This window comes from Notolepis coatsorum (assembly GCF_963971535.1).
Source record: "Notolepis coatsorum genome assembly, chromosome: 14".
Lineage (NCBI taxonomy): Eukaryota > Metazoa > Chordata > Actinopteri > Aulopiformes > Paralepididae > Notolepis > Notolepis coatsorum.
In genome coordinates this window covers 36,162,721-36,306,899 of record NC_140178.1, presented here as the reverse complement: position 1 = coordinate 36,306,899, position 144,179 = coordinate 36,162,721, and the positions used below count along the sequence as shown (strand labels likewise).

The window sequence follows — 144,179 nt, the reverse complement described above, 5'->3', positions numbered from 1 at the left end:
CACATATTGAACGATAGATAGGTGATGTCTTTTTGAGCCTCGTCAAAAAAGTGCCCTTTTTGAAAAAAAAATTTAAATGTTTATTTTTTTTTACCGTTACGCATATAGAAAAATGTCAGGATAGAATAAAAATATTAGGTAAAGAGAGAGAGATGCCCCATATTCCATTGCAGTTTGCACGGCCTCCTCAGCGTGCCTCTCCGCGGACCTATATATTTTATGCATAGCGTGGGTGGTGGTGATGATTGATTGATTGATTGAAAAGTTTATTAACAGATTGCAGAATGGGTACAGTACAGTACAGCTCAATACATACAATTGTTAAGAGGATGCAGACCTGAGAAAGACTTTCGTCTTGTTTCCATCAGGGTCCCCCATTTTCAATTCATCATATGACACACATGACATACAGATAGACAGTACTGCTACATCTATACATTTATGACATACCAGATTTTCAAATACAGTACTGTTTGTGATACTAAAAAAATCCAGAAGAAGAGTATATACATTTGACATAGAAACTGTGCATTGGGGGAGGTTGGGTAGGTACCCCCTGTACATTGGAGGTGGGGGGGGGGGTTGGGTAGGGGGGGGGGGACACTGTACATTGGAATACTGACATACATTTGACATGGAAACTGTACATTGGAGGAGGTTGGGTAGGTGGGGTGGGGTTGGGTGGGGCTGTACATTGGAATACTGACAAAGCCATGCTTGGTCTTTATTGTACAACTGGGTTAGGACATTTGTAGGGGCCAGTTTTGAATTGCAGTCTCCCGTAGGTGTTCTTTGAGAGTGTTTTTGAAGGTGGGTAGTGATTTACATTCCTTTACAGCTTTGGGTAGGGCGTTCCACATTGTTGTGGCATAATTGCGAAACGTGTTTAGTCCCTTGTTTGAGCCGAATCTGGGTTTTACATGATTTGTGGAGCTCCCTCTGGTGTTGTGATCGTGGTATTCACTGACCTTTGGGAAGTATTTTGACATGTACATGGGTACCTTGGTCGTGTAGTGTATCTTGTAGACCAGGCCCATTGCAAGTTGCTGTACTCTGTTGTCTACTCTAAGCCATCCTAGGTTGGCAAAGTGTGCAGGGGTGAGGTGGGTTCTAGGAGTCAGGTCAAGCAGTAGTCTGACTAGTTTGTTTTGAGATGTTTGTAATTTGGTTTTTAGTGCCTTTGAGGTGCTTTGGTACCATGAGGTGCAAGCATAGTCGTAGTACCCTTGAATGAGTGCTCCTGCCAGAGTCTTCAGGGTATTCTTGTTTACCAGGGAGGAGATCCGGTACAAGAATCGAGTTCGTTGATTGACTTTTTTTATTACATTGGATGCCATTTTGTCACAGGAAAGATTAGCCTCTAGGATGGAACCCAGGTAGGTAATTTCATCTTTCCTTGTGACAATATTGTCACCCACTGTAACTGAGAAGCCGTCTGTTTTGCTGAGTTTGTTATTTGAACCGAAGAGAATGGACTCTGTTTTGCCCATGTGTAATGATAGTTTGTTGTCGGCGAGCCATATGCAGATTTTGCCTAGTTCCGAGCTGAGGGTTTTTTCAACCTGTAACTTGTTCTTGTCAGAGACCAGCAGGGCTGAGTCGTCCGCAAACAGGAACAAGTTGCAGTCACAAGCTGACGACATGTCATTTGCATAAATTAGGAACAGTAGTGGTCCTAGTATGCTTCCTTGTGGAACACCACAGTTCACTGTGAGGGGGGGGGATAGGGTACCGTTTACCTCCACCATCTGTTCTCTCCCCTCCAGGTAGGATTGTATCCAGCTCACTGATAAACTATCAAAACCAATTGCTTTTAGCTTGTCAATCAGAATGGTGTGATTGACAGTGTCGAAGGCCTTTTGTAGGTCTAGCATGACCATGCCGCAGTATTTGCCCGCGTCCACCTCTTGCTTGATGTGGTCGTTCAAATAGAGAAGGCATGTGTCAGTGGAGTGGGATGTTCTGAAGCCAGATTGGAATTCGTAGATTAGATTTTTATCCGTAAGGTACTTTTCGACCTGTTCGTATACTATTTTTTCCATGACTTTCGAGATGGATGTAAGGATAGAAACAGGGCGGTAGTTGCCTGGGTCTAATTTGCTGCCCTTTTTGTGCAGGGGTGTTACTCTCGCTATTTTGAAGTCCTTGGGGACGTGTCCCTGTTTTATGGAGAGGTTTATTATGTGTGTGATGACTGGGGTGATGGCGGCTGCTGAGTCTCTGAGGAATTTGGAGGGGATGTTGTCATGGCCAGTGGCCTTGTTCGGTTGGAGGGCGCTCAGTTTATTGAGTACCTCATCTGTAGTTACCATTTCCAGTTTGAAATCGTCTTTGTGGACGCCTAGGTTCTTGTATGCTACTATGTGATCTACCCCATACTGCCCTGAGTGGGAGGGTAGTTTGTTTACCAGTGTTGTGGCTATGTTTGTGAAGAAAGTGTTTAAGTAATTGGCTACATCCAGTTTGTCTGTGATGAGCGTGTTGTCCGTCTTTATGTTTATGTTTGAGAACCTGGTTTTAAGTTTTTTACTGCAGCCTAGTTGATTATTGAGTAATTTCCAAAGTTCACGTGGTTTATTTTTGTTTTCCTCAGTTTTGTCATTGATGAAATTTTTTTTTGCAGTTTTTATCATGGAGTTTACGTCATTTCTTAGTCTGTTTCTTTCTAGTTTGAGTTCAGTCACGTGGGCTTGGAGTTCACTGCTCGTGCTTTTGGTAAGCTTTGACTGACTTTTATGAAATTCAGAGCATTTTTTGTCTCTGGCTTTCATAGCGGTCAGTATTTCAGTGTGCATCCACGGCTCAGCGCGATTTTTTACCCTGGTGGTTCTTAGGGGGGCCATGTTGTTTAGTATTATTGAGAATTTGGTTTTGAAGCCAAGCCAGGTTTCTTCAACCAGTGTACCATTGAGTTCATCTGACCAGTCCAGGCTCTTCAGTTCAAGGTTAAAGGCCTCGCTAGAGTACGTTTTGAGGTCTCTAGATGTGACCATTTTGTGACAGCCAGCCTTTTGCTTTGGCTTTTTGCGGGAACAGAATATCATATAATGATCACTTAACCCGCATGCTATCACCCCTTTATTGGAGATCATGGACTTGTCGGAGGTCAGGATGAGGTCAATGGTAGTCTGATGATGATGATGATGATGATAGAAACCGCTGTGGCGCATACAGTTGAATGCTGGTATTACAGTCATTGAGGGACACGAAGAAGTCAAGTCCGATGGGATTTGGGAATCTCAAATACAAATCGGCATTGGAATAAAAAATGCATTTATATTAAACAATACAGAATATACAGCACTTCTTGGGGTCTGTAGGGTAAGCACTTATTCCCTCCCCCCTGAACATTTATGGAGATGTATGGGCCTTTTAAGTCAGTGATAAAAGTGTCTTTCAAGGATAAGTGAGCTCCTGCACTGATTATTATAGTTCAATATTCAATATTTGATCACCAAAACCCCCCAAAAAGCATAAAAAGGGGGCCCCCGCCCGAAAAGGGCCCTTAAAAATCGTGCTTGCGCGCGCTCGGTTAATATATACACACAAGCGTAGTGCCCTTTTCAGCCTTTGAGCACCTGCCCCTCTAAAGTCCTGTGCACGTCCCTGGTTATATCTCTACAAACAAGGTGACGCGCTCCTATCTTTTAAAGCGTGGCAGTGCTAGAACGGGCCGTGTCTATGCCAAATACAACGCAGTTCGGTTTCCGGGTTCCTCTGATTGGCCACTAAGCCCACGTGACCGCGCGTTAGCACGCCCCCCTTATCGCCTACTGCCGCGCTGTGAAGCGGAAGAGCCAGCGGGGCGATGCGAGGCGCCGGCGGTGGTTTCAGCAGCAGCGGCCGTCTTCTTCCGAGGCGGCTCGTTCAACAACGCCAGACTCAAGAAACTGTGTTCCCTTTGGATGTGTTCTCATAAACAATGTTTGTTTACACTGCACACGACACTCGAGGCTGCATGGGTGTAATCTCTCCTCTAGCTATATCAAAGAGGTTGCGTTCAGGAATCGACGTTGTGATGTCCTACGGATCTTCCTCTCTAAAAGCCCCATGCAATACAGCATGTCTTGAATGTTCAGGCAGGAATTGGAAAAATAAGCTACATCTGGAATGAATAAAGTGATTCATTTTTTTGTGAATCACTTTAAGGGTACCAGCGTCTTTTTCTCCAGTAGCGCGACTAATATCCATATCAGTTACATCATCCAAGGTATTGTTACTCAATGTTTGTGAGCGTGGTTTGGAGATATTCACAGTAATTGTTAATTCAGTAAAGTAGTCAGATCTACTCTTTATTGAAGGTACTGATATGATATGATTCTACGATTAATACTACAAATGTAATGGTCCTCAATGAGTATAACAATTACACAAAACATTAGCTTTATATCAGCCTTTCTGAAAGAAGAAATGGTTTCTTTATACATAGTCCTATATATATAATTTGAAATAAAAGAATACCATGTTCCTTAGTCCTGTATTATGATCAAACAATTACACAAAAATGCATATTATAGACTCATATGCCAAAACATTCAGAAATACCCAAATGATGCGAGTTTGTTTTTTTATGACATGCACAACTACAAGCTTTTAAGAACACTGACATAACCGCTGAATATCACTGAAATCCAAGTTCATGTATATCTTAGAAGTTCTTTGTTTCATCGTACAAACAGCCAAAGCTGTCATGTATGTTGTGTATGTCATAAATGTCGATATGAATTGAAAATGGGGGACCCTGATGTAAACAAGACAAACGTCTTTCTCTGGTCTGCATCCCCTTAACAATTGTGTGTATTGCGCCGTACTCTCGGAGAGAAGACGGCCGCTGCTGCTGGAGCTGGCGTCTCGCGTCGCCCCACTGGCTCTTCCGCTTCACAGCGCGGCAGTGGGCGATAAGGGGGGCATGCTAGCGCGCGGTCACGTGGGCTTAGTGGCCAATCAGAGGAACCCGGAAACCGAACTGCGCTGTATTTGGCATAGACGCGAACGGGCCCCCGTCTAATCCCCGGTGGTCAATGAGGGAGCATGTTTATCAACGAGAGAAATTAAAGTATCTGTAAAGATGTCCAGGGCCACCTGAGCATTCGAGACCTCAGCCGTGAATTTGATATTACTATGATTAATATCGTCTGAGAAAGGTTGCTCATTAAAATTCTCAAGGTTTCTTTTCACAACAATGTATTATTAGTTTTTTTTGCTAGTTTCACACTCACTTCTCACACAAGCTGTGGGACAGTGATGCTAATTCTTAGGTCCAACACTCCAGTAGCCACACTTTTATCAACTCTATTTTAAAACATACAGTAAAACAATCAATTAATGAGGATTGTGAGCAGTCTTTTAAATTAGGTCTAGTGGGTTCAGTTATTAGCTGGGTTAAATGTAGGTTACTACTAACTTCCTTAAGATGATCAGAGGCGAGGGGAGCTCCAGTAGCTCACCACGTACCGCGAGTGCTATTTCAGCGCCGTGGACAACCGCGCTCGCGCGGATCTGGGGCTGAGCGCGTTCGAATCCCGGACGGCAGCCGTGCCTTTCCCAGAGTGTCTCTCCCCCCATCTGAACCCTTTCAGCCTGCTTCTGTCGGTCGAACTTGACCAAGTATGAATGCGAAGAAAAAGCGATAAACGCTAAAAAGAACCAGCTGACTGGTCAAAGTTTTAAAAAAAAAGATGATCAGAGGCGTTACTTAGCCACTTAAGATCAAATTCACCAACAACCAACATTTCAGAATCAGAATAACAAGAAATTAGATTCGTTAATGTGTCTAATCAGTGGATGGAGATCTATAAATATGGATCAGAGCCAGGGAGGAAGGCCCCAGCTGAGTCCTCAGCAATAAATTCAAAACATTTTTACATGGTGACCCAATCCAAAACTGACACAGATAAACCCGTTTCCACTTAAATAGTTGCCTCAGACCCACTCCTATCCCAGCTCCTGGGGGGTCATCAAAGTGAAGCAGGCTATTTTCGGTCCTCGCTCCACAAAGGTGGAACAAACTTCCCACCACAATCAGGACAGCCGAAACCTGCCCAATTTTCTACCGTTGACTAAAAACATACTTCTTCAATCAATCAATATATATATATATATATATATATATATATATATATATATATATATAAAAATATTAAAAAAAAAACTTTAGTCACAAAGACTAACTGTGTTTTACTATTATGCACTTTACTACTAAGTAATCTACCTTGCCTAAATTACTACCGTAGTAATATTTGCCAGTCTGCAACATCTAATTCTATCTATTCTGTCGAAATTCTCTTATTTCTGCACTAAGACTGCTAACATTCCACTTAATTATCCCCAAACCGTTTCTATTTTTGAATGTGGATGGGTTGAGTGGAGAGTTTGGGGTATGAACATTAACAGGTAGGAGGTTGAAGGGGTTTCGCCAGCTAGCAAGCTAACCAGGCAGAGTCAGCTGTTGACAGCACAACAGCATTCCATTTAGGGTCAGAGCCAATAGACCAGTCAGTAAATCAAAAGTGCCAATAAGCCAAAGTCCAAAATAATGTGTTGGTAGCCACAGACAGACGAGAAGGGAGGAGGTGGAAACATGTATCACTTTTGTGATAAACGTGTCTGTAGCACTGTCAGCTTTCTCTAAGAAAACCATTAGAATATGAATAGGCTGAAATGAGGCAAATTCAAATGAAATATTATGAATATTAATGAATATTAACAATACAATTTACATATTATTACCACATTGAAGCAGTCGTGAAAAATTCTTACAATTAGCAAGTTCATTGTCTGTTGTATTTGCTGTTGTGGGTAGTACCAATGGGAAACTATCATTAGGCAATGAGAAATTTGAATATTGAAATTAATTTCAACAGCCCTATGTGTGTGTGTGTGTGTCTGTATATGTTTGTGTGTATGTGTGTGTACTTGTATGCGTGTATGATTCATTTTCCAGCTTGATGCCGCAAGCCTGTCTCAAGAACACATGAATGAGTGCACCAGCGTTAGCGTGTGGATATTCATCCACAACATAATTGGACAGATTAGGCCCCATTATACATGAGGACAGAGGCTCTCCAGTCTGGTAAGGCTTTGTGCAAACGTTGGCCTGTCAATCTTATCACTGGAGAGATTCATCAGTGTCATTTCTGTATCCATTGTCACCAGGGCTTGACATGAACACCCCCATCTGCCAAATGGTAGAATTCTGCAGTGGCGTGTACGGTGTAACTCTGTCACTCTTATGCTGGATTAACATACAATCGGACAATGTGTGTCACAAGGGTGGGGGTGTAGGACCAAGATGCAGGATGCAAAACTACTGAACGGAGGAAAAAGGCTTGACAGCTTGGCTGACTAACCAGAAGAAAGACTAGACATAAAACTAAAAGAAAATAAACAAAATAACAGACTAGACACTGAAACTGAACAAGGAATGAACAGAAAAACATGACTGAAATACACAGAGGGTAATGACAAACAAGAGCAAGACACATCTTGGCTGATTACAAATGGAGACACCTGGGAGGGAAACAGACTAACAAAGAACTACAGGAAACTGAAACAAGGAACTACAACTATGGAAAACAACACATGAATAAAAACTGACAATGCGGCAAAACAAGAAATACTACAAGACAAATACTAAACACAACACAATACAAAGAGACTAGACAAAGACAAGAGAAACCTAACTGAAAATAACAGTAACATAACACACAGTTTAATGGGTCAGTTGAGTGAATGAACGGAGTGCTATCTATCCATGCAGACTGTTTGGTGTGCCTAGTTTTGGAGATATCGGCCGTAGAGATGTCTAAAGTCATTCTGCAAAACGGGCACCATTTTGGGTGATGTTTGATGAGGTGCATAAGGCACAGACATTTGCCAAAGTGTGTTTTCAAAGCTTAAATCTATAATTTATTCTTGTTAACATGATACATGAGAATATATGTATCATTTACATTTAAAATACCACCAAATAAATGTTGTATTTTTATCAAACCTTGAATATTTTAGGAATATATGTGTGTCCCTGTTTAAATAATTTATTATTTTGTATCTATAAGTGATTGTTGCTTTAAGTGACTTCACAGGAGGAAGTGACATCATTTAAGCCTTTGGAGGAGCCCGGTTCAAAAGCAGGCAAGTTACGACTTACACCGCCATAGATTATTAAATATTAAATGTACACATATAAACAACAACAACAACGATGACAACTAACAACAACAACAACAAACAATTGGACCCACAAATTAACACACGCTAGGATGGGAGGGTTCGTGGGGTGGGGATTTAGCAGCAAGTGCAATATCCCAGTGATGATTATCTCTTGGTGGACAATATCATGTAACTTTCAAATTTGTAGTTATTTTCTTATGTAAATGTATGAATTATGTTTCTAGTGTAGTATATATTCTATTCTAAACAAGCGGGCAGAAAAGTGGCAATTTTTTTACTTGAACTTGAGGACTGCATACTTTTTTTGCAAACCAAAACAACATACTTTATACTTATAGCACATGCATGAGCCTGGTCTCTTTTGCAAGATGACATTCTGAAGTTTCTGATTCCAGAGAAATATTCACTTGAGTTGTAAAAAAAAAACTTGTTACTCAAGTTTTTCTGTAGTAGTTAGTAGTCCAGAGGTAGTATTTCCCCAGAAGGTGGTATGGCTTACAAATCCAGATGTAGCCATAGCCTGAAGCCTTATGTAGTACATGTCTAAATTTCATAACGATCCATTCAGAAATGAGTGATTAGGAGTGATTTTGGTAAACTGTGTACAAAGAAAAACTCAGTTTTCTCATAGACTTCAATTAATTTGGCTTCCTGTTAAATAATTTAGTTGTTCACATAGATCCCTGATTCACACATCCCCACATGGGGTATCATTGGAAGCCACACTCATTGGCTACAACGATCCACAATCATTTTCGAGATCGGATCTAGATTGACGGAACTACTGCAGCCTGAGTCGGGAGTGTTATTTTGCGCAATACCGTGTACTTTGCACAAGCCTCAAATACCGGCATGTAACTTGAGAACCGCTGAACGGATTTTGTCGGATTTCGATGTCGCTATCGACAGGCAACAAATAAGCCTTCAATTCGATATATATATATTGTATTACAAAATATGCACACCCGAGCCACTAGGGGTCGCCAAAGTGCCGGTTGCAAAAAGTCCGAAAATCTGCCCTGATATGGGCTGTCGCAGCTTAAAATTTACTTGTATCGAATGAGTTCTCAAATCATTCACAGTAATTTATCAGAATATATTTAGAAATTCCTAGATACACCTGCCATAAATGTGATGTTATTTCCATGTTGTTGTCTTCAGTTACCTTTATTAAGTTTATTTATAACTTTTTTTGGGGCAGAGAAGTTTGGATAGTGAAAATACTGAGTGGCTAGTGACTTGTATCGCTATCTCCATCTCTTTTGTGTATCTCTTTTGAGTAAAACATACAGTTAAAAAGGAATTACAAAAGAGCGATTCTTGAAAGGTACAGTAAAGAGGGAGGTTGTACTGTAATTTTTGTTGAAATTATTGACTTGTCTTGTATACGTTTGTTTAATTTTTTTCTGATCTAGTCAGCATATCTTTTGCCTCTAAAAACAGTGGATGGACAGTACTAGCCTATTGATTGTACAATAACTTATTATTCATTAACAGTAATGACTGTATTGTAACTTGATCAATCGATTGATCATCTGTGTGTGTATGTGTGCTTAGGTGCGTGTGTCTGTGTGCATGCATGTGAGGTTGTGTGTGCCTGTGTGTATGTGTGTGTGTGTGTGTGTGTGTGTGTGTGTGTGTGTGTGTGTGTGTGTGTGTGTGTGTGTGTGTGTGTGTGTGTGTGTGTGTCTTAGTGAGGTGAATGGCAGCCCTTGAACAGATGGCAGAAGGACACTACTGCATCAGCGGCAAAAACCTCAACACCGTGCCCATCACTCACCCCTGTAGATAATTAGTGTGTGTATTTGTGTATTTGTGTGTGTGTGGGGGGGGGAGGCTTTGTGTGTGTGTGCGTGTGTGCGTGTGCGTGTGCGTGTGCGTGTGCGTGTGCGTGTGTGTGTGTGTTTTCATCACATTGTCAATTCTCATCTTTTTCACCCTATTCTCCATTCAGGCTGTTCTGAGACCAGCAATCCCTTTTCTTCTCTGTCCCTCTGACAGCTTCGGAACTCTAAAGAGCCAAGAGACACATCACAATTTCATCACTGAGAGAGCTGAACTTACTACTCGCCACTCTCTCACCGTCTCCAAGATACCCTGAGTGGAGGTGTCTCATCTGTGGTATTTATACCTTCTGTTTGTACTGACATCATCGTCAGCATTCCCACCCATGTACTAGCCTATCACACACACGTGGTGCTCTTTCACACTTATATAAAGTACAGGTGCTGGCACTCAAATACATACCGGTATACATTCATTGTCACTCAAATGCACAAAACACATTCATATATTCACTGGCACACACACACATACATACTGTACAGTATATTCACTGGCACACACACACATACATACATTCACTGGCACACACACACATAAATATATTCACTGGCACACACACACATACATAAATTAACTGGCACACGCACGCACAAACACACACACACACACACACACACACACATACATTAATGTGTGTACGTTGTGACAAGCCTGGTGGGGTCCAGACTCGCCACGGTTCAAATACAAACAAATTCGAATGTCCACACAAGAGCAATATCAATCAATACGAATATTTATTGAAATAAGGCAGAATCCAGTTTGATAGGCAAGAGAATGGTCGTAATACAGTCCGATGGTCAAAAACACAAAACAAGCTCGCAGACAGAAAAAGGGATTGTTCAATACTCACGGTAGTCATCCGGTCCAGGGTCAGTACACAAGGGGGTTTCTCAGCCAGTCCAGGGTCCAGTACACAAAGAACACCTTCCCCGCCTTCACCTCTCCTCTCACTACCTCTCACCTTACACAACTCAGCATAACTCAATCTCTCTCTCTCCATACAACAACTCCAACCTCACCTCCGCTCAACTTACTCCTGACTAACCTAGTGGCTTTGTAGTGTGTGGGTCTGGGGGCGTGTGCACGTGAGATGTGGGTGAACTAATGATGCGCAGGTGTGTTCTATCAGTACTAATCAGCTACCTAATTATCTCTACTCCTTCCGTGGCAATAATATCTCCCATCCTTCACATATCCATGAGAGGGGGGGGGTGAGATCTGCCACAACGTAGAGAAATAAACATAAATAAAGAATATAAAATCACACAACTTATAAAATAACAACAATAAGACAACATGACAAGGGCAAACAAAGAGCAAAGATAACAAATCAATTCAAACATGTACAACTTGATTGACAACTTGATTCACTGGCACACATACATGTACATGTATGTCCCTCACATGTATGGAGGTACAGCGGCTCAGGAGGTAGACCTAACTGTTCCTGATGAGCAGGTTGGCACCTTGCATGGTTGCCTCCACCGTCAGTGTGTGAATGTATGAGTGAATGGGTGAATAATGCAGTCCATTTACATACATTCACTGGCACACCACACCCACATACATACATTCACTGGCACACAAACACGTGCATTCACGCGTGTCCTGCCATGCTAACACATTCGCTCGCATTCCAACTGCAAGATCCCATACATACACTGGCACGGAGCCACACAAACAGATACAGGCACACAGGCACTCACATGCAAACACATAATTGGGACAGAAAATCTGACATTAAATCGCAAACCCAAGCTAATTTCCTTGGCAACGGCACGGTGAGCACATCTCTCCTCATAGCCGCGTGCCATTGTCTCAGGCAGAGAGGAAATAGGAGGGACAGATAAAGACTGAATTAGAAAAGAGGAGAGGAGCGAAAATAGGATAGAGGGAAGTGAACGAGGGAAATGGAGCACGAGAGTGATAGGAGAGAGAGAGAGAGAGAGAGAGAGAGAGAGAGAGAGAGAGAGAGAGAGAGAGAGAGAGAGAGAGAGAGAGAGAGGACCCTTGAGAATACACATGCCGAATGTATTATATGTGTAATCTGCTTAATTGTACATGCTGTTTAGACAAGCCAATTCATTTTTAAACACTGTCATCTTCCTTGGTGCAACACCGTGCTGACGTGTTATGGGCACCGTCTGCTCCCTGAGCTGACTGTCTGGCCCAGATGTGGAGATCAGCAGGGCTCTGAACGCCCTCAAACCAAGCAGAGAGAGAGAGAGAGAGAGAGAGAGAGAGAGAGAGAGAGAGAGAGAGAGAGAGAGAGAGAGAGAGAGAGAGAGAGAGAGAGAGAGAGAGAGAGAGAGAGAGAGAGAGAGAGAGAGAGAGAGACATACTGTGTAGGCTATCCACTATAGCAGGGGTGGCCAACCCGCGGCTCGCGAGCCGCATGCGGCTCTTTGCCCGTCAATGTGCGGCTCTTCCATCCATAAAAAAAAATTTAAAAAATTTAAAAAAAAAATTTTTTTTTATTTTTTTTTACTTTTTTTTTTTTTTTTTACTTATTTTTTTTTTATGTCACTCATTCCATAAGGACGTAGAATAAACATTTACAATTTTTTTTTAAATGGTCCATTTGCATGTTCTTGGTATCTGAATCTAGGGACATATATGGATCAGTGTCAGAAATAGTGTGTCTGTTACTAGGCTTGAGTAAATTGTAATGAACCAAAGGAGAATATCAATTCTATTTAAAAAAAAAAATATCTTTGACTGTAAATAACACCATGCTAAAATTGACCAGACCTGAAAAATCTAAGCAAATGAATAAAGGGAAGATGATTAAACAGAAGGTTTTGTAGATACAGTACTGAATTCTGCCATCTTTTTTATAATGTAAATTTCTCCACCATTTTTCATCATATTGCAACACCGTTTTTTGCAAGACGTTCACAGAAAGGTAGAGAAACTAACTGCGTTCTGTTTTATGGCAATAACGTTCAGGTTTGTGGGAGATAATCCCAAAAAATAAGAGAAATTAAAAAGTAAATCCAGAAGTCAGATGATTGACAGGGGCTGGTGTGAGCTGGGTAGGGTAGTTTTTCGAAATTTGAAAGCCCTGAGTCTCTTCCTTCAAAAGACTACACTCACTTTTGGCTGTGCCACTTCCTCCTGTCAATATGCGCCGGTTTCCGACTCAATGCCCTGAGATTTCTATAATCTTATATTTCACTAATAACAGTTAAAATAATTGGTAAACAAACATAATGCTGAAAATATACACTTTTACTGTATATCTCGGGCTTAAGAGGTTAACCCTGTGAGGCCCAAATTAAAAAGAAATTAGCAACTTCAGAGGCCAGAGGGTGGGACATATAAACACATTTACTATCAAATAGCATTGTGAGGCTGAACAACAGGACCAATTGACTATACATGTGCTTAAAGGGGAACTATCTTATAAATGGCTTTTTTCAGTGTTTACCATTGTTTCTTAGCTATGTGGACTTATATTAATAGGATATATGTCTCTAATTCTCATATTGGCGAATTCTTCCAATTCTCCTCTCACAATATTCACCCTCACTGAACTGAGTCATCTGAAAATGTGCATATCTGTGATGTCAGAGATTTCTCAGCTGCATAATAATGTGGCAGTTGATGTGGCAGTTGGCACCAGGCCACACAGTGGTTGGAGCCCAGCCTCAAAACGGCTTAAGATCTTGAGGTAGAAAAATGCGGTTTTTAGTACTTGATTAGAAATACAAAACAATGCATTTTTTTGGGAAAAAAAACCTAGGTGTTCCATAGACTCACAGGAATTGTGTAAAAGTGCCCAAATAGTGAAAGAAATAGTAAATAGTAGTATAATAGTTAATAGTTCCCCTTTAACATTTTTTAAATAAACATTATTTTTTTAAATGGCTAAAAGTGATTTTGTAATTTTGCAACCGTGGGTCTCACAGGGTACTTTTAACCCTGTGAGGCCCAAATAAAAAAGACATTAGCAACTTCAGAGGCCAGAGGGTGAGACCTATAAACACATGAAGGGTGCCGTGACTGAAAAAAAAGGTTGAGAAACGCTGGTATATGGTGTGGCTCTTTGTGGTACCACAGTCATTTTTTTGTGGCTCTTAGTCTCTGACTGGTTGGCCACCCCTGCACTATAGGATCAAAGTGCCGAGTCATTGTACTAACACCATTAAAGTAATGCAAGGTTAAGTAATGTATGCCTATTGCCTAGTATCTGAATTGATGACTCATTGTGTGTGTGTGTGTGTGTGTGTGTGTGTGTGTGTGTGTGTGTGTGTGTGTGTGTGTGTGTGTGTGTGTGTGTGTGTGTGTGTGTGTGTGTGTGTGTGTGTGTGTGTGTGTGTGTGTGTGTGTGTGTGTGTGTGTGTGTGTGTGTGTGTGTGTGTGTGTGTGTGTGTGTGTGTGTGTGTGTGTGTGTGTGTGTGTGTGTGTGTGTGTGTGTGTGTGTGTGAATATATGGATTAACCTTTTGTCTGAGAAGCTCAAGGTGAATGTTAAACACAAATGTATGATGTGGGCTCTTGATGTTGAGTATGAGAAAAACAAATCAGCAAATCAGTGTGTTCCTTGTGCAATGTGGCATGATATGGAATTCAAAATGACATCACTCTCCACCGCTTAGCTTAATCACATATTATTCCATTAACCTAAGTGATATCCACTTAATTTATGAAAATAACTTCCTTGTTCCTCATAGCTGGCAGCGGGTTCTTGGATAACATTTTAATCATTGTGCTCAGCAGAAATATAATTCAAGCCGGAATTAAAAGATAAAAAACGTCTATTTAACCAATATTGTTTATCGACTAAAAAAACAAACACTTGATTATCTGGCAAATTCCTAGTTTTTTTTGGAGCTCGCGGGATGGAGACTCAGCCTCTCGCGACCTTAATAAAGGGTCCTTGTTCCCAATTTCAACAGCAAAGCCTTGCAGCGGGAAATGGCCTTTGAATGACGTATCATGCAACAAAGAGAACTGGCATTTTCCCATGATAGTGCCTGATAAATACCAGCTGCACACCTGTGGCTCACACCAGTAACATCTCTATGTCTGTATGTCTGACATACATTTAGTTAATTATATTGTTTACACTGTTTACTCTCTCATATTTTACTCCTTCAGATCAAATTTGATTTCCTATATTTATGTCTTTCTACTATTACCCTGCCCATACCTGTACCTGTGCCTCCCCTGGTCACCCTCCCCATGCTGCTATGAGATAAGATAAGATAAGATATTCCTTTATTGATCCCCTTGGGTAAATTTGGGCATCAGAATAATAATAATAATAATAATAATAATAATAATAATAATAATAATAATAATAATAATAATAATAATAATAATAATAATAATAATAATAATAATAATAATAATAATAATAATAATAATAATAATAATAATAATAATAATAATAATAATAATAATAATAATAATAATAATAATAATACATCAGATTTATATAGTGCTTTTCCAAATGATCATAGCAGCATGGGGGAGGGGAGGGGTATGGACATGGTAATAGTAAAAGACATAAATATAGGCAATAAGATTATAGTAAAGATAAAAATAAGCAGTGTAAACAATGGGTCTCATTCTCCAACGGATTTAAGACAAAAATTTGCTCTTAGGGCCACTTAAAACATCTTAGATTTTGGGATTCCCCAACTGTCCCTAAGCTTGGATTCGGCTTTATTTGGGAGCTATCATAGTGATTCATTCCTTCATGTCAACTCTACAGGCCTCCTTGGAATTAATGAATCATAATTCAAATAAATATGACAATATTTGTACAAAAAAAAATTACGCATTTGATGTCGGAAAAATAAATAATATGGATTAATCTGATCACAGGGCAGCTGGATTAGCCATATCTGAACCAGCTATTTTGGACAAATGTATAATTACTTAATTACTCAGATATTCAAATACAATTATGCAATTATTGTGAAATTATTGAAAATAATAATTATTTAATGCCTTCTGTGGCATTTGTATTTCTTATTTGTTAAATATCTGTTTTATTTATTAATTATACATTTGAAAGAATGCAGGTTACATTTGTCCAAAATAGCTGGTTCAGATATCGTTAATCCAGCTGCCCTGTGATCAGATTAATCCATAATATTTATTTTTCGGACATAACATTTTTTATCATACAAATATTGTCATATTTATTGATATTTATAAATTATGATTAATAAATTCCAAGGAGGCCTGTAGAGTTGACATGAAAGAATCACTATGATTCCTCCAAAATAAAGCCCTTAAGAACACGGAGCACAACAGTCTGTCAAGTTAAGACTGCTCTTCAGCAGGGCCGCGGGAACTCAGTTATCGTTGGGGGTGCTGAGATAAGTGATATTAATAATAACGTCATAGGCGGCGCCGGCGGGTTGCGCTGAAAGGGAGGTAATGACCGCGCAGCACGCAAATTTTTTCCTCTTTTAATATATAGTGCAAATTAAGTGTTCAAATGAAGGCATCCAATAATAGATTAACCATTGTCTTACCTCCTTAATGCAGCAAAATACAACGTTTCGTCTTGGCATCAATAATCTTTTCTGCCCGGTGCAGCCCGGTAGCGTGAAGATTTTCCCTAACCGACTTTCAGTTCCTCGTTCGGGATCCCTTTGTTTATATGCCTAAAACACTGGTCTGTATAGCAAGGAACACTGCATTATCAAGACAGCGCCCCTATGAGGATCTTTTCCGAATTCTAAGAGTAGGGTAAATCTGCAGTGCCGTTCAATGACATTGACATTGAGTAGGATACAGAATGAATAATGGACTCTGTAAGCGCTCTGGGGTCACTGGGGTGTCATGAAGAGCGCTATATAAATCCAAACCATTATTATTATTATTATTACAATGGAATAAAAGCCAAAACAACCTTTCAGTTACAACTCCCTGCCAGGTGGGGGTGCTGCAGATCCCGCAGCATCCCCCCTTGCTGCGTCCCTGCTCTTCAGCGCTCCTAAATCCTGCTCTTAGTCAGGGCCGAATCCAAGTTTAAGGACGGTTGGGGAATCCCAAAATCTAAGATGTCTTAAATGGCCCTAAGAGCAAATTTTTCGTCTAAAGTTCGTTGGAGAATGAGACTCAATGGGTCTCATTCCCGAACAGATTTACGACCAGATTTCTGCCCATTTAAGACATATTAGGGCTGGTAGCGCGATTCCCCAAATTTTCCTGAGATCGGATTTGACCGTGGCTGAGAGCAGATTTAAGAGTGCTGAGGAGCACACTTATGATTGATTGACTAATTGAACATTTTATTAACTTGACAGACAGACTGTGTTCTCATAGTGATTCCTTCATGTCAACGCTACAGGCCTCCTTGGAATTAATTACTTAATCATAATTAAAATAAATATGACAATATTTGTACGATAAGAAATTACGCATTTGATGTCGGAAAAATAAATAATATGGATTAATCTGATCACAGGGCAGCTGGATTAACCATATCTGAACCAGCTATTTTGGACAAATGTATAATTACTTTAATTACTCAGATATTCAAACACAATTATGCAATTATTGTGAAATGATTGAAAATAATCATTATTTAATGCCTTCTGTGGAATTTGTATTTCTTATTTGTTACATATCTGTTTTAATGATTAATTATACATTTGAAGGAATGCAGGTCAACATGCAATATATCCCATTGATTGGTATACAATGGGACAGACATTTGTTTGATATAGCTATAAACCTGCATTCCTTCGAATATATCATTAATCAATTAAACTTAAAATATATATATTGAAATACACTATATAGCCTATACACCAACACTGAAATGACAGTGGATAAATAAATAAATAAATAAGAACTAAAGCTAATCGCGTGGAAATAGACTGCATTAATATTCCATAACAAGTCTTGTGTGTGCCAGTATGGCCTACGTGTCTAATGAATGAACAGTATAGGCTTAATATATTCTAGTTTACTTGTTTCATTAGGATTTAGTAGATACTATATATATGCTCTGCCCTACGTACAGTATAAGTACAGTCTGTATGTATACAGACTGTACCTATACTCAGGGACGTGCACAGGACTTCAGAGGGGCAGGTGCTCAAAGGCTGAAAAGGGCACTATACCTGTGTGTGTTTTAACCGAGCGCGCACAGCGCACAAGCCCGATTTTTAAGGGCCCTTTTCGGGCAGGGGGGCCGCCTTTTTATGCTTTTTGGGGGGTTTTGGTGAACAAATATTGAATATTGAACTATAATAATCAATGCAGGAGCTCACTTATCCTTGAAAGACACTTTTATCACTGACTTAAAAGGCCCATACATCCCCATAAATGTTCAGGGGGGAGGGAATAAGTGCTTACCCTACAGACCCCAAGAAGTGCTGTATATTCTGTATTGTTTATTATAAATGCATTTTTTTTATTCCAATCCCGATTTGTATTTGAGATTCCCAAATCCCATCGGACTTGACTTCTTCGTGTCCCTCAGTGAGTGTAATACCAGCATTCAACTGTATGGGCCACAGCGGTTTCTATCATCATCATCATCATCACCACGCTATGCATAAAATATATAGGTCCGTGGAGAGGCACGCTGAGGAGGCTGTGCAAACTGCAATGGAATATGGGGCATCTCTCTCACTTTACCTAATATTTTTATTCTATCCTGACATTTTTCAGTTGGAAGGGCAGTCTATATTTGTAATGGTAAAAAAAAAAAAAAAAAAAATTTTTTTAAAAAGGGCACTTTTTTTATGAGGCTCAAAAAGGCAGGTGCTCAAGCACCCCTTGGGCTCTATGTGTGCATGTGCCTGCCTATACTGTACATAGGGCAGAGCATATATATAGTATCTACTAAATCCTAATGAAACAAGTCATTAATGGAATAATAAGCCTATACTGCGTTCATTCATTACGCTGTAGGCTATATATATATATATATATATTATATATAATATATATATTATGTAAACAAGACAAACGTCTTTATCTGGTCTGCATTCCCTTAACAATTGTGTGTATTGAGCCGTACTGTATTGTACCCATTCTGCAATCTGTTAAATAAAGTTTTCATTCATTAATTCATATACAGTACTGCGCGCGTGCGCGTGCATGTGTGTGTGTGTGTGTGTGTGTGTGTGTGTGTGCGCGTGCTGCGGCAGGTGTACCACGAGCTGTACTATATGCCAATACATTAATCTAATCTAATTTTGATGGGTCGCAAGACTCGCAAAGCGCTTCCGCCATTCCATTTTCACGCGGCTGCATCATTAGTTGCCTTATAAGGAGCTCTGGAGGCGTTGTTTTGTATGCAAATGACCTGAACGGGGACGCGCTTTCGCGTTTGAGACATATGCCATTCCCCAACGCAGATATCACAGGTGTGATCGTTTGAGACACTTAAGACATATTACCAGCGTGTTGAGGACTCAGAGTGAACTTGTCATTGATTCTGTCTCAGTCGGTTCCAAGATAAGTCTTCCAAGAGAACTCTTTGGAAAATATTGGGGAATGAGACCCAATATCATTCATTTAGAATATGAGCAAGTAAACAGTGTGCAGATGAGGGTCTGTATGCCCTATCCGTTATATTATACATTACAATAAATATGGATAACACTTAGAATCTGAATATAAACTATGAGTAAGTAAAGTAAACAGTATACACAGGTGCAGTGTACATAAGGTACCCTAACTGGCATGATATATGTCATGCGTTATATGTTGTAATCCGTGCAGTTAGGTGGTAAGAGTCAGACACACTTAGTGGTCAGACATTCCTAGTAGTTCTCAATTCCTGCTTCTGTTAGTTCTCCAGCTATGATGCTCGAATTTCCCCAAAGGGATCAATAAAGGAATATCTTATTTTATCTTATTCTTCCATATACTCGCTTTTTGTAAACTTAAGAAACTTGTGAAATGCTGGGTTCGAGCCCAGCTCTCGGCGTTGCTACCGGCTTGGCTGGTCGTTCATACTAACACAATTGGCAGTGTTAGGGGTGGGGAAGCCGGTGGGTGGGGATTGGACATTGTGGACAGCGACTCCTACAGGTCGGTTGGTGCGCCTGTACAGCAGAATCAGGAAGTATCGGGGGCAGCGTGAGCCTCCCACGCGTTACTCCTCGCCACTGAGAGATCGCGCTGTTCAGGTGAAAAGATGCGACAGCTGCCTCCTCGTGTACCGGAGGGGACACGTGATGCAAGGCTTGGTCCTCACTGCAGCCGACCAGTGGGAGGCATAGTCTAGCAACGTTCGAGACAGGGGAGGGGAGAATTGAAGGGAGAATTGGCGGGGCGAAATTGGGATGGGAGAAAAATAGAAAAATAAGGAGAAAAAGTGGATCAAAAAAAATAATACTTGTGAAATGTATATACTTGTGCCATGGGCACTATGGCTCTGTGTGTGTGTGCCCTGGCATAGTACCCTGGCCAGTATTCTGACTGGTTCCCCCTGACTGCGACAACTGCCTCTACGGCAGCTGGATTATGTGCCAAAATCCTGGCTCTGGGCCAGTCCCAGGGTATTTGCTTCATCCAACCTATTAGCCAGGACGGCGATGCTGGATCACAATCCCTTGTCCTCTCTCTCCCCCTCATTACCCACTCCATTTGTTAGGCTCCATCGGGAACATTTCAGTGGATAAACTGAGCATAACGGTGCAGGGATTCGAAACGGAAGAATAATCTGTTTGCCGCATTCTTGTTACTCTCCCACTCCATCACTGTGATGTGTCGTATGGGCGCATGAGTCACTTATCGGTCCTTTCAGGAAACGCGTTATGTGCAATCTTCGAGCAAGTGCCATACAAAAGCGTACATTCAACAAAGACTATTGGACAGAACGAGAGGATAATCACCAACATTGAACAGCAATGAATCATCACACCAATTATTATCAATAGAGGTGCTGGCATGGAGGGTGGAGTCTGTTGTGAGGGTTGTGGGGACAACTGTTTCACAGGTTGTTCCGTTCCATATGGAGGAGTCAGTCGAATAACACAAATCTGTAATTGACATTTGTCATAATGGTGAACTACCTCTCTATCACACCGTGCCTGAAATACGCCCTCCGGTCAACTACAAGATAGTGTATCAGTGTCACGAGAAATCGTTATGTCAGCAGGCGACTCCCAGCAGGCAAACGTATGCAGTTAACCGAAAGACTACGGATAGCGCCAAGGGCCATACACAATGCGTGAAGAACACACGCAGAGGTTGTAAGAATGTGACGTAGCTCTGTGTGATGAAACTAATATTGGAATGAAGTCTAGTGGTCACTAACATGGCGTCACCCCATTTATTTTTAGGCTAACTGCACAGCGATAGTATTGTAGTTTCCGGGTGTTCGCAAAGAGACTCGTATCCCATGAGCCTTTGCGTGTGTTTTTGTTTCAGTTACTGGTTAGGCCTTTTTCTTGTTGTTCTGTGTTGTTTTGTTTGGGGGTTTTGTGTTTGTAATAACTGCTCCGCTTTCCATGGACATAATGAATGGGACCCTGAATTCATGAGGCCATAACAAGTTTGTGTGAGCTCTTATATCCAAATGAGGTTTATATTCTAGAAGGCCTGAATCAGAACCTCATTTGGGTGTAAGAGCTCACACAAACATTTTATGGCCTCATAAAGTCAGAGCCGGAGCAGTTTGGAGGGTTCTTTCTCTAATCTTCAGGGGGGAGAGGTGCGTGTTCACAAATACTGACTCAACCGCCCTGGGGCACAGGAAGGACAGGTGTGAATTCTTAGAATAGGTGGTGTTCCCCTTTAAGGAGCGAGTGAATGTTGTTTTGTTGCGCTTAAAGCCGGTACCTTGGCAGGGAAGGTTGGGGGGGAAGCCGCGGTGATGGATGTGTCATGTGGGAAGGTGGCTGCACACCCTGCTGACACCAGTCAGCCATCAACAAGAGTTATGTCCATTCAAACATCCAGACGCACCACTAACTCTGAAGGTGGACGAAAGGTAGAATAAACTAGGCTTGTTTGTTTCTTTAACACCTCTACCTCATGCACGCACACACACACACACACACACACACACACACACACACACACACACACACACACACACACACACACACACACACACACACACACACACACACACATACACACACACTCATTCCTCTCTGGTGTTTGTTCATCTGTTACTTGTTGCCCAAGGAGAGGTAGCCCTATATGTACCACCACACAGCATAAATAAACATGCACACACACACACACACACACACACACACACACACACACAATCACAATCACATTCAACATAAACACACACACAAATAAATGCACAATCACATTCAACACAAGCATACAGGCTCATGGTAAATATCTGCTCAGACACAAACACACTGCACTCACACAGGCAAACAAAGGCCTCCCAATTTATAAGAACCAGCTGCAGCCAGTTCCCAAGCCAGCTTTGTTGTTTGTTACTATGGTCCGTGGCCGTTACATTTCTTGTGAATTAATTACGCCGCTACTGCTCTTCTTATCAGCAAAGACACAGACTGATGGAGTGAAGTGTCACTCTGAGCCGACCGAAACAGAACGCTGAGGGACGACGCCTGGTGTTTACTCTGTAGACAAGGGCGGGAATATGTGCGCATTTGTGGTCGTGGTCTTAAAAGGTGTTCGTCTTTCTCTCCGAACCTTTGAATGATTACAGAGCGACTACAGACTGTGCCAGCTGGTTTTAAAACAAAGCCCAGGACACCGGCCTCCGTAGTCCGTGGCGACCGAACATGACCGAACAGCACAGGCCAGATAACAACGTTGCCATTCTGTTTGTTGTTTTGCCCTCTGAGCCGCGAAACGGTTGCTGCCAACTTGGTGAAATGCCATCTTGGAAGTGTGCATACATGGACCTGCTGGAATTGGAACCCGTCCGCGAATATTTCCGTCGACGCACCACACAGATGCACAGATCTATACACAGCTGTGCATGCAAGCCCAGCACAGTCATGGTCTCTGGGGTCTTAATGCACCTGGGCTGACAGTGAAGGCACCTCAGAATACTGTTTTTTGAAGACGTTCCCATCGGCATGCTGACATGCTGAATACCAATGGCGAGATGAGGACAACATGAGTGACCTATCGCAACGCGGGGGCCAGGCAAGACAGGAGGAGGTGGCCAGCCAGGCCCAGGTAAACACATACCTGACTGAGGGCCCACCTCTACATACTGTATGTAAGGTCTGACTAGCAACGAGTCAGCGGCTGTTCCCATAACAATAATCCTCCCTTCTCCATGTTTCCTCTCTCCCCCTGTCTTTTCTCTATTAGGTTACTCTCTCTCTCTCTCTTTCTCTCTCTCTGTGTCTGCTATTCTATTTCTCTCTACCTCGCTCTGCCTGTTTATCTATTTCTCTCTCTGTGTCTCTCTCTCTCTCGCTCTCTCTTATTCTGTTTACCCATTTCTCCCCCTGCCACAGTTTCACCAGACAATTAAGACGGCTTTGATTGTGTGTGTGTGTGTGTGTGTGTGTGTGTGTGTGTGTGTGTGTGTGTGTGTGTGTGTGTGTGTGTGTGTGTGTGTGTGTGTGTGTGTGTGTGTGTGTGTGTGTGTGTGTGTGTGTGTGTGTGTGTGTGTGTGTGTGTGTGTGTGTGTGTGTGCGTGCGTGAGTGACTCACCTAAGCCAGGTCACAGTCAGCAGGTCTTGCCAAGTTCATTAACATTCTGGAGCCTGCACTCAGTGTTTCTGTGAAAAGTCATTCTGGGGACCAGGGTCAGGCCAGCTCCCTGGCTCCATTCATTTGACCGTTCATCTCATGTATACAGACGATAACACAAAACCATAAATATTCTCTCCGTTCCTTTTTGTTCTCGCGACTCATCTCAACGACTCATCATTATCGTTAATCGCTGTTGAGGATAAATTATTTTGACAGTTTGAATTGGTTCACATGCCTGCGCGGCCACCTGTGTTTTGAGCTCGATTGCAGCGAGACACCGGTAGGCTACTCAAGCTGCAAGGGCCCTGCACATGTGGGCCCTTTTGAGGACGATTTGCCCACCGGAACTTTGGCGACCTGTAGTGGCTCGGGTGTGCATATTTTGTAATATAATCTATATATCGAACTAAAGCCCCATTTGTTGCCTGTCGATAGCCCTTTTAGATGACAAAATCTAAAATGGTCTCGAGTTACATGCCCATATGTGAGGCGTGCACCAAAGTACACAACGTTGTACAAATACAACATCGACTCCCGGAGCTCTAGCTACGTCAATCATTTGGCGATCTCGAAAATGATTAGACGGGGTTGTAGCCAATGAGTGGGGCTTTCCAATGATATCCCACCTGGGATCTAGGTGAAGAGTTATGAGCGAAAACAGGAAGAGAAAACCCGCAGAATGAATTGAAGTCTATGAGAAAACTGAGCTTTTCTTTTGTACACAGTTTACCAAAATCACTCCTAATCACTCATTTCTGAACGGATCTTTATGAAATTTGGACATGTACTACTTCTTTTAAGCCATATGAATTTCTGGGGAAATACTACTTCTGGACTACTAACTACTACAGAAAAACTTGAGTTCAGATTTATGTTACTCTATTTCATTAGCACTAAAAGTGATCTTTCTTTATTATAGTATAGTATTTTGGTTTGCAAAAAAGGTATGCAGTCCTCAAAAACGAAAACAAAAATGGGCACTTTTCTGCCCGCATGTTAAGAGGTTGTGTGTTTAATTGGACGTTCTCGGTTCCTATTGTATCAGAGAGCGCTGAGCATCACGTGGGCCTTCAGGACGGGGGGAGTTTTGCAGATTAGTCAGACGGAGAAACCTGTTGGGTGATACAAGAGAGTGTACAGGAGTAGACATGGTTTTAATTACACAATAATCACCCTTGCTAAGCCGTGGAGGAACCTGAGAGGCTCCGTCCCCGGAGGGGATACCGGACGGACCAATCGCGAGCTTCTCGCGACCACAACTCTAACGTCTCTGCCGCATTCTCTTTCCAGGTGGCGGTAATGTTTTCTCTCCTGATCGTGATTAAGACGGTCTCCGTCGATTATTCTCATCTTTGTAGATGCACAGATAAAACCAGACAGTAATAAGCAGGGCTGTTCACCGCACACAAAGGGTGTTTACCTGCTGCAGACAATTTGAGACAAGTCCCTCTCATTAACTCATTGGGCGCCAATAACGAGTATACTCGTGTTTTGCCGCCAACGCTTGAGCGTCAATAACAAGTATACTAGTTTGTTTATCCTTTGATCTTTTTCCTTTGATCCCCATTCTAAACACTCAGCCGGAGCTCCCTGGCATATCTGCCTACGTTGGAATTGCAATGACGATCGAATATCACAAGGTGGCAGTATCGCCTACCTTATGAACATGCATTGGCCAGCTATTAGTGTGTTAGTGCCAGCCCCCACAGCCCAAAACAACTAGGGACTCCTTGTGAGCAGCAGTGAGCAGGACACGTTCGACGATCGCGATCGCCTAGAGCAAACTATTGGATATTATGAAAAAGACAAACTGGATTATATGGATGATGATTATGGACGATAAGGTGCGTTTTCCACCAGACTATGTTGGACTAAGCACTACTGGTAAAACGTAAAACAACTATAATCAAACCGACCAATGAGGAAACCTATTCGGCTCTGTGGTATAGTCTGGCCCGAGCACACAATGGTAACCTGCAATGCAATGGCGAGCAATCTACAAAACAGATTATATGGATGATGATTATGGATGATAAGGTGCGTTTCCACCAGACTATGATGTTGGACTATGTTGCTAATCAAACCGACCGATGAGGAAACCTATTCGGCTCCGTCTATAGTCTGGCCCGAGCAGATGAAGAAGACGGATGAGGGCTACCTAACGTTATATGTATTGATCCTGTTCTGATTCAAGACACTTTTGGACTCAAAGTGAGAAATGGAGTACCTCTAAACCAAAGGTAACGTCTATTTTACGTGTACTTTACCAAAACTCCAACATGCATTTATATGATCGCAACGTTGGATAAACTACCCCCCCCCCCTCCCCCGGCTTTGTGAAGAAACAAGGTCATGTGTTTACCTTTGACCTGCCAATAATATAGGTTTCAAGCGAGCAGCCGCGAGATTTGCGCATACGCTGCACAAAACACACTTTATCTCACGATCTAGAAAACCAGCCTGGATTATTTTTAAACAGGGCAATGTTTATCTTGGGATTGTGAACGAACGAGGGTATGTAGAAACAAACGCTTTTTTACATGTTGGACTATAAATAGTGTTTGTCAAATGAGCCATACTATTGTCTCCATAGCTATAATATAGAATATACAATAGTTCCGCAAAGATCGTGAAATATCGAGAAAATTGTCAAAAAAAGCTGGCACCAGGCAGTACAGATGGGGAAAGGGCGTGGCGCTCAATGAGTTAAGTGGATGCGGGCGAATGATTCCCTCATGCATGATGACATGATTACAAGGAACTTTTTTATACATTTATTTTACACAATGGCAATGTAAACCCGAGAGCCCTGTCGTGGAACTGGATAAATTAATTAAGCATATATACTGTAGACAGATCTCCGTAATCAATATAAATGTATTACAAGATAAATGAGTTACATATGAATAGAGAAATCGATAAGCTGGCTGAGAGAAGTTTGTGACGCCACTTTGCTGTGGAACCGGATTAATTAATTATTCATGTATAGACAGGTCTTCATGATTTATATTAACACTTTGAGTGCCACGGGTCCGGTGCCCCGGAACCCCGTTGCGTGCCAACACCCACTTCAATGATAGAGCTCTCATATTTGCGAACGCATAAACTATATCTTAAATTATGGCTATGTGTCTAATATGGCCGTCGCTTATCAATGACTTGTTTGCAGTCAACATTGTCGAAACGGATTGTTTTTTAATCGGTTCATTTCCGTTTTATACCATTTTGAAAAACGCTTGTTTTATGAAAGTTCCAGAAGAAAATACAAATTCTGTGATAAACGCCCTTTACTGGAATACACTGGAATACACAAAACACGTTGTCATTTTTCTGCCTATTTATGAATCGTTTTCAAATAAACGCTAGATTATCGATAGTATATGTGTACGTATGCACGCTATAGAAGCGGGCTGAAAAATCGATTACCTTATTTCCTGATCGCACACACACTCACAGACACACACATACACACATATGGCACACGCTGATATATAGGTGAAAATAGCTCTGATTATCCCAAGACTGGTAAAATAGATTCCTTACCTAAGATCAGATGTTCTCCAAAAAGATTATTCCAATTCCTGATCGCCATTCCAAATATCGATCGCGTTTATTGATCCAACGCTGGGTACTGGAAACATTTTCCGCTGTTCTGAGGGTGGGCGATGAGTTTGATCGTCTCCGGTTACATGTCTGACAAGTAAAATGTGGAAGCAGGACTTTTTTTTCTCCATGCGTTTCATTCAATCCAATCCAAAGGGGTGCAGTACCATCCGGAGAGATGATAGGGGGCGGTATTTTCCCTGTTCGAGTTCAGACAGATCCCCACTGGTAACGTGAGGCTAGATTGATGAAAAATGAATGGAAATCGATCATAAAAAAAGAACGATATCTCTCGTTGTTGGCACTGAACGGTTGGTATGAACTAACGAGAAATCTTGTCGTTGGCACTCACAGTGTTAATATACATTTATTAACAAGCTAAATTAATTCACGAGTTGTAATCAGGGATGGGGGCTGTAGGGTGCGGGGGCTGTGGCCCTCCAAGGGTGAGGGCTTATGGAATGTACCCAACAGCCCCCCTAAACATATTTGAACTACCGTAATTTTCGGACTATAAGCCGCGGCTTTTTTCCCCATTTTTCGACCCTGCGGCTTATATAACGGTGCGGCTAATCTATGGATTTTTACAGCTAACTGGGCGCGCTCCCTCAGCTCTGTGACCGTCAGATCAGACTCCTAAATCTGCTGCAGCAGTGCACGCCTTGCCCCTCCCCCTCACAGACCCTCGTCAACAAACCATTACGGCAAGAGTCTAGTGTATGAGCAGCTCAGAGCTCCTCTTTCAACATAACTGAAGCATTAAACAAAATGACCCAGTCAACGAACTATTCACTTTAGTTTATTAATGCATGAGTCGTTGTCTAATGTTATCTAGCTACTGATAGCTCCTGATATCATCAGTTTGGAATTCGATTTCGCAGGTGCTGGCTAACTGGCTATCGTTCTCTGAGCTAACGTTAGTACCTGGCTGGCGCTGGCTAACTGGCTATCGTTCTGTGAGCTAATGTTAGTGCCTGGCTGGCGCTGGCTAACTAACGTGGCTATCGTTCTGTGAGCTAACGTTAGTACCTGGCTGGCGCTGGCTAACTGGCTATCGTTCTGTGAGCTAACGTTAGTGCCTGGCTGGCGCTGGCTAACTAACGTGGCTATCGTTCTGTGAGCTAACGTTAGTACCTGGCTGGCGCTGGCTAACTAGCTGTCATTCTGTGAGCTAACGTTAGTACCAGTGGCGTCGTTAGCCCTGGGCTTCCGGGGCTTTAGCCCCGGATGTTTTTCTCCTAGCCCCGGATCTAAAAAAAAAAAAAAAAAACAATTGTTTACAGTAAGTAGTTTTCATTTGATCCTATAATTCTTTCATTCACCGATTTGTGGACTTTTTTTTTAGTGTCCTGAAAGGCGCCTTATAAATCAAATGCATTATTATTATTATTATTATTATTATTATTATCATCCAGGAGGGAAAAGACACTTTGGATAGTAGGGACTGCATCTCTGCCTGTCCTGACCAGGAAACACTTTGCAACTGTGATCTCCTCTTGGATATTGTAATGTGTTGGACGAGGGGTTGCAGCAATTCCACTGAGAGAAACTGGTCTGAGGCTGGATAACATGCCTGTATGCCTCTCATAAGTTGTTATCCAACTCATGAGAACCTGCTCTCAAGCTCTTGCAGTATTCTGTCGACGACTGGATAGAACAGTCTCTGTCTCAGCTGATCTCCTGAGCTGAGGTCTGAGCTTGTGCCACAAGATGACTCAACTACATACTCGCCCATCCTTTTCTGCTTCCTCCTTTGGCTGGTAGTATGTTCCTCAATCCAAAGGCCATTACATATGGCCTTTGTCCTGTCATACATGTCCACTGCCATCTCTGAGGTGCGATAACCTTTGAGTGTGTCCTGCACTGTGCTTTTAAATAGTACAGATATTGAAGATGTGCACTTTAACGCAGCAGCACCTGGAGCCATCCATACCCATGTCCAGTGTCCTATAATAAGCTTTAATCGAACCTCGGATAGTCCGGTTGGTTTGGGGTGGTGTGAAAGCTCATTCACTCTTGCAAGTGAACCCTGCTGCGGTTCATTTGAGATGTGAATGCAAAGCGGACCAAAGGCAGGAAAAGACCCAAAAATCGAATCTTTTTTTTATGAGAAGACTGAAACATATGTATATAATGAAACACACAATAGTTTTTTTCGATTGCCTAAGCATGATTTTGAAAACGGGGCCCGGTGTTTCAAAACACACAATTAGCACAACCACACACACAATTATCAGAACACCTCAGATCCTTTGCTAAATTAAACACTTGTCAAAACTATACACTAATTTTGTTACCATATGAAACACACATTTCATAATGACTTAATTCTGTTTGAACCAGTTACACACACTGCTGTGCTTAACCTAAAACACATTTAGCAATTCTACTTCTCAGTGATTAGAGTACTGTAAGTGAAGTACGCAGAGAATGTGCAAATATACAATAAATTCACCAAACACTACACAAGACCAATGCTGTAGACTGATGAAAATATAATTTATTTATCTACATATACCCAAATCAATGATGCAGACTGATGAAAAAAATAACATTTTCTCTCCATATACCCAAATCAATGATGCAGACTGATGAAAATATAAATGCTCTCTCCATATAACCAAATCAGTCAACATTTCAACATGGAGAATCACAACAATACATGTCCCAGTTTTCATGCTACTATGTGCATAACACTGTAAGCTCAGCAAATATCAGACAAACATAAAATACTGTATCCAGTACAGGTTAAAATTACAGTAATACAATTTCTTTTTGAAAAAATCTAAACAGAAAATACTAGACATTATCTCTTTGCCTAGCTGGATCTGGCAAGATAATTTTTTGTTGTGATTCTCCATGTTGACATGTTGACTGATTTGGGAAAATGGGAGAAAATTTATATTTTCATCAGTCTGCATCATTGGTTGTCTTGTGTAGTGTTTGGTGAATGTATTGTATATTTTCACGTTCTCTGTGTACAGTACTTCACTCTCCTTCCATTTTGGTTGAAGACAGGTGAACTCACCTGCTGCATTTCTATAGTGCTTAAACCTGATTGTGTATCTACAATTAAGCAATGGTGTGTTTGTGCATCTGATGGCTGTGTTAACCAATTGGCTCATATGTGTGGTAATTTGACATTCTGTGTCTAATGTAATGCAAGTGTGTTTAGTGTTTTGCAAATCACTGTGTGTATTGTTTTGCAAAACGTGATGCTGACATTGTAGGGGTGCAAATCTGGGCCTATATTTTGCTCCTTGAGTGTAAGGTTTTGATAATTGTGTAATACTTTTGATTTGAGTGTTTATGCAATTGAAGAAAACTGTAAAGACTAAAGATGAACTGTTTATTTATTTTGTACATAGGCTGTGCATGTTTGTTTGTTTGTTTATTTGCTTATGTGTATGATTCTTAACTGTGTTTTTATTTTGTTATTGGTGTATATGTGTATGTATTATATATTTGTAATCATGTAGGGGCTTCTTGGACCAGATCAATGTTTAATCTGGCTAAATAAATAAATAAGAAACTGATGATTTGGTCCTGTTAACTTTGAATTTTTTATGGGGACTGCCCAGATCCCTCTCATGGACCTGGACCTCACTTTGAGAACCTCTAATGATTCTAGTTATTCAGTATTCATCTCTAATTACTCTAAAATTGCGTATTTCTGTGCTTAAAAAAAAATAAAAAAGGGGGGGGGTTACCCCCCCCCCTCCACCCCCCTGGGCTGAAGCCCCCAATGTTTTCTAACCCTAAAAACGCCCCTGGTTAGTACCTGGCTGGCGCTGGCTAACTGGCTATCGTTCTGTGAGCTAACGTTAGTGCCTGGCTGGCGCTGGCTAACTAACGTGGCTATTGTTCTGTGAGCTAACGTTAGTACCTAGCTACCGTTACTGTTTAAACAAAAATGTTAATAAATGGGAGCTTCCTCAAACAGCCATCTCTTTCCCGACAATCCCCTCTGTGCACGAACCCTTACATATGGTAATTAACATTAAAACACCTGCGGCTTATAGTCCAGTGCGGCTTATATATGTACAGTGGAGGTTATTCCATGACAACACGTGAGGCAGAAGTTCACTCATAATTATTATTAATTTACACATATATATATATATATATATATATATATATATATATATATATATATATATATATTAGAGCTGGGCCGTTAATGGCGTTAACGTGCTGCGTTAACGCTATACTAGTATCGCGCGATAATATAATTAACGCATTAATCTAAAAAAAAAAAAAGAAAAAAAAAACGTAGGCCAGTAGCCTACAACCACAGTTGACACCATTGGCCACTGAGCAACTCCACTGGAGCAGTTGATTCAAGCCATGTCACATCTTTCAAGTTTGAAATGATTCTTTCTGTTTTGCTCCTGAGAGTGTGCTAGATACTGTACTGTACTGGTAATATTATTTATTTGTGTTAACTTCTGAATAAAACAACTTATTAAACACAAGTACATCTTATTGAACATTATTTTGATATTTCATTACCAATTATCATAGCAAAACAGTTTTTTCAAACAGTCTGTAATGCATTTTGGAAACGGGAGATGGGCTCATGGTGCAATGGGCCACCTAGCCTGAGAAACATAAGGAGGAAAGAAAAAGTAAGGACTTACTTCTGGTCATTATTTGGGTAGAACATATTTTGAATGCCTTCGGCAGGTTTTTTTTTCTTCTTTTTTAGCCATTTTAATCTAGATTAATCTAGATTAAATCCAGGATTGCAGATAGATTAATCTAGATTAAAAAAAAATTATCTATGCTCACCTCTAATATATATATATATATAATATATATATATATTTTTTTTTTTTTATCATTATTTTTTTTTTATTAGAAATGTTTTCCTCTGTAAAAAAAATGCCAGTGAATTTAATTTTTTTCTTCAAAAATGGCCAAGTAACAGCTCTGAACTCTCTGATCAGGCCTGCTCACATAACTGCAGTAATGGCGAGCTGTCAATCACTCAGTGCAACTAAACTGCATGGGTTGATTTTAGGAATAGAATTATCAAATCAAATTAGGCTATTTGAGCTACAATCATCAAATTTGCTGACGACACAGTAGTGGTGGGCCTGATCTCTGCAAACGATGAGAGGGCCTACCTGGAAGAGGTCAAGGTCCTGGCGGGATGGTGCCAGGAGAACAGCCTCTCCCTGAACGTCAGCAAAACAAAGGAGATGATTGTGGACTTTAGGAGGTCGGGGGTCAAGGACTACAGCCCCCTCAGCATCGACGGGGCACCGGTTGAGAGAGTGAACAGTTTTAACTACCTCGGAGCCCACATATCCGAGGACTTGACATGGACCACACACATTGACAGTGTTGTGAAGAAGGCACGACAACGCCTCTACTTCCTCAGGCGCCTAAGGAAGTTCCAAGTCAGTCAGAAGATCCTTAAGAACTTCTACTCATGTACAATAGAGAGCATCCTGACTGGCAACATCACCTCCTGGTTTGGGAATAGCACTGCACAAGACCGAAGCAGACTACAAAGAGTGACACGTTCAGCCGAACGCACAATTGGAGGGGGGCTCCCCACCCTCCAGAACATTTACAACAAGCGGTGCAGGGGTAAGGCTAAGAGAATCATCAAGGACTCCAGCCACCCGAACAACTGCCTCTTTGAACTGCTGCGGTCAGGCAAGCGATACCGGAGTCTCAAGGCGAGCACAGAAAGACTCAGAAGAAGCTTCTATCCTCAGGCCACATCCACACGCACACACTCACTTTAAACAAACAACACACTGCAGCACCCACTCTCCACACTTTAGATCACCTAACTTAGCTAACGTTAGCCAGCTGAATTGTTTAGAGAACAATACCTGGACACTAACGTTAGCTAATGTTAGCCAGCCAAATTGTTTACATAACGATACCTGGATGCTAACATTAGCTAACGTTAGCCAGCCAAATTGTATCCAGAACAATACCTGGACGCTAACGTTAGCTAACTTTAGCCAGCCGAATTGTTTAGAGAACAATACCTGGACACTAACGTTAGCTAACGTTAGCCAGCCAAATTGTTTAGAGAACAATACCTGGACACTAACGTTAGCTAACGTTAGCCAGCCAAATTGTTTACATAACGATACCTGGACGCTAACGTTAGCTAACGTTAGCCAGCCGAATTGTATCCAGAACAATACCTGGATGCTAACGTCCCTGACATCAAGCTAACTGTACACAGTGTTTAATAAGAGATGCTAGATTCAATACACCAAGCTAACTTTACACAGTGTGTAATGATAGATGGTAGATTCAATACACCAATCTAACTGTACACAGTGTTTAATGAGAGATGGTAGATTCAATACACCAATCTAACTGTACACAATGTTTAATGAGAGATGGTAGATCCAATACACCAAGCTAACTGTAACACAGTGTTTAATGAGAGATGGTGGATCCAATACACCAAGCTAACTGTAACACAGTGTTTAATGAGGGAGCATGTCTATGTTCCCCGGGTCCTATGTTCCCCGATTAATTGATTGATTGAACATTTTAGACCACCAGCCCATTCCAAACTCTAACCTTAACCAACTTCGAAAGAGGGCCTAAGCTTAACCAGTTCGAAACAAGGCGGACATTAATAATTAATATAATAATACAAATTTATAAAATGTTCAATCAATTAATCAATCAATCGGGGAACATAGGACCCGGGGAACATAGGGATGATCCCTTTAATGAGAGATGGTAGATTCAATACACCAAGCTAACTTACTGTAGCCTACACAGTTGAGTGTTTAATGAGAGATAGTGGATCCAATACACCAAGCTAACTGTAACAGTGTTTAATGAGAGATGGTAGATTTAATACACCAAGCTAACTTACTGTACACAGTTGAGTGTTTAATGAGAGATATAGATGGGAGGCCGAGTCAGTCTAAAGTGAACTTGATTGATCCATGTTGGCAGACTACACAATTCTTTGTCTGTAATATCTAGTTATTATGTTGAGTCAAAATACGTTTGTTGGCCAGCCGTCTGTTGGTCATCGGTGTTCGTAATCTTACATTTAAATTAAATGTTTTCTCATGCATATCTTTGGACACCTCTAGCTGATAAACCAATCAGGATACAGAAACGGGATTTCGGGACCCCAAAATTGTCAACATGAACAACGGAGAATGCATCTGACTGGAACGCTAGCTGATTATACACAACATGAGACAGTAAATACTATTGTAATAAAACGTTCAAAACTATGTTCAATTTGTGTATTGTTTTGTTACTATATAAGATTGTATTTTGCACTGTATTAACCATAACGACGTCACAGATGAGCTTTAGATGGTTAACGTGATATTAACGCTATCTATCCGACGGTCCGACCTAAATACTATTGTAATAAAACGTTCAAAACTATGTTCAACTTGTGTTTTGTTTCTTACTATAAGATTGTATTTCGCAAGCCATACCGACGTCAGGTGAGCTTGCTATCCATTAGATGGATAACGTGATATTAACGTTAGATCTAACCGACCACAATTTGATTCGAAATGTATTACATACCTCACTTTGTTGGTCTCTCTCTGGTCTGCATCCCCTTAACAATTGTGTGTATTGAGCTGTACTGTATTGTACCCATTCTGCAATCTGTTAACCGTTTTCAATCAATGTCAGACGTCTATAAAAAAACGATTGAATTGCTCAGAATTTAAAATGATGTCCCCAATAGGACATAATAATATTAATATTATTCCCCAGTATGACACAATAAACACAGAATGAATGCTACCAAAGAGAATGCTATATGCAATTTGTGTATAAAGTGTGTATTAATCCTGTAACATGAGTCAAGGTCAGATCTAGCCTGGCATAGAGAACAGAATGTTGATTTTTTGATGTTCAAGTTTCTTTATTAGTTGTCATACAGAAGTACAGAATACTTTTATATAAAATGCTTCTTTCTGTTTTGCTCCAGAGATTGTGCTAGATAAAAATAGAAGTCAAGTACGTAGACAAGTGTTCAATATATACATACAATGTACAATGCAGAGTAGAAAAGTAACTGAGTTACAATACAATATACTATACAGTACAATGCAGAAATGGGATGAGGTACAATTTACAGTAAGGTGTAATGAGGTATGGGTTGTAGTGCATATTCTTTGCCAATAAATATAAAGTGTGTTTAGGTGTTCTAAAGTGGGTGCTGCAGTGAGTTGTTTGTTTAAAGTGAGTGTGTGCGTGTGGATGTGTGTGCTGTGAGTGCATTTGATGGTTGTTACAGTGTTATTGTCATTTGTATGTGTGTAATGTGTAACTAGTACAGTGAGAAGGCATTTGGCGATTTCTTTAAACAACGTCTCCTAACAGATGAGGTGGACTTCCATGCTCCTGTAAAAAAGATGAAACTCAAAACCTTCAAGGACACAACAACATCAAGTGTTACCAAGGTGAGAGGCAAGGAGATGGCCCTGAAAGCAGACCGAGACCTCTTCGCCAGGCTTATAGTGGTGGGAACAGTCAGGAAGATTGACATTGGGGAAATGTTAGTCTACAGTCTGGGACCCTTCCCTGCAGCCATAGCGAACATGGATGGCTCTATGGTGAAAACTGATAAAGCCAAGTTAATGCACTTTCTCGAGGGATCAGTAAATCCACCCGCCACAGTTGAAGTCCCTGATGGCACAGGGGTGGAGGTGTTACCACTACAAACACTGTTCTCAATACAGGAGGAAGCAGACACCCGACTATTGCTTCACTGTGCTCATGCCTCTCAATACAGTTCCCATGTGGTGATCAGCAGTCCAGAGATTTCTTCGAGATTGACTGGATGTCACTTCCTCCAGCCCCAGTCGCAATCCTGGAACTTGTATACTGCTCCTGCAAAAAAAAACACAATGCATGAAGGGGCGATGCACATGCAAATCAAACAACCTACCATGTACAGACATGTGTCTGTGTTTGGACTGTCAGAACATTGTATCTTCTTTTTTTCATAAATTTTATTTCTTTTTTGGAAGGCACATACAATGCACATTGTTGGTTCCAGCTATCTATTGTTTGATAGTTTGCACCATTTAATCTAGCTGTAGAAAGCTCCATTGTTACAACATCAGCTAATAACTGTTTCCAGTGATTAAAGGGCAGAGAATGTGGAGCTTGCCATCAAAGTGCAATTTTTTTTTCTCAGCAGTACTTCCTGCCAAGCTAAAGAATCATCATCATTAAGGAGCAGTAATTTGGGACAACAGGGAATATGTTTTTGTAATACATGTTACTGTTAAAATAAATAACATGTTATTTTCACACTTGTTATTGTGTTATAAATGTTGATTGATTGAAAACGTTATTAACAGATTGCAGAATGGGTACAGTACAGTACAGCTCAATACACACAATTGTTAAGGGGATGCAGACCAGAGAAAGACGTTTGTCTTGTTTACATCAGGGCCCCCCATTTGTAATTCATAGTGACAACAGCATCTAAAACAAAGACCGCTATTACCATAGTGTAACACACAGCAAGAATGTGAAACAAGTTACTATTATTAGTATTGGGTTAGAGTTGTTTGATTTACACTAACGTAATGTTAAAGTTAAAATGCTAACGTAGGTAACGTTAGTCTTTGTGAGCTGTGGCTACAACATTTTCCAATGTGTAATCGGACGTCAAAACGGACTACATATAAACTGCTGATGACTCATAACTTCCTATCACGTTGAATAATGCTGTAAAGTTAAGTAAAAATGCATTTCAATAGTAATAGTAATGAATTGAGAGCTTACCGAATGCAGAGCTATCCAGTGTTGTGAACAGACGAGTAGCAATATTTACTTCCTGGTTCCAGGGCTTGAAGAATGTCATTGGGAGAAATCAAGTCACCTGACGTTGTAACGCGTTTTGATTGGTTCCGCAGCAACGCCCCTTTTCACAAACGTAGGTAGTTTTTATCTTATCAACACATTAATTTCATAAAGATATGACCCAACAACCGTTGCCAACAAACGGAAATGTGTTATTATAGTATATTATGTAGTTCATATTACAATAACATATAGTCTGTTTAACCAGATCAATCATTTCATTAACGGAAGCCTCTAGAGACCTTCGGCCCACCGTCTAATAGTGGATTCAATACACCAAGCTAACTTTACACAGTGTTTAATGAGAGATGGTAGATTCAATACACCAAGCTAACTGTGTTATGTACCACGAGCCTGATCACTCCTGTGTCACTGTGCAAGCAGGCCTGATCACTCCTGTGTCACGGGGCATGCAGGTGAGGGCTGCCAATTAGCCAATTAGTGCTGATTGGTTACCTGCTGGGAGTATCTTTAAAATCAACACTGGTGACACACATGCAGGGTCGGTGTTTAGAAGAGGTGGTTAACAGATAGATAGTCATGTTCTTCCAGTCCTTATCCTTTAGTTTACACTAGTAATTCCTTAATATAGTAGCACTTTGAGTTAATACACAAGTTTTGGTGTCGGTTGCACATAGGTTGCGTGCCTTTGAGCCAGGGTCGTAACAGTTGGGCGCTCGTCCGGGATCTTTACCCCTAGAAATTTGTTTGGTGTTTTTTTTTTTTGTGTTACACGGGGTGTCATGGTATTATGGTTTGGGTGGTGTTCGTTACATATGGTGTAGCGTGGGGGCTTGAGCCATTTCATCAAACAGGTGAGTATGCCGTATTTGTTTGTAATTTGATGTGACTACTTATGCTGTTAAAATATATAGTTTAGTGGGCACCACATGTAGATAGGGACATTATTTTCTGGTTGTTGGTTAGCGTCCTGTGCACCACATACTCATGGGGCAGTCAGAGAAGGGATTAGCACCATCTGCTTGTCTGGTACCGTATCATGTACTGGACGGGTGGATGGTCAAGTATGATCTTTGACTGGTAGCAGGTGTGGTTGAAGATGGTTAGGTCTACAGGGCATTAGTTTAAGGGTAGGTAGATTAGGGCGGCCAGAAAACACAGGTAGTGTGGTAGGGCTTGATTTAGTGTTTCTTAGGGTAGACATGTGGTGGGCCGGTTTTGACTGCAGTTTAGACGTAGAAGCATATGTAGTCACATCAGGTTAGAAGGCGCACCTGTTTGGGATTGTTTGTTGGATTTATTTTGTTTGTTTGAGTGTTTGGTGAGCATACCTGGTAGCACCTAACACCCTGCGTGTATGACACGTCTATTTAGGGTGGGTGTGTTTTATTTTTTTTTTATTTTTTATTTTTTTTGCTCCGTAGAGCTCACATTTCCACCGCGTTCCTTTCTGGTTGTTATTATTGGCATTTAGCATTCTTCAGTGGTTCTTCAGTGGTTCTTCATGGTTCTTCAGTGGTTCTTCGTGGTTCTTCAGTGGTTCGTTGGGGGGGTCTTTGTGGTTTGTTAGTGGTTCTTTGTGACTGTGAGGTAGGGTGTGTAGCTTGGGGTGGCTGGTTCAGTGACAATGGCTTCCATCAGGGACTTTGTTGATCGCCCATCTCATGACTTGTTAGAGAAGTTTTCCAAAGAACAACTGCTAGAACTTGCTGTACACTACAGGGTGGAGCTTTCTGCAGGGGAGAAACGTTTGAAGCCATCTGCCTTGAGTGCGTTAAGGGTGTTACTCGTTAGGGAGCAGGTGCTTGAGGAGAGGGTGGAGGAGCCTCCTTCGTCTGGCGCGTCTCCGCTATTACCTGGTGTAGAGGGTGAGTGGAGGATAAGGGAGTTGGAGTTTAAGGAAAGGCAGCTAGAGCGAGAGCGTGAGGAGAGGAGAGAGGAGCGTGAGCTTAAAGAGAGGAAAGAGGAGCGTGAGTTTAAGGAGAAACAAATGTTGTTGGAGCACGAGCGTGCACAGAAGGAGCTTGAATATAAGCATGCTGCCTTGCAGGCGGGTGCTCTGCATCCAGAGTCACATTCCGGTTTTGATGTAGGCAGGAATATTAGGATGGTGCCACCATTTTTTGAGAAAGACGTGGAAAGATATTTTCCCCTTTTTGAACGGGTGGCAACCACATTGAAGTGGCCTGATACCGCCTGGACACTGCTGCTGCAATGTGTTTTAGTTGGTAGGGCACAAGAAGCCTACACTGCTCTGTCCCTTGAACAAAGCGCTGATTATGAGCTGGTTAAAGCTTCCATTTTGAGGGCTTATGAGTTGGTCCCCAAGGCCTATCGTCAGCGTTTTAGAGGTTATCGCAGGTCGGAGGGGCAGTCTTATGTTGAATTTGGAAGGGAGAAGGAGAACCTGTTTGACAGGTGGTGCACTTCTCAGAAGGCAGAGTCAAGAGAGCAGCTTAGGCAGTTGATTCTCCTAGAGGAATTTAAAAGATGTGTTCCTGATACTGTTTCCACACATCTAAATGAGCGTAAGGTATCGAAGATAGGCGACGCCGCTGTCTTCGATGATGAGTTTGTGTTGACACACAAGTCCGTGTTTTTGGAGGACTACTGTGTTGAGTCCGGGGATAGGCGTCCTGTTCAGGGGGGCCGTTTCCCAAAACCTGTGTCTGCTGGTCAGTTAACTTCACCTCCTAGGCGGGGTGGTTCTGCTGGTGCATTCCCAGAAGGGATTATCTGTTTCTACTGTAAAGAACCTGGTCATATCGTTGCTGGGTGCCCGGTGCTTGAGCAGAAAAATGTCAGAACCGTGGCTCTGGTAGAAACCATATGCAGAACGCCTATGCCAACGTTAGATGGGGATGGGGGAAGTATCAAACGTGTGGACAAAGAGCTCGAGGGTTCCTCAAGGTTTATGATGAATGGATTTGTTTCCCTGACTAATGCACTAGAGTCCAAACAGGCTATAACAATTTGGAGAGATACCGGTGCTTTTCAGTCCCTCATTCTGGAGGGGGTTTTGCCGTTTTCAGAAAACTCTTCTTTGCATTCCGGTGTCGTTGTTCGGGGCTTTGGGGGTGGATTTGTGGATGCACCTTTGCATGAGGTCACGCTCAATTCTCCCTTAGTATCAGGCAATGTTGTTGTGGGGGTATGTTCTCACATTCCCATAAAGGGGGTGTCCTTCATTCTAGGGAATGATTTGGCTGGTGACAAAGTGTTGGCTACTCCGGTTGTAACTCCCATTCCTGTGGTTTCTGAGGTCCCTAATGAGCTGGCACAGAAACATCCAGGAGTGTTTCCTGTGTGTGCTGTGGCTCGGGAAATGTCAAAGGACAAAAGTGAGGTTGTTGATACTTCGACTTGGGACATTACACTTAGTGACACAGTCTTTGTTGAATTAAGATGTGTACCTGTTGAGAATTTTGGAAAGCACACTGTGGATCTACCTCTGCATAATGATTCTCTTGATTGTGGCTTTGTGTTAGGCCCGGTGGTGAAACCAGAGTTGACATGCGTGCCGGAGAAGCATGTGGCAGGAGATGGTATGGCAGCGCAGTGTCTCAGGGTCTTCCCAGCCTGTATGGTGGCTGAGGCCACGAACGAATTGGAGGAGGAGTGTGGGAAGGATGCTATGAGAGGTGCTGTTGTTTCATGTGACACCGTTCTAGTTGGAGAGGCTACTAAGCCTGACTTAGGCTGCCAGCCTTCCCACAGTAGCTCTATTGTCCCTAATGTTTCACTTGTGGGCAGGGATGGTCCCAGTATGTCAGTTGATGATTCTGACATTGATCCACATGTCCACACTGATTCTCTGCCATGCACTAGGTGTGATGGTCAACCTAGTTACCTGTGTCCTGTGGAGCAGGAGCCGCCTTCGCGACCTGGTCTGTTGAGTGGCAGCCATTTTGATTTTGATCAGGACAATGTTATTTTGGGTGACGCCATTTTAGATGGTGTTCCAGACGTTTTTGTGACTGTCGTACTGCCATGTTCCAGGGACGGTGGGGCTGTACCTGAGGCGGTACATCCTACTCTGGATGTTCACGGTTTGCAGTATCCTGGACTGCCAGTGCCAGGTGGGATGGATATGGGCGCGGTGGTGGTATCAGTGATCTATGGTTTTTGTTTTGCTGTGTTCTGTTCTGTTGAGCGCAGTTCTCAGGTTGATTTTGGTTTGCAGTCTATTTTTGACAGGTCGGTATCGGTGGAGGGGCCTGTTGAAAGGGAGCATACAACACGGTTGGTGGTCGTGTTCGACAGGGGCCGACCCGCTATCACTGTTGTGGTGGTGGCCCTGACAACTAATGGGTCACAGTGTTTTTTTTGTTTTTGTTTATGGGTTGTTGTGTGGTGGTTGCCTCTGGGGCAACCAGTTTGGTGGGGGAGTTGTTATGTACCACGAGCCTGATCACTCCTGTGTCACTGTGCAAGCAGGCCTGATCACTCCTGTGTCACGGGGCATGCAGGTGAGGGCTGCCAATTAGCCAATTAGTGCTGATTGGTTACCTGCTGGGAGTATCTTTAAAATCAACACTGGTGACACACATGCAGGGTCGGTGTTTAGAAGAGGTGGTTAACAGATAGATAGTCACATTCTTCCAGTCCTTATCCTTTAGTTTACACTAGTAATTCCTTAATATAGTAGCACTTTGAGTTAATACACGCGTTTTGGTGTCGGTTGCACATAGGTTGCGTGCCTTTGAGCCAGGGTCGTAACAACTGTAACAGTGTTTAATGAGATATGGTAGATTCAATACACCAAGCTAACTTACTGTAGCCTACACAGTTGAGTGTTTAATGAGAGATAGTGGATCCAATACACCAAGCTAACTTTACACAGTGTTTAATGAGAGATGGTAGATTCAATACACCAAGCTAACTTTACACAGAGAGATGGTAGATGGAAATTACTTCTCTGGATCATGTTTAAATGTGTTTGGGGGGGAAATGTCCAGGCTGCAAAGTAAGCAGTATGGTAATAGCCTATCAGGCCAATACATGGAATTACTTCTTAGTAATTGTCCTTAATAGTTCTTTGCTGGTATGGTAACATATTAGATTATATTGAAAGTGGTCTTAAAAGGTCTTAAATGTAACCTGTTGAAACTTGCAGGAACCCTGTCCGTCAACATCCACCTTCAGTGAGACCATAACACCTGCCCATCATGAAGATGACGTGTCACCCACCTCTACAAGCAGCAGTATCACCACCACCACCACCACTAAAGGTTTGACCTCACAAGACCCTGCACTATGGCCAAGTAGGCCATACCCAACAATGTGGTATCAAGGGGACCAATACAGGTCAAAGATATTGTTTTCCCCCAAAATCCAGCGAACATGGCTTCTGTATTTGGTGTACTCAGTGTTCTGTTTGATATTATAAAAAAAATGTATATGATGAATAAATGCCTTCATAAAATAAATAAAAGAATAAAAGCTTGAATTTCGGACTTAATTACTTTTAATCTCTCCCGTCCTCCCCAATTTTTTAACGCACCAGCCACCAATGACACACACATTGGGGGATGTTTTAAAAATAAAATGTTTGCTTCACCAAAAAATTTGGTCAGCAGCCACCACATCATTCAATTTAGCTGCTGCGGCTTATATTCAGGTGCGCCTTATAGTCCGAAAATTACGGTACTCTTTTGAATAACTTTTTATTATTTATTATAGCTGTTCACTTAAAGGATAATTGCAGTTTTTCTTTTCAACCATGACCCCATTTCTCTATCATCTGGCATCATGTTCAACCTGGATTCTGACCAATATCTCATCAATTGGACCATGACGGGGCCATCGGACTGAACTCCAGCTGGGAGCAACCGACTGGAGCAGCCAGAAAAACTCACACAGTCACTCAGTCATGATCCAGTTGAGGAGATGTTGGTCAGAACTGATCTGCATGATACATAATGAAACTGTAAATTCATGGTGTTGTAGTCTGACACACTGTAACTAACACAAGCTATCCTACACAATGTGTTTCTAGTATAGCAATGGCCATGTAACAACTACGTATGTGCCGACAGTGGGTATATCCCAGAATGACCCAAATTCTCAATCCACCTTTTGACCATGCCCCTTACCCGAGCTGTTGAGGAATAGTTAATATTAATGTTATAGTGTTAATGTAAAGCGCCACCATGAGGCAAGATGACTCAGAGGTTCACAGGCCTCATTGATGCATCTCCGGATACCAGCCTCATGACTGTATGACTAACGGATCAGGAAATAAACGCATTTTAATAATTGAACGTTTGCCCTCATGGTGGCACTAGAAAAGTCATGGAAAAGTAGGGAAAGTCATGGGGTCACCAAAAGCAATAGGGATCTTAGTCTAGGGGTCATGAATGTGCACAGAACATTTGAAAATATTTTAACTAAAGGTATTCGAGATACACTCATTCAAAAAATGTCAAAGTCACGAGGTCACCAAAATCAATGAGGTTAATCTTCTAGGGGTCATAAATGTGCACCGCAAATTTCAAAGGATGTGAATGAAAGCTATTTGAGTTATGCCGTTCACGCGAAAAGGTCTGTGGCGGACGGTCGGGGTAAATCCATAATATCCCCAGACGCTGTCGTTCAGGGATATGATTAGACCTGGTAAGATGGCTGGACAGTGGATGAGTGATTGACACACAGGAGGACATGTATTCTGGAGGAGATGAGGGAACCCGATAGAGCCTTAACCCTTTCACTACCACACTACAGAAGGTTAACCATTTCACCGTCTGTAGTGTGGTAGTGAAAGGGTTAACTTTCTGTAGTGTGGTTGTGAAAGGGTTAACCCTTTGTCGTGTGGCAGTGAAAGGGTTAACCTTCTGTATTGTCACAGTGGAAGTGTTAACCCTTTGGAGAAAGGGTTAAATCATTCTCTGGCTGCAGTCCGGAGCAGTATTTTCACACTAGCGCTCGTCTCCCTATGCTTTCTCTTTTGTTGTTGTTGTTCTTAGCTCTATTCTATTTAAATCTTTCAAAAATGTTCTTATGTACCCCAGTTGCTATTGCATGTACATATCTGTGTTTTATTACACGTATATGTACATAACTTACCAACTATTTTGCCTGTTTTATTCTCCACCCATCGATTATCCATAGCAACACTACTATCACCGACATCCAAGAAGGGGGATCCCCCCTTGAACGGCCCTTCTAAGGTTTCTCCCCTCTACATTGCCTGTGGTGCTTTTTTCCTATTACTAGGTTTTTTGTGAGTTTTTCCTTACCTTCGTTCGCTGGGGTATGTCTGGGAGTGTTGTTTAGGATTTCATGATGGGTTTTTTTGTTCTTGATTTATTGTGATGTTTCTTCATGACCTGTCTAAAGAAGACTTGTCCAGCCCATGGGGACATTAACGTGTGATTGTGGGCTTTACAAATACATTTGATTTGATTTGTAGTTAAAATATATCAGCGAGGAGATGACACGGTCCTCTTACAGATTGAGCTGATAGGATCCTGAAAGCTGGTATGTCATAAATGTATAGATGTAGCAGTACTGTCTATCAGTATGTCGTGTATGTCATAATGTTATGATGAATTGAAAATGGGGGACCCAAGATGAAAGTCTTTCTCTGGTCTGCATCCCCTTAACAATTGTATGTATTGAGCTGTACTGTACTGTACCCATTCTGCAATCTGTTAATAAAGTTTTCAATCAATCAATCAATCAATAAATTATTACTATCTGTGGTAGCTCTAGTATCCACCTACCCAAATAGTTATTTAGCTGCTGTGCTGTCCATTGAGCATGCACCTTCACATGGTAGGCACATTAACTGTAGGTCAAACTCCCCAAACAAACAAGCACACCATTGATTTAATTGCCATATAAATCACACATACAAAGATCTAACTATTACTCCTCTCTGAACATGAATATAAAACAAAAAGGTGATCCATTAACTGTGTAAACCTTATGCAATATTCATCATTGATATTTGGATACTTGAAATCTGTATGAACTGAGTAGTTAGTATCAAATGAAATAAGATGGAATTGAATAAACAACTATTTTGCTCATTACCAGTATGGTATTGTTTAAATTGTACAGCTTTTTGCACATCTTTGTCAGGGAATTCCAACAATTCTGGACCTGAATGTACCAGTTAATTTTTGGTGCACTCTTTAAGCCACTCACCTGTAACTCTGTAAGTGCCCCCACGTCCTGTAAATGACTTTGTGAGTGACTGACCTTAAGTTGATCTCTAGATAATGGCTAGCCAGTTGCGTAAGAAAGTTTGTATAAAATAAATAAATGGACCTCCCTCATTTCTAAACCCTGGCTATGGCCCTGGTCACACCTGAGGGTCACTTCTGTGTTAGTCTGAGAGAATTGGCTGAAAAGAAAGATATTTTCTATTTAGGTACTTGTACTCTACTTGAATGTTTTCATTTTAGGGAACTTTGTACTTTTACTCCACTACATTTCAAAGGAGATATTGTACTTTTTACTCCACTACATTTATCTGAACTAGTTACTACTTACTTTGAAGAAAAAGATGTTGCATAGAAAACATGGAAAACATTTATGAAGATTATATACTTTCACATTTGAAGCCTGTCAACTTCAAGAGGACGTAATCAGAGCAGCATAACTGGACCACATACCACTTTAACATGACCTTTAGAGGTCAATGGATCAAGGATCGAACACTCTCAAGCACTGGAATACACAAACGGCATGTAGAATGCATACTTTTACTTTAGATATGTAAGTACATTCAATAGCAAATCCTTCTCTAGTTTTACTTAAGTAGAATTTGAATGGAGGACTTTTACTTTTAGCAGAGTACTCATTTATCGGGGTATTTCTACTTTTACTAAAGTAAAGGAACTGTGTACTTCTTCCACCACTGTCTCTGTGTGTTTCCTTCATGTTCAGATACCCTTAGGTGTGTTCTTCGTGTGTGTATGACCCTCGGCACTATCCGTAGTCTCCTCGGTTAACTGTATACGTTTGCCTGCCGGGGATCGAATGCTGGGGCAAGTGCTTTTGACCTCGACAGTGCCGAGATGCAATTTTATGACATGCTGCTACCCTAAACTAACCATAACTGTTAAGCGAACCTTAAAACTAACCTTAACCCTAACCATAACTGTTAACCTAACCCTCATTAAAGCCTAACTTTATACCCTAATCATAACCATTAACTCTTTAATTGCCAAACCCGAGATAAGTCGCGTTAACTCGACATGCGTTGGCTGCCAGACCCGGGATATCTCGGGTTTTGGTTGTTTATTCTTTTATTCAATATTTGTATTCATTATTCATCCAGGGACCTTGGTGTTACCATAGGGAATGAGTCTGAGATCGCCAAAGTGCAATACCGGCCGCATCCAGCTAGACCGCGGTATCGAGCACCCTTTGAAACCTTGTATCTTGGCCTGTGCAATGGTCAAATGTCACAGTGCGCACTTTTATTTGTTGGGCAAATGGAGCGGTTAGAACGATTGGATTGAGAAGCGTCAAATGCTCCCGATGCATGATGTGTGGTGGATTATGTTGGCGACACGATTGACACCAATACTGGGACTCGCGATAAAATAATTGGAATATTCTTTTTGGGGTACATCCTAGTGAAGGTAAGGGCTATATGATATCAATCCTGCGTTGATCCAACCATGTCTTCACCTCGATCGCAACGAGTGTGTGTAACGTTACTCCACAACGTATGCCGTTGGTGACAATCAAAGCATTAAAAAAGCCCCCCCCCCTTTCATGCATTCATGATGAAACATAATACCTATGATATAGATTTGATTTGGGAATAGTAGCGTGTACAGGCAAGAAACGGCAACGTTTATAGTAGAATTGACGTATAAGGTTATTACTCAGCCTTTCGGGAATCACCCCAGACCATGCTATAACTATACTTATATTCACCACGGTATAACATGGGAACGTATGGATGAAAAAATGCATTCTTTTTCACTTATTGAACTATAGATAGGTGGTGTCAAATGGGCCATAGTATTGTATCCATAGTACTGGCCCCATTTTTAGAAATCAGACTAAGTGTTGGGAATATGACATATGAGTGTGAGCTCCATGCTCACCACTCGTCCCGACTACCCCAAACTTAAGCACTATTTCGGGCCTACAAACAAGGTGATGCACTCCTATCTTTTAAAGCGTGGCATTGCTATGACGGGCCCGTCTAATAGCTGGCAGTCAATGAGTTAAGGGAACCTTAAAAATAACATTAACCCTAACCATAACCATAACTCTGCTGTTTTCTGGACTATGGTGATGTGTTTATGGGCATGCTGCAGCTTCAACTCTTAAACATCTGGACTCTGTCTATCATTCTGCACTGAGATGTATTACTGGTGACAGATACGATTCCTTTATGAAAAGGTTGGAAGGCCTTCTCTGGTTAAAAGGCGTAACTATCATTGGTATTTGTTTATTTTTAAAGCCCTTATTGTAAACTTCCCCCTTACATCACATCACTGTTGGAATGGAACCTTGGAAACTATTCTACACGTTCACATGACTGGCTGGTTCTTTTTTCTTTCGATGCTTCCAACACCTGGAATGCCCTCCAACTGACCCTAAAATGTCCTTCTCTGCATTTAAAAGTATGATCTCCAACCACTGTTTATGGACTTGTAAGTGATTGTCTTAACTGATTTGTATTGTTTATTCTTATTTGTTGTGCCTATATGTATTTACTGTTAACTGTGTCTTGTTTGTAAGCTTGTAGTCACTGTAAATTAGGGTAACCTCAGTGTCTCACAAGTTGAAATAAAGGTTTGAACCTATGTGTGTGTAGATTGTGTAGTGGTGAAAGTGGTGATTGCTGGTTTGATCCCTTTTTGTGGAGATAATTCTTTTGGTTTATTTTGGGGTTACAGTTTTTTTTGATTGCCTAAAAGCTAAAAGCTAAAGTATTACACAATTATCAAAACCTTACACTCAAGGAGCAAAACATGGGCACCACTATAAGCACAATGTCAGCCTCACACCTTTTGTAAAACAATACACACAGTGATATGCAAAACACTAAACATACTTGTATACATTAGACACAGAAGTATATCATGATGTCACTTCCTTGCTATTCCAAAGCACTGTCAAATTACCACACCTATGAGCCAATTGGTTAAACACAGCCATCAGGTGCGAAAACACATAATTGCTTAGTAATTGTAAACACACCAATCAGGTTTAATGACACACAATTAGCAGAACACCTCAGATCCTTTGCAAAATTAAACACTCTTACTTTAAACTATACACAAATGTATACAAAAACATATATTGTTACCATATGAAACGCATGCATTTCATATAATTCAGTTTGAACCAGTTACACACTGCTGTGCTTAACCTAAAACACTTTTAGCAATTCTACTTCTCAGTGATTAGAGTACTGTAATTGAAGTACACAGAGAATGTGCAAATATACAATTCACCAAACACTACACAAGACCAATGCTGCAGACAATATAATTTATTTCTCTCCATATACCCAAATCAGTCAACATGGAGAATCACAACAAAACATGTCCCAGTTTTCATGCTACTACAGTAGTGTGCATAATACTGTAAGTGCAGCAAATATCAGACAAACATAAAATACTGTATCCAGTACAGGTTAAAATTACACTGTAAAAAATTCAGAATAAAAAATCAAAAATACAGTACAGATAATACTAGACATTATCTCTTCGCCTAGCTGGATCTGTCCAGAGAATTTCTGGGAAACTGGGACATGTGTTGTTGTGATTCTCTGATTTGAACTCACTTGCTGCATTCTTATAGTGCTTAAACCTGATTGGTGTGTCTACAATTACCTATAATCATGTGTTTGCGCACCTGATGGCTGTGTTTAACCAATTGGCTCATAGGTGTGGTAATTTGACAGTCAGTGCTTTGGAATAGCAAGGAAGTGACATCATGATATACTTCTGTGTCTAATGTATGCAAGTGTGTTTATAGTGTTTTACAAATCACTGTGTATTGTTTTGCAAAAAGTGAGAGGCTGACATTGTGCTTATAGTGGTGTAAATCTGGGCCCATGTTTTGCTCTTTGAGTGTAAGGTTTGGATAATTGTGTAATACTTTTGCTTTTAGTGTAAAAGATTTGGACTCGAGCATTGACTGCATTCAGACTCGGAAGGTGCAGACTTGGACTCGGACTTGTTAATTGATACAGTTATTATAATTTTTTTTTCTTTTTTGTAATCAGCCCTAATCATTTGGCAAAATATATTGATGGCTAGTGTATTTGTTTGGCTATTGTGTCACAAAGTAAATAAACTCCCTTTGAAATGGTGGTCATTTATGTTTAATGTAGACCTTTTTTTATTTGTATGTCAACTGCCAGAGAGGAGTGGACTCAACCTTGATGACTTGGACTCGGACACGGACTAGGGTAATGGGGACTCGACTCGGGCTCTCCTTCTGTGACTCGAGACTCGACTCGGACTCAAGATTTAGTGACTCGACTACAAAACTGCTTTTCACACATGACCATATGGTCGTTTCTAGTGACACTGACACGCTACCCTGTGGTGGACCATCAGGTGTATCTCACGCATGGGCGTGATATCGGGACGCTCACTGACAAACTATTATCGTATATACAACCTCTAATGCCTCAGAGGAATGTGTGCGTGTGTACAGAACTGAATATCAATAACTGGTATCGGTCAGTTTTACCGCCTTTTGGTGATAAGAAAGATAATAAGAAAAGCCTCTCTCTGTAATAAAATGTAAATGTAAATGTAATAAGATGCTGGCCTCAGAAGAGCATTTCAACACCAAAGAAGATACACACATATAGTGTACTGTATATGCACACACACACACATGCACACACACACACACACACACACACACACACACACGAGCACACACACCAGCGCACTTTATTAAAGCACAGACACTCACACATTTTAATTAGCAGTGCTCTATTCCATAGTGGAGAAACTACTAAACCGGGGGCTAATTAATCTCCACAGTGTGAGTTTTCATTGCTGAAGCACCTCGGGGACAGAGCCCGGTCCGTCTCCGCTTTGTTGAGTTTATCCGCTGGGAAATGGGGGAAACAATAAAGTAGGAAATCTTAAGAGGCAACAATGGAAAGGTCCTCAGATTAATATGCTCTTCCGTTCAGCCATGCAGTACACTGACGGTTAAATTCCCAGCCCAGAAATGTGGAATGCAATATTGTCTATATATTGTATTTCCTGCCTGTGTGTGTGTGTGTGTGTATGTGTGTGTGTGTGTGTGTGTGTGTGTGTGTGTGTGTGTGTGTGTGTGTGTGTGTGTGTGTGTGTGTGTGTGTGTGTGTGTGTGTGTGTGTGTGTGTGTGTGTGTGTGTGTGTGTGTGTGTGTGTGTGTGTGTGTGTGTGTGTGTGTGTGTGTGTGTGTGTGTGTGTGTGTGTGTGTGTGTGTGTGTGTGTGCGCGTGCATGCGTGTGTGCACGGGCGTGTGTGTGTGTGTTGGTCACATGCTGCTCCTCATTACAAATCGTCTCATGACTGGATGCAATTTGTGGCTCTGAATAGTCACAGTGATCTGCCCCTCATTCCCTGTGTATCTGTCTCTCTCTCTCTCTCTCTCTCTCTCTGTATCTGTCTATCAATATATCTCTGTCTCTCTGTGTGTATCTGTCTGTCTCTCTCTTTCTGTCTGTCTGTCTACATCTCTCTCTCTCTCTCTGTGCATCTGTCTCTCTTTGTCTGTCTAAATCTCTCTGTGCATATATCTCTCTCTGTCTCTCTCTGTGCATCAGTCTATTTGTCTGTCTGTCCATCCGTCGCAGCCATTCCTGAGGAGAGAGCCACCATCCATCCAACATTTGCAAATCATAATTGGCCATGGACGTCTGTGACCATGTGTTTCCTGTGTGGATGATATCATCTACAGCCATTTAGCCATGACTGCTCCGCCTGTGTGTCTCAGGGGTGGAGGGCAACAGCGTAGAAAGGGAGGAAATTCAAGTATGCAGAACTCACAGAGGTGCTTCTAATCCTGCTCCTAATCTCGGTGGTAAAGGGCAAATGGCTGATCAGATTGCTGAAATAGATGCTCGACTAGACGTTCCACAGCAATAAACCCCTCTCGGTCACAGTCCGAGGGATCATCTGTGCGAGTGAGAGTATGTTGTCAAGCTCCACTAAGAGACGGGTTCCATTTCAGAAGCAATGCAGGGGACACTTTATCTTTGTGAGATAGATGTGCCTGCCAGAATGTACGGATGGGTGCTTCATGTGACGAGAACACAGGCTGATGGTATAATGCAACAAGCAGAGATTATGCCATCCTAAGGCACACGCACAGTGTGAGGCAGCGCAAGACTAATCCTCTTTAGTGTCAGTGTGAACTGTGGGGGCACAGCGGGTCCTGTAAACTGCTGTGGGCGCTGGCCTCCTTTCCACTGTTCATTTCCTGCCCTGGGTGATTCCTGCCCTGCTTATAGCTCCTGTCTGCCTCCTGAACCTGTCCCAAAACTGTCCGCCCCCTTCTCCCCTGTTAATACTACTCCCCTCCACACCTTGTCACCTCCCTCAACCTCTCTCTCTCTCTCTCGCTCTCTCTCACTCAGTCACATACACACACACACAATTATGACTATATCTATATCTGTACATATCCTATACTCTTACTAGTTACGCTGCTGGCCAGTAGTAGTCATACTGTCATACTATTTATATAATACAACTCTGTACATACATCTGATTAGCACTACACTAGTAGTACTAATTTGCATATTTTTTACCCAGTCTAACCACCTGTACATTGTATATTGCTATTGCACTTTACTGCTACATTTGCACTAATGCCAAACTTCTTTTTTATGTACTGTACTGTATAATGACAATACATTTGAATAAAATATAATCTAATCTAATCGTATGCGGAACAGGAAATGCACTTTAAAATTATTTATCTCAGTTTCACTACTACTTATAAGGCAGAGTATCATCATCATGTTGTTTATTGTGTAACTTTGCATTATCATCTCTGCTTTGGGTCTCTGTTCCTGTTGTCTCCGATATGGAAAACTGCTGTGCTTCCCTTGAACTTGTGCTGTATAATGACAATACATTTGAATCTAATCTAATCTAATCTAATCTAATCTACTTCCTATTTCATTTTATCAATTTGCATCCACCTTGTGTGTGTGTGTGTGTGTGGTGTGTGTGTGTGTGTGTGTGTGTGTGTGTGTGTGTGTGTGTGTGTGTGTGTGTGTGTGTGTGTGTGTGTGTGTGTGTGTGTGTGTGTGTGTGTGTGTGTGTGTGTGTGTGTGTGTGTGTGTGTGTGTGTGTGTGTGTGTGTGTGTGTGTGTGTGTGTGTGTGTGTGTGTGTGTGTGTGTGTGTGTGTGTGTGTGTGTGTGTGTGTGTGTGTGTGTGTGTGTGTGTGTTTGTGCATGACGTGTATTTTAAGCATGCCTGCAGGACCGGTTTAGTTGTCAGACAGGATTGGAAGCTGTAGAGGTAATATATTTGGTCAGGGTCATGGTGTTGTGACTTATGAAGGTACAGCCTACTCCCACCTCCAGCCCCACACTGTCAGGATGTAGCCCCCTGCCTATTGCACCATGCTGACATAACATCTGTACTGTCAGACAGACAGGCAATCAGGCGGCCCGTCTTCAGCCAGATGGATAGACAGGCTGGCTACAGCCAGACTGGCCAACAGCCTGGTTTACAGGTGGAGCTGAGAGAGTGAAAATCTCAAAGGTCAAACAGATGACAAAATTTTTTCCTCAGAGGACAGGACTTACACATACTGTCATCTGTCACGTGGAGTAGACCAACGCTTGCAGTAGTTCTTAGTTCTATTTACTACTTAATTTCACAATTTTCTTATATACTTTGATTATATTGTCTCCATATATGCATATATATGCTTATTACATGTATTATTTGCTAAAATTCCGCCTACTACAAACATGGGAACTCTCTAACCCCTGTCCCCATCTCCCTATCTCCCTGAATGGTTGTCTCATCGTAGTGTTGGCCAAGGTGGTGGATGTCTCGGGGCGGGGGGATGCAAGATTGCAGTGACTGTTCTACCCCCACATTGGTTATGTGCACCACTGAGGTCATGGATCAGCTTCATACCATCTTCCGTCCGACCCACAACGTCTAAAACATGCCTGTTCTAGTTCATTGCTGGGTTAAGTACTTCTATTCTATTCACATATATGCTTACCAAATGTATCTATTCTATTCACATATATGCTTACCAAATGTATCTATTCTATTCACATATATGCTTACTACATGTATCTATTCTATTCACATATATGCTTACTACATGTATCTATTCTATTCACATATATGCTTACTACATGTATCTATTCTATTCACATATATGCTTACTACATGTATCTATTCTATTCACATATATGCTTACTACATGTATCTATTCTATTCACATATATGCTTACTACATGTATCTATTCTATTCACATATATGCTTACTACACGTATCTATTGCTATGTCTAACGCCTGTCCCCGTCTCTCTGTGAGTGGATATCTCGTGGTGATGACCAAGGTGGTGGATGCCCCGTGGTGATGGCCAAGATGATGTGATCCTCTCTACGTCACCCCCATACTTAAAATGGATCAGAACGGAATACATACTCATATTTTGAGCTCCGAGCCTTGACATTTAGCCTTTATCCTATTTTCATACTAGCGCTCGCTTCCCTATGCTTTCTCTTTTGTTGTTGTTGTTCTTAGCTCTATTCTATTTAAATCTTTCAAAAATGTTCTTATGTACCCCATTTGCGATTGCATGTACATATTTGTGTTTTATTACACGTATATGTACATACATACCAACTATTTGGCCTGTACTTTTATCCTCCACCCATCGATCATCCATAGCAACACTACTATCAACGACATCCAAGAAGGGGGATTGAACGGCCCTTCTAAGGTTTCTCTTCTCCACATTGCCTGTGGTGCTTTTTTCCTATTGCTAGGTTTTTTGTGAGTTTTTCCCTTACCTTCACTGGGGTATGTCTGGGAGTGTTGTTTTGGATTTCATGATAATGCAGGGCTTGGGTTTTTTGTTCTTGATTTATTGTGATGTTTCTTCTTGACTTGTTTAAAGAAGACTTGTCCAGCCCATGGGGACATTAACGTGTGATTGCGGGCTTTACAAATAAATTGTATTTGATTTGATTTAGACCAACAGCATGACTCTCTTCTTAACATTAGCAAGCAGGAACACTGCGTGTGTTGTGCTGTTGCTCCATCGCTCCAGAAGTGGTTTTCACTAATTGAGATGACTGCAGATTAACTTGTAAGACTAACTCACTCAAAAGGCAACAGTGGTACTTGAATTCTGAGTAGGCAGGGGGAAGCAGGGTGGCCACCGGGATACGGTAACCTTGGTAACAGCCAACTGATGCTCATAGCCGCACCGTTAGCAGGGCGCGCCACACTCCGCACTGATGAACACACGGACACGGAGCGAATAGAAAGACTTGACCAGTTTGGCGTTCCGTTCCATCTGAGCTATTAATCACGTAATTATGTGAATGACAGTGATGCCACTTCAGAAGAAAAATAAAAGCAATAAATCATCAGACAGGAATTCTCTTCTCCCTATAGTCAACCTGTTGCTTTATTTTAGACTCAGTAAGAGAAAATACAGCAAAATAGCCCTAACATTTTACCGCTATATTTTCCACAAAGTAACATCTTAAAATAGCGACAACAGCAGTAACTTCAAATAATCATGTTTAGAGATGAGAACAATAGTTTAAAGTAAAAGAAAGGAAAAAAAGAGAAAAAAGAATTTAGATATGTTGTGACCTTTTTTTTCAAATGCACTTGCGGTTGTAATAATCCACACATATTCACAATAACAATTTCAACCCTTCCACAAAAAAAAGCTATTTCAGACACTTGGCTTTTTCTGTTCTGTTCACCTGTCCCAAAATAAACCTAAATATTGGGATCCCTTTTTAGCATCATCTATACATACTGTTTTTTCCTCTCAAACGTGGCAACAGGAAGCAACTTCACAGAGTACAGCTAGGCAACAGTAACCATGTCCACAATTGTCTCTTCGGAACAATACGCTTCGCCCTCCGTCGTCCTCATTGGACGTGGTGGTCCTCCTCTTCTGGCTCTAGCGCCATCTGTCCTCCTCCTGTCCACTGTGCCGTCCTCTGGTTTCGGAGAGTGTTCCGGAAGCCAATTCCACTTGAATACTTCCACTTTATTTTTTTTACTGCACTTCCTCCGTCAGGGTTTCTTCACATCCCACTAGGGTTAGTCCACTTTGTCACCGTTTCAAAAACAACACCAATATGTAAACAGCTCCGAAATGTTGCGCGCACACGTGCACACACACACACACACACACACAAATCCAAAGCATTTATTTCCACAATGTGTTTTCTTTTTTTTCTTTTCTTCTTTTCTTTTTTTCCTTGTTCCTCAGCAGTGCAAAAAAATGAGAATAAGAGGATAATTTTTTGTGTCCAAAAAAAAAAAAGATTAAAAGAACAACGAAAACAATAAATAGAGTTCCTCTGTCATATAGTATTTCTGTGTTTCTCTCTCTCTATATATATATATAGATATCTATTTCAATGGGTCTCTACATGAGCACGCAGCTCTTGGCACGGTCCTTCCTCATGGCCGGGGCAGGGTCCATGTGTTCAGTCCGGCCGGGCAGGGCGGGGAGGGGCAGCTGGGACACCCTCTTCAGGCCCCGGCGGGAGCTGCTGCGCTTCAGCTGGGGCTTGTGCGGCCGTCGCACCGACGCCAGCGTGGTGATGTGGAACACGTCCCGAACACTATTCTCCGACACCTTGGAGGTGCACTCCACGTAGGCCACAGCTCCCATCTGTCGGGCTATCGTACTGCCCTGAAACGCATAGAAGAGAAGGGATCGTGAAATTGCGTTAATCGTAATCCTCGCCAATCACAATTAATGCTGCGTTTACGACAGTAGGCAAATGGCGACAACTGCGCAAGTAGTGAGTCCGAAAAATCGACTTCGCCGTCTACCTCCTGTCCTGCCAAAGGTATTGTATTGTATTATATTGTACAAAATAGCTAGTAATATACTAATATACTAAGTATGTACCTGTGCCATGTACTTTTGTATCAACAATACCTTATTTAATTTTATACCTTTTATATATTGTATTCAGTTTAATCATCTGTACATTGTATATTTCTGTTGCACTTTACTGTTACATTTGCACTCTGGTTGGATGCCAAACTTCTTTTTGTTGTACTGTACTTATGACAATACATTTTAATTTAATCTAATCTAATCGTATGCGGGACAGGAAATACACTTTAGAGGATCAGTTTCACTGCTACTTGTAAGGCAGAGCATCATCATCATCATCATCATCATCATCATCATCATCATCATCATCATCATCATCATCATCATCATCATGTTATTTATTCTGTAACATCATCATCTCTGCTCTCTGTTCCTGTTGTCTCCGATATGGAAAACAGCTGTGCTTCCCTTGAAGCCAGCGACCTTGACAGAACAAGGTCAGACCAGTACCTTCGACTGCGCCACGGTGTTGTTTTGTTTATCTCCTATCCTCTGGCTTTTAGTGGTGCTGTCACACAGGAGTTCACTCCACATCGAGTTGCCGTGTGTGAGCACTTTACAAAGAAAAACAAACTTGCACAATAGGCACTCTGTCGTCCTTCGTCCTAAACCCATCATGACATCGCTGCCGTACAAAATCCTCATGTCTCCGTAAAAGCCAACTCCGTAAAAGCCAAGAAATATGACCACATTTTCACATTGATAACCGTGTATCTTTTGGAAATATTAAAATGTTATAACCCTTTCAGGTGTATATGATCTCACAAGTGAGATAACAATTGATCATTCTGACTATGATGTCACAATGTCACGACTGGCCGCTGAAAGCTGTACAGTTTTATAACTGACTATTTCAAATCCATGCCCTCTTTTCTTGATCCTCCAATCACAACTGTTGCTTCCCTCGGAAAAAACCTTCCCTTTATCCTCCATTGTCCTAGGCAAGCAACGGTTGTGATTGGAGGATCAAGAAAAGGGTTTGAGATAGGTCAACTGTAAGACAGAATTCTGAGAGAGAAAGCATTCCACAACACTTACACCTGAAAGGGGTTACAATGGGCCTCATATACCATCAAGACATGATTAAACACCCATAAAAAGGAACCAATAAAAGACCACAAAAACCTTCAAATCATACAAAAACATCATAAACACATTAAACTGGCGTTCCAAGGCCCCCCCCCCCCCCCCCCCCCCCCCCCCGACATACAGATAAGCAGTATATCACGTTACCACAGTGTAAAACCCTGAGAGAGAAACCAGGCAGACCGGAGACTGAGATGTTGATCTAAACATGTCTGGAGACAAATGAAGCTACTCCAAGGCAAGGCATGAATAATGCAGAGGCCCCCTCGCCTCCTCCGTCTGGCATGGACCCACTCTCTCCGGCGGTGGGAGTGGAGTGGGAGCAGGGCGCGTCCCTCAGGGGCCGCTGGCGGAAGAAGCGGTGACATTGTCTTAACGTAGCGATTTGGAGAGAGTTTAAGATCAAAATACGAGAGGCATATTTAATTTAAAGAAAGATCTCCCCTCCTCTCTCTGCTCTCTCGGGGAAAAGCTTACGTTCTCGTGTCGCCGTTTGAACCCAGATCCTAAGAGGAACAACGAGCTGTAATGCGATGACGAATTAACCTCTCCTGGGGGGGGGGCGCACTGCACTTCAACACACACACAGTGCCTTTCATACCCATGGGGTCGAGTTTGATTGTATCAGGGAGGCGCACGGAAGCCACGGATAAGAAGTCTTCATTAGGTGGAACGGCAGATTTTAGAGTCACGCTGGGCTGGGTGGTGGGCGGGCTGGGTGTGGGCTGGGTGTGGGCTGGGTGTGTGTGTGTGTGGGGGGGGGGATAACAAGTGGTCACAGTAACAAGCAGAAAAGCTTTATCACATCTCTGTCAGATTAAGTGCGGAAATGTCTGGGGTCACCCTCGCCCGTGACTCCTTAGCTCCGCTGGAATTCAACTTAAGATGGACGGCGGGATAACACGAGAGCCGCTGGATTAGAACGCCCCAAAAGTTTATGGCCGCGGCGGCGTGGCATGTGCCGCGTGACACAGTTTTTCTGGCCTGTGTGTCAGAGGGACCAAGCAGTGGCCCCGGCTCAGACGAAAATAGAGTCCGACAACAAGGAAAACAATGGCTGCGACAAAAGGACCGCGGCTGTTTTACATGAGCGGCCACGGTTTGCCACTCTGTCTTTTGTTTACGTGGCTTATTTACATGAGCTGTCTTTTCTTCGCTTGGTGATTTTTCTGGAGGCTACGCTCTCTTTGCCCCGTAAGCAAGCTCTCAGACGGCCTCGGAGGAGGGAAAAAAGGCTTCTTTGTTCTGGGGGCTTTTGTGTGTGTGGGGGGGGGGGGGAATAATCCCCTCCACTTTGTGTATGTCTGACACGGGAGCAACACATCATAAACATGCAAGAAGCTGGTTAAAATTTACAGATTTACAGACCAGTGAGTGTAGCACCCCCTCCCTCTTCTCTCTCTCTCTCTCTCTCTCTCTCTCTCTCTCTCTCTCTCTCTCTCTCTCTCTCTCTCTCTCTCTCTCTCTCTCTCTCATGAAAAAAAATAAAAATAAGCTCACATCGTTTATCAAAGTCAATTTTTCCAGTCATCCCGCGTTTTGAAAATCCCTAAATCTGCATGAATATTTCATTTCAGGGGGCAGGAAAATAAAAACTGTCCCTAGACATAAACTCCACCAGCAACACCCCCCCCCCCCCCCCCCCCCCCCCCTCATCCACCAGCCCTCACTATAAGCAACCTTTACATCGCTGTCAGCAAATTACAGTCAAAATGCCAACCCCAGCAACATGTCCAGGGAGGCTTCACGCTCCTGCTCTACAACCAGGCTGATTGTGTTGAGAGTTTCCTTTCACACTCCCCTCCCGAGGGAGTTTGCCAGGGAGGCGATAGCAACACTGATCCGAGATGGAAAACTACACATTATTATTTCTCCTCATTGTTTTTCCTACCTTTTCCCTCCCCGCTACCTTCTCCCTTTCATCCCTCCACCCCCTTTTCCCGCCACAAAATATGCCCTTCTTAGCGAATCATTTGACCTTGCGTTGATGCACCACCACACTACAAAGGATTAATGCTTTCACTACCACACTACAAAGGGTTAAGATGTGTGTTTTCTTAAAAGGAGTGAAACGTTCTGCCGACGGGGGGGGGTTTGAGGGGATTTCACTCGTGTTCCAATGCAACCCGACTTTTCAGAAGAAAGCGATAGGAACCTTGTATTTTAAGGAGGACGTTCCTTGGTTTCAAGATGTTTCTTGTTTAGAGAAAATATGTGAAACAAGCTTATTTGAATTGTAAGTGAATTTATTTTGCCCGGTTGGCAAAATAATTTCACTTAAGAAAATAAGCTGCGGAGACTCAATCAATACAACATGAAATTATTAGCTGAGATACAGATTTATTTTGCAGTGTTCTTGTTATTTATTCCCCCATCCTCCTCCTCCTCCTCCTCCTGCTCACCTGTTCATGAGTAACAGGGATGAGACGCTGCTTGGATAACTCCCTCAGAGTACTGACGTCTGTCCTCATGTCCAACTTACAGCCCACCAGGACCACCTTGGCGTTGGGACAAAACTCCTGCGTCTCTCCCTGCCACTGTGGATAAATACACAGACAGACAGACAGTCAGACAGACAGCTTCTATCCCCAGGCCATCAGGATGCTCAATGACCCTATGCAACAATAACCCATCCATCTACATTCACTGCACACACATCCACATGCTCACACTCACTTTAAACACTCACCTTTTTTTTTTTATAATCTTTTCCCCCCCTCCTTTTTTCCGATTTTCTCCCATCCCACTGTTAGTCGTTATGCCAATTCCCAACCCCCTTCCTGGTTGTTGCGCACTCCCCCCTACTGTTGGTCCGGGAGGCCGGAGACTGTCACATGCTTTCCTCCGACGCATGTGCAGCCAGCCGGCAGCCAGCCTGGCAGCGCAGATTCTCACCGGGAGAGTGTAACGTGTGGAAGGTCACACTACCTCTCTCCAGATCCTACCCTCGCTGTGCAGGCGCCCCGACCGAACTGTAGGGGTCGCTGTCCACAACGCCCAGGACCCACTCATCAGCTTTCCCACCCCTAACACTGCCAATTGTGTTAGTATGAACGACCAGCCAAGCTGATAGCAACGCCGAGAGCTGGATTCTTGCCCACTACACCACCTAGCCGCCCAAACACTCACCTTTAACATTCACTTTACACACTTTAAACTCTTTTAACACTACACCATATTGTATATATTTATTACTAAAAGATTTGCACTACATCTCTACCTCTTTTTTGCATTGTTTCCATTTTTTACTTTAGTTTGTATATTGTATATTTTGTATAGTGTTTGGCCTTTATTCTTTTTACCTTTTTTTACTGTATGAACAATCTCAGGAGGCTCATACAGAACCAAGCATTTCACTGTAATGTACCTTATATGTGACAAATTAAAAAAAACTTGAAAACTTGAAACAGACAGTGAGGCAGGCAGACAGACAGACAGACAGACAGACAGACAGACAGACAGACAGACAGACAGACAGACAGACAGACAGACAGACAGACAGACAGACAGACAGACAGACAGACAGACAGACAGACAGACAGACAGACAGACAGACAGACAGACAGACAGACAGACAGACAGACAGACAGACAGACAGACAGACAGACAGACAGACAGACAGACAGACAGACAGACAGACAGACAGACAGACAGACAGACAGACAGACAGACAGACAGACAGACAGACAGACAGACAGACAGACAGACAGACAGACAGACAGACAGACAGACAGACAGACAGACAGACAGACAGACAGACAGACAGACAGACAGACAGACAGACAGACAGACAGACAGACAGACAGACAGACAGACAGACAGACAGACAGACAGACAGACAGACAGACAGACAGACAGACAGACAGACAGACAGACAGACAGACAGACAGACAGACAGACAGACAGACAGACAGACAGACAGACAGACAGACAGACAGACAGACAGACAGACAGACAGACAGACAGACAGACAGACAGACAGACAGACAGACAGACAGACAGACAGACAGACAGACAGACAGACAGACAGACAGACAGACAGACAGACAGACAGACAGACAGACAGACAGACAGACAGACAGACAGACAGACAGACAGACAGACAGACAGACAGACAGACAGACAGACAGACAGACAGACAGACAGACAGACAGACAGACAGACAGACAGACAGACAGACAGACAGACAGACAGACAGACAGACAGACAGACAGACAGACAGACAGACAGACAGACAGACAGACAGACAGACAGACAGACAGACAGACAGACAGACAGACAGACAGACAGACAGACAGACAGACAGACAGACAGACAGACAGACAGACAGACAGACAGACAGACAGACAGACAGACAGACAGACAGACAGACAGACAGACAGACAGACAGACAGACAGACAGACAGACAGACAGACAGACAGACAGACAGACAGACAGACAGACAGACAGACAGACAGACAGACAGACAGACAGACAGACAGACAGACAGACAGACAGACAGACAGACAGACAGACAGACAGACAGACAGACAGACAGACAGACAGACAGACAGACAGACAGACAGACAGACAGACATTAGTGATTACCCACCAGTGGTTGTGCTAAATACTGTAGTCAGTGTCAACAGCCGGGTTGATTCTATTGATTAGGGAAATTAGCTATAGAGAGGGAAGACCTTTACACTTCCCGGCCGTGAATATGTTGACCTCTGACCCCCATACAGGCTGGTGAGTAGCCTGGAATCCAATAACCAAGGGAAGCTATTGTGGTCTTTGTTTAATTTAAATCTCTTCATAAAAGGGTTGTTAGTTGGTCTACAGTTAGTGAAATTGTCCTGTAAATGCAACCTGACTTTGGAACTGAATGAGTGGACATGGTTCAGGCCTACATGTCTGACGAGAAAAAATAGTACAAGTTATAAAAATCGATGTTGCTTTTATATGTGTATTTCATTAACAATAACTTAGCGTACTGTGTTACATAACAATGTGATCATTAAAATGGTATTGCATGAACTTAAGAAGAATCTAATATAAATTAACTTTAACTTTAAGGTGTTGTAGTTTGTCTCAGGTAACTGAAGTTTCTGATTTGTTTAAATTCTTTTATCACACAGCCTCAGTCAACAAATCTATTCCAGATTCTGTGCTGAAAAGGTTGAGCCGCCCTGTTCAAGAATCCCTTTTCAAATGTCACTGCTGAAAATCAGCTGATACAACAGGCCATCTTTCCCTGCGACAGAAAACGGCCAACAGCACACAGCAACTCTGAAAGGGTTCACATATTCCAGATGCCATGTGCAGAATGCAGGAGTGTGTGTGCGTTCAGCCGTCAAGCTGAGAACACCCACAGGCACATCCAGCCCGTCCCTATTCTCTCAATACCGTCCAATCAAAAGCTTCGATTTGTTTAACCCTTTCCCCTCCGAGACCCTCCCCAGCTGTCGTCCGGTGACCTTGGTGACACGCCCAGCCTCTGGAGGTCGAGGGTCTAATTTGGGATGGTGATTTGGCAACAGGTTTTTCCGTGTGCCCCGGGCTCCAGAGATTACCAGGGCGACAGCTAGGGGTCAGGGGTCACGGCAGCCCACTGCCAGGGGATTCATGGGAAAACCAAAAGCCTGACGGCAGGTCTCCTTCCCTCTGTCGACAGGGCTGAGGCTTGTGAGAGACTCGTGGGTAAGAAAGGGAGAAAAAGAAAAGGTGTCCAGGGTTAGATCTACAAAGTCTGTCGGAGCGTTTTAGCGGCTCTCCTCAGACCACTAAACACGTCAACAGGCCGGCCGTGGGAATGTCCTGAGCTCACAAACACAGGAGCAGTTCAAAGGGAAGCGCCACACATGGCCTCAAGATGATAGACCACTCTGGGCCACAGGCATGTTTTATGTGACGCACACGTACACACAAACAAACCTATTAAGAGGGGTGTCTCCACACACACACACACACACACACACACACACACAGAACACAATCCGTGTGACATTCACATTTGACGAACACACACATTCATATTTGACATACACACACACACACACACACACTGCCAAATGCAGTAAGAGCCTACCACCCCACCCACATCGTACCACACTTTGGCTCCGACCCCCACTACCAACAGCACACCATCACACCCAAGTGTCACCATAGGAAATGTTAACCGCTGGCATCTGGGAACTCCTATATTCCATATGAAACTCAGCATTTTGAAGGGGGTGAAGGCTCACAGAAACGAGAGGTCTCTCAGACAGCAGCTCAGCGACAGCTGCTCTTTGATTTGGGCTGGTGGTGAGGCTAATTTGGCATATCTGATGTCCCTCCTGGGCTCCTCAAGGCCCGGCTCCCCTTCTGAGCTTCTCCTCTCATTCTTCTGCCGTGACCTTCCACTCCCTAGAGGGTCACGGGGTCAAGAGTCCACAGAGGTTTTGATGGGATAAAGGAATGGAGAGGGGGGGGGGGGGCTCGAACTCCTATGGTGATTAATTCTATTGTTGATGCATTAGAATTTGCGCTGCTAAGATTTGCACTGCCACAGAGGTCTGAATGACTACAACAATGCTCACGAGGAATAATTGGATTTCTGTGAGTTAGCTTTCCCAGTGGTAAAGCAAACTGCTGCTTTCGGGTGAGAACCTCCTCCTTTCTCCAACCATTCTCCATGAGGGTGAACTTTTCGGGAATTGAGAAAAACAACCTAATTTTCAGATTGACAGATTGATCAGACCTGTATTTATGAAGTTCTAAGTTGGGTTTTGAGTTGGTTTCAAGAGAAAACGAGAACCATGTAAATATTCAATTTAAGTAAAAACCAAAATTCGAGATTTTCACCGGACAGCAGCGAAATGTATTTTTTTCCTTTTTTTGTGTTTTATCTTTTCTCCCATCCCCCAATTACCCCCTGGTTATTGCACTGCCCTACCGACAGCTAGGAGTTTCATTGGGAGAGTGTAACATGCGTGGAGGTTCGCACTATCCCTCCCTGGTGCCCCGATCGACCAGTAGGAGTCGCTATTGCAACGACCCCAGGACCGATACCCCACCGGCTTCCCACCCACGAACACTGCCAATTTTGTTTGTAGGGACGACTAACCGAGTCAGAGGTATCGCTGCTGGGAATTGAACCCGCGTCTCTGCGGTGGCAGGCGACTAGGCGAGTGCTTAGACCTCTAACACTACCCAGCCGCCCAGCAGAGACGTGTTTAAAGGTGATGGAAAGAGTTCAAGTGAGGAAACTCCCTTGGGGTGGAATGGTTTGCCTACAATGCATTAGCTGAAGGCATGAAGAACACATATTATTTATCAGTTATTTGTTCATTATAGGTGGCTCTTATAAGGGGGTGTGTCTGAAGCTGTCTGTTATTGTAGTTTGCAATAAATAACTACATTAAGGATTTGATCATGGATTTTCCCTGTTGAAATCTAAATGCAAAGTTTGTTTTGTGTAGATTTGTTGCTGGATCTCTCCCTGGACCATAGAGTTAAATGCATTGATACTAGCGGTGCGCAATTATCACACACCGTTTAATGCATCTATCTCTATCGTAGACAAAACTAAATGTGTAATGCGCCCCAAACAGCAGACTTAAACGATGCTGGAGAATACAGTATTATGCGATATAGCTTGTTTTATCCATTTAATGTTACCAGTAGCCTAATAGCCATTTCCGAGACACACTGACTAATGCAGCTGCACTCAGAACCTCCCTGGACACACTAAAAGGTCTCGCTCGGTTTTGGATTTAAATGCAGTGGGCATAAATTACTAATGTTAACTGAACTTAGTATTCCTTATTCTTAGTGTTGTATGACAGTACATGTAAAGAGTCAAAGGCCAGTTACAGTTAGGCCTACACACCCCAGGAGTGATGCATTAGGCTACAGCAAAGGGTTCCACAGTACTAAAGTAAACCCAACGGTGCCCCGAACACACACACACATACATACATAAAAAAGAAACAAACACACACACATACAAAAACACACACATACAAACAGAGAGAGAGAGAGAGAGAGAGAGAGAGGAGAGAGAGAGAGAGAGAGAGAGAGAGAGAGAGAGAGAGAGAGAGAGAGAGAGAGAGAGAGAGAGAGAGAGAGAGAGAGAGAGAGAGAGAGAGAGAGAGAGAGGAGAGAGAGAGAGAGAGAGAGGGTGGGGGGGGAAGCACACTGACCTTCTTCATCACACTGTCCAGAGTCTCTGGGCGGCTGATGTCAAAACAGATGAGGACGGCGTCTGAGTCAGGATAGGCCAGCGGCCGCACGTTGTCATAGTAGGACGACCCTGTAGACACACACAAGGACACGCAGTATTTAAGGTCACATTCTCCTCTAAGAAGTCCTTCAGGGTGAACCTGGACATTACCCCTCCTTCATATAGTCTCTGTTCTGCCAATTAAAACATGCACACACGCCCCTGGAGGATGATCAAAAGGTTAATATACAGATACACAATTAAGAACAGGCCTGGGACGTTGTGTCAGCTTGATTGTGCATGCTACTGCATTCTGCTGATGCAAACGTGTGTTGATCTGAACAGCTGTGTGCTATCTAAGGTCCCCGTGGGCTCCTGACACGCACACAGCCGAGGCCCCTCTTTATCGCAGGGCTTCAGGAGGAGCGGAGAGAGGTTACCCAGGGGGGGACGAGGACCTACGCCATGAGGATTATAGACCCTGTTTCCACCTGGCATCGAGATCCAATCACGAGTGGACACAGCATGTCGGTTCACACCTGACGCTAGCGTGTGTCTCCGCATGAGTGACCACTTGTGATGGGATCTCACCTCCCCGCTCGATATGCAAATAAACACTTGAGGCCTACCCCTACGTCACTGAAGGCACATGCTGATTAGATAATATCATGGAGCACATGCAGTGTTTCCATTACGATTTCCAATGTCATTGTGAAAGCTCTTCATTTAGAGAGACTACGCAGCTTTGCCTCCCGACAGTGAGGATGGAAAGGCATCGCTAAATAACACAGTGGCCAGTTACGATTTTCATTTGCACTGCTGGTCTTGATTCTCTCTCTCTCTCTCTCTCTCTCTCTCTCTCTCTCTCTCTCTCTCTCTCTCTCTCTCTCTCTCTCTCTCTCTCTCTCTCTCTATCTCTCTCTCTCTCTCTCTGAGGACCAGAGGACTTGTGCACACAATCCTTTATCATCTCAAATGACAGCGGCACAAAGGCCAAACTAAAGGTTAAACCACTTTATTCTTCTCTTCCCTCCGTGGCCGTCTCCCTCTCTCTATCTCGTTGGAAATAGTCTTTTTTTCAAGCCGTCGTTTTTTTCTCTTTGTTCCTTTAATTATATTCTATTCATATACGCCGACGCGCCCCTCTCCTCGCTTTCCACTCTGCACCTCGATCACACCAGAAGGTGGAGCGGCACCGCTGGGTAGAATCACAAGCCTCACCTCTGTCGTTCCTCTACTTCTCTCATTAGGAGGCTTGTAAAAAATTATATCTGGGCTCTGCTTCCTCCTTCCTCCCCTCACCGTTGGTTTGGAAGCCGACCTCCTGCAATTGGGATGTGAAGAAACACCCTATGGCTGCTTCATCCATTCAACGACATGACAATCACAGAGATGGACGGCGTATAACTCGCTTTCTCAACCTTGACTCGTTGATCGGGTTGCCGCGGTGATGTGAAATCTCCCATGACTAATAAACTCACGACAACTCCGGTATTACAAAACACAGAACATTTTACAAAATAACGCTCAATATCTGTAGAGCGCTTTCTTTGATCTTGTTAACGTTGTGTAGCTACATTGGTCCACTGTGTCTGTCCATCTACATTATGTTTTTAATTAATTTTCAATTACTAGTATCCATTTGTTGGACAGACCGAGTTGACGTTATGTTCTAATTTAAAAATAAACAAATGGACAGTAATACCTTCCATCAATTTTCTATCCATTCATTGATGGATCAATGTACCTGCAACCCTATTTAGTGCATCGCGCAAACATACTGTTGCTGGTCTGGACTGGTCCTCAGCTCCTCTCCAGTTGAGCTGCTGCAGGGTTTATGTCGTGCTGTCTCTAGAGCCTCCCTTCTCTCCTTCACGCAAAATAAAATCTACTCTAAATGAAAGTGAAACTTAAGCTACTCTGTACTGCGATCTATGAAATAAAGCTGCTGTCCGCACACGACGCGTTCAGTTTATAATGTTGTCTGACTAATTATTAATAACACACTTAGTATTTTACAAATGAGAGTTTGAATGTTGTACTCGGCGGATACCTGAACACAGAGTAACACCAGTATCACAGACTACCGTGGCAAGCCTACTCATCGCCATGCTATTTCAGATACTTGATGACTATTATGGGTTATAATATCATATATAGATATTAGCTCCTATCGTGCTCAGGACCAGCCCTGACACAAGGGCCTCGCAGCCTGTTAAAGTGCTGCATGACTTTGTCTGGCAGGGAGAATGGGAGTCTGCACAATGGCTGCACCGCCTGTGTTTCAGCCCTGCTATATTCTCTTTGTTAATAATGGAATGATACCCGTCACAATAGCTGCACGCGGCCCACAGCCCTCGTCATTCAGCTGTCCCACCATGACCCCCCCCCCTTCCCGCTGAGAACAATGCAACAGGCACCCTGTCACAGAGCGGGTCACAGGCTGCATAGATTGGCTGTCTGTTGTTTACTTCATTGAGCGAGAGGGTTTGTCAGTGGAATTAATCTCTTCAGAAATGACTCCAAGAGGGTTCACAATATTGTTCGTGAAAATCCATTTTCCTCTTTTTTCTCGACCTAAAAAAAATAGGCAGGTCGCCCAGAAAGTAGAACTGAAAGAGGAAGAGTGGTCCCAACACACTCTGTCGGATGACATCATCACCCCCCCCCCCCCCCCCCCCCCCCCCAAGTATCTTAATGTAGTCACAAGATTACTGGTGTTTAGGACTGCTAGCAGGGCTAATATACACACACGCACACACACGTCCATGCCCGCTCACACATGCACACACACATGCACACACACATACACACACACATACACACACACGCATGCACAGAGTCCCCCAACCAGCCCAATCGCAAGGATGCCAAGTCCACCAGTCAGCAGTGTGCCTTGTACAACGGAAAGCCCTGATTGGTAGTGGTCACACATGAGATGCTGGAGCCGCTGAAGGTGGTCTTTAGTATGTATCACAGTGTAGCAGCCTGGACCGAGGAGAGAGGTGAGAGCAGAGGGGAGGAGGGAGAGATCCAAGGAGGAGCAGAGAGCTCAGGAAGAGGGGGCATAGTGAAGGAGGGAGAGAGCTGAGGTGGAAGAGGAGGAGGAGAGAGCTGAGGAAGAGGGGGCATAGTGAAGGAGGGAGAGAGCTGAGGTGGAAGAGGAGGAGGAGAGAGCTGAAGAAGAGGGGGCATAGTGAAGGAGGGAGAGAGCTGAGGTGGAGGAGGAGGAGGAGAGAGCTGAGGAAGAGGGGGCATAGTGTAGGAGGGAGAGAGCTGAGGAGGAGGAGGAGGAGGAGGAGGAGAGAGCTGAAGAAGAGGGCCGGGGCATAGTGTAGGAGAGAGACAGCTGAGGAGGAGAGAGCGTGGGAAGGAGCAAGAGAGGGGAAGAAGGGCAGAAGAGATGTAATGACTGTCACTATGGAGAAAGAGGGCAAAATGATAAGAGGAGTGAGAGAAGAGAGAGAAAAACCAAGAGAGAGAGAGAGAGAGAGAGAGAGAGAGAGAGAGAGAGAGAGTGGGATATTGACTGGTTAAGAGATGCTAAGAGGAAGGAAAGTTGAGACAATAGCGCTGGTTTTGACTTCAACTTCCAGTAATTAGGGGGCGAAGCTCGACCTCTGAGATCAATTTGTCAATCCCACGGATCAGAGTGATTGACAGGGCAGCGATTCAGAACCCCTCCGCTCTGAGCGACAGCACGGAGGAGCCGCCTCAGCACTTCTGCAAAGTCTGGGAAAAGTCCTCAGAGAGAAGGAGAGAGGAGGAAAAGTGCTGTGTGTAAAACAAGCCGAGCACGCACAAATAAAACCAATCACTGTAACCACCAGGAACAGGAACAGGAGGAGGAGGAGGAGGAGGAGGAGGAGGAGGAGGAGGAGGAGGAGGAGGAGGAGGAGGAGGAGAGGGGGTGGACATTTTAACACTCACACACTGCCAGAAATGTGCCGCTCTCTCCACCAGCTGGAAGACATGAGCGGAGATAAAAGAGGACGGAGGGGCGGAGGACTGGGGGACCGGGGGACCGGAGAGGGAGGGTTGCACGGGCAGCGGGTGTTTGGGTAGGTAATGAAAGCGCTGGACTTGGCACGACAGATCAAATAAAGAGGGGCAAGAGCTGTGTGGGCTTGGCTGCCGGTGTGGTTGGGCTGCGCCCGTGCACCGCGAGGTAGAACAAAAGGTCAATTGAATTCAAAGTCGGAGACAGAACTAGATGGATAGTGCGGGACGGGGAGAGATTGTGAAGGGAGGGGGAGGGGCCACAGCCTGGAGGGGCCCACTAAAAACTGTCACGCCTGGCACTCCCCAATCTGCCAAGGAGTGAGTCCCGGCCCACGTGCCAAGGACGGGGATAAAACATCACCTCACAAACTACACCCCCCCCCCCCCCCCACCCCCCCCCCCCCTAGCTTTAGCATTAGCCTGATTTAGCACCGGCTTCCTCCAACGGGGAGGGCGGATGGCTGTCTCTATATCCACTGGGTTAATTACAGTTACGGAGGAGGCAGGGTTCTCTACAGGAGTCTCTGTGGGTGGAGGTGACAGAGGTGGGAGGAAAGCTTTTCCTCAGTTAGTCCAGCTCCGTCAATGGCCACGGACATCCCACCGGGGCCGTAGAGACCGGTAGAGACTAAGCGGAGCACTGATATACACTGATGTACAGTAATAAGGCCTGAGGGGTCGTGGTACGACTTAATTTATGCTCCCTGGTTCTCCGGCACGTCAACCTCCACACACATGACGGCCTCCGCTAGTCTCTCTGGAACACTTAATGTACATGCTCAATTCAAATCACGCCATCGCTCATGTATGGGGAAGATTATTTCTTGTTCTTACAATGGAAAAGGCGCTATTTTAAATCAAATCACAGTACATTTACCTGCACCATCACAGTACATTTACCTGCACCATCACAGTACATTTAACTGGACCATCACAGTACATTTACACCTGCACCATCACAGTACATTTACACCTGCACCATCACAGTACATTTAACTAGAGCTGCCGCGATAACCGCATTACCGCGGTATCGCTGTTGCATCACGCTCACCGCAGAGTTAGGCTGAATACCGCGTCACCGCTGTTTTTTATCATAATAATAAAGTTGGCTTGCGGCTCTGCAGATATACCCTACTCGGTTCCAAGCGACCCTATTGGGTAGAAGTGGTACCAGAAAAGTCATGTGAAACATTGCAGACCACTGACTGGTCAGAAGAGAGACGCGTCACACTTTGTAGCCTCTGAACAAAAACAGAACGCCGGCGCCGCCATCTTTACTGCCTCGCTAAGGATGCATTTCATTCAGGATTTGTTTGCGTCTTTGCGACAGAACCAAGTGCAATAAACAAAAAAGAATGGATTCACTGTGTATTCTGCCTTATTTATTGATGAAACAAAACCGACATCAACCCAATTTACCACCGAGCGGAGAGTTTAGTGTCACAACAAGATCGCTGATGTGTTAAGTTTGTTGTTGTTATTAGCCTAATATACTACCGTCAGCCGATATACACGAGAGGTAACGTTAAACCCGGGTTTGCTTGGTAGAATACACAATGAGAGGTAACGTTAGCTTTGGCAGAATAGACGCAACGAGAGTCTGGTTAATGTTGTTATTGATTGATTGATTGATTGATTGAAACTGTGTTAAACTCTGGCTTGCTGCAAGCCCTCGGACATCTATGCCCACAGAGCTTTCAGTGTACACAAGCGAGCGGCCCCGCCTGCATCCCCACACGGAGACAAACGGAGTAGTACCTGGCTGCAGTGGAAAAGGAACGAAATACCAGGTGCCTAAAGCGGGTCGAGTCGAGTAGGTACTATGCAGTGGAAAAGCGCCATTAGACTAGAGGCAGGCTATAAGAGTAGACTACAAATAAAAATAAAAAATGCATTCAAACTTTTTTTTTTTTGTGCGCACTGTGCGGTAATAACCGCGGCGGTAGGAAATATTTCGCAAATTCGTGCGGTAAGGAAAATATCAATACCGCGGCAGCTCTACATTTAACTGGACCATAACAGTACATTTACCTGCACCATCACAGTACATTTACCTGCACCATCACAGTACATTTAACTGGACCATCACAGTACATTTACACCTGCACCATCACAGTACATTTACCTCGACCATAACAGTACATTTACAGTACATTTACCTGTATCATCACAGTGCATTTACCTGTATCATCATAGTACATTTACCTGTATCAGTACATTTACCTGTATCATCACAGTGCATTTACCTGTATCATCACAGTACATTTACCTGTATCAGTACATTTACCTGTATCATCACAGTGCATTTACAGAGCATTTACCTCGACCATAACAGTACATTTACCTGGACCATCACAGTACATTTAACTGGACCATCACAGTACATTTAACTGGACCATCACAGTACATTTAACTGGACCATCACAGTACATTTAACTGGACCATCACAGTACATTTAACTGGACCATCACAGTACATTTAACTGGACCATCATAGTACATTTACCTGTATCATCACAGTACATTTACCTGTATCATCACAGTACATTTACCTGTATCAGTACATTTACCTGTATCATCATAGTACATTTACCTGTATCATCACAGTACATTTACCTGTATCAGTACATTTACCTGTATCATCATAGTACATTTACCTGTATCATCACAGTGCATTTACAGAGCATTTACCTCGACCATAACAGTACATTTACCTGGACCATCACAGTACATTTACAGTACATGCATCCCTACCATAACAGTGCATTTACAGTACATTTACCTCTACCATAACAGTACATTTACAGTACATTTTCCCCTACCATAACAGTACATTTACAGTACATTTTCCCCTACCATAACAGTACATTTACAGTACATGTACCTCTACCATAACAGTACCTCTACCATAACAGTACATTTACCTCTACCATAACAGTACATTTACCTCTACCATAACAGTACATTTACCTCTACCATAACAGTACATTTACCACGCACACACACACACACACACACACACACACACACACACACACACACACACACACACACACACACACACACACACACACACACACACACACACACACACACACACACACACACACACACACACACACACACACACACACACACACACACACACACACACACACACACACACATATATATATGGCAGAGAGTTCAGTACAGCAAACAGCCTGATGAAGCCCTAGAGTCCTAGACACTGAGAAAGTGTCCCATGCAGACAGAAAACACCCATGTACAGACAAAGTATAGGAAAGAAATCCTTCCTAAACAATCCCAGAGAAGGAGATTGTATGGCGACAGTGTGTGATGGAGTTACAAACACAACACGTTGAACACCACACACACACACTGCCCCCTTTCTCTCCTTCTAACAGCCGCAGCTGTTTTCCTCTTGAAATCCACCTTCAAAGAGAAGCAGAACATTTCAAGTCGCGATGGTGGAGTATCGTAGCAACCTGAACGGATGCAAATGTCTTCTTTGTGTGTCCCTGAAAGGAGGTAAAGGGGGGGGGGGCACAGGGGAGCAGGGCAGTGAGCGATTGGGGAAAAGAGGAGAAGGAGAATGTGTCTGCGGCTGTGATGTATTGATGGTAAAGAGGTGACTAAATGAAGGGGGGGGGCTCCTACCTCTTAAGAGGCAGAGCAGACTTTTCATCACTGATGCCTGGCCTTTGAGAACAGGAGGAACTTGCGTTCTGAATGCGCACGGGTTCTATTCACTGGGCCCTCCACTCAATCAAACCTCTGAGTGTAGTTTTACACAGACAAACAGAAAGAGAACCACTGTGCTGCCTGAACAGGCACTTTTATAGAGGGCATGTTAGTGACCGACACCTGGCGTATATATAACATGTACCGGTAGGGAGGGTTGGGTGCCGTTTACATTTAAACCCATGCCAGTACCCGGCTGTACCTTTTATTGGTAACAGACCCAGACGCTCTGCATCTTCTGACTGCCTCAGACCCACTCCTATCCGAGCTCCTGGGGGGGGGGGGGTGTCATCAGAGAGAAGCAGGCTATTGTCCGCCATTGACTAAAAACACACCTCTTCAAACAAAATCTGAAATGTTCTATTCTTAATTAACCAACCTTCTCTTACTATCTTTTACTATTATGTACCTTACTACTATGCTATACTTATACCACTACCTATCATGCTAATATATAGTACTCTATACTACTATTCCCTCCTGCTGACTTGCTGTTCACAATTTGTAAGTCGCTTTGGATAAAAGCGTCAGCTAAATGACTAAATGTAAATGTACCAGGGCTCGACAGTGCGAGTGTTTCAGTCCCTATGCAAGACACTCGGGTGTAAGAATATACTGACAGCTAGCATTCGTCTTTTATATTAGAGGTGCCCAAACAAACGAGAATCCTAGATGCAAGTTCACAGAGCACCCTACCACAGTCATCCCCAGACACCCCTATTAAAGTAAACATTCACTTTAGCCATGAAGGGGAAGATGAGCACAAAAAGTGTGGATGAATGTCACTAAGTGAGCAGTGATTTAAGGTGAACATTTGGTGTTCAGTTGTCTCCTCCCTTAGGTAATAGATAAGCAAAATGCATTATCATCCACAGCAATATTAATTAATTAATTAATTAATTGAATAAGCCTCCTTTGTACTCTCCATCTCCATACCCTTGAGGACAGCAAGAGACAGACACTGTTGGTGGCCTGGTCCCCTGCCTGGCCCTCCGGGACAAAGAGGGACAGGCAGGGGACAGGGAGGGGATAGGGAGTGGACAGGGAGGGACAGGGAGGGACAGGGAGTGGACAGGCAGGGACAGGGATGGGACAGGGAGGGACAGGGAGGGGATAGGGAGGGACAGGGAGCGACAGGCAGGGACAGGGAGTGGACAGGCAGGGACAGGGAGGGGATAGGGAGGGGACAGGGAGGGACAGGCAGGGACAGGGAGTGGACAGGGAGTGGACAGGCAGGGACAGGCAGGGACAGGGAGTGGACAGGCAGGGACAGGGAGGGGACAGGGAGGGACAGGGAGGGGATAGGGAGGGACAGGGAGGGGATAGGGAGTGGGCAGGGAGGGACAGTGTTGGACAGGGAGGGACAGGGAGGGGATAGGGAGGGACAGGGAGGGGATAGGGAGTGGGCAGGGAGGGACAGTGTTGGACAGGGAGGGACAGGGAGGGGATAGGGAGTGGACAGGGAGGGACAGTGTTGGACAGACAGGGACAGGGAGGGACAGGGAGCGACAGGCAGGAACAGGGAGTGGACAGGGAGGGACAGGGGGGGGACAGGGAGGGACAGGGAGGGACAGGGAGGGGACAGGGGGGGACAGGGAGGGACAGGGAGGGGATAGGGAGGGACAGGGAGGGGACAGGGGGGGACAGGGAGGGACAGGGAGGGACAGGGGGGGGACAGGGAGGGACAGGGAGGGACAGGGAGGGACAGGGGGGGACAGGGGGGGACAGGGAGGGACAGGGAGGGACAGGGAGCGACAGGCAGGGACAGGGAGGGACAGGGAGCGACAGGGAGGGGATAGGGAGGGACAGGGAGGGGACAGGGAGGGACAGGGAGGGATAGGGAGGGACAGGGAGTGGACAGGGAGCGACAGGCAGGGACAGGGAGCAACAGGCAGGGACAGGGAGGGACAGGGAGCGACAGGGAGGGATATGGAGGGACGCCTGAATACTTTTGACAACACATGTTTGTTTCCGCGTCTCTGATTGGCCAGGTCATTTCTGGTCATGTGACATGTACGCCCAATCGTGGGACCGCAAGTGTCTACACTGGTTAAGCTTAGGTGCTCTTTCGAAGTTGGTTAAGGTTAGAGTTTGTCTTAGAGCGTGGCGATAGAACGCCAGGTCGTTTGCAGGCTGTTAGACCCGGAAATAGGCGCAGAACTTGCTGTCCCACGATTTGGCGCACATGTCACATGACCTGGCCAATAAGAGCGCAAAACTCACACGCGGAAACAAACATTTGTTGTCGAAAGTATTCACGTGGCAGGGACAGGCAGGGGACAGGCAGGGGACAGGGAGGGACAGGCAGGGGACAGGGAGGGGACAGGCAGGGGACAGGGAGGGACAGGCAGGGACAGGCAGGGACAGGCAGGGGACAGGGAGGGACAGGGACGGACAGGGAGGGACAGGCAGGGGACAGGGAGGGACAGGCAGGGGACAGGGAGGGACAGGCAGGGGACAGGGAGGGACAGGCAGGGGACAGGCAGGGGACAGGGAGGGACAGGCAGGGGACAGGCAGGGGACAGGCAGGGGACAGGGAGTGGACAGGCAGGGACAGGGAGGGGACAGGGAGGGACAGGGAGGGGATAGGGAGTGGACAGGGAGGGACAGGGAGGGACAGGGACGGACAGGGAGGGACAGGCAGGGGACAGGGACGGACAGGGAGGGACAGGCAGGGGACAGGGAGGGACAGGCAGGGGACAGGGAGGGACAGGCAGGGGACAGGCAGGGGACAGGGAGGGACAGGCAGGGGACAGGGAGGGACAGGCAGGGGACAGGCAGGGGACAGGGAGTGGACAGGCAGGGACAGGGAGGGGACAGGGAGGGACAGGGAGGGGATAGGGAGTGGACAGGGAGGGACAGGGAGCAACAGGCAGGGACAGGGAGTGGACAGGGAGGGACAGGGAGCGACAGGCAGGGACAGGGAGTGGACAGGCAGGGACAGGGAGGGGACAGGGAGGGACAGGCAGGGACAGGGAGGGGATAGGGAGTGGACAGGGAGCGACAGGCAGGGGACAGGGGGGGACAGGGAGGGACAGGGAGGGACAGGGAGGGACAGGGGGGGACAGGGAGGGACAGGCAGGGACAGGGAGGGGATAGGGAGGGACAGGGAGGGACAGGCAGGGACAGGGGGGGACAGGGAGGGACAGGCAGGGACAGGGAGGGACAGGCAGGGGATAGGGGGGGACAGGGAGGGACAGGGAGGGACAGGGAGGGACAGGGAGGGACAGGGAGGGACAGGGAGGGGATAGGGGGGGACAGGGAGGGACAGGGAGGGACAGGGAGGGACAGGCAGGGGATAGGGAGGGGACAGGCAGGGACAGGCAGGGACAGGCAGGGGATAGGGAGGGGACAGGCAGGGACAGGCAGGGACAGGCAGGGGACAGGGAGGGACAGGCAGGGGACAGGCAGGGGACAGGGAGGGACAGGCAGGGACAGGCAGGGGACAGGGAGGGACAGGGAGGGACAGGCAGGGACAGGGAGGGACAGGCAGGGACAGGCAGGGGACAGGGAGGGACAGGCAGGGACAGGGAGGGACAGGCAGGGACAGGCAGGGGATAGGGAGGGACAGGCAGGGACAGGCAGGGGACAGGGAGGGACAGGCAGGGGACAGGCAGGGGATAGGGAGGGACGCCTGAATACTTTTGACAACAAATGTTTGTTTCCGCGTCTCTGATTGGCCAGGTCATTTCTGGTCATGTGACATGTACGCCCAATCGTGGGACCGCAAGTGTCTACACTGGTTAAGCTTAGGTGCTCTTTCGAAGTTGGTTAAGGTTAGAGTTAGTCTTAGAGCGTGGCGATAGAACGCCAGGTAGTTTGCAGGCTGTTAGACCCGGAAATAGGCGCAGAACTTGCTGTCCCACGATTGGCGCACATGTCACATGACCTGGCCAATAAGAGCGCAAAACTCACACGCGGAAACAAACATTTGTTGTCGAAAGTATTCACGCGGCAGGGACAGGCAGGGGACAGGCAGGGGACAGGGAGGGACAGGGGGGGACAGGGGGGGACAGGGAGGGACAGGCAGGGGACAGGCAGGGGACAGGCAGGGGACAGGGAGGGGACAGGCAGGGGACAGGCAGGGGACAGGGAGGGACAGGCAGGGGACAGGGAGGGACAGGGAGGGACAGGGAGGGACAGGCAGGGGACAGGGAGGGACAGGCAGGGGACAGGCAGGGGACAGGGAGGGGACAGGGAGGGGACAGGGAGGGACAGGGAGGGGACAGGGAGGGACAGGCAGGGGACAGGGAGGGACAGGGAGGGGACAGGGAGGGGACAGGGAGGGGACAGGGAGGGGACAGGGAGGGACAGGGAGGGACAGGGAGGGACAGGCAGGGGACAGGCAGGGGACAGGGAGGGGACAGGGAGGGGACAGGGAGGGACAGGGAGGGACAGGCAGGGGACAGGCAGGGACAGGGAGGGACAGGGAGGGACAGGCAGGGGACAGGCAGGGACAGGGAGGGACAGGGAGGGACAGGGAGGGGACAGGGAGGGACAGGCAGGGACAGGCAGGGGACAGGCAGGGGACAGGGAGGGACAGGCAGGGGACAGGCAGGGACAGGCAGGGGACAGGCAGGGGACAGGGAGGGACAGGCAGGGGACAGGCAGGGGACAGGGAGGGACAGGCAGGGGACAGGCAGGGGACAGGGAGGGACAGGCAGGGGACAGGCAGGGGACAGGCAGGGACAGGGAGGGACAGGCAGGGGACAGGGATCTTACTGGACGCTGCCTCGCACTCTATTTAGTTTCTCATTCTGTCCGACAGGCATGTTTTTGCCCAGATATGATGGATGAGAATAATATTCTTCTACCATTACACTACATTACATTACACTTTGCACCGCCTTCCACTCCACATAAAACGGTCCCAATAAAGACATAATATAGAACGTGACGAACGCTGTCATGTCATGTTTCATAAACAGGTCTATGGTACACAAAGCAGTCAGCCGGTCGTCTCTCACCATTCCTCTCAGTAGCCAGTGTTATCTTTTTGGTTCAGTGGCAACACGGTTTCCTTGAGAAACGTGTGCTTAGCCAATACTTTTCTTGACAAGTAGGCTAACTGTTATCTCGGTTTCTTGCCACACATTCACTCAGACGTAGAAGCACTTTGAACGTAATACATGGAATCCTTTTGTGATTAGTATGTATATATATAAATGGACTGCATTTGTAACTGAGGGGTACAATTCCCTGACTGTATTACTAGATATGATACTTACTACCACTACCTTTGTACTTAATATTCGGCCACCCAGTACACGGCATAAATATATTATCATGAACACTCTCACGTAGATGAAACGGATCCAACACAAATGTACGAATTAGAAACAGGTCTTTATTTTCTACACAGCGATGGTGTGTAGAATAAGCACTTAATCACTTAATTACATTTATGAATTGAAATAGTATGCACTTTTATGGCAAGGAGTATTCGTCGGTATATCAATAGAGAATGTCCAATCTCTGAAGGCGCAGGTGGTAAATATACGACCTGGAATAGTTAAGGAATAACAGCAATGATACTTTAATGATTATACTAGATACACTAGAGGGGGTTAATCCGGTCGCTTGTAAGCCGACAGGAGTAGGAGGGGGGGGGGGTGTAGAATCCGGCTGCCTCGTCCGGCCAAGGGTATCCCAGGTGAACCCACTGTAGTGCCGTTCAATGCGCCGGCGATCCTTGGACCACAGATGAAAGCAGGTGGACTCTTTGTGGGCCGGCTCTCTCCGGTCCACGGGGGAGAGACGTGAAGCGACCTCGTCTTGCAGAGCGTCTCCTCACCTTGCGTCCTCTCCAGGGGGGGGGGTTCCAACACACGGCAGTGTCGGGGGTCTTTATCCATGGAATAATCAAAGTATCCAAAGCATAATCCGTGCCTGGGAAGGCGGGCTGTCGTCGGTAGAATAATCCGGTATACAGGTCCACTCGCTCGTCGGCTCTGGGGCTCCTCGGGTGCAGCTTCACATAGGGTCAACCACCCTGGGTAAGCAGCCAGTTCTCTGCCCGAAACGATGGGGTACTGACTACGGTAGTATTCTCACCGCACGAAGCACTATATATTAACAGACTATTATTAGCTTAATAGACTACGTCCAACTCGACGATATAGTGCCAAATATGACTATTCAAATATTAATATACACGATGTCTCAATACCGATGGTAGGCGAACTTGGCCTTACTCCCACACGTGGCGTCGCGGGGAGGCTTTACGTCTGTGACTCTATTGGAGGGTAAGAAACTGGACTGAAAAGAAAGTCCTACTTTAGTAGCGCAGTATATATACGCACTATGAACAAATAGTCCCATTAGTGGTGCGGTAGCCAAATTCCTACGCGGAACTAGGACTTGTTCGTACATGTCGAGCGGTACGTTTGAACTGGGTCTGAGGGGTATGGCAGCCTGGCACCAAGGTCTCGACCAATAGTAGAATGGAGACTATTATGGGATGTTCAGTAGGCTAGAATGGATATTCAATGCATATTGTACAAGGAATATACAAGGGATATCAGGGAATATTAGAGAATATACAAATACAATTAAATATATATATATAAATAAATATATATATTCGGTTTAATCTGGCCCTTCACAACAGCCACCCCCTGAATAGGTCCCAGACCTAATCAGTTAAACAGAGACAGATTAATCGCGTTGTCTATTTACACATAAGGGTTTGCTGTAGGGGTCAGTCAACTTCACAAAGTCATAGGGTTGTAGGGTCATGGTCATCATCGATTGTGTCTGGGAGTCGAGGCAGTTCTATGAGCCTTGCCACGGGACGGGTGTAAGTGCGACCCTGGACGAGCACTTCAGCTGCTCGGACCTTGCCGTCGGCACCGGTGATCACTTTGCTTACGCGGCCGGCCGGCCACATAGCTCTGGGCAGTGATTGATCAATAATCATGACGACTGTTCCTTCAAATTGTCTCTCTCCTTTACCCACTTCTGGCGGGTCTGTAGAGACGGTAGGTAGTGCAGTAGGAAACTGTTCCAAAACTTGTCGGCTAATACTTGGCTGTACCTCCACATTCGTCGGCCGTTCGCTTCTTCAGGCCGGTACATTGTCTGTGGTAATGCAGGATCTAGCCGCCCCATCAGGAGTGTGTTGGGGGTAACTGGGTCGATATCCGCCACATCACTGGAGACATATCCGAGGGGCTTCGAGTTAAGTACTCCCTCAATCTCCGTGAGGACTGTCATTAGGACTTCTTCCGCCACAGTCTGGGCCCCAAGTACTGCGTACAGGGCTGTCTTTATGGAGCGCACTTCTCGTTCCCAAGTGCCACCGAAGTGGGGTGCGTTTGGGGGGTTGAATTGGAAATCAACCTGTGCTGGAGCGAGGTGGGTCTTAAGTTCTGGGCCCATAGCTTGGAAGCTCTCTCTCAGCTCTCTTTCGCCGCCTTTGAAGTTTGTCCCATGATCGGACAATAGGGTAGACGGTCTTCCTTTCCGTGATGTGAATCTACGGAAGGCCATAAGGAATGAGTCTGTGCTCATGGTCGGGAGAAGCTCGATGTGTATCGCTCTGGTGGTCATGCATTTGAATACAATACCCCACCGCTTCTCGGTTCCTCTTCCTTTCTTTATGTGCAGCGGGCCAAAGCAGTCCATACCCGTTGAGTGGAATGGCTTGTCACCGATTCGGAGGCGACATGGAGGAAGGTCAGCCATCCTTGGTATGCTGGGCTGCGCGCGCCACTTGCGGCAGTCTAGACATGTTCGCTGGAAGCGTCGTACCGCCTCTCTTCCTTGTAGGATCCAGTAACGACGTCTGATTTCCGCGAAGACTCTTTCTGCTCCTGCGTGATGTACATCCTCATCGTATTTCTTTATAATCAGCTCTGTGACCTTGTGTCGGCTGTTCAATACGATCGGGTATTTAATGTCATCCGGTAGATTGGGGGCTCTGCGTAGGCGACCACCCACTCTGATGAGGGTGTGAGCGTCGCTCTCGGGGGCCAGGTGAATTAATCTGCTGTCGGATGGGACAGGCTTTCCTCCCTGTAGACAGGCCAATTCATCGGGGAACGAGTCTCTCTGGGCTCGCTGCAGTAGAAGCAATTCTGCTTCCTCGTAGTTAGCTGCTGACATATCAGCGGGGGACTTGCACTCCGGGTGGTACCGCAGGAATGTTCTTTGTTGTGCACTCTCTATGGACGTGCAATCGTCTATGTTAGGGTCGGTGGAGGCTACGGTGCTCAATCCACAGAACACAGACTTCTTAATTTCCACCTCCTCTGGACTTGCTTCCCTCGGGATAGGCCTGGGCCACTGTCCTTCCGGGAGTCTTAGGAATGCGGGGCCGTCACTGTAGACATTGCGACGGGTGAGGTCATCCAGGGGCATCCCCCGGGTGATGACGTCAGCTGGGTTCTGTTTTGTATCAACGTAGCGCCACTCAGTTTCTCCGGTTAACTCTTCGGTTAAGTCTTGAATCTCGGTGACTCTGACTCCCACGAAGACTTTGTACTTGCATAAGTCCGATTTGATCCAGGCGAGTACCGTCGTGGAATCTGACCACAGGATTGTTCTAGACACCGGTATGGTGAGCTCACGTTGGATGAGCGTGGCTAGGTGCGCTCCGGCTAGGGCTGCGCAGAGCTCTAGACGTGGGATAGATTGTTGCTTGCGTGGGGCTATTCTCGAGCGGGCGAGGACAAATGCTGTGTAGATCTCTCCCCCCTGGTCTTGGGCCCGCAAGTAGGCTACTGATCCGTATGCGACCTCTGAGGCGTCACTGAAGACGTGTAAGTCCATTTTACATGTCTCTGGCCTCACCGTGGGTGGGAAGTAGCTTCGGCGCATATTAACGCCTGGGAGTGAGTGGAGCTCCATCTCCCACTCTCTCCAGGTGGATGCAAGGTGTGCGGGAATGGGGTCGTCCCAGCCCTGGTCCTTGTCCCACAATGCTCGTACAATCATTTTTGCCCTGGTGGTGTACGGTAGAATACATCCTAGCAGGTCATATTGTCGGGCGAGTGTTGTGTACACACTCCGTCTGGTGGTCGGCGCCGCCGCCGGCCTTCCCTGCTCCGTAGTCAGGGGCTTGTGTCTGTAGTGAAGCGAATCTGTTTTGAATCGCCACACCAATCCCAGGGTCATCTCCTGGGCTTCTCCCGGGATTGTAGCCATCCAGGTCTCGCTGCTGGCTGCCTTGTCCTCGGAGGAGAGGCTGCGCAGTACTTGCGGATCGCTGCTGGCCCACTGCCTGAGATCAAAGCCGCCTTTGATCAATGAGGCGCGGAGTTTAATCAGGAGAGCCTCGGCTTCTTCCTGGGTTGAAAGGCTTTGTAGACAGTTGTCTACGTAGAAGCTGTTCTTTACGCTGTGTCGGACCTCTTCGTCCGCTGCTGGGTCCTCTGCTACATGTTTCTGTAGTGCAAATGTCGCACAGCAGGGGCTGCACGTCGTTCCGAAGGGGAGGACTTCCCATTGGTAGATGGCTGGGTGCTCATCTCCTGGCTTCTCTCTCCATAGGAACCGTAACAGGGGCTTGTCCGCCTCTACTAATCTCACCTGCAGGAACATTCCTTTAATGTCCCCGCTGATGGCCACCTTTTCCTGGCGGAAGCGGAGTAGAACGCCGAGTAGGGAGGGGCCGAGTGTGGGACCGGGCAGTAACTCTTTATTCAGATTTTGGGATCCGATCTGGTAGCTGCAGTTAAATACTATGCGGTCTTTACCGTTGTGATGGACCTTGTGGTGGGGCACGTACCACGATTCAGTGGTCTGGTCAGCCTCTTTAATGTCCATCTTTGTGACGTGTCCCGCTGTGATGAGCTTCTCAATCTCAGCGCGGTATACACTCTCTTGGGCGGGGTTCTTGGCTAAGCGCCGCTCCGTGTTCAGCAGGTACCGTTCTGTGGCGTCTGTCTTGGCGTGGAAAGTAGGCATTCCTTCTCGCCGCAGGAGTGGCGTGGCGTATCTCAACACGCCGTTGACCGGGACTCTCTTGGTCCCTGTCTCGAGGAGGTGAATGGCGTAAATGTCATCTTTAGAGCGAATGTCTTTCTTTCCGTTCTTAAAGGGCATTTGTTCCAAAGTCCATAGCCGCTCTACGTGTTGCAGGAGTGCGGTTTCTCCCTCTGTGACTCGGGAGTGGAGACATCTAGTGGCTGTACTTCGGTTGAGAGATTTGGCGAGCGGGCCTTGGAGAGTCCATCCCAAACGGGTCTCGACTGCTGCAGGGCAGCCTCGGGGTCCGGTATGAACCCGGTCTATCGGGACAATGAGGTCTGCATGGTCGGAGCCTATCAACAGGGTCGGCATAGCATTGTCTATGAGCGGGATCGGTAACTTGCGCAGATGTGCATATTTCTCCATCAGCTTGGCGACGGGGTATGTGTACCGCGACAGTCCTATTTCTTGGCTGGTGAAAGCGTCTGCAATCTGGTACCGTCGCTCAGGCTGGCCGCTTGCTGCGATAGAGAATGAGACATTCTCGCCCTTTATCGTCTTCAAATCTCGTCTTATTGTCCGAATTGTCATTTGGGTTTCGCTTCCCCGCAGCCCTAGCTGGGCCGCAGCGGAGGCGAGCAGCAGGGTCTTCTCTGACCCGTCATCGAGGACGGCGTAAGTGTCCAGGACTTTATTCTGGTAGCTTAGTGTCACACGCACTACTTTTAGGAGTACTCGGGCTCCACTGCTGCTGGCGGGATCGATGTACATGACGCTCGCTTTGCGGCTGGATGGTGCAGGTGAAGGGCGCCGTCTGTTACTGTCGTGAAGTATGTCCAGATGGGCTCCATCGCACTTGGTGCACCTTTTCTTTAAGCGGCATTCGGCTGCCATGTGTGAGCGCGCACAGCGAAAACAGCGCTTGTTGGACTTTATCCATTGACCTGCTTCCTCCGCGTTCAGCTTGGGGAAGGAGTCACATTGCGCTAGCCAGTGTTCTTTCTCACAGTAGGGGCACACTATCTTCCACTTCTCCGTTCTGGAGGGGGTACTGTGGCTCCTGCTGCTCGGTACTGACTCCGATTGGTGCATCACAGTCACCGATCTTCTTCCATCATTTAGTCGTCTGGTTCCTTCTCTGGAGCCAGGGGTGCTCCGTCCGAATGTATCTAGCCGTAGGCTGCTGACTTCTCTCGCCAGGAAGTCTGCTAGATCGAGGAGGTTCGGTTCGGGGCCATTCGGGTCTCTGTGGTCCCTCTGCCGCCTAAAGCGCTCCTGACGAGCGGGCGGCAGCTTCTCCAGAATCCTTTCCACATTTGAGTTGGCGTAAAGTTCATACTTCCCCTTCTCTCTTTGCGCTCCCAACATCCCTACCAGGGACTGCACTCTGATGGACAGGTCGTCCAGTGCTCGATTGTCTATTGCTGGGGGTAAGCGGTCGATGTGTCGGATCTCCTGGATCACGTAATCCCATATGCGCCCATACCTCTGGTCCAATGCTACCAGCGCTGCTGTGTATGGGGTGGTGGAAGTCGCGTAGGCGAGCGCTATATTATGTGCGCGGGGTACCTTTAAGTGCTGCAGTAGGATGGCGTATTTGTGGCGTTCATCCAATACATCCACCAACATGGTCTCCAGACACATGCGGAGTTCTGTATACTGGGCCCGGTTCTCTTGGGTGAAGTCGGGTACCATAGGCGTGCCAATGTATGACGCTGACTGTGGATACATCGGCGAGCGTTGGGGGAGAGGCCTCCTAGGCGAGTCTCCTCCCGCTCCTTGGTATGGGCTGGTACCGGCAGTGTACCATGGCCCGCTTGTCCAGGTGCTGTTCCTCGGTGCGGGTCGTGCGTCGTGCTCACCCGTGTATAGAGTCGGGGGTCTGTAGCGCAGCTCCGCGGGAGTATAGCCTGGGCTGTACCGGACCTCCTGGTCCGGTAGAGTACTGTGCTGTCTTCGGGCGTGGTTCTCCTCCTCTTCCTCTTCGTCTTCCGTTAGGTCATCCAGTGCTTGTAGTCTCTGGTTTAGCCTCTCCACAGGATATGCTGCTCCTTCCCGGTTGCTAGGTCTCGCTTGGACCGGTGGGGGGAGGTGGTCTGTGGGGGGTATAGACCTCGTCTGTTGGTCAAGTTCAGGGTTGTTTACTCGGCTAGGGGATGCCGCCCTGGAGGTGTGTCTAGACGAGTTCCTGGAGCCTCTGGCGGAGGGAGAGGGTGTTGTCCGTCTGATCAGCTGTTCTATTAGTTGCGCTTGCTGTCTGTCGCGCTCTGCGTCCCGTAGAGCACCAGCAGCTGCTCGCTGGCTGTCTGCTCGGTCTCGGGCCACATTCTCTTCCATCTGAATGCGTCTTATTTCTAGACGTATATGCTCTTCTTCGCTCCGCTGCTGGATCTGCAGTCGGTCGCGTTCAGCAGCGGCGTTCAGGCTGATGAGGAAGGCCTGCTGTAGGGTCCTCTCTGCCTCGCTGGGAGAAGGCGGTTGTATAGGGGAGCCTTCCCTCGGGGTACTCCTTGCGGAGCCTTGGAGCTCTATCTCCACGGTGCTCTCCCCGTCTTCTTCCGTGCCGAGTTCTCTCTCGGTAGCGTTGTATTCCTCCCGGGACTCATCGGGGACTACTTCTTCAGTACTGGCGGGGTGTGAAGTCATGTCTGGTTCCCACTGGTCCCCACCGTGAACTTGGTCAGTTACATTAGAGCCCGTAGGGGCCTCTATGGTCGGGGTAGTCTGGGCGTTGGGGTTAGACATACTTTTACTTTCTAGTTTTACCGCGTTTACTGTTAGTAGAAGACTAGGTTGTTGACTGACAGCGTAAGCCTCTAAGTACTGAGGGAGCCGTCGTTCGCGCTGCGGGCGTTGGTTAGGAGGATCGTTTCGTGGAGTGTTCATCATAGGCCATTTCAATATTAATAACACTATATTAATATTACACTGATTACCATCCGGCTCGAAGGACCAATTGTAACTGAGGGGTACAATTCCCTGACTGTATTACTAGATATGATACTTACTACCACTACCTTTGTACTTAATATTCGGCCACCCAGTACACGGCATAAATATATTATCATGAACACTCTCACGTAGATGAAACGGATCCAACACAAATGTACGAATTAGAAACAGGTCTTTATTTTCTACACAGCGATGGTGTGTAGAATAAGCACTTAATCACTTAATTACATTTATGAATTGAAATAGTATGCACTTTTATGGCAAGGAGTATTCGTCGGTATATCAATAGAGAATGTCCAATCTCTGAAGGCGCAGGTGGTAAATATACGACCTGGAATAGTTAAGGAATAACAGCAATGATACTTTAATGATTATACTAGATACACTAGAGGGGGTTAATCCGGTCGCTTGTAAGCCGACAGGAGTAGGAGGGGGGGGGGGTGTAGAATCCGGCTGCCTCGTCCGGCCAAGGGTATCCCAGGTGAACCCACTGTAGTGCCGTTCAATGCGCCGGCGATCCTTGGACCACAGATGAAAGCAGGTGGACTCTTTGTGGGCCGGCTCTCTCCGGTCCACGGGGGAGAGACGTGAAGCGACCTCGTCTTGCAGAGCGTCTCCTCACCTTGCGTCCTCTCCAGGGGGGGGGGTTCCAACACACGGCAGTGTCGGGGGTCTTTATCCATGGAATAATCAAAGTATCCAAAGCATAATCCGTGCCTGGGAAGGCGGGCTGTCGTCGGTAGAATAATCCGGTATACAGGTCCACTCGCTCGTCGGCTCTGGGGCTCCTCGGGTGCAGCTTCACATAGGGTCAACCACCCTGGGTAAGCAGCCAGTTCTCTGCCCGAAACGATGGGGTACTGACTACGGTAGTATTCTCACCGCACGAAGCACTATATATTAACAGACTATTATTAGCTTAATAGACTACGTCCAACTCGACGATATAGTGCCAAATATGACTATTCAAATATTAATATACACGATGTCTCAATACCGATGGTAGGCGAACTTGGCCTTACTCCCACACGTGGCGTCGCGGGGAGGCTTTACGTCTGTGACTCTATTGGAGGGTAAGAAACTGGACTGAAAAGAAAGTCCTACTTTAGTAGCGCAGTATATATACACACTATGAACAAATAGTCCCATTAGTGGTGCGGTAGCCAAATTCCTACGCGGAACTAGGACTTGTTCGTACATGTCGAGCGGTACGTTTGAACTGGGTCTGAGGGGTATGGCAGCCTGGCACCAAGGTCTCGACCAATAGTAGAATGGAGACTATTATGGGATGTTCAGTAGGCTAGAATGGATATTCAATGCATATTGTACAAGGAATATACAAGGGATATCAGGGAATATTAGAGAATATACAAATACAATTAAATAATATATATATATAAATAAATATATATATTCGGTTTAATCTGGCCCTTCACAACAGCATTTATCCAAAGTGCTTTACAACTTGTGCCTCACATTCACCCATTCACTCACACATTCACACACCGACGGCAGAGGCAACCATGCAAGGTGCCAACCTGCTCATCAGGAGCAGTTAGGGATTAAGTGTCTTGCTAAAGAACACTTCGACACACTGTCTGCCGGAACTGTATATATCGTGGACGATGGTATAGTAATAATCCATACCTTTGCATGAATCCTTCCTATTCAGTAATCGTCCAAAAAGTGCAAATCGTCCAGTCCTAATTGCACTTTTCCATTCCAACAAGCAAACATTGGTGTGTGCAACACACCCATACACATACATGCGCACACACACACACAGACACACGCACACACATACATGCGCACACACACACACACACGCACGCTCACAGATAAAGCTGCTGATCTGAGACAGATATGGCTGATGTGTCAAGTCTTCAAAGGCATTAGCACGCAGGTGGGACAGTGGAGGTGACAGAGGGTTAACTGGCCATTAACCTTCCAAGTCTGCAGCCTCCTCACCAGGGATATTGATCAAAGGCCGCCTGCCTTCCCCCTGGAGGAAACACAGGCTTTGAAGGGCGTCGAGCACCGCACAGGAACCTGCTCAGAACCTGCGGAGGAGGAGAACGAGTTCATGACTTTGTCTCTCTCTCCCTCTCCTGGGCTGAAAAGCAGAGCTGGTCACAGTGACGACAGCACAGGCAGGGGACAGGGAGGGATGGGGGGGACAGGGAGGGACAGGGGACAGGGATGGACGGGGGACAGGGAGGGACAGGCAGGGGACAGGGAGGGACAGGGGACAGGGAGGGACGGGCAGGGGACAGGGAGGGACAGGCAGGGGACAGGGAGGGACGGGGGGGACAGGGAGGGACAGGGGACAGGGAGGGACGGGGGACAGGGAGGGACAGGGGACAGGGAGGGACGGGCAGGGGACAGGGGACAGGGAGGGGACAGGGGACAGGGAGGGACAGGGGACAGGGAGGGACGGGCAGGGGACAGGGGACAGGGAGGGACGGGGGACAGGGAGGGACAGGGGACAGGGAGGGACAGGCAGAGGACAAGGAGGGCCAGGCAGAGGACCGGAAGGGACAGGCAGGGAACAGGCCACCAACAGTGTCTGTCTCTTGCTGTCCCCAAGGGTATGGAGATGGAGTGTGTCCTCTTTTGCTTTATTTTTGTATCCTTCTCTACCCCCTCCTCTCTCTCTCTCTCTCTCTCTCACCCTCTCTCTCCTCTCCCCCCCCCCCCCCCCCTCTCTCTATCCCATTCCACATGAGAGATGATGGTCTATGTATTTCTCCCGTTGTTTGATGTCTGGGTCTGTTTGGGGTCTGGCTTCAGCTGTGTTTTTGCTTTCTTTAAATATCACACTGTCTCTATGACCACTCTGTAGTTCTGTCTCCTCTCAAGCAAAAAAAAATATATATATAAACAATAGCAACAATAATAACAATATTATTTCGGCTTTTGTTTCTCTCCTTCCAACTTTTGTAAGTGTTTGTCTTACGTCTGAGACCATCCGATCTACATTCATGAACTCCTGGACGATTTCCTCTTTGGGAACATTAATGTGTTTTTTATGTGTTTAGATGTGAGAATAGAAAAGCCCATTTGTTTGTATGAGGAAATCCTGTGGCTGGCGGCTGTATATACTGTATGAGCAACACGCACACCCTGTGGTCCTGTAAGCACAGCAGGGCCAGTCAGCACCGCACGCTGTTTAGACAAGTTACACCAAAATAACACCAACTCAGAAAGACAAGACGCAGTTAGAGCACCAGATGTACACAGCAGCCCTCTTTGTTCTTCTACACAACGTCCTCCACCACTTAGAGCTGTCAAGGCAGAACCCTCCCCTCAACATCCCGCTCCGTGCACAGCTCTGATGTGGCGTTCAGACTCCCGCTCCGTGCACAGCTCTGATGTGGCGTTCAGACTCCGGCGATCGATGGAAGACGGGATGATGTCTTTCGTTTTCAATGAGAGATGAGTGTGAAATCTGACAACAGCGGTTAGGCTGGCTGGGACCTATTTGCTTTGAATTGGGGGTACACAGAATATCAGCACAGCCAGAGTGGAAGAGGTGGTTCTTCTGGTCCCGTATCCACTAACCTCGCTACATGTCAAAAGCCTAATGACTTTAATCATTAAAGTTTTCATTATTCATTTCAAACCTTTTTTTCAACTCCAAAGGGAACCTCATTTCACACAGCATATAAAATAAGAATTATAAGACAACAAGATGAGGCAAAAAGCAACGATAACAAATCAATTAAAACAGGTACAACTTGATTGACAAAGGTTGGAGATCAAGGTTTTAAACTCTGCAGCAGAGGGGAGAATCTCAAGCTTTGAGGACTGTTGGAGTTCATTCCATGAGCTAGAGGGGCATCATAATGAAATGCAGATTTACCCTATTTCGAGCCAACTCTGAGGACCTTAAGGACCAGCCAGTCACTAGAACGGGTTTCATACATTCCAAAATTCCATTCCAATAATGATGTAGTATAATGAGGTAGCTTACCAATAAGGGCTTATGAAGCATGCTGGGCAGTATGTATGAGTAGATTGTTAATACGAGTTATGGTAGACTGTAAGAAACTATTCATGTGGAATATACAGATGGGTGGCCTTTAGACAGAGCATATTCACATCAGGGTTTGAAGAATTGTACATTCAGAAAGAAAATGTAATATTGGCACGATTGAAGGTGCTGCTTTTCAGCCGTTTAAAGTAAAAACTGGCTGTTGAGGTCCCGTTTGGCTAAGCCAAAACTCAGAAGATATGGTTTGATTAAAATGAGTTCAGTACTGAGAATTCCGTGAAATATAACGTGCCCAAGAGGAAAAGATCTTTGTGTGCCCAGATCAGGTCTGGAATATTGCCTTTTACATGTGGAATCTGGACATTATGTTGGCATTGAGGTACAGGATAAGCTTTGCCATTTATGTGGGTTAAATTAAATAGAAAATGTGTGACGTGTATCATGATCAGAGAAAGGGTTTGTTTGATAAGATCAACAGTGAAGATGTTATTTGTCGATGGAAGACTCTGAGATACTGAAAAGACTGTATGAAAAGGAAACATTTACCTTTGTGGATAATTTATTTATAAAGCATAAGAAAATACATGTTGTACAAATTGTTGTTTTGTTTGTGTTCTCAAGTGGTCTCAAGTCTGCATTATTATTATTATTACACTAATTTACAAAACCCTCCTTGGTCTGACCCCTCCTTATTTGATACACCTGTCATCTACTCCCTATAACACCAGAGCTGCTCACCATATCTCGCTAGATGTTCCCCGTGTTAACACTTCCTTTGGTCAAGCCTCCTTCCAATTTGCTGCTCCCAGCAGTTGGAACGAGATGAAAATGGACAAATTGATCCTCCTCACTAATTTTAAGGACTCTTATCGCAGAGTTGTTTACACACACACCTGCCACTAGGGGTGGGAATCACCAGAGGCCTCACAATACGATATTATCACGATATTTAAGTCACGATACGATAGTATTGCGATTCAAAATATATTGCGATATGCTGAGTATTGCGATATTAATATTGCGATATATTGTGATTTATTACCTTTTTTCAACTGCAAAGTAAAACTTTGTCAACATGTTTTATCTAATAAAATAAAGTTTTCAGTCTGTTCATCTCACTTCAATCATTTTTATTGCAGCAAATGGGATTTTCTCAAGCAGACAGATGTAAACACTGTAATCTGTGTTGCATGTACCTAACAAACTGAACTGTTTGTATTACAGTCATAGTCCAACTTAACTGAATGCACACGTGTGTGTGTGTGTGTGTGTGTGTGTGTGTGTGTGTGTGTGTGTGTGTGTGTGTGTGTGTGTGTGTGTGTGTGTGTGTGTGTGTGTGTGTGTGTGTGTGTGTGTGTGTGTGTGTGTGTGTGTGTGTGTGTGTGTGTGTGTGTGTGTGTGTGGACTACTGTACTATTACAGGTATTGAAATGAACAATGCAACTTCCTTATACAATTTAATAATAAATAATAAAATATAGATACTTGCCGTCCTTGTATCGATACAGTATCGCCATGCAAAGTATCGCGATACTACTACATATCGATATTTTCCCCCACCACTACCTGCCACTGTCACCCAGTCTTTTAACTGTAATTTGTCTGTTCTGCTTCATGTTTTGCATACAGTACCATGTACTTTTATTTGGTTGTTTGTTTGATTTTGATGTGTGTTTTAATAATTTCCCATACCTCTGTGATGTATGTATAGTCCGTCTCTTTTCTATTTTATTTTATTTTATTTTAGGTGACCCTTTCCCTTTTACCCTTTGAGAGGTCCTTTTGCTCTTAATTGAGCTGGCTGGTTAAATAAATACAAATTAAAGATTTATTATTATTATTATTATTATTATTATTATTATTATTATTATTATTATTATTATTATTATTATTATTATTATTATTATTATGCTGAGTGACCAAGGAGACGGTGTTGTATGTGTAATTGTGTGTCGTGTATGGGATGGGATAGGCCATTAGGTGACACGAAAATAAAACTTCATTCATCATTTAAGTTAAGCAATAAGTTTAGCTGCCTGTTTTAGCTGTTTTAACAGTTATATTCATCAAACTGAATTGTTAGGAGAATTGGCAGACAACTCCCTCTTCCGATTTCCACTCTCGTGAGTTGTATCGGTTTACCCCAGTTTGAAAGCTAATAGATACCGGGCACCACGCCCCGGAGTGCCCGGTAGGGCGAGGTTAGCGGCGGTAGGAAGAAGGAGCTTTGAAGTTTAAATACTTTGAGAAGATTTCCATACTATTGGGAGTTTTTGGGGGGAATAGCCTAGTTTCAGAAAGATTAGATTGGTGATTTGGCAAATACCCTATTTGTGAATTCAGGAAGCTAGATAAAACAGGACAGGTTTGGCAGAACACGCTGCCCTCCACGACTGATAATGGCTGATGGCTTTTCAGAAACTCCACAATGTGAAGCCTTGAGAGAGGTTTTCTCTCGCTTGACTTGAGAGCATGTGGGATCAAGCTCGGGACATGGGGAGGGGAGGAGAGAGGGTACTTTGGAATCAGGGGGACCCGTTGGAATATCCTGTTTCACCACTTAAAAGCTTATGTGTTGATCAGATCAGACAATGGACTCAAGGAGCCAGGTTGTACAACCCCCCCTCCCCCCAACACTCCCACCCCCACTTCCCCCTGCTCATTCACAGCAGCTCCCAGCAGCAATGGGAGAGGATGGAGGAGCCAGGCTGTGTGGGCAGGAGAGACAAACTATGGCAAAACAAAAAAACAGAACAAAAATAATACATGACAAAATAAAATAAAACCGACAGAATTAGAGGTCAAAAGCAAGATTGAAAAGGTGAGTTTTGAGGGCTGATTTAAAAGATGTCAGGGTGTTTGCATCACGGATATGGCTGGGGAGGGCATTCCAGAGGGAGGGGGCAGCAGCAGCAAAGGCCCTGTCGCCCCAGGTCCGGAGCTTGGTCGTGGGAGGTGTTAGGAGGTTGGCATCTGCAGACCTAAGGCGACGGGTGGGCGTGTGACGGTGGAGGAGGTCGGACAGGGGAGGGGCAAGGTTATTGAGGGCTTTAAATGTGATGAGTAGTATTTTAAAATGTATCCTGTATTTGATTGGAAGCCAGTGGAGGTCGTGGAGGACAGGGGTGATGTGATCAGAGCGACGGGTGGAGGTGAGCATGCGGGCAGCAGAGTTTTGGACATATTGGAGTTTATTGAGAATAGTGTTTGGTGAGCCGTAGAGGATGCTGTTGCAGTAATCTAGATATGAAAGAGGCGCAGAGCGTATTCATGCAGCTGTTACGGGTCACCACGAAAGACACCCACAATCCTCTCCTCCATCTGTCTCACTCCCTCCTCTCCCATCCAAACACATCCCTATCATGTCCCTACCCACCCCCCACACACACTCCACAGCTCCTCGGGAGACCTCCAGGAAAGCATGGCTCTACTTTAAGTGCCATTTCACTTCCACAAAAGCAGAAGCAGCAGAGAGAAGGAGCAGAGAGCGAGAGAGAGAGAAAAATAAAAAATAAATAAAGTCATCCATAAATGATGGGAGCTGCGACGAAGGATAAAGGGGAGTGGGGGGGGGGGGGGGGGGGGGGGGGGGGGGGGGGGGGGGTCGGGTGCAGGTGGGGGCGAGGAAAAGGAGGAGGAGAGACAGACCCTCCCCCCATATCTCCTTACGCTCGTCTGGGTTGCAAGGCGGATGCTGAGAGGGCTCAGCTCCCATGGAGGAGGCGGCAGGCGAGAGAGCGAGAGTCGCAGACTAGCCCTGGAGCCGCGCGGGCAGAGCCAGTCAGTGGAGCCGTTTGAAGTGCGCTGATCAAAGCCGGTGCCGCGGCCCGGGTGCTGCCTCGGCCCCGCCAGGGGGCCCGGTGGTCCGGGACGGAGACGGAGCACGCCAGCCCCCGCCGTCCCCCTGTGTGACTCTCCTGTCAACTTGACTAACTGAATCCTACACTGAATGCTGCTGGATAGGAACAAATGTCTGTTTGATTGTCAAGCGGGTAAAACTGTGCTTTGAGATAAACTTGAAATAAACTGACAGCATTTCACATGAATAAAATGAACACGTTTTTTTACCCTTGTGTTCGCCCGAAAACCATAAAACCTCAAGGAAGTGAGCAGAAAGTGAGCACATGCCAGTCCATGTGACCTTCAGGTGACTCCCTATAGGATCAATAACTTCCTACTGTGTCATTGGATTCCATGGCATGAAGCAGTGGATCACGTCACTTACGGGTCAATGAAGACCGAGGTCACCGTTTTTTACCCGATTAAGGACGTGCTTCCTGTGTTGCTTCTGTGGCTGTGAATGTGCTGAGCAAGTTAGGACAAGAAATATTAGGTGCTCCGATTTACAATACAAAAAGAAAAGGTGCCGATTCCAATTTTGGCCGATTCATTCTTTCTTAGAACTGTAATTGACAGCATAGCATTACACAAAAACATTTTTAACTTTAATGAATTAAATTGTATGTTCATAATAAAACATTGAATATTAAATTACTTTTACATTTTCTCCACAACTGCACCAGTTTACAGGACCTTCTCTCACTCTCACTCAAACAAATCTCTAAATATATTCATATATATTCAAAGGTGCTCCATGTTATTGTATGAAAAAAACAGGGGGTTTCATACATTTTCAATACATACATAAACACAACAGCCAATACTTATTGTGTGACCAGGTTTATGTCATCTGTGGTGCCTCTAGCCTGGCCAGTTCAAGAGATTAGTCCCACCCCAATGACTTTGATTGACAGCCTAGTGTGATACGCTAGCCATGCTGCCTTTCCTGCTCTGCACGATCTTGAAACGGGCCCCTGGAACCTTATGGCCGCCTCTGCTCATAGCTGCCTATCTTGGCCTCACAGATCGGTAGCTCTGTGTCTTCTTCACTCAAGGTGAAGGACTTCCACGCCGATCACATGTTGTGTGACATTACATTTGGCACAGAACGGGATATACTGAGACTGCTTGGCGGGTCACCGGTCATGGCCAAACAAGCCCCCCTGGGCCCGATCGACCAGCTGGCCATTCGACCGCTGCACCTCCACTAAATATAATTAATGAATGTAGTGGAATCTGTCCTGGTGAGCACACTGCAGAGACATAACATAACAAGGTACAAAAGAACCTCACACACACATACATACACACATACATACATACATACATACATACATACATACATACATACATACATACATACATACATACATACATACATACATACATACATACATACATACATACATACATACATACATACATACATACATACATACATACATACATACATACATACATACATACATACATACATACATACATATATACATGCATACATGCATACATGCATACATACATACATACATACATACATACATACATACATACATACATACATACATACATACATACATACAAACAGTACTGTATATTTGTATATCTTGTATGTCATACATGTCTAGATGTAACAGTACTGTATATTGGTATTGGTCGTGTATGTCACAAATGTCATGATATACATCTGTATATCTGTATGTTGTGTATGTCATAAATGTCAAGATGAATTGAAAATGAGGGACCCTGATGTAAACAAGATGAAAGTCTTTCTCTGGTCTGCATCCCCTTAACAATTGTGTGTATTAAGCCATACTGTATTGTACCCATTCTGAGATCTGTTAATAAAGTTTTCAATCAATCAATCAATCAAGCAATCAATCAATTATACATACATACAAACATATATACATACATATATATATAAAACATATATACATGAGGTGTACTTATGTTCTCTGTCTATCCGTCTGCCTGGTTCCCTGTCTCCATTGTCCTGTCCATTTATTCGTATAATTTTTTTCCCGGGCTGCACCCCGGACCGATGTAAAAATTGGCTGGGGGGCGCATTATAATTGCTAATATCATATCATATCATCATACATATACACACACACATACACACATACATACATACATACATACATACATACATACATACATACATACATACATACATACATACATACATACATACATACATACATACATACATACATACATACATACATACATACATACATACATACATACATACATACATACTAGGGGTGTAATGGTACACAAAAACCACGGTACGGTACGTACCTCGGTTTTGAAGTCAAGGTTCGGTACGGGTTTTCGGTACAGTGGGGGAAAGTTTGGCTTTCCATGTTCCACTCAGGGGTGATGTTGTGTGCAGTAACTAATTGTACTTGTAAGGCTGTCAACGTATATTCTATATTGAAATGAATAATCGACTTGTAAAAAAATATATATAATAATAATAATTATATTAGATTGTGAAAAAAACAGCCCCCGGTGGGCGGTCGTTAGTGGTTAACATACCGTTGTATTCGTTCGGTACACTACACAGCCGTTCGGTACGGTACACACTGAAACGGTTCGGTTCGGTACGGATACGTGTACCTTTACACCCCTAATACATACATACATACATACATACATACATACATACATACATACATACATACATACATACATACATACATACATACATACATACATACATACATACATACATACATACATACATACATACATACATACATACATACATACATACATACATACATACATACAATACATACATACATACATACATACATACATACATACATACATACATACATACATACATACATACATACATACATACATACATACATACATACATACATATATACATATACTTACATAACATACATAAACATCATAGAAGGAGACCAACAATATGTACATGGTGAGAGAGTGGAATAAGAGCGTTGGCAGGACACAGTGTGTGTTTGTGCGGTTGGTTGGTTGGTTCCCAGAGGACCCTTGGGTGCCACAGACTAACCTGACCCACAACACAACACAAAGCAGTTCAGTGGGGGGTTGTAAGGGAATCGGCACAGATGTACACCTCTCCTCCTGTTTCCTTTCCCACTTTTCAATGCAGTGGAACACTAGCTCCTCTTATAGAGAGAACCCCCCCCACACACACACACACACACACTCCCCTTTACCCCCCCCCCCACACACACACACTCCCCTTCACCCCCCCCCCTACACATGCAGGCTGTTAGGTCCAGGCAGCTGCTATGCTTCCCAGCTTCATTGTGCCCAGAGTACCACCCCAAGCCCCCCCCCCCCCCCCCCCCAGCCCCCATCCCATCTCTGGTCAGCTGAGACACAATAGCACGGGTGACAGGGTCAGGGCTGTTGGCATTCCCATGCAACAATCACGCTCAACCTCACACATACCAGTGCACACGGACACACACACACATACAGACACACACACACACACACGCACCCACACACACACACACATACACACACACACACACACACACACACACACACACTTTCTACCTTTTAATCTCTCGCTCCTTTTAGTCATCTCACGAGCCACTAACACTGAGAATTACAATGTCTTTATTGCCCAGTACATTTTTACAGATATACCAGGAATCCGTCCTCTGCATTTAATCCATCATAACTATTTACAAGCAGTGGGCAGCCACAGCCCGGCGCCAGGGGACCGACTCCAATTGCGATGCCAATGCCTTGGTCAAGGGCAACGGCAGGAGTATATACCCTATACATAGGATACAATTTTATGGTGTGCGGGGGAAACCAGCACACACAGGCAGGCAGGCATGTGTTTTTATGGATAGATAGAATAGATCTACCACATATAATAACTGAGCCCTACGTCTCCGTTCTATTTACTTTGTGCTTTCTGGTGCCTCCTCTTCTCGTCGGTGACGCATTCCGCCTAAGACTTCATTTGATCATGGTCTGTCACTCACAACAACAGTCCTATTCTACCGCGCAACTAACCCATACAGTGTATACAAAGACTTGACAGTAATCAGACTTAATGAGGGTTCATAAGAAGCTGTCTTTCTCAACATACACTAAAGACACTATAGCGTTCTTTATCTTGACACGTGCTGTCGAATCCGTAATGTTCAAACTAACTGTCATTATTCCTAAGTAAGTAACTTTGGGTCATACATGATTGATTTCAAAATATTACTCACCAGCTACAAAGCCCTAAATAACCTGGCCCCCCTCTACCTCGCCGACCTCCTCCCCCGTCACACCCCTCCCCGTCGCATCAGGTCCGCGGACACAAACTGCTCGACAGTCCCAAGGACCGAGCTCCAGACCTGGGGCGACAGGGCCTTCAGTTGCCGCGCACCCTCCCTCTGGAACACCCTCCCCATCCATATCCGTCAATCAACCACCCTCCCCTCCTTCAAACAGGCCCTCAAGACCCACCTCTTCAGCCTCGCTTTCACCTGATCAAATTATTTACGTTTATTATTGTTGATATCTCTATGTCATGTATTACTCTATTCTGTATTTATTAAATAATTGTATTGTGTGTGTGTGTGTGTGTGTGTGTGTGTGTGTGTGTGTGTGTGTGTGTGTGTGTGTGTGTGTGTGTGTGTGTGTGTGTGTGTGTGTGTGTGTGTGTGTGTGTGTGTGTGTGTGTGTGTGTGTGTGTGTGTGTGTGTGTGTGTGTGTGTGTGTGTGTGTGTGTGTGTGTGTGTGTGTGTGTGTAAAGCGACTTTGGGTACTTAGAAAAGTGCTATATGAATGTATTATTTTTATTATTGTTGTTGTTGCTGTTGTTGTTGCTATTATTATTATTATACGCAATTTACGCATGCTATCAACACTAGGGATGCACCGATCCGACTTCATTTTTTTTTTGATTTTTTATTACATTTTTTTTTATTTAATCCACGTTTTTTTTTTTATATTAAAATATATTTTGTTTTTAATTGTAAAGGATCACAAGTGTGTTTTTGATTTGTTGTAAACAAAGACAGAAAATAAACTTCATTCATTCAATTAATAAACTGTATGCCTCACTGTCACTGTGTGGAAGAGACTGGGATCATTCTTTTGTGCAAGGCAACATCAGGCTTGACTTAAAACATTACTTTCCTAACTTAGTGAAACTAAATGTAACAAATTAACACATAGATATAAGTGTACTGAATGGTTATTTCTTATTTTATTTATTATTTAAAAAAAAAAAAAATAATAATAATAATAATAATCCAATATATATATATTTTTTTACCGATACCCGATCCAGCAATTTTACTGAAATCGGCGGCCGATACCGATACCAATATCGGATCGGTGCATCTCTAATCAGCACTGTGCAGTACAGTTCAGTGGTGGACATGGTATAAGCAGAGTTTTGCCGGGGTGCTGGTGGTAAACTGATGGTAGATAGATTGGTGAAACAGCGTAAGGGGGGTGTATCATATAGCATGGCTCAGTATCCATGGTCACACGGTCTCCTCCTGTTACCGAGATAAGAGATGGGAAGGATTGGGACGTTTTCATTAGAGGTCCCCCTTGAGCCCCTTGGACGCCGCCATGTGACAGGTTTGGGAGAGAGGGGGCGGAGCAACCTCAGGTGTTTGTCTGTGTGTCTGAGTCGTATAGGTAGCTGGCAGCGTTTATGTGTCATGTGTGTGTGCGTGCGCATGCATGCGGTCGGTGCAAAACACAAGCGGTATGCATGTAGTCATCTGTGTGTGTGTTGTGGTGCGTCTCCGAGGAGGGAAGATATTCTGCGTGGTAATTATAGCCTATGTGTTCCTGTCGGTGCGTGGCTGGCTTTCACACACAGTTCCAGCCCTCCCTCTGCTTAACGTGGTCCCTGACTCCAGGTCACATCATGCTTCAGCAGGCGCCACGACTATGCTATCAGAGCTATCACAGAGAGTAGGAACACAGATGAGAGAGAGGAAGGAGGAAAAGAGGATAAAGAGAGAGAGAGAGAGAGAGAGAGAGAGAGAGATGAGAGAGAGATGAGAGAGAGAGAGAGAGAGAGAGAGAGAGAGAGAGAGAGAGAGAGAGAGAGAGAGAGAAGAGAGAGAGAGAGAGAGAGAGAGAGAGAGAGAGAGAGAGAGAGAGAGAGAGAGAGAGAGAGAGAGAGACTGTTTTTTCTCAGTTTGACAATCTACCTGCCACATGAAAGAGATGATGCGCTCTTCTATGTTAAGCTTATATTGAGTCTTAAAATCATACTTTTTGGAAGATAAGTGGAAAATAATCTAACGAGAGGGGGTGAGAGAATCACACTTGTTTACAATCCAACTAAACTGGTTTTAACAAGTTTCCTGAGACGATACGTTGAAATTGGGCAGGTTTCTGTTTCAAGGTTGTTTTGCTTGTACAGAGAAGACCTTTGATCTTGATACAAGCTCATTTATATTCAAGCAGGTGAACCCCCCCCCCCCCCCCCCCCCCCCCCCATTGTCAGATTGGTGCAGTGGTTAGCACTGGTGCTTCACACCCGGCTGTGGGGGGGTTCACCTGAGCTTGTATTTAGATCAAAGATCTTCTCGATAGACAGACATGCCTGATGTGTGATAGGAATATCAATAGCCTATACAAATAGTTGGTAAGAGTTTATTTTGTATGTTTATCCAGTGCCTATGAATCAGGGTAAAAGACTGTAGTATGTATGTTTATGGTTTCTCACTTCTTGTGAATTTGAATTTACTGCATATTAATATATACTGTATTATGTCATATATATTGTACTATGTATGATTACATATGATTAAGAATATGGCATGCATAGTCATATGTTCTGATTTTAATACTACTTGGTTGTTTAGTCTGTAAATGTCTTATCTATCTATGTTATGTGTGGACCCCAGGAAGAGTAGATGATGTTCTGCATCAGCTAATGGGGATCCTCCTAATACAACCATAACTCATAAATCATGCATGCCATACCATTGGAGTTGGTCCCTGGGCACCGCACTATGGCTGCCCACCGCTCCTAAATAGCTAGGATTTAATGCAGAGGACAAATTCCTGATCTATGCAAAAATGTACCTGGAAAATAAAGGGATTCTAATTCAAATACAGATTTTAGTTTACACTGGTTTTTCAGTGAGTTCTCTCTGCTTTCTTGCTCAGAGTCTTATAGCTGTGGCAGCGTATGAGCAATCAGTGCCTATTCAGCGTATAGCGATCTCACTGTAATGGTCAATGAACGTGATTACGAGAGGCTTGCAGCTCCAGTGGACAGAGCCATAGCTTGCCCACCCACCCAGGGACCACTTTGAGCAGAGTCCCAATCCCAGCCCGGCGAGCTGGACGGCGTGGCTCTCCTGCTCAAAATGTCACTACAGTAGCTACTCAGAGAAGCAAGGTGCAGTGTTGCGAGAACAATTTAACCCTTTCACTGCCACACTACCAAATGGTTGACCCTTTCACTGCGGCAATACGGAAGGTTAGCCCTTTCGCTGCCACGCGACAACGTGTTAACCCTTTCACTACCACACTACAGTGGTAGTGTGGTAGTGAAAGGGTTAACCTTCTGTAGTGTGGTTGTGAAAGGGGTATTGAAGAAAAAAAACGAATTGATCAAAAAAAAAATTAGAAAACCTGCCTGTGGAAGGGATATACAGTATATTCCCTGACACAACATCCATGTCCGTAGGGCCTCAGCCTCAGCATATAAGTCTCCATCCAAAAATACCTACAAGAGCATTCCAACTCTTGAACCTGGAGACCTGGTTGAGGAGGGAACGCGTTTATTTCCAGCTACCACTACAGTAAATAACAAACATAGTGGTGTGTGGCACAATATGTCGTCTTGTGTCAAACTGCATTACTAGAGGGCCGCCCTCTCTCTCTTCACCTTTAGTACGGGTGAGTGCTCAAAAACACATTTCCAAGAAGCACTTGCTGTGTACGGTAAGATACCCATTGGAAGGAAAACTCCCATGAATATTTTATAGCTGGTTCTCTTCGCTAATCTAGTGCATGTAAAGTGCTCAGAATGTAATGCTTGACATGCCCTTTCATACCCTAAAAATAGCATCATCTCCATGCTTAGCTATGAGCCTCCAGCCCGCCGCTGCGCTTATCTGAGACAATAGATATTAAGCCACTTTACAACACAGATTCACGTGCCTTATGTGACACTGTAATGGTACCATAATGACACGACAAGAGGAAGTACAATGTCACATTTAGTCGCATTGTACAAAGCACTGAATCAGGCTTAAGGCAGGCGGGTAGAGAGAGTTTTTCTTTTAATTGGGTTAAGTTGTAGCATATGTGATCCACGCGCGTCCATTCGTTGCATTCCCGAGGTCACGGAGAGGTTGTTTGTTTCATATTCTCTCACACACCAACCTTGCGACATCTTTTGTTTCGCTCGTTAGTCTGACACATGCAGGTGCTCTCTCTAACCCCAGGGGTTTGGCCTGCGAGGCTGACACACAGGCATCATCAAAACAGGTTTGGCTCCGAGTAGCTATTGCCCTGAGGCTGGTCAAGTGCGGTAACCGCCAGGAAGTATTGTCAGGATCCGGTTCAGAGCACAGTGAACAGTGCTGGTTTGTACGGCAGCTTACAGGATATCATTATCCTTTTCCCCAGGATGTTGACAAAACACAGCAGAGGCCGTGTTTACAGTCTGCAGTAGAACATGTGTTTTGGCGTTTCGGTGGGTGTTCACAAAACCATAATTTTGTTCATAGTGGAGAAGAAGAAAAAAATAAGGTACCGGTATGTTTCTTAATAGCCAGGGGTGGGTGTGTGTGTGTAGCATTACAGTAGCGGGGGATCAGGGGGGGTGAAAAAGGACTGATTGATGTTGCCAGTCAATAATCTTATAATCCTACCTTATCTCCTCTGAAAATCAGCACGTTTGGCTGCTCACATCATGTCGGTGCCTGCCGGCACTTTGCCGAGCATCCTCCTGCTCCGGAGAGACGAGGAGAAGGAGGGGGGTCTGTTGGTTTTATCTCATCTCCACGTCGACATTGTAGGCTCACTCACTCTCCATTAAAGATGAATCGAGTGGAAAGGGGGAGAGGAAGGCCCTCTGAACTGAGCCTGTTTACACGGGGCCCCTGGATGCCCCACTGGTCCACTGCACTGAGAATGTGGGTTTTAATGAAGACAATAGGCAGCAGGAATGCTGAAGAGCCAGCAGCGTGGACGTGAAACAGGCTGGCTGTGGCTCTGAGAGAGTGCCTGGCCTGTCTTGTCATTATCTCTCAAAAATCGATACATCGCAACCCGGCGATTATTACGAAGACACGTGACGCGGTAGAGAGGACTCCTACAAATGACAGGTGCAATAGAAAATCTTGATTGGTGGTAATGTCTGACCACTGAAGTGTGTCTGACTCTAGAACCACCAAAACCTGCACGGACTACAATGTATGACGTATATCATGCCAGTTAGGGTACCATGTGTATACTTTTACTCTTACTCATAGTATATATTCACATAAAATGTCTTTATTGCGTATATTTATTGTAACATATAATAGAACACATAGGGCATAGGCATCTGTACCTTTGTTTAAACTGTTTATTTTTCTCGTATTTTTATATTCCGATCATACCTGTTCCTCCCCTCTCCCTTCCCCCATGCTGCTATGACGCCCACATTTCCCCAAGGGGATCAATAAAGGAATTGATTAGAAAGATGTTAGAAAGAGGCTTTTGCTCATGAACTGTGCTGTAGTTTAATAGCAGCTCAAATAATACTCCAGTTTGACAGCCGGAACACAGGAGTGTTGGGATCAGACCAGACATCAGTAAACCAGAGGACATAAACAGGAAGAGACATAACCGCTCGGATGTCGGAACGATGGGGAATGTCAGACTGTCACGACGCGGGCACTCTAAGAGACGGGGCTTCCTGTGTGCTGGTGGCGTAATGTCCTGGGACCGGGGTCGGATGGAAATCTTTCCCACGCAGCACTTCCATACTGGGAAGAGGAGAACGGGGCATTCATGTCACAGGCCGGGTAAAGTCCCAGACTGGCTGACAATGTCCCGTGAGCAGCGAGCACCCATACCAGTCAGTGATTGGTCCACTGGTTGATTAGTCAGCACCGCTATTCATATTTCAATTCAGACATAATTAGCCTACATACGGCACTGAACAAGGACACACAGTGTCAAAGACGCGAAGCAATTTCTCATAGAGTGAACTGGTCTTACACAAAGATGCCATGCCTGTGAGCTGCCACTAGAGTGAATTACTGAATGAATAAATTAATGAATTGATGAATTAATGAACGAGTGACACGAGTGAAATTAGTGACACTCCCGGTTGTAGAGGTGCTTCGCATCTAAAAAGACAGTGTTCACAACACATAGGCCGACTCTCTCTCAAACAGACATTCAGGTGCATGCGAGTGTGACGGATCATACTGGTCTGCGTTGTGTTTGATGTTAAATGAGAATGTCCCGAGGGGGAGTCGAACAGGGGGCTCCCGCGTCCGCGGGCGACGACACAGGCCGCTGCACTAAGAAGTGAATTCACTCCTAACTACCGTACCTATGCGTCTGTTAACCCTGTTATGAGGAAGTGAGTTTAATTTACCAGCCCGCACTGCCACAGTCACTCGTCAACACACCTGTTTCCGTGACTGTGGACATACCCACGGGCTTCCCCGTTACACTCACCTCCCTAAACTCACGCCCCTCAGGACATCCGGGTCACTGGGCACCACTGTGACGGATCATACTGGTCTGCGTTGTGTTTGATGTTAAATGAGAATGTCCCGAGGGGGAGTCGAACAGGGGGCTCCCGCGTCCGCGGGCGACGACACAGGCCGCTGCACTAAGAAGTGAATTCACTCCTAACTACCGTACCTATGCGTCTGTTAACCCTGTTATGGGGAAGTGAGTTTAATTTACCAGCCCGCACTGCCACAGTCACTCGTCAACACACCTGTTTCCATGACTGTGGACATACCCACAGGCTTCCCCGTTACACGAGTGCACACGCACATGATAAACACAAATACGAAATACATGCAAACATGCTCTCTCTCTCTCGCTCTCTCTCTCGCTCTCTAATTTTCTCTCTCATTTGAATTCCATTCAATCAGTTTCTAATTGACTTAATTCACCAGATGGTCCTGAGCTGAAATGCAGAGTGAATACAAAGCAGAGCAGCGACGCTGCCCTCTGGTCCCAGAAACACATGACCTCTGTCTCTGTTTATGCCTCTTTAAAATAAACATCCCATTCGTTTAGAGCTGTGAAACAAGCACGTCACACACACACACACACACACACACACACTTAAAGGACAGTAATGACCTCAATTAGATCAACACCCCACCCCTGTTTTCATTTGTCCTAGGAGGATCGGACCTTCTGGAGAGAACCAAATCAATGGGGCTAAACTAATCAATGGTCTATTGCCTTCTTGCTAAAACAACAGACGCCAGGATCCTTGTTAATGTTAATACACGTCCTGCCTCAGTGGAGAGGGCTTTGTTAAGTGTGTGAACGAGCTACTAAAGCAGTTCTACCTCAGATGACCAGACACTGATGCTTTGTTAATGGCGTTAGCCCACAGCAAGGCAGACACCATCAGCAATGGACCCTTTTCACAGACGTGTCATCGCTGAGCAAACACAACTGCAGATCTTCTTTTCTTTTTTTTTTTTTACTTTGCCACTATCCCCCAAATGTGTCATTATGCCAATTCCCTTCCTGGTCGTTGCACTACCCTACTGTCGGTCTGGGGAGGGTGTGTAGACTAACACATGCCAGCCACTTCTTTTCACCTGACAGCTAGGAGTTTCATTAGGAGATCGCTATCTCTCCCCTGATCCCCTCCTTGCTGAACAGGCGACCAGTAGGAATCGCTATTGCAGTGACCAGGACTCATACCCCACCAGCTTCCCACCCACAAACACTGTCAATTGTGTTTGTAGAGACAACGACCAAGTCGGAGGTACCGCAGCCAGGAATTGAACCCGGGTCTCTGTGGTGGTAGGTGAGTGCTTAGCCGCTCCCTAATGGGTCTCCTTGATTTAGATGTGTGGTGAGCCAGCACTGACAACAGTCAATAATAGTATTGATTTGGATGTGCCAGTGCACCAGCATTGACAACAGTCAATATATAGTATTGATTTAGGTGTGCCAGTGAACCAGCATTGGCAACAGTCAATATCAATATTGATTGATTGAAAACTTTATTAACAGATTGCAGAATGGGCACAATACAGTATGGCTCAATACACACAATTGTTAAGGGGATGCAGACCAGAGAACGACTTTCGTCTTGTTTACATCAGGGTCCCCCCTTTTCAATTCATCATAACATATGACATACATGACAGATAGACAGTACTGTTACATCCAGACATTTATGACATACTAGATCTACAAATATACAGTACTGTTTAAGAGTACAACGCCTGTCACATAGACCCTGGCGTTGGAAACTCTGATTAAGAGACAGGGTTTCTAAGAAGAGAGTATATACATTTGAGGGGGAAGAAACTGTACATTGGAGGAGGTTGGGTAGGTGGGGTGGGGTGGGGTGGGGGGGGGGGGGGGGGGTTTGTAGGTGGGGTGGGGGACAACTGTACATTGGAGGGGGTTGGGTTTGGACATTTACAGGGGCCAGTTTCGAATTGCAGCCTCCCGTAGGTGCTCTTTGAGAGCGGTTTTGAAGGTGGGTAGTGATTCACATTCCTTTACAGCTTTAGGTAGGGCGTTCCACATTGATGTGGCATAATTGCGAAACGTGTTTAATCCCTTGTTTGAGCCGAATCTGGGTTTAACATGATTTGTGGAGCTCCCTCTGGTGTTGTGGTCGTGGTATTCACTGACCTTTGGGAAGTATTTTGACATGTACATGGGTACCTTAGTGGTGTAGTGTATCTTGTAGACCATATACATATAGTATTGCAAACACAATTTATTTAACACCCATTGCAAAAAAACTAACAACATAATCTGTGTTTATCTGCTATGACAGGTCCATTAAAAGAAAGGCATCCTCTGTGAAATATCTACAAGGTTGATGGCTATATTCAGTTCAATCAGAGTATCCGCGGGGTAGTGACGTGGTTTATGGAGGGCAGGGGGAATTGTCTTCAGAGCAGATGCAGCAGTGGGTTCAGATAAAACCCCAGCTGCTGGGACAGAGGAGGAAACACTCGACCCTGAGCAGTGTATCTCTACTGCTACTGCTGCTACTGCTGCTGCCAGTGTACGTGAGAGAGGGAGACACAGACAGACTGAGAGGGGGGGGAGAGAGAGAGAGAGACAGAGTGAGAGAGAGAGACAGAGAGAGAGAGACAGACAAGGGAAGAAAGAAAGAGAGAGAGATAGAGACTAACAAAATAAGAAAGAAAGAAAGAAAGAAAGAAAGAAAGAAAGAAAGAAAGAAAGAAAGAAAGAAAGAAAGAAAGAAAGAAAGAAAGAAAGAAAGAAAGAAAGAAAGAAAGAAAGAAAGAAAGAAAGAAAGAAAGAAAGAAAGAAAGAAAGAAAGAAAGAAAGAAAGAAAGAAAGAAAGAAAGAAAGAAAGAAAGAAAGAGAGAGAGAAAGATAGAGACAGACTGACAGATAGGGGAAGAAAAAGAGAGAGGAGAGAGAGAGAAAGATAGACTGATAGACGGGGAAGAAAGAGAGAGAGAGAGACAGTCAGGCTAACTGGAAGTAAGAGAGAGAGACAGTCAGACAGATGACATGGGAAGAAAAAAATAGCTAAGGGAGGAGAGGGGAGGAAGCAAGAAATAAATAATGAAAAAAAAACAGACGCAAAGAGGAAAGATGGAGGGCATACAGTAGTTTTTTATGTAGATGAAAGCCATTTTAAAGCCATTTTCATATAAATGTTAGCTCATTAATTTCCGTGTCGAGAGAAAATATGAACATCTGTGATTGCCATGAATCAGTGAATAATAGTGCAGGCAAGTAGCCAAAGATACACAGAATATGAAGCACACACAAGCGCGCACACACACACACACACACTTTCAAAACACACAACAGCCCTATGGGTAGAGTGATGTCATGTTTCTATTGGGGTGGGGAGCTCGTGGCTGAAGATAAAAAAGACTAAATACTGCCAGAGGTGGTCTAGGATTTAAAGATGAGCAGAAACACAACACTGTTACTGCATAATTAGCCCCTAACAGCCAAGAGATAAGGAACTCTTCCAAGTCGTGGCTCCAAGCCCCTAACGACCCTGATCCCTGGCTGACAGGCTCAAGTAGATTTACTCTCAGGGTCACCATGAGGTCCAAGAAAAAACAACAACATTCTTTAACCATATGACCATATAATGTTACAACAACAACAAAAAATACCCCACCGTCCACCCGGAAGATACTTTTAGGTTGGAGTAATGGGAATGTTTATGGCAATGGAAGGAATTCCCCTGAGGGATGGGGGGGGGGGGTCACAGTTCCATAGCCAGTTGCCTCCAAGCGAAAGATCTGAACGGTGATGAGACAGAAGGACTATACAGACCAGGGAACTGTACGGGGAGATAGCGAGTGTCACCGGCTACTGGAGATATATGTTGTGAGATGAAGATCAGCTCTGAGTAGATAACCCATCCCTCCTGGCAGGCTTGGGAGAATGGCATCCCACCAAGACAGGCATCACTCTAGCAGAGAGGATGAGTCTCGGGGGAAGCTTACAGTTTGGTGGTGGTACCCCCAAAATGCTTTCAAGTAGAACATAGGAGAGTAATTTCAATAGATCCCTGTAAAAATATATATATATGTATATATATAAACACAAACCCATTACATGTCATTACCCAGGATACAGCAAATAAACCTTTTTAGTTTTTACATATCATACTATATCTATATCTGTACATATCCCTATAGCTGCTGGCCAGTATGACTTACTATAGTGTCTTTATACCTGTGTGTCACTGAATATACTCTGTACATACATCTGATTTGCACTATTACTCAGTAGTACTCATTTATCTATTTATACCCAGTTTAATCACCTGTATATTTCTATTGCACTTTACTGTTACATTGCATGCTGGTTTGACTTATTTTCTTATTTTCGTTGTACTGTATGTGCTGTATAATGACTATACATTTGAATCTAATAAAATGTAATCTACAGAGGGATGACTTGTTACCTCACAAGAGGAGGTATCTATCCATGGGTTTACTGACTCCAGACTTGGATTTCAGTATTAAAGAAAACCCACCCCCGTCGAAACGCAACTGGATTCCTTCCAGGGCCGTTCTGTCTGATGTATCCTTGGGCCCCTCTCTCGTGTGACCCTGGTCAGAGCATGGGAACAGCGGAGACCACCACCACACAGTGTGCGGCGCATGGGGAGGAATGCTTGCAAACACACAGCGCAACCGAGAGAGGCGCGACGGCTCACGGGCACCGGGGTTCCCAGCAAAGACAACAATCGTAAATAGAAGATGACCGGGGCAAAATAGGTCGTTCATGAGTAGGCAACGTCACAAGCAATTTATCAGAGATGATGACCGTTAATAGAGGTTTCGATGAGACCGAGGCGGCTCTCCCACAGTCACGGCCAGGGAGGGTTACCATAACTGTTGCAAGAAAAACAGCAACTATATGGCCTACTGTTTATTTGTATACTGCTCCAAATCGTGTGACACTGATGACTCCCGCCCAGGGACTACACGTGTATGTAAATTGGCTTATGGGATATATAGAGTATGGTGCGATATGTTTATTGTGCACAGTCCCTGTCGAATAAACACAATAACAAAACGAATAATAATGTTGATTGTTCAGATGTAGGTCCGATGACGCGGCATAGAAGTGAAAAGAGCCTTTACCTGACGTGTCCCACATGTTCAGCTCGATCCGCTGTTTGTCTATTTCAAAGCTGGCTGTGTAGTTTTCAAACACTGTGGGCACATAGTTCTGGAAATAAGACACAAGTGGGGGGGTTATTTTAAGTTAATTTCAGAAACATGCATTTATTGGTGCAGCAACTGGAAGTAGATATAGTGAAATAGCCTCAGGCTTCACGGGTGCATGCTAGAGGGGGAAATATTATAAGGTTTGAAATAATTAAGCAATTGTTGCAGCAATATAGCCTATGGGCCTCATTATCAATTATCTCTTGTCTGTCTGTCAGACTGACACACACGCACACATCTCTTCTCCTGGGCTAACCTGCTGTTAGGTCCAAAAGTTTAACTGTTCATATATATATATATTAGTGCTGTCAATAGATACAAAAAAATAACTAATTAATCTCACAATTTTCTGTAATTAATCTAGATTAATCTAGATTAAAAATAGCATTTTCTACTTAAAACCGAAGCTTGTACAGATATTTACCTGAGTAAAACCATGGAATTAATGTAAAATCAACACAAAGAAAGTATATTTAGATTCAAAGACTATTTTAGCTTTCTTTGAATACAGTTTCTCTCCTGTGAAATACAAATGTTCAACAAAACCATCAACATTGACTCAGCTAGACCGCTTTCTTATAACCGCGGCACTAACAAATAAAAACAACCCAAGTATGTTAAAGTGCAGATTGGCTTAGAGGACGATAATGTCTTGTATGAACTACCAGTAATATAAATCATATTAACAACAAAAATGTGTTCCATCTTCATGTCAGATGATTTTCAAAAAGGTGCATGTCGAAGAACAAGCAAATATACTGCTGAAAGTTCAGAACGTTGAAGATGTTTCACTCCATATTCATCTAGATTAATTTATTTTAATGCTTTAATTAATTTAAATTAATCTCCAAAGTTAAAGCATTAACTTTGACAGCCCTACTATATATATACATGTGTGTGTGTGTTAAAATAATTTTAATAATTTGGGTGCTGCGTGTTATGGGTTTTCAGGCACTCACAAATGTGTGACCGGTCTGATCCCACTCTTTCCAAATCGAGCATCATACTTTTTTTTAAACATTTGTCAATCATAAATAATGTTGCTTGACACCTACCTCTGGATAACAGTCCTTGGCAAAAACGTGCAACAGTGCCGTTTTGCCACATTGTGTATCTCCCACCACCACTATCTTACAACGGCTGCCTTGACTGTCCATTTTTTGCCCGTCAGAATTTGTTGTTAGCGCGGAGAGAGGTTTCATTCACCATCCGACAAGGGATACAGCGTAAAAATATGGGGGAAAAACGCAAATGCATGCGCCTGTTGTTGCGCTCTATCCTCCCCGGTCCAGCGCGCAGTCCCTGGTTCCCACACTCCCTCTGACTGCCTGTCTGATGACCCCAGCCAGCAGCGCGCCTCCCTCCCTGAAAACTCTCATACTTCCATTGGCCCCGCCTTCATAATACAGGTCCAACCGCTTATTCGCGACTGCGTCCACTCCCATCCATTTTTCACATGCTTGCTAATGCTAGAACATTCGTTTTATCATTATACCCGTGGCCTGCGCCGTGTAAACAATGATGAATGAATGAATGAATGAATGAATGAATGAATGAATGAATGAATGAATGAACGAATGAATGAATGAATGAATGAATGAATGAATGAACACTTTATTTAACAGATTGCAGAATGGGTACAATACAGTACGGCTCAATACACACAATTGTTAAGGGGATGCAGACCAGAGATAGACGTTTGTCTTGTTTACATCAGGGTCCCCCATTTTCAATTCATAGTGAGTACAATGTATTTAGTTGTTAGACTACATTTGGATTCACTTCAAATGTTTGTTCATTTAAGTGATGTATTTGACCGGGGCGGCACACTGTCACACATACAAACAAACACACACACACACACATGCACACATACGCACACACACACGCACACAAATCTGAAGTGTGTGTTTGTATTATTTATAGTGACTTCAACACACAGACATGTCTCTGCCTTTGGAACGTGGGAAACAGTGTCCCTGCGTGGTTGTAATAATGAGATCTGTTTCAATTGACTATTCTGGGAGGAATAAATGCAATGTTGGCCTGTGGCTGATGTGTTTCTCTCATGGGAGACATTTCACACATCCCTCTCAGTTGGCCATTGCCATATACAGTGGTTAATGTGCCAACATCCTGCATCCAGAAATAAAACAAGTATTGTTGGGCAGACATGGATGTCACTAATAACAGCTTGCTTAATGATTGTTATGGGAAATCAATGCAACCATGGGGAAAGAAACCATTTAAACCAACGCGCCTTGAAAAAGATGCCTATTGAGACTGTATACTCCTATAAAGAAGCAGAGGATTTTCCCTTCCTCGCTAATAGTCTACAGCAGGCCAAATAGGCCTCTTGTGTGTGATGCCCATACCAGCTGTTCGTTTAATATGTCTTGCTCCTCATTAAGTGATGGTAAACGAATGAATGAACCCTGGGCTGTTGGATACTGTCCCGCAAGCTGATAAAGTCAGTTGTTTTGGTTTGCAGACAGCATAGAGTATTCCGATCAGATAGGCTAGACCCTTTACGCCCTTCCATAGGCGTTGGCATTTGAAGCGCCTTTTCTTCAAATTGTTATTGTTATGACTCTGAGTGAGACACAAGGCAGCCTGCCAGTGCCGCTCAAGCAGTAGTCAAGCTGTTTGATTAATGATGTCCTTCCTGCAAGACACCACTGCCTCCCTCTGGCTAAAAGTGCTATTGTGTTTGATTGATTGATTGATTGATTGATTGATTGATTGATTGATTGATTGATTGATTGTGATTGATTGATTGTGATTGATTGATTGATTGATTGATTGATTGATTGATTGATTGATTGATTGATTGATTGATTGATTGAAAACTTTATTAACATGTAGCAGGGTGGATTATCCCTACTTTATGAGAGTAGATGTACCCTGTCACCAGGTAGTGGGAATGCAGCAGATCTGAGTCCGGCTGAATCCCCGACTGTAGTACAGTGGAGCTTTAGCAGAGGGAGTGGATGGGGCCTAGGATTTACTAACTTAGGGGTGGTGCGCTGGTCCTTCTTGCCCTCCAGGGCGACTCACAGTAATTCCCCATACACCCACACTTCTCCTAATACTACCCGCACCGGCAGTGGAGGCTGCTGCTTTTTAGGTGAAGCACAAATTATTATATTATATATTAAATTATATTTTTTAAACATCCCCAACGCTGCAACACCCCCATTCCTCCCAGGTGTCAGGCTCCTCATTCGCTTCCATTCATTTTGGGGACCATGTTTAAATATCATCCTTCTGAAGTATAAACAAACTATACTGCTGTGACGATTTCAATAAAACAGACCATTCTGAGTCAATGGTATGCAGTGGCGTTGCGCAATATGTCGGGGCCCCCCCGCAGGGCAGACCACTCCCCTAAATCAAACCAAGCAGACCATGTACAGTATACAGTGGCTCGGCGGCCCCTGATCAAACCAAGCAGACCATGTACAGTATGGCTCGGGCCCATCAAAAAATAACACAGAGGGGAGCTCCCGTAGCTCACCGCATATCTCGGCGCTATTTCTGCGTCGGGGAAAACCGTGCTCGTCACGGATCTGGGGGACACAAGTTCGATTCCCGGACCCGCCGTCATTTCTCAGAATGTCTTCCCCTGCTCTACATCCCATTTCAACCTGTTTCTGTCGGTCATGCTTGACCAGAAAAGCGATAAACGCTAAAAAATTAAGTAAAAAAAAAAAAAAAAAAAAACACAGTATGCTATGACTGGCCCCTGTAAATGTCCTAACACAACCCCCTCAATGTACAGTAAATGACCAAGTATGGTTGTCAATATTCCAATGTACAGTTTTGTTTGTACAGTTGTACAGTGTATGTCCCCCACCTCCAATGTACAGTCCCCCCCCCCCCTACCCAACCTCCTCCAATGTACAGTTTCTACGTCAAATGTATATACTCCCTTTTCTGGACTATTTTTATATCACAAACAGTACTGTATTTGCAAGTCTGGTACATGTCATAAATGTATAGATGTAGCAGTACTGTCTATTTGTATGTCATATATGTCATGATGAATTGAAAATGGGGGACCCTGATGTAAACAAGACGAAAGTCTTTCTCTGGTCTGCATCCCCTTGACAATTGTATGTATTGAGCCGTACTGTACTGTACCCATTCTGCAATCTGTTAATAAAGTTTTACAATTCAATTCAATTCAATTCACGGCAGAATGTGTAGACAATAGACAGGCAGTGAAAACAAAGTTCTCCTCCAAGTCCTGTGGGTATTGTCTCCTCAACGTGTCTGCAGCTGAGCGAATTGCAGTTCTGCTCAATGAATGAATCCAAGAGGAATCCGAATTTCCCCTCTAACTAGTGCTATATGCTTCATTGCGTCATTAATAAAGTTTTCAATCAATCAATCAAACAATGCCGTTTGTTTATGAAGAAACACACTCCTCAATGTCAGTTTCAGTATTTAATAAAAGACAAAGATGAAGACACCATGAATGACTGAACGAACGTCTCTGCAGGAGGCGAAGTGAAGAATGAAAACTAAGATGGCCGCTCAGCAATAACAGCGCAGTGCAAGGCATATCCGGTTGGATGCTGGTAAGACGCTGCCCTCTAGTGGCCGGCGATAAACTCTTCATCCCCCCCAGACCGGAAAGCTAAGGGTCGGAATAGATTAACGGTCTAAATCCTGTATCCAGCTGCCGGACTCGGGCTCGTAACGTGCAGGCGGCCTCTTCACGCGGCCCGGCCGAGTAGGCAGGGGCAGCGTGGGTGGCGACCGTGGCACCGGGAGCGGCGCGCCCAGGAAGGCACCGGCAGGAGCAGTGAGGTCAGAGGCCGCCCCATCAGCAGGCGCCGTAGGGAAGGCGGCCATAGCCGCGTCGCGGGGCCCATCAGCCGGCTGCTGAGCAAACCCCTGGGGCATCGCGGGCGGGGGCTGACGGGTGGGGGCCGGGGTGGGCACAACGGGTGGGGGCAGATGTCCCAGGGCAGTAGGTGGCGGCGACGGCGCAGCCGACTGCTGATGGGCGCAGGGTGTGGCCGGTGTGTAGGCGCGGAGGAAACGCCGGTTGCGCAATGTCAGACGTCCCGAACCGTCGACCCTGACCCGATGCTTGTCGTGGCCCAGTGACTCTACCACCACACCTGACCTGTCCCATTTGTGAGGGCTCGGGCCCTGCTGGTTCTGGAGGAATACTCTCTCGCTGAGTGCCAACGGGCGGAGCGGTCTTGAGTGAGTCCCCAGAGACTCGGTGGTACGGGACATACAGGTCCGAAGGGCGTCCTCCTTTGCCGCCCATGCCTCGCGCCACAGCAGGCGGATATGCGGGTTCGAGAATTTCTCGAGGCGGTTCACGAAGGAGAGCGAGCCCCGAAGGGGGCGGCCGAAGATGATCTGCGCTGGCGAGAGGTTGCAGTCGGGGTCAGGTGTGTTTCTCAACTGCAGCATCGCGCGCAGGAAGCGGTCCTGATCAAGGCTGCCCGACGGGCCCGTGTTGGACATCAGAAGGCGCTTAGCAGCCTTCACCGCCACTTCTGCCCTCCCGTTCGACTGAGGAAAGCTGACGGAGGACACATGGTGCTTGACGTGCCATAGGCGGAGGAAGTCCTCAGTGTGGCTCGCCTTGAATTCCGGACCGCCGTCGCTTGAGAGCTCCTCCGGTACGCCGAAAGTGGCGAAGAACGAACGGAGGTGTTGGACCAGGCCCGCTGAGCCTGCCAGGGCAGTACCAGCCGTAGAGCTCAGGACCTCTACCCAGCCCGAGAGCCGATCCCCAACAACTAGGTAGTGGCGGCCCCCATAGTCGAAGAAGTCCGCAAACACCGCCTCGAACAGAGTGGATGGGGGTGATGATGGCAGGGGGGGTGTAGCCGCCTGTGACGGAGCATTGCGGTTGCAGTCTGCACACCCGTCCCTGGTGGCTTGAATGTCCCCTGACACCCCGGGCCAGTAGACTATCGCTCGGGCATGCTGCCCATCGCTGAAGTCCCCTGGTTGGCGGCGTGGAGATGCCGAAGGACTCTCTCACGGAGGGATGTGGGAACCACGACGCGGTCCTGATAGAGCAGGACGCCGTCCTGTGCGTAGACGGACTCACAGACCGATGACAGGCTCGCCAGGGCGGGGTCGTTGACGTCAATTCCACCCTCCTGCTCGATGAGGCGGAGGAGGTGGCCAAGGCCCTCGTCAGCCGCTGTCTCTTGTGCGAGGAGGGGCCAAGAGACGGTACCGAGCTCTCGTGCATCGTCACGGATGGAGGCCATGAATGCTGATTCCACGGCGTCAGGCTCGCTCGGCAGCCACAGTGAGATGCCGTTCGTCGAGCCCGAGGGGGAAGGGTGCCTTGAAGTGGCGTCAGCGGCATAGTTGCTCTTGCCAGGCAGATGCACAATGTCAAAGCACCACGGGAGGGTGCGCTGCTTGAGTCTAAATAGACGCGAGTTCGTAATCTCATCCAGCGTGCGGTCGCCAAAGATCTTCACCAGCGGCTTGTGGTCGGTGACCACGACGAGGTTGTCGGACCCCTGCGTGAAGTACCGCGTCTGTTCCAGACCCCAGGCCACGGCCAGGGCCTCTCCTTCGACAGCCACATAACGCTGCTCCGCAGGGGACAGGAAACGCGACCCCGCGAGGGTGATCCTCCATCCTCCTGAACAGCAGTCCGGTATGCCCGAGGCACAGTGACAGTGCTGCTGAAGCAGGAAGTAGCCAATGCCGAGCTTGGACCAGTCAGGGCGGAGGCAGGTACGCTTCTGCATGTCGTAGATCTCCATGCCCTCACGGATGGCCCCAATTATGGCCTGCTTGGACGTCTGGAAGGCCTCCTCCAGAGCGGGGGACCATCGGAACACACAACGTGGGCTGAGGAATGGCTTGAATGGAGCCATCGTCTCACGCAGCTGGGCATAGTTAGCCACCTGGTTAACAAAGCCGAACCAGCTCCTGATATCCGTCGTAGAGCCCGGTGTAGGGAAGTCCCGGATGGCGTCCAAGTATTTCGGGAGTGGTTCGATGGTAGACTCCGACACCCTGAAGCCAGCGAAATCGACACACCTCTCCGCGAATTGAAGCTTATCCGGGTTCAACACGATGCCCGACCGGCCGACACACGTGAGGAAGTCGATGGTCCTCCACCAGTGTTGCTCCAGGTCAGTGTCATAGTGGATGGTGTCATCCACACAGCGTTCCTTGCGCTCATAGTCCGAGAGGACAACGTCGAACCGGCGGTTGTAGCCATCCCGACGACAGGAAGCCCTGTGGTGCCCTGGTGTAGCGCCAACGGCCGAAGTGCATGATGAAGGTAGTGAGGTGGCGATCCGACTCACGCAGGGGGACGCTGTGGTAGCCGTTCCAGGCGTCCGTGACGGTCTTCCAGGTGCCCTTCGGGACGCGGCGTGCGAGGTGGAAAGGAGACATGGTGGCGAAGGTTTCACGTTGGCAGAACTTGTTGAGAGGGGAGAGGTCCACGGTTCTGCGGGGGGAACCGTCATGCTTCCGAGTGACTACCATACAATGGCACCACGTGACAGGCTCGCCGTATGGCACACGTTCAATGACCCCAAGGGCCTCGTCCCGCAGGAGGTCATCGTGGACCCTCCGCTGCCAGTGTAGAGGCACGTTGGCCGCAGTGTGGCATGCCTTGAGTGTAGCTGCGCGGTCCACGTGCATCTCGATAGGCGGTCCTTCCATGCATGGCAATGCCCGATGAGGGCAGGTGTTGAACGTCGACGAGGCATATCTCTCGAGTAGCCAACCTTTCATCCGGCCGTTGTTCTCTGGCGTACAGGGGAACGGCAGTGCCGCGGGGCGCGCGGGGGGGACCGTGCGCTGGGGGCATGAGCACTGTGCGTCCTGGGGGTCACCTGGCCCTACGCAGCCGCCGTTGGTTGACCTCGTAGCATTGACACGCTGGTCTGGCGTGTCAGGGCCGCGCCTGTCCCTGGGCCCCCTTGTAACGTCGTCCGACGGGAAGCTCATAGGCAAGAGGCCGAAGTTGAGCAACGACTCGTAGGAGAGGAACATGGCCCGGACTGAGCTGCTCACGTATACCATGGAACGGCAGGACGTAACGCGCCCCCCGCTGCAGGTCGTCGAGAGCCTAGCGAAGAACGCCCCCTCGATGGCTATGGGGGATCGATTGGCGGCTGACAGGCTGAGGCTGACGGGTCGCAGGTCGTCCTGCGCGAAACCGCAGGCCAGGAACTCCTCCAGAGACCAAAGGTCCGACTGCGCGCCAGTGTCTGCGACGGCCGATATCCGAGCCCCGTTGGCTGGGCCCCGGTTGCTGGTGCCATCCCTCAGTCCGACTGGCATGTCCACCGAGATGGTGATCAGTGCTCGGGGGTGGTCTCTCAGCCTGGCTCGTTTTCATTCGCCCTTGGAGAAGATGTGGTGCTCGAGTTTGATAGGTGCAGGCCTGTTGACACAGCCATGCGACGTAGGGGCGTGGCGTCGGCAATGGCTCCTGCAATGTCGGCCAGGGCGGGCTCCAGCTTGCACCGATGAGACCTGGGAGATCAGCTCCGACCCCACGGCGGCCTGTTGACCGTCAGATGGTGGTTGTTGACGCCTCTGTTGTCGGCGGGCCCTGTAGCAGCCGATGCACACCTGGTGAGGCTTAGGATTCCACCCACGAGGCCCCTCCGTGAAAATGTCAAAGACGCTCTTGCACTCCGGGCATGACGCTCGTTTAGCCCCGTCCGCAGGGCTCGGGGCGGGGCTCATCTGTGGAGTCGTCTTAAGGCGCCGGAATGACGACATGGCTGACAGGGAGGACGACGGGAGAGCGTTACGGGCCATCTCTTTGTTCTCGACAAGCGCGATCACCTCGTTAACTGGCTTGACCAGGATGTCAGTCGTCCCCAGCGTCTCACGGCGTATGTCCGAGTCATAAATGCCATTGAGCAGGACATCGCGGATAATGTGGTCGGTGTAGTCGACGTTCGCACCACACACGCATGCCGCACTATATGCGCATGTCTCTGCTTTGCCCCGCACTCTGGCAGCGAGTGCGCGGAATGTCTCGTCTCGTTCCTGTCGTAGCTGAAGTAGCTCGGTGCGCAGGACACATGTAGCGACCGGGATGACAGCCAGAGAGCGCATGACAGCGATCAGGTCCTGCAAAGGTCCGGTAGCGGCGCCGGGGGCGGCTTTCAGCAGGCTGTCTCCAAGCACAGGCCCGGTGCACTGAAACAATTGGACTGGGGCCTGGGCATCCTCTATGCCTGAGCCGGTGCAGAATACGTCCCAACGTCGGATGAACACATTCCATTCCTCTATTGACACGCCCACGTCAACCCTGGGCCGATCGAGTCTCGGGCCGCGAGGGGCTGGGGGCTGGGGCCTGGGCCGGCGTGGCCATGACAGGCGCTGCGTGCTGGTGGGCAAGTCCATGATTGTTCAACATAGCAATGGCGAGTGCTTCAGACACGTTGCCGGATGTGAACTCACAGGCGGGGACAGAGCATCCAACGACGACCATGGTGTCTTCATGAAGAAACACACTCCTCAATGTCAGTTTCAGTATTTAATAAAAGACAAAGATGAAGACACCATGAATGACTGAACGAACATCTCTGCAGGAGGCGAAGTGAAGAATGAAAACTAAGATGGCCGCTCAGCAATAACAGCGCAGTGCAAGGCATATCCGGTTGGATGCTGGTAAGACGCTGCCCTCTAGTGGCCGGCGATAAACCCTTCAGTTTAGACATTCACAAGACTTGCATAACGTTACAACTGCACGGCGGCAGTTTAACAACATTATTATTGTCCCTTACCTTCGACGTGCCGCGCCTGCTGCATGCATCCCACAACGTCATCTTTTCCATTCATTCATTCCAGATAGGGCCATGGAGAGGCATTGTTGTTATTGATATCATCTTCATCAATGCCATCAGCCCTGTTTAGACATTCACAAGACTTGCGTAACGTTAGCTAGCAAGCAAGCTAGTCGACAATATCTCCTTCCTCCATTGCAACGCTATCTACAGTACTAGAGAATTCAAAGTGCCCGCGAGGCGATGACGTTGTTGTTGTTGTCACGTTTAGCTTTTATTGCAGGTGTATATATATATCATCAAACGATGCACAATAAGTTCATGAACAATAACAAAACACTCCACCCTGGGCCTGATAGCTGCGGTGGTAGCCCTTTAGCTACGTTAGCTCCAACAAGTTATCTTCTTAAACTGAGATCAAAATTATTTTGAAAACAAGCTCGCTGCAGAGCCGCAGTACGGCACAAGAGAAACCATTATCTGATTGGGCCACAAGGCTGTCAATCATGCTAGCTGCAGAGCCGCAGAGCAGCAAAAGAGAAACTATTAGCTGATTGGTGGATTGAATGATTGACAGCCTTGTTATCCATTCAATGGCAAGAGTTTAACTGCACAGACCGTGCTTAGATGACGTTAATAGCCTATTTTGATTGGCTATTATTTATTATTTATTTAACCCTGGTCAACCTGTGCAGATATTCTGCACGAATAATTACTGCAGTGCAGGCCTGCTCAGAGCGGTCAAATTTTGCCATTTTTGAAGAAAAAAAATTCACTGGCCTTTTTCTTTACAGAGGAAAACATTTATAATAAAAATAAATAATAATAATAATAATAATAATAATAATAATAATAATAATAATAATAATAATAATAATAATAATAATAATAATAATAATAATAATAATAATAATAATAATAATAATAATAATAATAATAATAATAATAATAATAATAATAATAATAATAATAATAATAATAATAATAATAATAATAATAATAATAATAATAATAATAATAATAATAATAATAATAATAATAATAATAATAATAATAATAATAATAATAATAATAATAATAATAATAATAATAATAATAATAATAATAATTAAAAAAAAATATATATATAGGTATATGTAAATTAATAATAATTATGAATTATGAGTGAATTTGTATTTCACGTGTTGTCATAGAGAAACCTCCACTGCCGCACCCTCCCACACCCGGTGGCAGTAGTAATAGATGATATACTTTCTCCCCAAAGCAGTACCTTTCCTTGCTGATGATGAGCAGAGACCTGTCCCAATGATGCATATGCAGGGGGTGGGGAAAGGGTTAAACACATAGGCGTAACATGATTTCAGAATGCAGAATTTGTCCCCCCCACGTTTTACTGTCCAAAGATAATACATGGATAATAAACGGACACGCGACGCGGCGACCAGGAGCACAAACGGAAAATTGCTGATTGTCTCTGAGCTGAGTCTGACTACCTGTCCTGACTGAGCTATTATTATGCAAAGATAAGTAGATGGGGGTCGCATTCTTGCCCTGCACGGGCCAAGTACCCACTCGCTACAGTACTCGTCTTTGCATAATAATAGCTCGGGTCGTCAGTTGGATTCTTGGATTCACTACAGTCATACACACAGTGGAGTCCTGTGCTTTTATTGTGCAAAAGCATTTCAACTACCCTGGCGAAATACACTGATCCTCCAGCATTTGTTTCTGCTGGATTCAGAAACTGGAAAAAGGCTGTGGAGAGATTTGAGAGTAGTGTTTCTCAGGAACTTAGCATGTCTTTTTTTTTTATCATGCATATCTTGTGTCTTACCTATTTAAAAAAATGTCTGCCTATTTTATTATTGTATTTTGCACAATCAATGCGGGCATGACCACTCTAGGTATTACTGTGTTCATAATTGCTAATTGAAGCACCATATAATAAATGTTCTTTCACCATAAACCTTTCAAATTTGTTTATTATTTGTCACAACAAAATACAGAATACTTTGAAATGCTTGTTTCTGTATGAGCTCAGTGTGTCGTTTACATGGAGAAATGGCGCCACCGCCTGGGAAAATGCGGTATTGCACACCTGGTATTTAAAAAAAAAAATCTAGGTAGAGGGGGGGGCCCCCCCCCCTAGCACCCCCCTGCGACGTCACTCACCACGCCCCCAAATATGTCCCCCGCACAACTATCGACAGAGTTACGCCACTGGTTAAACAATACAATACCTTACCCGAAAGGAAGGGGTTAAACAAGACAACACATTAACAGACACGCACACAGTGATCCCATTTCGTTTTCTTTACTGAAACTATTATCCTCTGGTTAACACAAGGCACAATGACCAAAGCTCTTCCCGCTTACACAAGGCACAATGACCAAAGCTCTTCCCGCTTACACGAGGCACAATGACCAAAGCTCTTCCCGCTTACACGAGCCACAATGATTAAAGCACTTCCCGCTTACACAACACAATGATTAAAGCTCTTCCCGCTTACACAACCCAATGAATAAAGCGCTTCCCGCTTACCCAACACAATGATTAAATCTCTTTCCACACCGGTCAATACACAGTAATGGAACCTGTCCCTTTAAGGGTTGAAATGCTGGGCTATCACACAACACATTTCAATACACAGTAATGGTAGCCGTGTCCCTTTAAGGGTTGAAATGCGAAGAGGGTGTTCCGCTGTCTGAGTTCTCCCTTCAGCCCTCTCTTCCTCTTCTGTCATCTCTCCTGCCCAACGTCACACCAGCTCCCCCTGGCGGCAGTCCAGTGCACGCTCCACTATTAACTGTCAATGTTAGAAAGGGGAGTTTACACAACGTTATCCTGAACACAGTAGAGTACAAGGAATTAGGTTAGACACATTGAATTATTGTTGAACATATTCAGGTGTCTACAAACAGATTGCAGAATGAGTACAATACAGTACAGCTCAATACAGACCAGATAAAGACTTTCGTCTTGTTTACATCAGGGTCCCCCATTTTCAATTCACAATGACAGTGTAAGTAAGTCATAGGGTGTGTGTGTGTGTGTGTGTGTGTGTGTGTGTGTGTGTGTGTGTGTGTGTGTGTGTGTGTGTGTGTGTGTGTGTGTGTGTGTGTGTGTGTGTGTGTGTGTGTGTGTGTGTGTGTGTGTGTGTGTGTGTGTGTGTGTGTGTGTGGCACTGGCTACTTTTGACTATGGATAAAAACACATTAATCATCTGCATTTTCTCCTGTGTATTAGCTTGTGTGGTTCAAAACGTGTGATGCATAAATTAAACAAGTTTTTTTTTTGCCAGTGAATAATGCTACACACTGACCCAAGAGCACATAGTTGTATGCATTGCGTGTGTGTGTGGGGGGGGGGGGGGCTTCATAGACAGACATTTATTATATTGTATTATATAAATATAAAGTTAATTAACTTGAAGATACAGGATTTCACCTAGAAATGTTTCTTGGTGGGATGGATATGGACATGTCCTTTAGAGTCTATACATTTAGATCATGTGACAATTAAACTTTCTGTATTTTCTACCACCTGCCATCAGAAGGTCTTGTCGAGTGATGGTGTCCAACTCGATCAACCCGGTGCTACCATAGTCTGTTATTATCCCATTCTTTATTTTATTTGTTGACAAAACCCAGCCCATGCTTTAGCTCCACCTATTTTATAATCCTATGTATTTAGAAAAAAAATACATCAATATTGTTGTAACTGAGGGGTACAATTCCCTGACTGTATTGATAAGTATGGTATCATTAAACCACTACCGCTTGATGTACTTTAACTTCTGGCCATCCAGTACACGATATCTAAGTATGATGAACACTTTCCCACATATGAAATCAGGTCCACACAAATATAACAGTTGAAGGTTTAATATAGCAAAAGGTATATACAACATTCACTTAATTACATTTATGATTTGAATGCACTTGTAAGGCAAATGAGTATTCGTAGGCAAATCAACACTGAATGTCCAATCTCTGGTTACGCAGGAAGCAAGTATACAACCTGGTTCTTTAGGGAAACTATAGCGATGGTACTTAAGGATTATAGCGGGATACTAAAGGGGTCCTGCTGGTTGTAAGTCAGTAAGGGGGGGGGGGGGTTTGGAGAGCCGTCAGCTGCATCCCATCTGGCCAACGATTCCTGGGGAGAATTCAGGTACAGAAAACAGTGCCCGCAGGATCTTGATCCACAGATGAATACACTTGGGCCCTCTTGTAGACGCTAGCTGTAGGTCCACAACGAAGGAGAAGCGAGGCGGCCTCGGTCTGGGTTGAGCGCCGTCTCACCTGGGCTCCTCTCGGGGGTAATTCCAACACTCACTGGCGTTGGCTGTTATCCGCTCCACAAATCAAAGCACCCAAAGCAAATAGATATTCCATGCCGTATAGGCTCAGCAGTCGTCCGGGTAGGTAATCCAATGTGCAGGTCCACTCGTCCTCGCCCAGAACTCCTCGGATGAAAGCACCACGCGTGGTCTGCCCAGCCTGGTTAAGACTCTAGATAACGCGAGGAACGATGGGGGTGCTGCTCACTTTAGAACTTTAACCGCACGATGCACCATACATAATAGACTATTATTACTTAATAGAAATACGTCCCACTCGACGGTACAGTGCCAAACTATGACAATTCAGCTATGAATTTACACGAGGTCTCAATGCCTATTCTGGGGCCAAAATAGGCCATACTGCACCACACGTGGGTCGTGGGTGAGGCTTCACGTCTGTTACTAGGTTGGAGGGTAAAGGACTAATGGACTAAAAAAAGTTCTACTTTACTTGCGCCCTATTTATATGCACGGTGAACAAATAGTACCATTCGTATTTCGGTAGCCGTATTCCTACGCGGAACCGGGGCTAGTTGGGACATGTTCGTCGGCACTATTGAACTTGACTCAAGGGGCCTGTCTGCTGGCGCCAGGTTCTTGTCCAATGAGAGAATGAACTATTATGGGCTGTAGTAGACCAAAGGGATATTCAGTGTATATGTACAAAGAATATACAAGGGATATCAAACGATATACAAATACTATTAAATATATATCCATAAATAAATATATATATTCGGTTTAATCTGATCCTTCACAACAGCCGCCCCCTAATTAGTCCCACCTAATTAGCTAAGCAGAGACAGATTAACCGTACTGTCTACCACTCAAGGTCCGCTGTAAGGGTCAGTCAACTCACAAAGTCATGGGGTCATGGTCGTCATCGATAGTGTCTGGGAGTCTTGGCAGTTCTATTAGCCTCGCCACGGGTCGTGTGTAAGTTCGCCCTTGGACGAGCACTTCAGCTGCTCGGACCTTGCCATCGGCACCGGTGATCAATTTGCTTACGCGGCCAGCCGGCCACATAGCTCTGGGTAGTGACTGGTCGATAATCATGACGACTGTTCCTTCTGTCAAATTGTCTCTCTCTTTTACCCACTTCTGGCGGGTCTGTAGAGACGGTAGATAGTGGAGTAGGAAGCTATTCCAAAACTTGTCAGCCAGTACTTGACTGTACCTCCACATTCTTCGGCCGTTCGCTTCTTCAGGCCTGTACATTGTCTGGGGTAGCGCGGGGTCCAGCCGCCCCATCAAGAGTGTGTTGGGGGTGACTGGGTCGACATCTGCTACATCACTTGAGACGTAACCGAGGGGCTTGGAGTTCAATACTCCCTCGATCTCCGTGAGGACTGTCATTAGGACTTCTTCCGCCACAGTCTGGGCCCCAAGCACGGCGTACAGGGCTGTCTTTATAGAACGTACTTCTCGTTCCCAGGTTCCACCGAAGTGGGGTGCGTTCGGGGGATTAAACTGGAAGTCAATCTGGGATGGAGCGAGGTGGGTCTTAAGTTCTGGGCCCATAGCTTGGAAGCTCTCTCTCAGCTCTCTTTCTCCGCCTTTGAAGTTTGTCCCGTGATCAGACAACAATGTAGACGGTTTTCCTTTCCGCGATGTGAATCTTCGGAAGGCCATAAGGAATGAGTCTGTGCTCATGGTTGGAAGGAGTTCGATATGTATCGCTCTGGTGGTCATGCATTTGAATACAATACCCCACCGCTTCTCGGTTCCTCTTCCTTTCTTTATATACAACGGGCCAAAACAGTCCATGCCTGTGGAGTGAAAGGGCTTGTCGCCGAGTCGGAGGCGACAGGGAGGTAGGTCAGCCATCCGGGGTATGCTGGGCTGCGCGCGCCACTTTCGGCAGTCTAGACAGGTTCGCTGGAAGCGTCGCACTGATTCTCTCCCTTGAAGTATCCAATAGCGACGTCTGATCTCCGCGAAGACTCTCTCTGCTCCTGCGTGGTGCACATCCTCGTCGTATTTCTTTATGATCAGCTCTGTGACCTTGTGTCGGCTGTTCAAGACTATCGGGTACTTAACGTCATCCGGTAGGTCGGGGGCTCTCCGCAGACGACCACCCACTCTGATGAGATTATGGGCGTCACTCTCGGGTGCCAGGTGGAGCAGTCTGCTGTCTGATGGGACAGGCTTTCCTCCCTGTAGACAGTCTAGCTCATCGGGGAACGAGTCTCTCTGGGCTCGTTGTAGTAGAAGAAGTTCTGCTTCTTCGTAGTCAGCTGCTGAAATATCAGTGGTGGGCTGAATCTCTGGGTGGTGCCACAGGAATGTCTTTAGCTGCGCACTTTGTAGGGTGAGGCAATCATCTATGTTGGGGTCTGTGGAGGCAACTGTGCTCAATCCACAGAACATAGGTTTCTTGTTTTCAGCCTCCTCTTTACTCGCTTCCCGTGGGGTGGGCGTAGGCCACTCTTCTTCCGGGAGCTTGAGGAACTCTGGTCCGTCACTGTAGATGTTGTGACGGGTGAGGTCATCTAGGGACATTCCCCGGGTGATGACGTCAGCTGGGTTGTGTTTGGTGTCCACATACCGCCAGCTTGCTGCTTCTGTTAACTCTTGAATCTCTGTGACTCTGACTCCCACGAAGACCTTGTATCTGCATGAATCAGACTTGATCCATGTGAGTACTGTCATAGAGTCTGACCACAAGATTGTTCTTTGCACCGGGATGGTGAGTTCACGTTGGATTAACGTGGCTAGATGCGCTCCTGCTAGGGCTGCGCAGAGCTCTAGACGTGGGATAGATTGTTGCTTTCGTGGGGCTATTCTTGAGCGAGCCAGGATGAAAGCGGTGTGTATCTCTCCTCCCTTCTCTTGGGCACGCAAGTAGGCCACAGATCCATAGGCTACTTCGGAGGCGTCGCTGAAGACGTGTAGATCCATCTTGCATGTCTCTGGCCTCACTGTGGGTGGGAAGTAGCTGCGGCGTATGTTGACGCCTGGGAGTGAGCGGAGTTCCGTCTCCCACTCTCTCCATGTGGAGGCAAGGTGTGCGGTTATTGGGTCGTCCCAGCCCTGGTCCTTGTCCCATAGTGCTCGTACAATCATCTTTGCCCTGGTGGTGTAAGGTAGAATACATCCCAACGGGTCATATTGTCTGGCGAGTGTTCTGTACACACTCCGTCTGGTGGTCGGTATCGCCGTCGACCTTCCCTGCTCCGTGGTCAGGGGTTTGTGTCTATAGTGGAGCGAGTCTGTTTTGAAGCGCCAGACTAGTCCTAGTGTCATTTCTTGGGCTTCTCCTGGGATGGTCGCCATCCAGGTCTCACTACTGGCTGCCTTGTCCGCGGGGGAGAGGCTGCGCAATACTTGCGGGTCGCTGCTGGCCCACTGCCTGAGATCAAAGCCGTCTTTGATCAGGGAGGCGCGTAGCTTGAGTAGGAGAGCCTCGGCTTCTTCTTGGGTCGAAACGCTTTGTAAACAGTTGTCCACGTAGAAACTGTTCTTCACACTGTGTCGGACCTCGTCATCTGCTGCTGGGTCCTCTGCGACGTGTTTCTGCAGTGCAAATGTAGCACAGCACGGGCTGCATGTGGTTCCAAAGGGGAGGACTTCCCATTGGTAGATGGCTGGGTGCTCATCTCCGATCCTCTCTCTCCATAGGAACCGCAGTAGGGGCTTATCCTCCTCCACTAGTCTCACCTGCAGGAACATCCCTTTGATATCCCCGCTGATAGCCACCTTGTCCTGGCGGAAGCGTAGTAGCACGCCTAGTAGAGAGGGGCCGAGTGTGGGGCCGGGCAAGAGCTCTTTATTCAGATTCTGGGATCCGATCTGGTAGCTGCAGTTAAACACAATGCGATCCTTGCCGTTGTGGTGGACCTTGTGGTGCGGCACGTACCATGATTCGGTCGTCTGATCGGCCTCTTTAATGTCAATCTTCATTACGTGTCTCGCTGTGATTAGCTTCTCAATCTCAGCGCGGTACACACTCTCTTGAGCGGGGTCTTTGGCTAAGCGCCGCTCTGTGTTCAATAGATACCGCTCCGTAGCTTCTTTTGTGGCGTGAAAGGTGGGCATTCCCTCTCGCCTCAGGAGTGGAGTTGCGTATCTCATCACTCCGCCGACTGTGACTCTCTTTGTCCCTTGCTCGAGGAGGTTTATGGCGTAAATGTCTTCTTTAGAACGAATGTCTTTCTTTTCGTTCTTAAAGGGCATTGTCTCTAGTGTCCATAGCCTCTCGACATGCTGCAGGAGAGTGGTGTCTTCTTCTGTCGCTCTGGAGTGGAGGCAGCTAGTGGCTGCTGTTCGGTTGAGAGATTTAGCGAGGGGGCCTTGTAGTGTCCATCCTAGGCGGGTCTCGACTGCTGCAGGACAGCCTCTGGGTCCTGTATGGACCCGGTCTATCGGGACTATGAGGTCTGCATGGTCGGAGCCTATCAGCAGGGTCGGGGTGGCGCCGTCTATGAGCGGGATAGGTAGTTGACGCAGGTGCACATATTTATCCATCAGTTTGGCGATGGGGTAGGTGTACTGTGATAGTCCTATTTCTTGGCTGGTGAAAGCATTTGTAATCCTATACCGTCTCTCTGGCTGCCCGCTTGCTGCGATAGTGAAGGAGACATTCTCGCCTTTTATCGTCTTTAAATCTCTTCTTATTGTCCGAATCGTCATCTGGTTCTCGCTCCCCCGCAGTCCCAGCTGGGCCGCAGCGGATGCGAGGAGAAGGGTCTTCTCTGACCCGTCATCAAGGACGGCGTAAGTGTCCATGACTTTATCTTGGTGGCTCAATGTTACACGGACTACCTTTAAGAGCACCTGGGCGCCGCTGCTGCTGGCGGGGTCAATGTACATGACACTTGCCTTTGTGCTGCTCGATGGTGCAGGTGCAGGCTTTCTTCTGTTACTGTCGTGTAGGACATCTAGGTGGGCTCCGTCACACCGACTGCACCTCTTCTTTAGGCGGCACTCGGCTGCCATGTGACTGCGCGCACATCGGTAACAGCGCCTGTTGGACTTTATCCATTGACTCACTTCTTCTGCATTCATCTTCTTGAACAGGTCACATTGTGACAGCCAGTGTTCCTTCTCGCAGTACGGGCACACCATCTTCCACTTCTCTTTTCTCGAGGGGGTACTGTGGTTCTTACTGCTCGGTACTGATTCTGATTGGTGCATGACAGTCACTGATCTTCTTCCATCGTTTACTCTCCTAGGTCCCTCTCTGGAGCTTGGTGTGCTCCGCACGAATGTATCCAAGCGTAGGCTGCTGACTTCTCTCGTCAGGAAGTCGGCTAAATCGAGGAGGGATGGTTCGGGACCGTTAGGATCACGGTGGTCTCTTTGCCGCCTAAAGCGCTCTTGTCTGGCGGGCGGCAGCTTCTCTAAAATCCTCTCGACGTTAGAGTTGGCGTATAGCTCGTGCATACCCTTTTCTCGTTGCGCTCCCAGCATCCCTACCAGGGACTGCACTTTTATAGACAGGTCGTCTAGTGAGCGATTGTCTGTTGCTGGGGGTAGGCGGTCAATATGCCTTATCTCTTGGATTACGTAATCCCATATACGTCAATATCTCTGGTCCAGCGCTGCTAGAGCCGCGGTGTATGGGGTCGTAGAGGTGGCATAGGCTAGCGCTATATTGTGCGCTCGGGGTACTTTCAGGTGCTTCAGTAATATTGCATACTTGTGGCGTTCGTCAACGACATCCACCATCATTGTCTCTAAGCACATCCGGAGCTCCGTGTACTGTGCTCGATTCTCATGGGTGAAGTCTGGAAACGTCGGTGTGCCAATGTATGACGCCGTGGATGGCTGGCACATCGGTGAGCGTTGGGAGAGAGGCCTCCTAGGCGAGTCTCCTCTTGCGCCTCTCTGTGGGCTGGTACCGGCAGGGTACCATGGCCCGCTGGTCCAGGTGCTGTTCCTCGGGGATGGTCGTGCGTCATGCTCACCCGTGAATAGAGTCGGGGGTCTGTAGCGCAGCGCCGCGGGGGTATAGCCTGGGCTGTACTGGACCTCCTGGTCCGGTGGAGTACTGTGCTGTCGTCGGGCTTGGTTCTCCTCCTCTCCCTCTTCTTCTTCTGTCAGGTCCTCTAGATCCTGTAGTCGTTTATTTAGCCTCTCCGCAGTGTATGCTGCTCCTTCCTTGTAGCTGGGTCTCGCTTGGACCGGTCGGGGAAGGGGGTCTGCGGGGGGTATAGGCTCTCTCTGGTGGTCAAGTTCAGGGTCGCTTGGTCGGTTAGGGGATGCTGCCCTTGACTGTTGTCTCGACGAGGCCCTTGAACCCCTGGCGGAGGGAGAGGGTGTTGCCCTGGTGATCAGCTGCTCCATTAGCTGCGCTTGTAGTCTGTCGCGCTCGGCTTGTAGTCTGTCGCGCTCGGCTTCGCGCTGGATGAGAGCGATGTCGCGCTCTGCTTCTCTTTGGGCACCGTCAGCGGCGCGCTGGGTGTCGGACCGGTCTCTTGCCATATACTCTTCCGTCTGAAGGCGTCTCATCTCCAGGCGTATGTGCTCTTCTTCGCTCCGCTGCTGTGTTTGGAGTCGATCGCGTTCACCCTGAAGTCGATCGCGTTCACCCTGGAGTCGATCGCGTTCGGTAGAGGCTGTCAGGCTGACGAGGAACGCCTGTGACAGCATCCTCTCCGCCTCGCTGGGGGAAGATGCGTGTAGAGGTGAGCCGCTCCTGGCTGTCCTCGTTGGGGAGTCCTGGAGCTCTATCTCCTCGGCGCTCTCCTCATCTTGTTCCGTGCAGGGTTCCACCTCTGGAGGGTTGTCTTCCTCCCGGAGCTGGTCGGGGACTACTTCTTCGGTATTGGCGGGGGGTAAAGGCATGTCTGTTCCCTCCTGGTCCCCACCGTGAGCTTGGTCAGTTACATTAGAACCCACTAGGGCCTCTGTGGTCGGGGTAACCTGGTCGTTAAGGTCAGACATAATTTTACTTTCTACTTTTACCGCGTTTACCGTCTGTAGAAGGCTAGGTAGTTGACTGACAGCGTAATCCTCTAAGTACTGAGGTGTCTGTCGTCTGCGCCGCGGGCGTTCTACGTTAGGAGGACCGTTTCGTGGAGTGTTCATCATAGGCCATTTCAATATTAATAACACTATATTAATATTACACTAGTTACCCTCCGACTCGAAGGACCAATTGTAACTGAGGGGTACAATTCCCTGACTGTATTGATAAGTATGGTATCATTAAACCACTACCGCTTGATGTACTTTAACTTCTGGCCATCCAGTACACGATATCTAAGTATGATGAACACTTTCCCACATATGAAATCAGGTCCACACAAATATAACAGTCGAAGGTTTAATATAGCAAAAGGTATATACAACATTCACTTAATTACATTTATGATTTGAATGCACTTGTAAGGCAAATTAGTATTCGTAGGCAAATCAACACTGAATGTCCAATCTCTGGTTACGCAGGAAGCAAGTATACAACCTGGTTCTTTAGGGAAACTATAGCGATGGTACTTAAGGATTATAGCGGGATACTAAAGGGGTCCTGCTGGTTGTAAGTCAGTAAGGGGGGGGGGGGGGTTTGGAGAGCCGTCAGCTGCATCCCATCTGGCCAACGATTCCTGGGGAGAATTCAGGTACAGAAAACAGTGCCCGCAGGATCTTGATCCACAGATGAATACACTTGGGCCCTCTTGTAGACGCTAGCTGTAGGTCCACAACGAAGGAGAAGCGAGGCGGCCTCGGTCTGGGTTGAGCGCCGTCTCACCTGGGCTCCTCTCGGGGGTAATTCCAACACTCACTGGCGTTGGCTGTTATCCGCTCCACAAATCAAAGCACCCAAAGCAAATAGATATTCCATGCCGTATAGGCTCAGCAGTCGTCCGGGTAGGTAATCCAATGTGCAGGTCCACTCGTCCTCGCCCAGAACTCCTCGGATGAAAGCACCACGCGTGGTCTGCCCAGCCTGGTTAAGACTCTAGATAACGCGAGGAACGATGGGGGTGCTGCTCACTTTAGAACTTTAACCGCACGATGCACCATACATAATAGACTATTATTACTTAATAGAAATACGTCCCACTCGACGGTACAGTGCCAAACTATGACAATTCAGCTATGAATTTACACGAGGTCTCAATGCCTATTCTGGGGCCAAAATAGGCCATACTGCACCACACGTGGGTCGTGGGTGAGGCTTCACGTCTGTTACTAGGTTGGAGGGTAAAGGACTAATGGACTAAAAAAAGTTCTACTTTACTTGCGCCCTATTTATATGCACGGTGAACAAATAGTACCATTCGTATTTCGGTAGCCGTATTCCTACGCGGAACCGGGGCTAGTTGGGACATGTTCGTCGGCACTATTGAACTTGACTCAAGGGGCCTGTCTGCTGGCGCCAGGTTCTTGTCCAATGAGAGAATGAACTATTATGGGCTGTAGTAGACCAAAGGGATATTCAGTGTATATGTACAAAGAATATACAAGGGATATCAAACGATATACAAATACTATTAAATATATATCCATAAATAAATATATATATTCGGTTTAATCTGATCCTTCACAACAATTGTGCTGTCAGAACAATATTACGTTTGTAGTAGGTGAAGTATTTACCTGGATTATTTAACAACCAGGAAATGCCCAAGGGAAAGCTGTATTTATTGTAGTTGAAGTAATCCATGCATAATCTTTCAGTGAATGTCTTAGTTACAAGATTGTGTATTTAAAATTATCATTTTGGTGAAACAAGAGGAAGCTTTGGTTTTGGGGGAAATTAAGAGTGGCTTCATGCTGCCCACTAGTGGTCAGGAAATAATGATTGCCGCTTTAGACCAATACTAAGAAGATAAGAAGGTAAGGGGCACGTGTCTTTCTTCTGATTTTATATTTAAATCTAAAGGTGCCATTAACCAACAGCAGGTGGAACCAAAGCTACAGTACAGTGTGGTATTCTACATCTAACTAAAATGGAAGGAATCTCTGTCTGTCTGTCTGTCTGTCTGTCTGTCTGTCTGTCTGTCTGTCTGTCTGTCTGTCTGTCTGTCTGTCTGTCTGTCTGTCTGTCTGTCTGTCTGTCTGTCTGTCTGTCTGTCTGTCTGACTGTCCTTCGATTTTCTCGAGAACCATTCATCCGATCGACTTCACCCTTGGCACCTTATTGCTGATAACCCAAGAAAGTGCAGTGTCGACTGTCAAGTTAATTGGAGCAGTTGTGGAGAAAGGTGCAAGCAGCAATACCGGCTCCATTCCAAACAGGCACACTTTGAACGGGCACTGCACTAGTCCTGTTACAGTAAAAAGCTATTTAATCCATGCATGTAAAAGATTACCCTACAAATAATACAGGTTTAGATTAATTAGATTAGCACTGGTCACATATTTCTACCTTTTGTAGTGTTTTATAATATATTCAAACCCCATACAAGTTATGAATAATTTCTTTACTGTTTTGGCCATGTAATAATAGCATAATAATAATATTAATGATGATAATGATAATAATAATACCAATAATATGTTTTATTAGCCTGCACCTTATTGAAACCAAAAGGACAACAGTGTCTCATTAAGTCCACTCAGCAAAATTGAGAGACCATACTGAACTCCACCAAACAACTGAACAATACCATGATAGCACGAGGAGATTAATGAATGACCATTTATACAAGTTTCTAAAATGGGTTTTCAGTTGTGTCTTGAACGAAGATACAGAGTTTGCTAATCATATTTCCTCAGGCAATGACAGGGACATTTACCAACACACTTCTCTCTTTCTATTAATAAAGGATCATCTTATCTTCTGTGTCCCTCTCATAACACACACATGCTCAAACACTCTCTCTCTCTCTCTCTCTCTCTCTCTCTCTCTCTCTCTCTCTCTCTCTCTCTCTCTCTTTCTAACACACGCAAAAACACACTATCTCTCTCTCTCTGTCTCTCTTACTATCGCACACATGCACAATCGCATACACATAGCCTTCACTCAATCTACACATCAACTTGTATTCACATATGCACACACAGGTGTCTCATATGTATGTCATTATCCAGATATCTCTGTACATCATAATTCCAGATATCTGTACATCATCTCTATAATTCATATTATTTATGTCAATGCTCCACTTGTTTTGTCTCTCCTGTATAAATACTGTAACGTTCGTGGTTTCAACGTTATAGACGACTCTCGAGGCAGGTTGGTAGTTCTCAGTGCAAGTCTTTTCACAGTTCTCCATTACAGGTTGCAGTATCAGACTCATTGCTACCATTTCCCATGCCCCAAGAGAGTGCACGCTGGGTGCCCCACCCACTTATACCTCTCCAGGTCGTGTCTATTCGAAAGGCAACCGGTTTATGCGTTTTTGCGAATCTGATTGGCCACTGACGTTTCTGGTCATGTGACATGTGCGCCCAATCGCTGGTTGGTTAAGGTTAGAGTTTGGAATCAGGGCTGGCGTTCTATGCTAGACATACTCTAACCTTAACCAACTTCGAAAGCTTAACCAGTGAAAGAACTTGCCGTCGCACGATTGGTGCAACCAGACACAGCAGTGGCCAATCAGAGCGCAAAACGCGAACGCGGAAGCATAAACCGGTTGCCTTTCGAATAGACGCCTCCAGGTCAGCCTGTGCACTCTCAACTCTGTCAACCCGCGGCTGGCGCGTCCAATAGGGACGCCGCCAGCGCCAGTATGGCAGAGTGTTGAGTGACAGCTCAACTGACCAACCGACCCAAATCCCAGGGTCGCTACACTACCCCCTCCCAACTAAGTCTCTCGCCCCCGAGGGACGAACCAAACCCACCCACAGTCCACAAAATTACCCCCCCCCCAGCAAAGCTAGGCCAGCAGCTAGCCATGCGACGCTTCCGGTGGCTATAGCCTAACCACCGGTTACGACACCACGCTCCTGCTACCCCCGACGTGCTCTTGTTGGTTACCGGCTGCAACCCTCTCCGTCAGGCCCCAGGAGACGACAACCACCAAATACTTCTTTGGTTCCAGGTTGCTCGCGTCCTCCTGTTCCAGGCCGACAGAGAGACGCCCTCCCACAACAGAGACAGTCGCTTATCCACCGGTTACGATGCTAGGCGCAGCTAGCTACACGACGCTGCCGGTGGCTACACCTAACCACCGGGGCGACGCTACGCTAACTGCTAGCTCCACCCCAATACCCGCTAACCAGTACTCAAATCCCTGCAGTACCCAACACAATACCCCACACCTCAATGAAATCACAATTACAAGATTTGTCTCTTTTGTTCTTTTCATTCAGTATAACCCATTCATCCGTCATAGTCTCTGCCGCAGCCCAGCGAAGGGTGAGGACACGCCGCTGTGTCCTGGTGAAGAGGGAGCACTCCCTGCCTCACCGCTGGGTCTTGCTCTGGGGAAAGCACTCTGCTGTACGCACCAGAGAGTTCCAAGTAACCGTGGCTCTGCATCCGGCAGAGAGTTCCATGTCCCCATGGCTCTGTACCATGCGGCAATGTCCCTATGTCCCCCGGGTTGGCCTTCCAGGTCATTGGCCAACCCCCCCCCGTGGTGGCACCCCTGGTCCTTCGGCGTCTTCTCTGCCGGGCCTGCCCTCGGGCCATGGGCGCCGCCATGTTTGTTGACATCCTGGGTCACCTATGACCTCCATCCGGCAGGAACCGGGGGCCCGCAAACCGGCAATGGCCCGCCTCGGCCGGCGTATAATTTTGCGAACTGTTCTTTACACTCCATGTCCGTGTCACCCGACCGCTCCTCACCGTCTTCCTCCTTTCTCTTCTTAATGTTAACGGCGCCGGCTTCCATTTCTGCCATGCTAAACCTGGCTTAACTGTAAGCTAAGCTAGGCTACTCTTCATTAGCTCCAGACGTGCTCTGTTGGTTACCGGCTGCAACCCTCTCTGTCAGGCCCCAGGAGACGACAACCACCAAATACTTCTTTGGTTCCAACGTTATAGACGACTCTCAAGGCAGGTTGGTAGTTCTCAGTGCAAGTCTTTATTCACAGTTCTCCATTACAGGTTGCAGTATCAGACTCATTGCTACCATTTCCCATGCCCCAAGAGAGTGCACGCTGGGTGCCCCACCCACTTATACCTCTCCAGGTCAGCCCGTGCACTCTCGACTCTGTCAACCCGCGGCTGGCGCGTCCAATAGGGACGCTGCCAGCGCCGGGATGGCGGAGTGTTGAGTGACTGACCAACCGACCCAAATCCCAGGGTGGCTACAATACCTTGTTAGCTTATCATTCTTTAGAGATCTGGGCTAGGGCCATTGTTGTAATCTAGGTCTCTCCATGTTGCAACATGTCATTCTGTCAGTAAACTGTCCACCTGAATAATATCAGACAAGTTGCTCCAAAGTTTAGGAACTTTTTTAATTTTTTTTTATTATTATTACTTTTCTAATGCTGGCCTGGCAAGAGACAACATCTCTTGAAGGGGGAGGGCAGGTGTTAGGATTAGGTGGCGAGGGAAGGAGAGGAGAACCCAATATGCGGAATGACAGGGATACGAGAGAGAGGAGGCAGAGACGGCAGGATAATGTGTAGTGACAGACTTTACTGAGTACAACGGCACATTACAAAAGAACATAAAAAGGCGAAGCCGAGCTGGCACTAATGAAAACGAACTGTGAACTCGAAAATAAAAGACAACAAAACGGAACACTAACAAAATTTACTTAGGCAGAACAACAACAGTGCAAGGACAACGTAGACAGGAACAAGGGGTAACCGGAGGTAATGAAGTAAGGACAGAACACACTTAAATACACAGACTAATTATGATGAGCAACACCTGGCAGGCCAGGCCAAAACACAGAATCAAATAAACACCAAACTAGACACAAAAGCATTATCACAATAACACAACCAGACAGGAGGACAACATCACACAAGGGAAGGGAAAGCCAACGACAACAAACATAATGAAATCACATGAACCCATTCTCCGCCAATCACGTGTTAAGGCGGGTTTCTCCGCCATGCGTTGTCTGCCAATCACGCCGTACGGCGTGTTTGAGATCAATATTTCATATTTTCGTCATGGTATTCATATTTCACCCACGGAGTCTTGGATGATGCTGTCTGAGCCATCACAACTCTGCAACGCTTCAATACCGCCACCTGGTGGCCAATCGGCGAGTTGCCAAACCGGAAGTGCCCATTGTAGCTCGGTCCGTCCCCTATTTTCGTCCGGCCACTCGCTTATCGTCCCGGGGCTCAATACAGACACCATCGATATGGATCTTTGCCATAACTCAATAATCAACATGACTTGGACGTGTATTAGTAATATACAAACCGGAAATGGATCGCATCGATCAACATCCCATAATTGGGATCTGTTTGCTCCACTCTCACCGCCCAACGCTACGAGGAGACTGGGGTGAGTTTCAGCGTTTTTCTTTATCATTTTCGATATATATATCACCCATATTACATAAATCATTTAACGTCGGTCATTGAATTATAAACGACCCCCCCCCCCCCTCCGTTCACCCGCAGATGACCAGTCATGACGTTTAGGACCATGTACAGTTGAAATTTTTTATATAACGTTGATCGGTATCAAACTGCATTTGATAATCTAATATATGCATTTATGCCTATATCTCACATTCTATGAAATACTGCAGAAAACGATAAAAACATATTTATACGTCTAGACGGTATTTTAGTATGAATGTGTGAATGAAAAAGTAAAACGTTCCTACATCCTGAACGATAGATAATTGATGTTGAATAGTAATGTCAATTTAGCAATACAATTAAAAAAGTTATAGCCCTGCAAAGAAGGTGAACATCTCCATAGACAAATAGCGCTGGCAGAGGATGATTTAGGATGATCACAGTGGTGGCAGAGAATTGGTTAATCAAACTTGACAACACAGAAATAATAATAGCCTGCACCATCTGATGGTGCCCGCTAGAGGGCAGCAGGAGACCATTGTTTATCTTGTCCTCACAGCCCCAGACAGGACTTAGTCTGGGACCGTTACAGTATCCCCCCCCCGAACGGGCGGCTTCCAGACGCCCGGCAATATTGTCCGGGAACGGGCGAAACAGGAGGCAGAGACCCCGGAATAAACTGAGGGCGAGGACCCGGATAACTGGGGCCGGGAGCCAGAGAAAAGAACCCAGGAGGGGCATAGCAGCCAGGAGACCGGGGAACTGGACCAAAGGGTGGCCCGGAGGAAGGTAAACGGGGGACAGAGCCAGGAGGCCCGAAAATGGGTGCAGAGGCCCGGAGAGGGGGGCTGGACCCGGGGACAGAGGCCCAACGAGCTAAACAACTTTAGCTAAACGACAGCCGCAATGCAAACTTTTACAAACCCAACTAAAAGCACAACAATCTTAAAAAGTTAAAGGACAAAGGGACACGTCCAAATATACCAGTCAAGCAATAAACAGTTATAACATTTGCGGCATATCTTCCACTTACTCATGACAACAAGCAGAACAATAGAAACAAACACAGAGAACAGAGAGTAGCACACCCATTAAGACAGACAAGCGAGAGGAATAAAGCAATATAGCAGTGAGAGGGGCACCATGACAGACAGGGGGTTGGGGATGTTACTGGGTTGAGAGACAGTTGCAGGAGTCAGTAGGAATGTTTATAAGAGAGTGCTTGAATAGCTACCAATGCACCTGCACCTGTCCAGCCACGCCCACTCTCACCCATGCAAGAGAGGGGTGTGACCATACTTCCGCTCTTCCCTAGTCTTGACCGTTATTTGGAAGACAATTAGGGGCCCTCAGTGAGTGAGAGCAGAGCGCTCGCTATTACTCATATAACTAGGGTTATAGGATAACCTTTGTTATATATCGCAATAGCTCTGCGCTCTGCTCTATATTGGGACACAAGAGCGGAGCAAAGCCCGACAAATGTACCCGCTGAGGTCCCCTACAACCATCAGAACACCGGGGAGGGTCCGGACACCGACTGTGTGAAAGAGGGGACAGCACCCAACAAACGCACAGGGTGAACAGACGTGGGACAGAAGGGCCCGCGACTACCCGAGCGCGCGCCCTGCACGCTACCAGGGAACGTACGTGAAAACAAAAGCCTGTGTTACTGCTTCCACTCCTTGTGGGGTCGGGGGCGTTAAACCCAGACGCTGCCCGCGAGGCGTCCCGAGGGGTTGGGATTCCAAACCCCGACCCCGCGGGCGAAGCCGTAGCAGCGAGCGCGAAGGAGGTCCCAGCCCCAGGCCACTCAAGGCAGGCTTACCGCCGAGTCCGGGGGCCAGGACCCCCAAGGGACCTGGTGAGGTCAATGAGGCCGTGGCATCGAGACCTCTCCAGGCGTTCACTGGTGACACCACCCTCTACACCGCCAGTGTATCGGACAGGGCCTACAACAGGTGAAGGCCCTTCTCTGCCTGGCACGCCGTGAGGACCCCCTGAGGAAGAGGCTCTGAAAACTCCCGGAGGAAGAGGCTCTGTAAGGAGGTTCTCTCTCTAAGAAGGAGGAGGCTCCGCTGAGGGGGGGGGGAAATCTCCGAAGAACTTCCTGAGGAGGCTCTGAAACTCTCTGAGGAGGAGGCTGCGAGGCTCTCTGAGGAGGCTTCCCCCCATAATCTCGTGGGGTCAGCTGGCGCACCAGGGAGACAAACACTCAAAAAAGGAGGTCGATCCCTTAATCCAGGCCGACAGGTAACAAGAGCAGAGCTCGACCTGCGCCCGGAGGACAGGAACTACACAGGCACGCCCTGCTCTTCATCTGCTACATTCTCCCCCTTGGTCACATCATCCGTAAATACCACCTCAACTTCCACTGTTACGCTGACGACACCCAAATCTACATCAGTACACAATCCCCCCACAGCCCACCCCTCAGTCACATCGAATCCTGCATCACCAAACTCCAAACTTGGATGACTCACAACTTCCTCAAACTGAACAGTGACAAGACTGAACTTCTCATCATTGGCACCAAAACCACCCTCACCAGATCCGGACCCATCACACTCACCATCAACGACTCCACCATCACCCCCTCCCCCCTAGTCCGCAACCTTGGTGTCCTCCTTGACCCCACCCTCTCATTTGACCCCCACGTCCGCTCCATCGTAAAAATATCCTACTTTCACCTCCGCAACATCGCAAAAATCCGTCACTGCCTCTCCCCCCCCGCTGCTGAATCCCTCATTCACGCCTTCATCTCCTCCCGCCTGGACTACTGCAACTCCCTCCTCACTGGTATCACCTCCCGCTCCCTCCATAAACTGCAAATGGTCCAAAATTCAGCCGCCCGCCTCCTCACTAACACCCGGTCCCGCGAACACATCACTCCTGTCCTCCACTCCCTCCACTGGCTCCCGATCAAACACAGCATCAACTTTAAAACACTACTCCTCACCTTCAAAGCCCTCCACAGCCTGGCCCCCCCCTACCTGACTGATCTCCTTCTTCCCTACCGCCCCACCCGTTCCCTCCGGTCCTCCTCCACTGCCTCCCTCACTGTCCCGACATCCAAGCTTAAAAACTTCGGAGATCGGGCCTTCTCTCGTACTGCACCCCGACTCTGGAACTCCCTCCCCCAGTCCATCAGAGACTCCCCTACACTCTCCACCTTCAAAGCTCGCCTCAAAACCCACCTGTTCTCCCTTGCCTTCAACCCCCCCCACCCTTAAACCCCCCCCCCTCCCCTCCAACCTGATTGATGTCTGTCTCCAGTCTTTTTTGTGCTATCAGGCTGTCTCCCCTGTTCCCCCCATGGTCTCATGTTCCTTTTGTTTTTGTTTCTTTGTTGTTTTTGTTTTTGTTTCTTTGCTTTCGTTTCTTTGTTTGTACTCCTGCTCCCGATTACTGTCAGCGACTTCGGGTTATTGAGAAGCGCTATATAAATTAAATTAATTATTATTATTATTATTAGAGTGGCTGACTGTAAAAACAGTACCCCGGTGGCCCACTTGCCAAGCGGGGGGGGGGGGGGGAGGGTGTTCGACATGCCGTGCACAATGTCACAATCTCGCAGGGTCACGAACCTCGCAGGATCGGGGGCACGGACCCTGACTCCGCCAGTAAAACTTTCTCAGGGGTTCAGAGAAAGAGTCTGACACAATTGGCAGATGTCATAAAACATGCAGGGGCAGACCCTCGAGGAGCCGGAGCCGGACCCAGGCTCCGTCAGAGAGTTGACTCCGCTATCGGCATGCCGGGGAGACAACCATCCCAACAGAAAAGATTGCTCCCTTAACCCATTAAAAAACGAAACACAACTGCACGTATATAAAGGCTATATAATGCAGTTTAAGGCATTTCAGGCTTAAAAAATTGTTAACCCAGGCCAACGGGTAACAAGGGCAAGGCCCGACCCATGCCTGGAGGACCGGGAACTACACAGGGGCGCTTAGAGGGGCTGACTGATAATAAGCAGCCCCCCGACGGCCGAGCGAGTGGAGAAATGAAAACCTACTCAACAGTTTGCAGAAAGGGTACAATATAGTACGGTTCACACAACTGTTAAGGGGATGTAGAACAGAGGAAGACGTTTGTCTTGTCTACATCGGGGTCCCCCATTTTCAACTCATAGTGTCATATTTATGACACACAACATTCATGACATCAGCCCCTGTGGCATCCGGCCCGCCCTGGCATTTTCCCCCCGGAAAAGCTCAGGGCCCTTCGGGTTAACAGAACATATCTGTGACCCGGTGGGCACCGGGTTGAACTGATCCGGTCCGGCGTGACCAGGATGAGTCCCGTGCCCTTTCACACTGCCGCACCTCTCGTCTAAAGGAGAGGGGGATAGGTACACGTTTCAATCAAAAAACATCACAGGGGGCGCCACCAAGACGGTCTGTATACGATACGCGAACACCTAACGGGCGTGAAACCCCCCGTCAATGTTTGATCTCCCCGTCACTTCCCCCCGGAAATGCATGCGAGCCCTCGAGCTAGCCTAGTGAGCTGGCGCCCGGTAGAGAAAAAAAATACTTCCCGGCCGACCGCATAAGAAACGCTGTTTATGCCGTTGGACAGACCAGGGCGCGTTGGCCCCAAAAGGCTGTTTCAAATAAACACCTGAGAACATGCCCGGGCCAGACGCTGAAACCGGTCTCATAAGACCAAGCGCTGATATTGAACAGCGTGCGGACACGTAAAACCTGAGAACAGTGGCGGGCGAATTCTGACAAGAAAAGAGCCCCCACAACGGAAAAAACCATCCGTCACAATTTCCACTCACACGAGAAACGCCAGGTTTATCCCGGAGAGACCTCCCAATTGACATTGTGAGTTGGGACCTGCCATGCAGACGGATATATCTCTCGAGCCAATAAGACAATGCAAAGCCTGCGCCGTTTTCAATGGCTGCACAGGGTTTACACACAGAGCCTGAGGACTCATGACTATGGTTACAGAGTAACCCTCGTTATACCCCGTTTCAGGTGCACGTCCAAACATATTCGGGTGACATCGCTGAAATATTGGGAGTAAGCACCACCTATCGCGTCCCCCGTGGGACCGCAACGATGGTCCGCCTTGCCAACAGAGATTGAATCTCATCGGCGAGGGCTGTCGTTGCCGCGGACTCCGATAATAGAGTCTGTTTCAGAACCCAAAAACTGAGGGCGAGGGCGTGCAAATTGCCACACGAGCCCCGCTCTCAACGTTCCCGTCTTTGACAGGTACCCATGTACATGATAAAATACTTCCCAAAGGTCAGTGAATACCACGACCACAACACCAGATGGAGCTCCACAAATCATGTTAAACCCAGATTCGGCTCAAACCACCCCACCCACCCAACCACCTCCAATGTACAGTTCCACCCCCACCCCACCCCACCCCATCCAGACATTCACTACCAGCTGTCTGCAGCGCGTCTGAATCAGGGGAGAGATGCCAGCAGCAGCCCCTCAGACGTCCGAGATGAGACCACCAGACGACCCTCGACCAGGAGACAGGCAGGAGGAGACGGAGGACAGGCCGGAGATGAAGAGAGGCAGACTGGAGGAGGAGGCAGCTAAGCAGCAGGGGCCAGACCGCTGCCCCATATCCCCTCTGCCCAGCGACACCACAGCCGGTACACAGATCATCTATGACAGGAGGGAGGGAGCGGCGGTGGGAGAGCACTGAGGCAGAGCTGAAGAGACAGTGGGCCAGCTGGGGAGAGGCGGAGAAGATAGTCCAAAGACACTGAGGCAGCAGACCAGAGGAGACACTTTTGCCTATAGGACCGCGCCCTGGAACGGGAACCAGCTCAGGAAGGGGCCCTTGCCCTAGAAGACGGGACCGGCCCAAGATGGGGGGTGTACTGTGACAAAGGGGAGGAAGCGCCCTGATAGACGTTGGGTGTACCTCAGTAAGGGGGGTCCAAAGGGGTTAGGTGTATTCTCTGAAAAGTTTCAAATCTGTGTCTCTCTCTTTCTTCTCTTTCTCTCCTGCTCCACCCCTCCCTCTTTCTCTCTCTCTCTCCCCTCTCTGACCGTTGTTTATCCCTACTGGTTTAGGTATGATGCGTGTAATGGATGACAATCGACGGGTACAGGTTTATTAATGAATTATCGTTGACATATTTAATTGAATGTCAAAAGGGGGAATTATAGGATATTTCATTCATATTCCACTGAAGCTCTCCTCTGATGATAGCATGATTGTCTCCCCCACTCAGGCGTCCAGTGACCGCACCCTTGTCGGGGCCCCCCATACATCCTGTTTGGGTTATCGTCTCTGTCGCTTGAATCTCTGGTCAGCTGGTTCATACTAATATCAATCTAAGGACTTGGGTGATTTGAATTCCCTTCAGCTGGCCTGCTAAGAATCGTAGATAGGTAACCCGGTCCCTCCCGCTGTGCTTTGCGAACCCTGGCCTCGCCGACGAGGGGTCCCGTGGAGTGGGGTTCCTCCCGACTGTGCCAGCAAGGTATCTCGTGGGGTTGGGGTTTCATACCCTGACTCAGCCAACAAGGCTGGGGTCGGGGCAATTGCACCCAAGGGGGGGGGGGGACAGAAAGGGCGGTTTGAAATGGGGGGAGCAGCAGTCACTACCCCTGGTAAATGAGGCGGCCTCCCCGCTGAGCAGTGTCCCATTTCAGCCAAGCGATTAGCCCACTGGGGATATTAGCCCACATACCGGCAACGCCAGTCCCGCAGTGACCACAAAGGGAAAAACATACGCCCTACGGCTTCATCCCACAAGATAGACATTTGTCTACTTGACATGAATTCTTATAACTAGAGTTATAGAATAACCCTCATTATATCCCCTTTTCAGGCGCATGTTCAAACATGTTTGGGTGACATCGCTACACGTTTGTTCCAACCAAACAACGACCTGGGTGCCTGTGCCGTTTTACAATGGCCAGGAATCCCAGCCCCCCCCCCCTTCCCCACGACGAGCAGGGTACGCAAATAGTTGCCCT

General features: G+C 46.0%; 1 protein-coding gene across 1 annotated transcript; it reads right to left on the bottom strand.

Moving 5' to 3' along the window:
• Positions 1-54,654: 54,654 nt before the first annotated feature.
• rnd2 (Rho family GTPase 2) lies at positions 54,655-111,086 on the bottom strand. The gene is made up of 5 exons (XM_084328166.1): positions 110,825-111,086; positions 109,683-109,770; positions 65,393-65,502; positions 59,629-59,763; positions 54,655-55,927 (listed from the first exon to the last, which is right to left on the bottom strand). The coding sequence occupies exons 1-5, from the start codon at positions 110,969-110,971 to the stop codon at positions 55,658-55,660; spliced, it is 750 nt and encodes a 249-aa protein (XP_084184292.1). The 5' UTR covers positions 110,972-111,086; the 3' UTR covers positions 54,655-55,657.
• Between the last annotated feature and the right edge of the window lie 33,093 nt (positions 111,087-144,179).

Bases quoted from the DNA above. Each gene is read 5' to 3' on its own strand.
- rnd2 (XM_084328166.1), bottom strand. From the start codon at position 110,971: ATGAAACCTCTCTCCGCGCTAACAACAAATTCTGACGGGCAAAAAATG. The intron at 109,771-110,824 runs GTAGGTGTCAAG...TCTTATTTCCAG, and splicing joins CCAAGGACTGTTATCCAGAG to AACTATGTGCCCACAGTGTT. The intron at 59,764-65,392 runs GTCAGTGTGCTT...ATTTATCCACAG, and splicing joins TGGACAGTGTGATGAAGAAG to TGGCAGGGAGAGACGCAGGA.